General features: G+C 37.3%; 1 protein-coding gene across 1 annotated transcript; it reads left to right on the top strand.

Annotated features, from left to right (window-relative positions):
- Positions 1-29,479: 29,479 nt before the first annotated feature.
- On the top strand, positions 29,480-114,701 carry SESN3 (sestrin 3). Its single transcript, XM_021000605.2, has 10 exons — positions 29,480-29,682; positions 73,373-73,438; positions 82,102-82,299; positions 83,994-84,176; positions 90,369-90,602; positions 91,347-91,494; positions 102,328-102,446; positions 103,173-103,363; positions 104,207-104,351; positions 106,771-114,701. Exons 1-10 carry the CDS (start codon positions 29,599-29,601, stop codon positions 106,855-106,857), a joined length of 1,455 nt encoding a protein of 484 aa, XP_020856264.1. The 5' UTR covers positions 29,480-29,598; the 3' UTR covers positions 106,858-114,701.
- Positions 114,702-144,179: the final 29,478 nt, after the last annotated feature.

The raw sequence follows: 144,179 nt of genomic DNA, 5'->3' as shown, positions 1-144,179 counted from the left end.
ATCCTCAGTACCTCTATATTACCTCCTGAATCAAATTCAGACACCTTTATCTGTCATTGAAGGCCTTCCATCACCTGGCCTTATCTCTAGCCTTATCTCCTAACATTGTTTTCCATGCATTCAGTGCTCCAGCCAAACTTGATGACTCTCTGCTCTTTGAATTTATCATATACTTTAAAATCCCTGTATCTCAACTGTGCATGGAAAGCCCTTCTTCTCTATCCTTAAATTTTGAAATCTAAAATCCTTTAAAACCTAACTCAAATAACATTTAGTCCAAGAAGCCTTCTTTGCTTCCCCTCTTTTACAATGGCCTTCCTACTCAGGCTTTATAGAAGACTTTGTTTTCTAACTCTCTGATGTACTCATTATGTGATCTCATATATTATGGCTCTTTAGAGGCAGGTAGGTTGCATAGTGGGTCAATTTAGGAATACCTGAGTTCAAATATGGTCTCAGACACTTACTAGCTGTGTGACCCTGGGCAAGTCACTTAACATCTTTTTGACTCAGTTTCCCCAACCATAAAATAGGGATAATAATAGCACCTACCTCCCAGGAACGTTGTAAGGATCAAACAAAATAATATTTATAAAGTATTTAACTTAGTGCCTGCCACATAGTAAGCCCTTAATAAATTTTTTTTCTTTACTTCTTTCTATTTTGGGTTTTATTTCTCTACTCGATTTCTTAAGTCTAATAAACTACTATTTCTTGAGGGCAGATACTATGTCTTATTTGAACTCTGTATTTCATCCAGGGCCTAATATAGTACTTTGCCCTAATATAGAACAGTAGGCCCTTAATAAATAAACAGTTGTTGTTGAACCTGATGGAAGAGGCACATAGCATCAGAGGCCATAGTCAGCAGAAGTTGTTTTCACAGTGAACGGGGAAGGAAAACTAGACTTAAATGAGGTGACTTATCAGCTCAAAACAACAATATCTTCAAGTCCTGAAATGGTCTTTTTTTTTGCATGTGCTGACGATACTCAATATTTTTGGCAGATGAATTGCTTGCCTCATCTCTCAGGGAGGGCTTCGCCTGTAGAAAATATAAATATCCTGCAGTAGGGCAACCTGGTTTTCATAAACCCACTGGGAAATAAACATGCAGTTGTAGGCTGATGACCAACGTGGACACAAATAAGCTTCTATAAACAGAAAAGGGAGGAAGGAAGGCACCAGACTTAAAAGTTCACTTTAGACTTTCTCCTCCTGGAATTTAGAATCTGTGTACACAAAAAGCATTAATCAATTATAGGCAAGATTAATCTTAACAGAGGAAGAAAAGGGCAAGGGCTTTCTTCCCTATGCTCCAACAAAATTTGAGAAGCATTTCTTCAATATCTACCGTAAATGCTTGTAACCAGACACTGAGCTAGGTATGGAGGACTCATAAAACAAAAGCCAGTGCAGCCCTTCAAGGAGCTTACATCCTTTTAGAAGAATATGACATGTAAATAGATAAGGACAGACATGGTTGTGGAAGGAGGGAGAGAACATTAACAGCTTAGGGAAGAGGAGGAATATCAAGAAAGGCTGCATGTTGGAGGGATGATGTATGAGGTGATACTTGAAGGAAACTATGGATTTCAGGAAGTGGAGGGGAGGAGTTGTACATTTCAGGCACAAGGGAATATCCCCATCCAAAGGTATGCAAGTGGGAGACAGAATGTGCAGCTCAGGAAACTGCAAATAAGCCATTTTGGCTGGAACTTAGAACCTGTAAAATTGGGTAATGTGAAATAATCCTGAAGACAGGTAAACTAGAGTCAAATTGTCAAGGTCCTTCCTGCTTAACAGAGGAATTTCTATTTTATGCTGAAGGCAACAGGAAGCCACTGAAGAACCTTGCCGAGGAGAGGAAAAATGGTCTCTGTATTTTAAGATTATTTTGGCTACTGTGTGAAGGATGTATTAAAGAACAGAGACTGGAAGCCTCGAATCCAATTAGAAGATCTTTGCCATGGTCTAGGTCAAAGATGGTAAGAGACTGAACAAGGTTGATGGCCATGAGAATACAAAGAAAGGGGATGGATGTAAAATATCTTGTGCAGCTAGACTTGGCAGCTGAGAGTATATGGGGGATGAGAGAGAAGAAATTAAGGATGCTTCTGAGGTTTTAAACCTGTGTAACTGAAAGGATGATGTTTCACTCAACAAAGATTGTAAAGTTTGATTGTGGGATGGCTGGGGGTGGTGGTGAAGATAATGAAATGTTTTGGAAACGTTGGGTTTCAGTGTCTATGAGATACTCAGTTGGAAAAAAACTAATAGGTAGATGATGATGTGAGACACAGAACTCAGAGAAAGATTGATACAGGAGTTATAGATTTGGGAATCATTTTATAGAGGTAATCATTTAACTCATGGACATTGATAAGTTTCAACGTTCATTCATTAAACAAGCTTTTGTTAAGCACTTACCACATGCTATGAACTGAGAATAGAAAGGGAGAAGAGATTAGGAGAGGAGAGGAGAGAAAGAATAAAGAGGAAAGGAAAGGCAGAGGGAAAGGTGGTGAGAGGAGGAACAAGGATAGAGAATTAGGGAGCATTCATCATCAGGAGTCAGGACGTGGATGATGATTCAGTAAATGATACTGAGAAGTGGTACCTATAACAATATAGAGCAATAAGGTTCACTGAGCTGCCATTTATAAAGCCATATTTATCTCCTTTTCATAGTTGAGCAACCCCACTATGAGGAGGGATTGGAGGAACAAAGGGTGAACACCCCAAACCATATATCCATATTCAACAGAGCTGTGCCAAGGTTGTAGCCACATTGGGCACAGTCACCAAGGACCACATAAAAGGTAGACATCTGGGAAGAAGAGAAATTTACAACAATGTTTCTGAACCCTTATCCTTAAACTAAAGGAATTTTTAATGTCTCTAGCTCCTCAGGTGAGAATTGCACAGAATCTCAGAGTTGGAAAGGGCTTCTCAGGGGTCATCTAGTCCAGCCTGTACTTGAACAATTGTCTCCTCTATAACAAACCTCCCTCTGTAATCAAGCCAAGCAAACACAACATAGAAACGATGGAGGCAGGACAGGATAAAAAGATTGCTAGAGAATGGGGAGCAGGGAAGAGAGGGGACAAGTTCAGGAAAAGCCCTTCTGTGTTCTCAGGAACAACTAAGCATGATTCTATTTGTCAAATAGTTCACATCCTTGTTAGGTAGAAATCTGGGCCTAATGGAAGGGTTATGCCTGGGAATGCCTAGACTGGCAGGTAGAATCATTGTGTTCCTTCATTCTACCACTCTTATTCTCAGCCTACAATACCACAGTGAATAATACTTAGTCTACTGGGGGAGCGGGTTATAAGACTCATCTACTTAACTTATAATTTGGCAGCATAATTCATAGAAGACAATAAATATGGCATTAGGAGTGGCAGCTAAGTAGCACAATGGATGGAGCACCAGTGCTAGAGTCAGGAGGACCTGAGTTCAAATCCAGCTTCAGACACATAACACTCACTAGCTGTGTGACTCTGGGCAAGTCACTTAATCCCAATAGCCTCACAAAAAAAAAAAAAGATGGCATTAGGAATTTTCATACCAGGTACAAATTTGAGCAATGGGGGCAAAGAGAGACTCATAGTCTTGGGAGACCCCTTCCCTTCTCTTGAGGCTGCTTAGTTGTTGCCCACTATTTCCCATAGACTGAGGAGGCAGACATCTACATTGTAGGTGCTTGGTACTGGAAGGGCTTCTTCTCCATATTTGTGAGACCACTTCTCAACCCATCACTTATCTTCAACCTTTCCTGAAACTTCTGGAAGACCCTTGAAGTACCCTTTCTTGGAATAGAGTGGATTGAGATCCAGAGAATTATACCTCCTTCCGGAAGAAGTGAGGTCCATGAAAGGCCCTTTCTTCTTACGTGGAAAGGTGTCCAAGAAACTGCACCTCCGCACATTCTTTACTCCTGGGCTTCTTAGGAGTTTCACTGTCCCTCTGATTCTAGCTGTATCTAGTCTAAAAGAACAGCAGTTTCCCAGCAAACACTCTTCCTCCCTTCTCCGTATCCTGGGACTGACCTACCAGGAAACTGGAGTCTCCCTCCCTTCCTTTTCCTAAGGCAGAGGATCACTGCAGAAAGGAAGTACAACCATAACCCCATCATCTGCCTCCTCCCTACCCCCCCCATCACCACCACCACTATGTTGTCACCCTGGGACAAAGTCCTGGGGGCCCTGCTCTGAAAAGCCACCTTCTTTCAGTGCTTTACAAAATAAATGTGAAAATGATGCATAATAAGAAACATTAAAGCTAACAGGTTTTGGGACCCTTTTAAAAGCAAGGAATAGCATCTTTGTAAATGATTCCATGGAGACAAATAGCATTAAAATGCAGATGAATCTTTATCTTCACTTGAAAAGTTATCATTTTTAGTGGTTTGTTTGTACCTTATCTAAAAGAAAGCCGTGTCAAGAGTTACTGACCTCTAGCCAGAATGGAGCCACAATGTGATTTATCGAATTATCGAGCCTCGCCAGGGTAGAAAATAAACAGCAAAATTCTTCAGATGTGAACTGACTCTTGGAATACCACGGTATTATATAATACATTTTGGGTCACAGATATCATTACACTAGAATGATATAAGAGCATCTCCATTCACTTCTTCCCCCATATATTCTGTGTCCCCAAAGTCGCATGAATCTTCAGGCTTTCAAACTTTAGCTGAGTGATAAGAAATGCAAAATGACAGCCAGGTCATCTATGGGCAGAAATAGCAGCAGCTTCACCTCCTCTAGAACTAGTCTGGTATAGTCACAACCTATCTGTTATCTCTGTTCAGGGAGATGAACTATAGTCTTTTCCAAGGCAGAATTTCTCCCCTTTTCTAGCAAATAAGGTTTCTAAAGGTGAGCCAAGTCAAACCTGACAGCCCCATTTGGCAAGGTCATTTTGTTCTTCAAGGAGTTAGATAATCCTGAAGGAGAACTCCAATGGGTGAACTGAAAGCAGCCCTACTAGAAGGTCTTATGATTAAAAACTTAATGTTGAGCCATATGTTTAAGTGACCACATATCCACACACAGAGGAGGAGCTGGCTGTTGTGGGTCCTTGGAAGGAAGAGGAAGGAGCTAAAGAAGCAGCAGCTTTTTTTCTTCTATTAAAGTACCAGATGGAGTCTCCTCCACCCTCTTTTCTTTATTTTGTATACTAGGGTAGGCAGTGCCTGACTCCACAAAAGAGGCACAGGGAGGGGATGGAAACATGAGTGTAATACAGGCTCTGGGGAAGATAGGGCAACTGTTTATACAGTGTCCGTTTCTGGCTAGATTAGCCAATTTGAAATACATATAAATATACATATATACATGAGTGTGAGGCATAGTGGATAGAGAGCTGGCTTTGGAATCACGATCTGATTTCGAGTCTCTGAAACAAACTGACTATGTGATCAGAGGCAAGCCACAATCTCATGAGTAACTGACTAAAACTCTGAATTACAAATGAATTACTACTGATCTGCAATGATGGAGGGAATTTCCTCAAAAAGAGTTTTCTCTACACTGATCAAGTCATAGGTCCAGACCATATACAAGAACACACAAAATATCTGCATGCATGTATATATATATATATATATATATAATATATATACACACATATATATACACACATATATATATACACACATGTTTGTGTACATGTATAGCTGTGTAGATATGCATATCCATACCTATATATGTATATGCCTATTTTGTGGTCCAGACATATAAACATGTATGTACACATACATAAATAATAAACACATATATACAAAGAGACATATTGTGAACTATATAGAATTTTAAAATATTACTCTAAGAGTCTTACTAGCCTCCTAATATAAACATAATAAAGATAGCCAAGACTGATCTTTAACCTGTATCCTGACATGATGGTACCCTTAGGTTATTTGCTCTCTTAGTTCTTGAGACTTTGGGGGAAATTTAACCCTAGTCTTTGGATGGCTTTTGTTTTTATCCTCCTGGTCTACAAACTTTAGAAAATCATTAAGCTGTTCCAATAACTATTGGGTACAAATAGAAGACAAAAGAGATATTGGGGAAAAAACCTTTCTAGTCTGGAGTTGTCACCTCACAAAGATTAAGGATCTATGCATGCTATAGTAATTTTGTAATCCAATCTGATGGGGAGAAGCAACTCAGGTGATATTTTTGAGGGAAAACTTCAATAAAGTTTGATCCTGTGAAGGACCCACAGGTGGGGGATTTAACAAAGGAGGACCTTACTCATTGAAGTAGCCTGGTGTGGTAAAACAACCCCTGGGCCACAAATCAAGAAACCTGGCTTCCAGCTGCAGCTCTCCTATGACCTAACTATGAGTCACTGGGTATATATCTTCTCACCCCACTGGGCCTCAGTTTCTTCATCTATGAAATGGATGTATTAAAACATATGGTTTCTTTGATTCTAGTTCCAAAATGCATAACTCTACAAATAAAAACAACTAAATGGGACTTTTTATTCCAGTTATGATCTCCATGTAGGAGATATTTTTTTCCCTAAAAGGAAATAGAATTTTCCCCTCCCTGTCCTTGAGATTTAATTGGTTCAGGGGATTTGAGCTCTAAGCATTGGTGTACTTTCTGGTTCCCTAAGCATGAAAGTCCCTCAGGCTGGACAAATCTTGCTAACTGGGTGCACCACTGAGGTAAATATGGAGGCAGAGGTACTGCACCCAAAAAAATCAGTGCTGTTCCCTGCTGAATATCCTTTTCAGGCTGTGGTCAAGTAACCCTTCTTTTGTTAAATGTTAGCTGGTCTACAAGTGTCTCATTTCATTACAATTTTGAACCCAAACGCTAGACCAGCCTAAGTCAAGCTTGGTCTGTATCATCAGAGAATTCGGTTTCCTAGGACGTAAAAATTGGAAGGGGCTATAGAAATAATCTGTTTCTGCCAGCTCTAATATTTTGCAGATGAAGAAACTGAGGCTTAGAGGTTCTCTGCAAGACTCACTTTTCAAACTTGTTCACTAATAATAACCGAGAATCTTGTTTCCTGATTCTAGCTAGATTTTTAGGAGGCGCTTTATTCTCCAAGAGGAAAAGAATTCATATAGAGAGAGTTTAGTTTACCGGTTATGTGGAAATCCTGCTGTTCCCTTTCCTCTCAGCAGCTGCATTTAGTCACAGCAAGTACTTCCCTTTGTGGTACATCCTGGGGGAGTAGTAAGAGCACTTTCTCTTACAAGCAGTTCTTAGACTTATCCTGCAAAATTTCTTAAAATTTAACTTATCCAAAAAAGTCTGCCTGGATGAATCCTGATTAGTTAACATTCAGATGGAAAACAACATTGAAAGATTGTTTTATTCTCCAAAAACAGACAGTTGTTTTCTTTCAATTTTTTTTTCAGAATAGCATAACTATTAGTAAACACTAAAACACTGCAGCTTCCAGCTAGGATGTAATGATTATCATAGTTAGAAGACCAAGGTGGCATAGAGGAATGGGCCTAGACCAGAAATCAAACCATTTTCACAATAATACTAGTACATTATTTTCCTATTAAAATACTCTTCCCATTTCCCACTACATATTTGTATAGGACTAGATTTCTTCATATATTTCAATCAAAATAACATATTGCAATAGATTGAATGCAGAAAAAGAAGAATTCTACTATCTTCTATTAAGCTAGGCATAAAAGAGATTTGCAAAAAATATGTAAAACAATATCACTCTTCTCAATAAAGGTTTTTGTCTGGGAAAATATAATAATTTTTTCATAAAATATATCATTTATGTTAATATGTAATAGTTTTGTTATTTCTATTTAAAATGAATTAATAAACATTTTAAAATTTTATCAGTTTTAATTTCTAATATAACTATTGATAGGTATAATCCAGATAAACAAAAGTTCTTTGGGGCCCTCAACAATTTTTCAGAGTATAAAGGGGTAAAACTTGAGAACCCCTGGACTAGATCACTTTGAGGTTAAGTTCCTTGCTAGGTTTATACAGCCAATATATACAAAGGAAGGATTTGAGCTCAGGTCTTCCTGGTTTCAAGACCAGCTTGCTATCCACACATTATCCAATACTGCTTCTGTATTATAAGCATAATAAGCTTACAACTGTATAAAAGTTTGGAGTTTTCATTCCAATTATTTCATTTGGTTCTCACAATAGCCCTGTGAAATTGGTAGGCTATTTATTATTATTCCCATTTACAGATGATGAAACTGAGTCTCAGAAAGGTTAAGTAGCATGGTTAAGATTATATGAAAAAGTGATTGAGCAGAGAGTAGAACCTAAATCTTCTGACTCCTTCAGGATTCTATCCACTATCTCGTGGATATGAAACACAGAATTTTTCTTTCATATTTCCTATAGCACCCCATTTGATTTAGCATATTCTCAATAAATGCTTGTTGAATTAATCTGGTATCTAAGCCAGACAGCTGTACTTTGCAATGAACCACATGGTTTTGTAACCTAATACAAAGAGTTAATTTTATGACTATTATAATAGTTGACAGTTAGAGAGTATGTTGTGCCATGTAACTGGTGCTATGGAGAATATGGAGTACCTTGAAGAATCTTATAGTCAAGCAGAAAAGACATACATAGCAGTTGAAAGGAATTATGTACATTAAACACAGCACATGATGTCTGTTCCTTCCAAAACTCTACAATGGTTATTAAACAGGTGATATGTAAGCACTTAGAAAAGAAACATGTGACCACTAGAAACCAGTCTGAGTTCACTAAGGATAAACTGTCAGACTACAGTTATCCCTTCCACATGGGGAGAGGGTGTTAGGGACATGGGGCCCCCTTTAATCTGGAAAACCCACATAAAAATTTTTGACCCTCCCTTTGTACCAGAGAAGAAGTCTGAATTATTATGGTATTAGAAGATAAAATATGTTGATATTATACAATATTATTAATATTGTATATTATAGGTAATATATTGATACTAATAATATTAATATTTATATATTAATAAGTTCATAAACTTTTTCTGTGTCATCTGCTGGCCTTCACATGTCGTCTGCAGCTTCCACAAAACTCCCCCAAAATTCCCATTTAGTTTCTTATGCTGACCTGAGATATATCAAAAACCTGATGGGGAAAGTTGCAATGTGGAAGGAATACCTGTAGTTTCATTTCCTTTATCCATGGGGCTACTGTAGGTACACCATATATGTCTTTCAGCATTGTCTTCTGTTCTCTCCTGATATCCTCTGGACAAGATGGAGAAATGTTTACTGGGTAATCGTACAGTTCAGAAACCTTCTAGTTTATTTAACAACTATACCCAAAGGATGTTGATTAATGAATCAATGTCAACTTGAAGGGAGGCCTCTAATGGTGTGTAAGGACCTGAACAAAAGTTCAGGTGAATCCTGATTCATTTGGCCACTTAAGTCCTTGACCTTGTCCTGTTCAACATTTTTATCAACAAGATGAATGAGGATAGGGAAAGCACACATATCAGATCTGGGTATAACACAGAGTTGTGATGGATAGCTAATTTGTTGCAAAAGAGCATTAGTATCCCAAATGATGAGCCAAATAAAATAAGATAAAATTTAATGGGAATAAATAAAGTCCTGCACTCAGATTTTTAAAAAAATCAATACATGCCTGCATATTTATTTTTATATTTTGTTGTAAAGTTTATTAAACCCTATTAAAAAAAAATCAACACAGGTATAGGATTGGAGAAATGTGGCTTGACAGCAATTCACAGTGAAAAAACCTTAGAGTTTTAGTTGACTACAAACTTGGTATGAGTCAGCATTGTATGATGTGGCTGCCACAAAAGCTTATTTAGAGCTTAGGTTGCATTGAAGAGTGTACTGTCCAGAAAAAGGAAGGGGTCCCTATACTCACTATGGTTCAGACCACATGTGGGATGTTGCATTCATTTCTAGGTCACAATTTTTTTCTTTATTTTTTCATTCTGCCTTTTGTTTTTATATCACACTCATTTCTGAATATACTCCCCTTCTCTACTCACTGAGCCTTCCCATGACATTAAGGGGAAAAAAAACAATTCAGCAAAACCAGTCAAAACTTCAATGATGTTTAAGCATTTACTTTCCCTCCCAGTCCTCCATAGCATTGAATAACTAAAGAAAAAATAAAATAAAAATAAAAACCAACTAAAATCCTCAAAACAGATATATAGAGTAAAGCAAAACAAATTTCCACATTAGCTCTGTCCAAAAATGAATGTCTCATTTTACATTTTAAGTCCATCATCTCTCTCTGGTGTGCTTCATCTTTGGCTCTTTGAATTCATGGTTTGTCACTGCATTAATCAGAAATCTAAAGTCTTTCAAAAGAAACTGCATTGATCAGAGATCTAAAGTCTTTCAAAAATTAATAATATTTTGATTGCAAAAAATTGTCCTCTTGCTTCTCAGTTTGCTCTGCTTCACTTCTGCTTCCCAATTTCCTCTGAAATTGTACATTTCATCATTTCTTATGGTGCAATGATATTCCATTACATTAATACGCCATCGATTTTAGCTCTTCCCTAACAGGTAGGCACTCCTATAGTTTCTAGGGTTTTGTTCTGTTTCGTTTTTCTTGCTACTACAAAAATATTTTTTATCATGTGATACCTTTTATCTTTCTCACATCTCTGTAGGGTACATCCTGAGGAATGATATTGATAGGTCAAAGTGTATGCACTAGTGAGATTCGGGGTATAATTCCAAGTGACTTTGTAGAATGGCTGTACTAATTCACAGCTTCATCAACAGAGCATTAATTGTGTCTATTTTCCTCTCTTGTTATCTTTGCCAATCCAAAGGGTATAAGGTAGAACTTTGGAATTGTTTTAATTTGGATTATTCTAGTTATTAGTTGTTTGAAACTTTTTTTGCATAACTGTTGATAACTTGGATTTCTTCTTTTATAAGCTGCCTGTTAATAAACTTTAACTTATTATTCTATTGGGGAATGGCTCTTATTTTATAAATGAGTCAGTTCTGTATATATCTTGGATATGAGACTTTAATCAGAGAAGCTTGCTACAAAGATTTTTCCCTGATTCCTTAATTTTAAGTGTTATTTGTTCAAAAAGTTAAAAAAATTTTCATATAATCAAAATTCCCCACTTGAATTTCTATGATCTTCTTTATCCCTTGTTTGAACATGAACTCTTCCTCTATCCATAGATCAGAAAGATAATTCCTTCTCCTGTAATTTGCTTAGGCACTTCAATTACTTTTGATGGTGTATGTAATTAATATTACACATCCACAGTCTTCACCTCTATAGTGGAGGGTGGGAGCTACATTTGCTCAGCTCTTTTCCAGAGTCAAGTTTAGTTATTATAATTTACACAGTGTTCATTTTACCTTTATTATTCTTTCCATTTATATCATTGTAGTCATTATGTATATACACACATATATATTTTTTTCCTTTCACTAATTACTTTGTTTTGCATCATAGAGTGCACTCCACTTACAGAATATCACTTACTATAGTCACCATATAGGTCTTCCCATGTTTCTTCATATTTCTCATTTCTTACATCACAGTAATATCCCTTTATATTTGTGTACCACAATTTGTTTAGCTATTCCCCAATGCACAGGCAGCTTAGATGACAAATTTTGAGAGGAATGTAGAGAAAGTATTCTGCATACAGGGGAGGGAGTCCAGGATGATGAAAGATTTGGAGACCATGACAATGAGGTATAGTTGAAGGATCTGCAGAGGAGATGACTTAGGCCAAATGTGATAGTTGTCTTCAAATATGTGAATCCCTATCTACTCTCTGTACCTCTAGAAAGCAGAACTACTGCAAGAACTTCCTAATATTTATTGGGTGAAGAGTAAATTCTGTCAGACTTGTATCAGAAATTTTAGAGTTAGATCATTTAGTCATATCTATTCATTTTATGGGGGGAAGGGGGGAGAGGAATACAATGCAGAAAAGTTAGGTAATTTGTCCAAAGTCGCATAGGTAGTTACTGGCAAAGCCAGGACTAGAATCCAGATTCTTCTGTTCTTACTGAGGTTTTCATCCCACCACCCAAAGGCTATCTCTGAGACTCTCTGTCATTAAAGTAGGCAGAGACTGGATGACAATGTGAGGGTCATTGTGAAAGGGATTCCAGCACCTTGAAGGGGCTTGGGCTAGATGTTCTCTAAGCTATCTTCTAAAGCTAAGATTTGATGATTCTATATAACCTGAATGTAATAACCTTTGAAGTGAAAAAGAGATATGGGTTTGAATCTAGGGTCACTAACTCTCTGTGGGGCCATGGGCAAGCTACGTTTCTATAATTCATTTTTCTAACCTATGACATGAAAGGTTTGGACTGCATAATCTCTGACCTCTTTCCCACTCTAAGGAGGAAGTGTGGTAGAATGGGGAAAAAAAATAGATTTGGGTCAGAGGATCCAGACTCAAAACTGGTTCCGACTCTTGCTCCCTGTGTGACCTTTGGCAAATCTCTTAACTTCTCTGGGTTTAAGTCTCCTTATCTGTAAAATGAGAGGATTACACTTGATGGTCTCTCAGGTTCCTTCCAGATTTAAACACATGGTCCTATGATTTTTCGATGCTATGATTCTAAGATTCCACACTTAGAACACTCATCATTGTAAGTATAGTATTATCAGTCAAGTGAAGAAGAGAATGATACTAGGGGATTTTTGTTTGGAAATGGAGGTAAGGCTTTGATATAATAGACTGAATCAGGAGGAAAAAAAAACTGTACCAGGCACTCATCTGACTCCACTAACAGAGTTCACTATATGGCTGGAATAGAACAACCAAATAGGAACAACTGGGGAATTAAAGCAGTAAGGTAAGTGCTCAGAATGGAAAATGCCAGAGAACTGAAGACATAGAAATTACCAGAAGCCATGGCCAGTCTATAGCTTTCATACTGTACCAGACTTCCTTAAGAGGGAATGCTTATGTAGCACAGGATTAGGGGCCAACATGCCAACTCTTACTTTTGATGGGAAGGCAAATCCTCAGAGGGCAGATACAATTTCTCCCGTCTGTGTTCTGGGGATCCCTGAGGGGCTGGGAACATTGTAATTTTCTAATCCTATAGATCACATGAGTCTGCCAATATGCTTCCTCCTCACGATTATCAATTGATATCAATTATCCAGACTTAAGAATCTTTTAGAAAATGATATTTACTTAGGTATATAATATATTATAACATATATAATATATTATAAGATATAATAAGAATGATAGGTACAAAACATCTTCCCTCCCAGTGACATGATCTCCAATCAGTACATACAGAGTCTGAGGCAAAGTGGATTCAAGCTGAGAGAGCATTTGTGGCAAAGGGGCAACTTTAGCTCTTAGAGTTGGAAGTACCCTCTTTGTGGGTACTCATGGAGTTCCCCATAGGTGTGGTACAGTTTTATGGTGGGATCCTTGTAGAGTCCTGAAGCTGTCTTTCCTCATTGCATCTAGCTTGGCATTGGTTCTTAATGTGGTTACTGATGCCACTCGCTGCTATCTTGAGGAAATTGCTAAGATAAGAAGCCTAAATCTTCTGTTCTTTCAATATTCATAAGTTCTAGAAAGACTCTTCTTCTCCCCCCTCTCCCCACTGCCTTTCAGTGGTTACCTCTCAGGGCTGAATTGGAACTATTGGCCTACTGATCCTGGCTCATCAATGGAAAACAATTTTGGGTTCCAAAAGGGCTTTCTATTTAACAGAAAAGCCACAGGACATGGCAAGAATGCATTGGTTTAATGCCTTCAATTGACTAATAGAGTGATTAAAAAATTGAGGCTTTGTTTATACCTAATTCATACCTCTGATTAACTCTATCATGAATTCTGGGTGATCGCAAACCCATACACTTAGAACTCTATAGCACATACCAAAATTTTAATTCTTAATTATAGATTATTTTTTAATGTTTCATGTCCAGGTTTTGTCTTCCCATTGTAAGCCTCAAAAGTGGGTAAAGACCATGTCATTGCTTATTTGATATTCTCTGAAAATGTGAAATCACAAAGCAAAACTGGGTACTTGATAGGAACTCCCCCAAACATGCTTCTTTGGATTTTGACCTTATTCTTTATTCTTCTAAAGACATAGAGGTTGTCCTTATCCAATTTTCAGATGACACAAAGGTAATAGTGATAGGCAACACACTGGATGACATTTCAGGATCCAAAAACAAGATCTTGACAAGCTAGAATGTCGAATCTATTAGAAATGAAATTCAAAGGGTATAAAGATAAAGCCTTATGCTTAGATTTAAAAAAATCATCTTTACAAGTACATGATAGAAGAGATATGGCTAAACAGCAGTTTGTCTGAAAAAGATCAGAGGGTTTCAGAGGACTGTAAGCTCAATGAGTCAAATGTCATATGGCAACCAGAAACACTAACGTCATCTCGGACTACATTAAGGAAGCATAATTTCCAGGAACAAATTGGAGATAGTCCTGCTGTACTCTGGGACCCAGAGCACATATGGATTATTATGTTTAGTTCTGGACACCAGATTTAAAAAATAGCAAAAATCCAGAGAAGAGCAATTAGATTGGTGAAGGGCCTAGAATTCATTTCACATACGGACCAGTTGAAGGAAGTGGAGATGTTTAGTCAGAGGAAGAGAAACCTTAGGGCAGCATGACAGCTATGTCCAAGTATTTGAAGAGCTTTCATATGAAAGCAGGATTAGGCTTCTATTTGGTCTCAGAGAACAGAACCAGGAACAATGAGAAGTTTCAATTTCCCAGTAATTAAAGTCTTCAGTAATAGAATGAGGTTCCTTCAGAAATGGGAGTTTCCTCTCATTGAATGCCTTCCAGCAAAAACTAGTTGACCCCTTGGTGGGCATAAAGTAGTAAAGATTCTTCAGTTCAGTCATGGTGTTGAACGAGATGACTGCTGAAATCTGAAGTACAGCGATTTTACACTGATGTCTTATCTTAGAAAAAAGTGACCCTGGATTCACAAAGGTTATACCAGTGGACTGAAAGCTTTGGCAGGTTCTACCAAGCCAGAAAGTCTTCAATTATGGGTCTAGAAGTAGACTATATGTCTTTCCCTTGAGAGCCTGCCTAGGTAAATTCTGAGGGCTGCAGTTAGGATAGCTAGGCTGAAGTCCTTCTTTCAACACTTGTTAGCGGTGGGAAAGTCACTCAAAAATCTCAGATCCTCAGTTTCATTATCTATAAAATGGTAATAATAATAATAATAATAATAATAAATAACAATAATAATAATAATAATATCCCACCTAACTCCTGAAATGAACTTTTCTAAAATGTGGGAGAGAGATTATATAGATTTGTTCTATTTGGCCCCAAAGGGCAGTTAGGAGCAGTGGGTAGAAGTTTCAAAGAGTCATATTTAAATTTGATGTTAGGAGAAACTGCCTGACAATCAGAGCTACCCAAAAGTAGAATGGGCTTCCTTAAAAGGTTGTGGAGATTTGTTAAATATTTTATAGCAGAGATTTCTTTTGGGGTATTGGTTGGATGAGATGGTTTCTGAAGTCTCTTCTAACTCAGAAATTCTATGATTCTAAGATATAGCTATCACAAAGATGGAGGGTATGATTTTATTTTCTGAAGTGGGAGGAGGCAGCAGAGAATCACCCAATTATAACATTGCTCTCAGACCTAGCTTCTATTCCCTTAGACAGGAAGAACTCCTAGCTGTAAGAAGCAACACAATCGCTTTCATAATTAGATGCTATTTTGGTTATAATTTCCTTGGATGTTCTTTTTAAATTCATGGGTCTGTCAGTGTCTCATCTAGCTGATATTTAAATTCAAATCAAAGTCCAAAACAAGTCACAGGATACTAAACTAAGACTGAGAAGAAAACAGAATAAAAAGCTACATTATCAATGGAGTTAAACAATTTCATTTTAAACCAACTTACAATGACGGCTTTATTTTTGGATACTTTTTTCCTCCACATCACTAGAATAAAACATCACCCCTTTCCTCCAAAGATAGTGGGAAAATATTTGAAAAATACTGTATTGCATAGGTTTTTATGCATAGGTTGAAGGCTGTCCCAAAATTAGACTGGGAGCACTCCTCAACATATGTTTGAGTCTTGGACAGTTTGACAGTTTATCATCATATCTCACTTTTCATTCTAAAATAGCTACCTGAAGATTCCATAACCTTCAGACCAACAGTCTTAGAAAACAGAAACAAAATCTGGCCTTGGCAATTTTAAATATTAAAGAGAAGTATCCTGGAATTGAACCCTGATTTTTCTGACTCCCAGGCACAAGTCCTTCCTCGGACATAAACTGGCTGTCATTTCACCTGGGCAAGTTATTTAATCTCTGAGTGTCCCAGGCAACTCTCTAGTGCAGAAAAGCTGCAGATATGTACTGGTATGAATGAATGAATGAGGATTTATTAATCACTTACTATGTTCTACTGAGCTCTAGGGATACAAGTAGATACCTAAGCCAGTTCCTGCTCTCTAGTTCACATTCTACCATGGGAAGTAACACATATGGAAGTTTCAGCTACATGTCAGATGGAAGAATCCCACAGTCCTTAGGGTGCAGCAGTAAAGGAAATGGTAACACTTCTTCCTTAAAATTGTCTCCATTCACAGAATTATATCCATTGCTAATATTGAACTAACTGATAGTGCCTACCTAGGACTTTTGTGGTGAGAACTTTCTTCTCCCTGTCTTCCATAGCTATGGCAATACCACCACCTTTCCCCAGAGATTACTTCTCCAGATGATGCTTGGAGGTGGAGGTGAGTGAGGAAGGGCTGGGCAGGGCAGGAAGCAAACACTGCTATTCCAAATGCTCTTGGGTTCAGAATCCTGGGCTCTCTTTTCTCACTTATAGCAATGATATCACAGGTCTGGACAAACAAAAACAGGATGGTTATACATGATTATAAGCTTGGGGGAAAATGCCTGTTCAACTACATGTCCCTCTCCTTAAATATAATTGCATATAATTTGGGGAAATGGGCCTTGGAAGCAAGTAATTTTGAACCCAAAGGAGATGAGGTGTGAAAATCATCAATTCTCAGATGTTCAAGATTCCTCAGAAAAGGGAAAATCCCCAAACAAAAGTACCACTGACTTTTGTAGAATTGGAATATTTTGAAATAAAATTATAGAATTTGGAACATTGGAAGGTGAGGGGAAGCTAGGTGGCCCAGTGGATAAAGCACCAGCCCTGGGGTCAAGAGGACCTGATTTCAAATCTGGCCTCAGACACTTACTAGCTGTGTGACCCTAGGCAAGTCACTTAACCCTGATTGCCTCAGGGGGGGAAAAAAAGATCCACAGGTGGCTTTCCTTCTATGTACCCAGAATGTTAGCATGAAAGGGAAAGAGAGAATGAAATCTAATGTTTACCTCTGAAAAATCTGGGGGAAATCACTATAAAATACATGCTCTTTAGAAATGGAAGTTAGGGAGAGTAAATGCTTTCCTATAATTTTCTACCCATAATAACCCAATGAATGTGGGAAATAATCCATTATTTTGAGGAAATTAAGGCAGATCAAATTTCTTTTTTTGAGCAAATAACATCTTTCAGGGAGTAACGGTCTTATGTACAGACATTTATGAAAATTTCCACTAGGGGAGTTTTAGCTTAAATGTGTTTTTTTTGCATCAGTAAGATAAAATTGGAGCTCGTGGGGTCTGCAGCAGCAATGGCAGGCATCATTTTTTAAAACAGATATTACTTTTAAGTCAGAAAAGTAAGTGCACTACCCTGAGAATAAAATAACATTAAAATAAAACAAATTAAAACTCAACATGAATGTTTTAAGCTATCCATCCTAAATGGGGTTATAAGATTTAAAAAGCAAGGTTCCAGAGAGGATCTTTGTTGTTTAAAAGGCCTGGAAAATTCATATACTGTTATCAAGTCAGCATTTTCTACATTGGACAAATTATTTTGTTATCATACATAGCCAGTGCTTGAAGTGTTAGGTAGATGAAGGATTTGGAGTTTGGGGAGTGGGATAAAAAAAACCACAACCCAACTTCCTCAATGTATCCATTCCTCTTTTCTTTCAATCCCAGTGTCTCCTTTGTCCCATCACTCCTAGATTTGTTTTTTTGTTTTGTTTTTGTTTTTTACCTTCCTCTCCTCTTTAGTGCTTTCTCTACTCCTCCCTCAACCTAAAGTAGCAGATGGTCTGGTAACTAATAGAAAAATAAGGCATTCCTAAAATGATAGCAATTTGGAGTTACAGGTAGAGAGGCCTAGACCCTCTTTTTCTGTACCTCAGGCTTTGTTAACACGGACAGGGGAAGATGATTTCCCCCACTCCCCCCATGCTATACAGAGCATTTGTATTTGTCCAAGCTTTAATAATAAGGCCTACCTGCTAGTAGATTCTTATTTTTGGCTTCCCTTCCCAGCAGATAAAAAGCTGTTTTCTAAATCATTCTGCTATGCCCAAAATGAGCTCACTGTCAGCCAATGAATGAATCAGTAGCTTCAATGTTGGAGTAAGCTTTACAAGGACGGGGATGGAAAGGCATTGCAGAAGTCTGCAGCTCTAAGTAAGCGTCTTCCTCCTGGAAGAGTACAATAACCTTAAGGTGTTACTGTAGCACACATTTAAGCACTGGCCAACATGAATTTATTTCTTTTGTGGAGAAGGAAATATGTTATTCTATACTTGGAAGGGGGAAAAATGTCTCTGGCATTGTAGATAGAACTTAGAGGGTTGCAGGGGAAGTAGAGATGAGTAGTTGATGAGAATGGTGTCAAAATGAATAATATTAGTGGCTCTCATTTCTATAGCTTTTTTATTAACTTTATATTTATGCTCTATATATTTATATTTGTTAACTGCTCCATTGAAGTGTAAACCCCTCACAAATAGGTATCCTTTCATTTTTTTTTGTATTGGCACATAACAGGAGTTTAATAAATACTTTACTGATTGCTTTTACAGATGAAGAAATTAGAACTCTAGAAGTTAAGTGGGTTATCCACACTCAACATGGGTCATAAGTCTTGGAGACTGGACTGGAATCCAGGGCCTTCTCATTTGAATTCCAGTGCTCTTAGACCTTAATAACATGCTGCCTCCTCAGTGAATTCACTTTTCTTCAGCCTTCAGCCATCAACAGATCATGTGGGTATCCTCTTCATGGGGCCAATCACAACTTCACAACTCACTCATGCCTTCTCTCCCTATGGGACTGTCATCTGTGTTTTCCCCAGATCCTTCATTGTGCATATTGGAGGTTTTCTTCTATATCAGGGGTTCTTAACATTTTTTTATAATGGACCCCTTTGGCAGTCTGGTGAAACCTATAGACTCTTCAGAATAATATTTTTAAATGCATAAAATAAAATACATAAGATTATAAAGGAAACCAATTATACCAAAATGAAGATGTAATTTGTTTCTCATTCAAGGTCACAGATCTCCTGATTTGTGTCCAACTGTAATCCCTCATTCTCACTTTCACTGCCATGAATTTGTCGTGATATTTTTTGGAGGGGAAAGATTCAACTAATAACAATGATTAGAATGTATAGTCTTTTCACAGCATTTAAAAACATACTACTAGAATATTGGTCCTTTCCTGATTATATGCTCTCTCTCTCTCAGTGAGATATGTATAAGGAAGGAGAAAGCAGTGGCTACAGAAAAAATACCAAGAACCCAATTAGCAGCTCAAAGGGAGTAATCAATTTGCAACTGTGGGAAGTGGAAATTCCTTTGTGTAAGAGACAAATTACTGCATTTGCAAACTGGTAAATAATACAACATTTTCTTTAGGATCCAAGGGGAGGCGGGAGAGGTGAAGCTCTGCTAAAGTAAGAGACTGAAAAATGATGTATTCTCCCGGGAAAAAAGGGAATTTTTTTTTAAAAAAAGTCTATATTGTTTAATGGAATGCACATTTAGAAACCCACAAGATGACCTAGGTTCTTAGATAAGTATCCAGAGCACCAAGCATGAGGCCTTTCAGAGAGTAGGAAGATCCTGAATAATGTTTGCTGAATTATCCTTGACAAGAATGAAGGTGTTCTAGTTAGAGAAAATAAGAATCACCAATCTCAAAGTTAAAATATGCCTTACTTATGCAGCTCTATCTTTCAAAAGTGTTATGAGTAACTTTATCCCTATTAATTCCCTCCACATCCTTGCTTTGTGGCAAGTATGAACAAAAGCAGTCAATAAACCACTAGAGAGACAAACTACTTTATTGAAGGAGAGGAGGGAGGAAAGAGAGACGGAGACAGAGATAGAGACAGAGAAAGACAGGAAGAGACAACAGACTCAGAGCTTGCTCAGAGAGGGAGAGAGAGAGAGACAGATAACACACAGAGATAGAGACACATAGAGATAGACATAAAGGCACAGAGAGGGATACACAGAAAGAGGGAGAGGAAGAAGAAGAAAGGAGAGAGAGACAGAGACAGAGAGATAGAGACTCAGTGGTAGACAAGAATGAAACCTAAGTCTTCTGACTCCCAGCTAACTGATTGTTTAATAAATCAATTTTCAATCAACAAACATTATCTTTATTACAGACAAAGAGCTTTTCTACATTCTATATTCATGGGACTGCAAGGACATATCACACAGGAGATATATATATATATATAGATAGATAGATAGATAGATAGATAGATAGATAGATAGATATAGATATATAGATATATATATATATAGATATATATAGATATATATATATAAAGATCTTTAAGATAAGTAATTTATCTATCTGTATCTGTGCAGATGTTGTATCTCCCTACCACCATGCAAGCATCTTACAGTAGTGAGTATTCTTTCGCTCTGATCCTCGAAGGAAAGTCAAAATACTTCTTGTGTCCCACTGTCACTTACAGACATACCCTTTCCTAAATCACTCAACAAACTTTTGTCCTATGTAATCAAAAATCAAAAGTCTACTCAATCCAACTTTTCTACACCAACCAAATTAGGGTTGGCTATGCCATAGTGACCTCTCCAAGTCATTCTCCCTTCTTAAGGACTGATTCACCATTTTTCTTGCCTTCCCAACTTCTTACCCATCTCCACTTAGACTCTCCCTTGAGCTCCCTAACCTTCCAATTCTTTGGCCTCCTTAGATAAAGTAACCTTCACTCTTTCACTCCACCTCAGGGGGGAATAAGGATGATGTCATGCACCAAATCTCACAATTACTCACAAGTATTCAACCTTCTAAATTAGAAACTCTGACATCCTGTCTTATTACAACCTTTCCCTATGTCTCACTTCTCCTAAACCTAGTCTTCACTCTCATTCAGAACTCCATTCCCTTTACCCCTGGTATTTTTTTTTAATACTAATCCCCACTCTGACTTCAATTTAATCTCCAATCTCAACCCAATAATTAGCCACATCAACTCTGCATTGTCCTTTGCTTGCTCCTGAATCCTTTGCCCCTTGGTCCCATGCTTGCCTTTCTCTTGCTAACCCTAACCCTGGATGACTCCTACCAATTCTGCTCCTACTCTTGCACTGTTAAACAAAGCTAGAGGAAGGCTCATAACTATGCTGACTGGGTTCATTACACATTTGTGTCATCTGATCTGAACTGGGTCCACTGCAACACTAAATGATTCCCTATCTTGCTTCCCACAGAAGTTATTCCAGACCTGAAGCTTCTCACACACTTTTCCCCCTCTCTTAGCAGTCCCTTACTTAACAGAGAAAATTGAGATCATTTATGAGAGTTCTCTCTTCTCCCATCTGGTGACTCTTTTCTCTATCAAGGCCAACCTCTCTACATTTGTACTTTATCCCATCCCTTCTTGTCTTCTACAAGAGGTTGAGACTTTAACCATTCCCCCTCTCTCAAATCTTCAATTTCTCCCTATCTACTGGTTTCTTCCTGTTGCCTTCAAACATGCACAAGTGTCCCACATCTTTAAAAAACCTTCACTAGACCCAACCATTCCCTTAAATTACCATCATATATCTCTCCTCCTTGATAAAGTTCCATTTCCTCTTCTCTCACTCACTCCTCAACCCTTTTATAATCTAGCTTCCATTCTTAACTTTGAACTGAAGCTTTTCTCTCCAGTGATCTCTTAATCACCAAATCTAATATTTTCTTCTTAGTTCTAATCCTTCTTGACTTATCTGCTTTATTTGACACTGTTGACCACTCTGTCATTCTGGATACTCTCTCCCCTCTGAGTTTTCATGACACTACTCTCTCCTGGTTTTCCTCCAGCCTATCTGACCATCCCTCTCATTATCATCCATATCACGCCACCCTAATTATGGATGTTCTCCAAGGTTCTGTTCTAGGCCCTTCATTCTTTGAAACTGAATCTCCAGTACCTAGCACAGTGCCACAAACAACATAGTTGCTTAATAAATGCCTGTTGTTCAATTCACTTTTTACTAACAGGCTACTGACTTAGTGTAGGCCCTTATCAACACCCACCTGGATTACGGCAATAGTCTCAAAATCGGTCTCTCTTCCTCAAGTCACTCACCTCTCTTCTTCACCCTACATGTGGATGCCAAAGTACTTTTACTGGTGCTCAGATATGATCATGTGACTCCCCACTCAATTATCTCCAGTAGTTTTCTATTGCCTGTAGAAAAAAATATAAACTCCTTTCTTTAGCTTTTAAAATTATTTAAAACCTGGCCCCAACCTATCTTTCCAGCCTCATTGTATATAATTTCCCTTCTAGGACTTTGGGACCCTGCCAAACTGGACTTCTCTTTCATACAACATTCCATCTCTCATCCCTGTGCCTGATACCCTATAGATGTTTAATTAAATGAATGTTGATTGACTATCTTTGTGCCCTCATTACCTAATGCGTAGTGCCTTGCAATCAATCAGTCAAGATATCAATCAACAAGAATTTATTAAGCATTAACATGCATAAGGCACTGTGCCAGGCAGTGGAATATAAAGGTCCCTCAAGAAGCTTATACTCTATCGGTGAGACAACATGTATGGATAGAAGTATTTATTAAATAGATACAGGGAGACAAGGGGAGAGGGCACCAACAGTTGGGAGGAGGATTGGGAAAAGTGGAAGCTGGCAATTGAACCATCTTGAAGGAAACAAAAGATTCCTGGTGCTTTAAAATGTTTATTAAAATGAAATGGCTAAATCTTAGGGATTGTTTAATACAATCCCCCTAGGTAACAGGTGAGGAAACTGAGGCCCACAGAGTTCAAAAAGGGTCTGAGATCTCACCAATAGTAAGGCTCAGGGCTGGGACTACACTACTAGTATGTTGCTGTAGCCACTATACCCAGTATCCTTGCCTTCAAAGAGCTTATAATCTAGTTAAGGAGATAAAACATAAATAATGTGAAAAGTAAAATAGTAGAATATGAGTTCAATATGATATAAGAAATGTCACAAAGGAATCTATTGTTAGGTCCCATATGACTCATATTTTAGTTCAGAGAAAGAAGGGATCACTATAGGTGTGTGTAGTTTGGGAAGTCTTTGTGAGGAGGTTAGCTGGGTAAGGATGAAGGATGGGTAGGATTTTGATAGGCAGAGAAGAGAAGGTGGGGCATTCCAGATGGGGGGAAATGCATGATTTTTCTTTTAAATGGCCTGTTCTGTTCAATGATGCTTCTAAGACAGAACTATATTCACCTTCAGCTGACTCCTATTTTTAAAAAATGACCTACAGTCCATGCTAGTAAAGGTAAAAGACTAGTCTATTTTCTGTGTGGTACTATTTCTAAGCACTATATGCCTTTTACTTTGCATTTGCCAAGATAAGTAAACATAATTTCAGAAGCATTTCTTAGTTACTGTGTAAGACTGACAGATATTTAGACTCAATTCAATGCTTACTATATGCCAGGCACTATGCTGAGGCCAGCAAAATGAAAATAAAAACAGACCATCCCTCAAGGGCCCAGATTCTACTGAACAAATTCATGAACTCATAGCCACATGAGTTCAGGTCACAAGCTTTTTAATCATTTGCCATTGTTGGCCATGCCTTTCTATAATTCCCACAAGGAAGATTCATCTACGTACCAGGGACTCTCTCTGCTTCTTTTAATATTGTTTGGATATAACAATACATAGTCAAGTCAATTGATTATTCCTAGCCCTAAATATAAGACAGCTCCCTTTTTCTATTATACATAGGGTCACAGCTGGGAATCAGATCCAAATCCTTTAGATTCAAACCCATTTTGCTTACCACTGTACAATGGCCGTGTCTCATGTTCTTTATGATGTTTTTGAAACCATTTCTCCACTGCAAGTCATTCTTTGACATATGCTGCAACCCTCTACACATCTCCCATTGGCCTTGGGCTTACACACATTTATGATTTTTCTCCGATCTTAGTGTTCCATGATGTTTAGTCATGTAGCATCAGCAGATAGAATATCAGTTTTAAAGTGATAGGCTTTTGCAACAGTAAGCAAGTTAAGGCCACTGAGAAAGCACTGCATGATCTCCCCAAATACATTCAACCCAAGATCTCCCTGCTCAATTCTGAGCCCGTCTCAGTATCTAGCTAAAGCAGTTATCACATGCACAAACATATAAGTATGGATTAAAGTATATTTACAGGTGGTCTAACTCAATGTGCTGCCTATCCATTTTCATCCTATCATATGCATACACTTTGGTTTTGCAGCCTGACTGGCTAGCTATGTCTTGGATTTAACTAAGGAGGTTTTTGTAGGGCTTAACAAATTGAATAGAACGTTAACTATCAGTTGAAACTATGAGAACTTTTTCTGTTATATGTCATGGATAACTGCAATCTACAAATAATATGAAACCTCATTTTAGCCAAGAAATTCAACTTTATTTTTCCACCAAAGTCTTTTATCAGAATGGCTACTGGGATCCAAGGCCCTCAGTCAGAATTCCAGGTCTGGTACATACTACTTTTGTTATCTTGGACAAGTCACATAACTTCTCCAGACTTTAGTTTCCTCTTCTATAAAATAAAGAGACTGGATGAAATAACCTCTAAGGCTCCATCTATCTCTAAATTCCTTCTTCTCCCCTTCTAAATCTATGATCCTAAATATTAAAATTGATTGTTTAGAGTTTCAATGCTTTCAATTTCCTTAGGAAGGAGTAACAAAGATCTTGAATTCATTCAACAGACACTTGTGCAATGCCTTCTGTATATACAGCTTTTGAATTATTTCTATATAACCTGGACAAAAGCAGGCAGAAAGTTGTCTATATTTCACCCTGAGATCTAAAAGCAGGTGTGGTGGGAAGGTGAAAGGGAAAGAATAGCATTTGGAATGATTTGCACAGCCAATAGCTAAAACCTTGAATTAAAGTCACACACCAGGAGACTGCAGATGAAGTGGAGTTTGGCTTCTCCCTGAAATTAGACACTTTTGTTCATCAGCAGCATGATGAGGAACCGTTGGGACCTTCCAACCTTGACACTGGATTTTGAAACTAGCACATTAAAAAAAAATACAAATAGCTCTATATATTTCAAACTTTACTAATATTGACAATCAGCATCATTAATGAAAATTCCTTTGTTTTTACCAATCCCACCAGGTGTCCAAGAATGTGTCTGCTTTGTACATCCTCATAAATATTCTTGCATGAATGTTCATATTGCCTTAAGGGAAGAAATTTCGTACAATGCTAAGGACATTGGACTAGGAAGTCCGGAGACCTGAGTTCTAGTACTCTGCCACTAACTAGCTATTGGGCAAATCACTTAATTCTTTTGGGTCTCTTTTTCATTTGTAAAATGTTGCCATTAGACTAGGGCTAGATTATCTCCAAAGACATCTAAACTCAAGAATTCCATGATTTTGAATATGGGCACATTACTGTGCTTCAATAAATAGTACCAAGGCCCTAGCAGTGAAAGACACAACTGATTCCTGAGGTTGGAACTCTTTTTATTAGCATATGTTAGCTTGGCAGACATGGAGCATGCCTTAGTCTAAGGAAGCCATGAGTTTGGTGACCATATGTCCCAGAGCTGGGGTTGGGTAGGGGAGGGAAGGACAGTTTCAATTTCAAGAAAATAAAGTTTACTATTAACTAGGATCTGCAATAGGAATATCCTTTGCCAGATCAAGTTGCCTCATTTGGAGTCTGGAAAAAATGGGCATATAAACTATCAGTGAACTATGGGATACAGTTAATGTGATGTACTGGAGGATTTTGGATGGGAAGTCATGAGACCTGGGTTTTAGTCCAGGCTCTGCCACTAGTTGTATAACTCTGTCCAAGCCATTTTACTTTTCTGAACCTTCACTTGTAAAAAAAAAAAGGAGACTGGACTATGGTCACAGATTTAGAGATACAAAGGACCTTAGAAGTCACACAGTCCATCCAACCTCTTCATCTTACAGATGAGGAAAATAAATCCTAGAGAGGTCAAGTGTCTTGAACAATGTTACACACCAAGATAGTAAGTGATACGATTGGGATTCAAACCCAGGTCTCTGGCTCCATACTCAGTACTCTTTCCACAAAACCACACTAATAGCCTCTAAAATTCTTTCCAGCTCCACATTCCATAATTCTAAATTAAAGGCTAAGACTGTACTTTGCATCTTTTCCCCTCTCCCAAGCAGAGGCTACAGGGGCAGTCTGAATTTGTCCTAGCTTTACACAAGAATGATTCTATGGGCTCTTGAGTCTAATATCTTTTTAAATTTTTTTTAATGGGGATAGAACTTCTGAATCTCAGTCCTATGCTTAGCCCACTGTGTGTGTACAGTGGGAGAAGACTGGGGCAAGGCTGGATTTCTCGCTAAAATACTACACAGTACTGCTACAACACTATTTGCTATAGAGAAATTCAGTGTAAGGCTGATAATCTTGGACTTAATCCAGGGGGATTTAGTTACTGAACTACCTGAAGGACCTCATTAAGAAAACTGTTTCACCTATAAAGCCAAAAACAATGACATAAGGAGACTCCTGTGTAATAGTAAACACCACTGAAAAATTAAAATACCATTTGAGGGTATTCAATCCTATGTACCAAATTTATTTAATATCTTCAGAGCTCCTCTCCTTTAAAAAACTAATTCACACAAAAACTGAATTAGAAGAATTAGAAGAAGGAGCCAGCCAGGATACAGCCCAAGAAATTTAGAACTAAAGGAGGAAACATATGTGTTTCAGTTCCTAGGGAAACTGCCCTGCTGACTTTCTTACTGTGTCCCTTGTTTCGCTGCACCGAAGGACATATGTTATATTTCTTCCTTTATGGAATTTCCTTGCTTTTACACTTTAATCTAGTTGAATATATACTTTCTCTTTTCCAAATCCCGTTACAGGTTATGTCTACACAGTACCAAGTGAGTTGGCATTTAGTAATTGTTTAGTTAATCTCATTAAGCCAGTCAGCCAAACCAAATAAAATAAACCTTTGGGTTTGCTTTATCCATTTGAGGAAATTAATTTTTTAAAAAATTGCCAGGTTTCCATTCCCTTTGTCCAGTGTGCAGAGCTGCCTATGTATGTAAAGCTTTCATAAAGCAATACAGTGGAGGCAGCTGCTAGGAAGAGGAGAGAGACGGTTATATCCACATATTTTCGTATAATAGCTTTGATATGCAAACTTGCTAGCTCCTCCAAGTGTACCTTTCTGATTTTGCATCACAACAAAACACTACACTGGGGAAACCAACCGGTGCATCTCCATTAAAAATGCAGGCAAACTGAAACAGATTTAAATCACCCCTACGGATTCTGTCAGCTGCAGTATCTCACCAGTTCTGGATATGCTAGAGACCTTTAAAGCGGAAGAAGCTGAGAGTACTGTTCCTGTCCTAGAGGCAGAAAACAGGTGATGTCATTCATAAGGTACTGCCATATGTGCTCACAGCCCAGAAAGGCAGGTAGCTATGATTCAAATAAAGGCAGACCTCTCCAGAACCCCCCAAGCCATAGGTTTCGAAGTCATCATCTGCAGATCTCCTCATACTCGTGTGGAGGAATTCATTCGCGTTAGTTCATAACAACTGTCTTTGTTCTCACTGGATTTCAAATTTCTCAGGTCACGGATTGTAGGAGTATTATACCCACCCAGTGGAACCGGGGCGTGGGGGTTTGCTGGCAACACTAGAGAGACCCGGTTCCACCCATCCTGAGCTTAGAACACTTTCCACTGGACTCCTCGTCCTAATTATATATTGTCTCTTTTTTGCATTAGCATGGACGCGAAAAACCCTGACTCACCATTTGTTAAAAGCCCTGGGGAAGAGGGCATTAACAGCTCAACTACTCTAAAAGGCTCTACAGACAATTTAGAAAGCGCCTTCCTATGCTGCTCTGGTCTCTGCATGCTTGCGATCAACTTGTCTCATCGAAGAGTTCTGGTAAGATGGCAGATGTGGCCCCTTTCAGTCCCCCAAATAAATGCACTCTCCTCTTCTTTCTCATTGATGAGAATGGAAGAATGAATGCTCTAAGAACGAGGAGGAAACTGCTAAACTAAGTGTTGGCTTTTGCTTTGACTGGTTACCGTTCACTGAAAATGTTCCCCCCTTTACCCCATGCCTCATTTGGTCCTTCATAAAATAAGGTTAATGATAAATGATGCATAAAGTTCTTTGGGATCCTCAGATGCAAGGTGTGACGGGGCTGCAAGGTCTTCTGTATAAGGTTTTGCTTTCCCTTGCCTCAGCTAAGATAAACCCTAACCACTGAACCGTTGGCAGCAGAGGCTTAACCCCGCCTCCCCCCAAGAGCACAGAAAACATTTAGCTCAATCTCAGACCCGCTCTAGTTCTCTCGCCTCCAGCTATTTATCTCACTCTCTTCTCCTTGTCTGCAGGGGAAGAGAAAAAGGGGCGGGCCCGGCCTCGAAGAAGGGGGCAGGGCTACCTGGAAGCTAATTTGCATACACGACACTCTTCCTCTCTATTGGCTAAGAAGTTCATGCTGCGCTCATTCCCTTCCACTAACCCGCCATCTCCCTACAGCTCGGGCCTCAGAGATAAACTCAACTTGCCCGGAGATTCAAGGCGACTTCGGCCCCGGCGATTGGTCCGCGCTTCCCCCAGCCTCGGGCGGCGGTCATTGGTTGAGGGCGAGAGCCTAGTGGGCGTGGCCGGGGCCCTCGGATTGGCCGGAGGGGGCGGTTCCAGGAGAGAGTGGAGGTGGCGAAGGTGGTGGGGAGAAGGGGGGCGGGGCCGTTCGGAGTTGCTGCTGCGGCGGCGGCGGCAGCAGCAGCAGCGGCGGTGGCGGCGGCGGTTCGTCTTTAGCCTGGTAGGGGGGAGGGGGCGGGGGGCTGGAGGAGGATGGGGGCGGGTGGAACCTCGGGCCGGTGAGGAGCAGCAGCCGCCGCCGCCGTAGTTGTCCGTCGTTGCTGCCGCTGCTGCTGCCGCTGCCGCTGTCGTCTCCTTCTCCTCCTCGATCACCGGCTGCAGCCGCTGCCTCCTCTCCCTGCTCCGGGTCCTCCGTCGTCCAGTCCCGGTACCGTCCAGAGCCCGACGATCCCGCCCCTTCCCCCCCCCTGCAGGAGTAGGAGTCGGAGGCCGGGGGTGGGCAGTGTGCGGCGGCGGGTCCTGCGGTGGTGGTGACCGAGCGCTTCACGGGGGCTCTACCCCTCCGCGGTCCCCCCCATATTCCGGTCCCGGCCCCCGCCCTCTCCCTCCCGGTGCCCTTCGGTCAGGATGAACCGGAGCAGCAGCAGCACGCCTGCCACCTCCGCCGCCGACTACCTGCTCTGCACCAACTGCCGGAAAGTGCTGCGGAAGGTACGGGAACCCCGTACCCCGGACATCGTCCCTCTCCCTTCCCCGGGGAAAGGCCACCTTGTAACGAGGTTGGAGAGACCGGAGCTTGTAGCGTCCCTAGGCTCCAGGGGCGCCCGTCTGCTCCAGGGACGTCGGGGCGGGGGGGGGGGTGGTGGTGGCGCTTTTTCTATCTGCACACTGTGTGTGTGTGTGTGTGTGTGTGTGTGTGTGTGTGTTTTGGCTGATTTTGCTTTCTTTTCTACTGTCCTCATTACCATTCTTTTTTGTGTGTGTGGCGCTGGGAGAATGAAGGAGGGACCTGTTTCTGTTAGCCCTTGCAACTTAATCCACCTCCCTCTGCAATTTTTTATTAATATGCATATTGGTCTGTATAAAATCTTTAAAAGACCGGCCGTTTTACCTAAAGAACCTGGTAAGCTTCCTATGTGGGTTGGTTCCATCTTTTGCACACTGCCACCATCCATGTCTTCTCCCCCCCCAACCCCTTTTTCCAGTCCTGTCGTTTTTATTCTTCTGTGCCGGCTGTGCCTGAAATAACTGAAAAAAGCAACTCGAACTTTATGCCTATGGGAAAATGCTAATCAATATTTCCCTCGGGGAGACTGAGGAAGAGATGCCTACCCTCCCCCATTTTATCGAACCCCACTTCTTTCAAAAGTATTTTCCTGGTGTTCCTGGATTAATCAGCCTGTACCCACCCTCCTTGAGTGATTGATAGAAAGTTCGCTCCAGTATTGTTTAGTATATCTGGCTTAATCTATTTTCTACTTGAAAGGAAAGAAAAAAACAAACCCTTGGTGGGGAGGGGGGAAGTGCTCCTTTGGAATGAAAGGGCTTTTAATCAGACTTCAGCTTTGAAAAACCCCACTGGGTAATATTATAATCAGTTTATACTTCTTCCTCCCAACCAATTTCTACATTTGATTAAGTAGAAACATTAGTTGAGCTGCTTCTGTTTGTCCAGTGTAAATGAATTAAAATTGCTGAGCTGTGCAAATGCATCAGGACCGAAAGACCAAGTAGGAGGAATGCAGGACCGTTTTTAGTCAATTTCTCTAAATGCATTTTGCGCTGGGATTGTTCTTGTAAATATTAAAAAACCATGTAAGTAAGCAAGCTCAAATATTTGCGCTCTTTGTCCAAAAACTGTTTTTCTTCCTCTGTGGGTCAGGCCAAGTGCCAATCAAAGTTGTTTTTCAAGCCTCTTTTCCCTGCAGTAGGGCTGCTGGCTTTTTTTTTTTTTTGGTCTTGTTTTATTTGAAAGGGTGAGGGAAAGCAAAGGCATTGCAGATTTAAAGTTAAACCAAAAGTAAAATATGCCTTAAATTGTGTTTATCGGTTATGTTTCTATTTAAAAAAAAAGATTTTATTAAATGTGCATGCTTGGTATGTGCAGTTATTTTTTCCGTAAACTGTGGGATCATATTACAGTTGATACTTGCTCAGCTCATTGTAGCGCAGCTTGTGAGAAATGTAATGGATCAGAAGTGCAGATCAGCGCAGTTGAATGTTAACTGTTTCACTGCAGGGCCAGATGTCATCCCACTGTTAGCTGTAGCTTATTTTTATTTTATTTCCTATCAAAGTAAATCGAGTTATTAAAAATTAAAGTTTATTCGAGCCGATTGCTTAAACTCAAGATGTGCATTATGAAAGTATCGATAATGAGTGCTGTATTGAATTAAGGAAAGAATTAAAATTTGTCTTAATGGCTTTTCTATAGATAAATTATATCATTCACTTGATTTTTCTTTTGAAGCAACTATGTTTGGGAAGAATCTGGCATTACTAAGCTTTTAAAGTAGTCCTCATATTTTTAACATAATCTCTTTCCTAGATGTTGATTAAGGCATTTTTAAAGCAAAAGTGAATGTTATGCATTTTCAAATAATTATATTAGCTCCTTACAGATCTGTGCCATTGTTACTATTTTTAGTAACTTCAGGCATAGTTGGTATATGAAGTAGCTTAAACTAACTTTAGGTGGAAATGGGATTGTTTGAGCCAGTTGTGGCGTGACGTTGCAGCATCTGTAGCTTTGGGGGAGTTACCATTCTTGATTGCTCTGAAAGTAAGATTGCCAGCTTTGTCTAAATATTGACTTTTGCAGATTGATGTTTTCTAACAGTTAAGATTATTTTTGCTAGTGAGAATAAACTTAAGTAAAATTCAGTTTCTCAGTGTTTTCTTGAAAAATACTTTTTCCCTTTTTATCAATAATTTGTGATTATGTTTTTCTTCCTTCATTTCAGTGATACTCAAGTGGCTCCCTAAATATTTTTAATTTAATGTGGTCAGTTAAGAACTGTGAAAATAATGTCAATCATGCCTTCTGATTTTTTTTTTCAAATTATCACTACAGGTGGGAGAACGGATCAACCTTTCACTCTAGATGTTGCCTTTGTGGGTGTGGTGGTTGCATAGTTTATATTTAGTAACTTCAAAGAATTCAGAATTCACCTTTGACTAAATAATTTGCTTTAACCCCAGGGACATACGGATAAAACCAGAATTTTGTATTTAATCTGAATTTGTTTCTCAGAAATGTGGAATAAATTTAGATTGCTTCTGTTTTTTTGATATGAACAATTCTTTAGTCAGTGGGTCAACAAAAATAGCGGTATATAATAAGACTTGAGTAAAAAACAACAAAACATATCACCAAACCAAAATTACTAATCTTTAAAGCTATAATCCTATCTCTTGTTCTTCACATGTAATTGCATTGGTTCTAAACATTGTTGTAGTAAAGGTGGGAATTTTGATACTAGTTTATGGAAGTTTGAAATACCCTTTTGGAGTAGAATCTAGCCTGGCCAAAGCCAGATGGATTTGACCATTCTAATTCCAAAGTGGTGGGCCAAACAATTAAAGAAGGGTAACCAAAGATCAATCCATAAAGCATCTCTTCCTACCAGCAAGCAGTGATAGCTAGGTGGCACTGTGGATAGAGCCTGAGCCTGGAATCAGGAAGACCTGAGTTCAAAGCCAGCCAAGCCTCTATCTACACTTACAAGCTGTGTGACCCTGGGCAAGTCACCTAACCCTGTTTTCCTCAGTTTCCTCTTTTGTAATGTGAGCTGGAGAAGGAAGTGGCAAACCTCTCCAGCATTTTTTGCTTTAAAAAAAAAAAGACAAGTGGGGTTATGAAGAGTTGGATACAACAACAACAAATAGCATAGCACAGTCACCTTTAGGGATTCGTAGTCAGTGCCCCTGATGAAATGAATGAGACCACTTACTGACCCATGAAAATTGAACATTAATAATTTTTCATATGCCTCTCTGTACCTTTAGCAGTACTCACAGCCTTGAAGTAACTACTGCACTTTGCCACAAAAATCAGATGTTTTTACAACTTTGTCATGAAAGATGATTTAAAAATTAATGTGGTGACCACCTTAAATCTCCAAATACAATTATTTTGGATTGTGCCCTCATTTGAGAGTATGAGTTAACAGTTGTAGTTTACTTTGTTTAGTCAAACTTCTTGTTAACTTATTTAATTTTGCCAAAGCAGTTTTTTATGCTCAGTGCACTTTTCCTTTGGAGAAATGTTCAAACTTGGTGAAATACAGTATTTTCTCTTAATAATGGTACAGTCAAGAGTAACACCTTTTTTTGGCAAAAAAGTTCTTTGTAGTGTGACTATGGCTTTTTAGACTTCGATCTTTTGGTAATTGTAGCTTTTCTAATGTGTGTAATTATGCTGTTCAGTAGAGACAAAGCTATAATGGTCTCAGCAAGAACTATTTATACATTGATTTTGAATTTGCATTTCTGTATTGGTCTTCTGCCTACTTTAAAAAAAAAAGCCCAGCCTTTGTTTAGATGCTTTAATTATTTTAACTTTAAATGTATTGAAACAAGATTTTAAAACTTTAACAGAAGGGGGGAAAATCTACTAGCTAGAAATAAAGAATGAAACTGGGGTTGATGGGAGATTATTTAGTTTTGAAACAGATAAATCAGAGGATAGAAGGTAATTCCCAAGAATCTCCTTAAGTTTTAAGGGGAGGATAGGGAACTTCCCTACATCTCTTTAGATATGTGTTATTTCATTTGCTCTTTTTCTAAAAACAAGCAATCAAGCATTTTAAAAGCACTTATGTGCCAGGTTTAAGAGTAAAATAACAAACATTATACTAATGTTCACTAGGACACTAAGGCCACAAGTGACTATTAGGTCTTTTTAAGTTGACTGAAACAGGGTCAGCCAGGTGGCTCTCCTTAGACTTTGTGATATTTTATTCAGTTAAAATTTATAGATATGTAGAAAGAGGCAATGGTCTAGTGGATAGCATGCTGAACTTGGGTTGAAGAAGACCTTGGGCCACAGGCAGGTAAGTCACTTAGCTTCTTTTTATCCTAAATAACTATTATAGGCCAGTTGCCCCTGCTACACTTAGGAAACATTGCTATATTGGTGTGCTATCTATAGAATATTCATAGGTTCCTGATTCTTGAATAGGTACTATGGAATAGGAAGGTATAACTAAGGAGATTATGTAATTTAAAAGACTTGGTCAAGGATTGACCTCTGACACTTAAGTATTCCTCCGAATTTACACCTTCTCCTTGTATATCAAGCATCTTCACCCTGTAGTCTAAACCAGTTGTGTCAAACTCAAATAGAAACTGATCTCTGTGGCCTGCCTGTGGACTTAGAAAACCACGTTATCTATGTTGTATTTTATCTTTATTTTGTTAAACATTTGGAAGCTGCACGAGTTTGAAACCTTTGGTCTAATCCAACCTTATGTAGTCTCTGAGCCACCTGCTGAGTGTATCCCCAGGATACCTTGTCTTGAACAGAATCCCATACTTTGCCAGCTTTTCATGCCACTGAAATTTACCTGTCCTATGTCACAGAATCACTTGTGTGGAGAGGGACCTCAGAGATCACATAGGAGTCTCCCTCTGTGCCACCCTGACAAGTGGCATCCAGCCTCTGCTTAAAGATGTCCGTTGATAAAGATCCCATGATCTGCTGAGGACACCTTCTTCATCTACCTCATGCCTTCTGTGCCTCAAGCCAGGCTTTCTACACATTCCAAAGTAATAATGGATTAATTTGATAAGCTAATCATAAGCTCATAAATGGAAGGGACTGTAGTCTTAAGAGTCTTTCACCTCTCTCATGGGTCATATATTTTCATCGCAGATAGAAGAGAAGACAATAACAGAGCATCTACCTAATTTAAATGCTTTTTGGTCTATTTAGTCCCTATTAAGTCATGCTATAGGTAAAGGGCTGGAAGCAGACAGATGTGACCTTAGTTTTATAAAACCAGAAAAGGGGAATTATGGAAACTATGATTTCTTTGCCTGGTGTTAATCCCAGTGAATTTCCAGAATGGATTATTAGATGGCTATATCTTGGAAAAGGAAGATCATAGAATTATAGTTGGAAGGGACCTTGGAGGTCATTGATTTCAGCCACCTTATATTACAGATGAGAAAAGCGAGGCTTAAAGAGTTTAAGTAACTTGCCCAGGGTCACACATATAGTAAGTGGCAAATCCAGAATTCAAACCTGGATCCTTTGGCTAAATCCAGCACTCTTTCCATTGTACCATGTGTCAGTGCTAACTTCCTAAAACCGTGTCAAACCATGCTAATATTATTTTGTCCAGGGGGTTGGGCATGAGACAGGGAAAAAGGGGAGTGGCTTTACTAGCATCATAGATCAAGGGAATGCTGTAGACATAGCTTATATTTCAAAAAAGTGCAGACCCTTTTACAATTATAGACTGAATGGTTTGGCAGATCCATATAGCTTGTTGAACAAGATGTTGATTTTCAGCCTGAGGGAGGTGTATAACCAAAGACCATAGGCCTCAGACCTCAGCAATGTACTGTTCGATAACATTTTTAATCAGCAATTTCTAGATATATGTTACATAAATGCTGTATTAATATTTCTGAATGACTTAAAGCTTAGAGTGATAGCTAATTTGTTGAGTAACAACAGCATCAGGATTTAAATATCTTGATAGGTAAACTGAAGCAATCAAGATGAAATTTGATGGTGCTAAATGTGAAACCTTGGGGGCAGCTAGGTGGCGCAGTGGAGAGAGCACCGGCCCTGAGTCAGGAGGACCTGAGTTCAAATCCAGCCTCAGACCAAACACTTGACACTAGCTGTGTGACCCTGGGCAAGTCACTTAACCCCAATTGCCTAAAAATTAAAAAAACAAAATAAAATAAATGTAAAACCTTGCTCTTTCATGAAACAGTTTCATCGGTTATAGCATGGAAGTGACCTAACTTAATGGAAATTTATGTGGAAAAGACTTAAGGATTTTAATTAATTATAAGTTGAATATGAATTTCAATTATGGTATGACTGCTCAAGAAAGTAATACAATCTTAGTATGCTTCAATATAAATATATTATCCAGAAAAAGAAGGTTATGGTCTTATTGGATGCTATGCTAGTCAAACCCTCCCTAGAGTTTGTGTTAAGCTCCAGGTGCCACATTATTAAGAGAGAATTTGATAACAACTGCCATTTATATAATGGGTTTAAAATTTGCAAAGACTTTTTTATACCTTATTTCATTTGAGCATCACAACAACCCTTTACAGTAGGTATCATTAAGTGGAGCATCAAGTCCATTACCGAGAGTAACCTACATAGACCTTTTGATTTAAACTAGAGAAGGGTACTTAGAAGGAGATTACAGAGGTGAAGATTTTACTTTGTTTTTCCCACATTTTGATATTTAGTAGGGAGTCATAATTTCATCTCTGGCTTCATGAACCAGTGATGCTTTAAGTTATTGTTTGAAGGTAGAAATAGAGATTTTTAATTTATTGATAGTCATATTTTTATGTTTCTAGTGCTATAATTACATTGAATAGTCAGAAGGCATGGGGGTCTTTGTTAGAAATCATGAGATCAGTTATAGAATCATTACTTCTTAATCATGATTCTAACAGGTTATCCAGATGTCTTCCAAGGCAATGGAGACTTCATTGGATTTGGAATCAGGAGAGACCTGGGTTATAAAATCTTCCCATAACACTTATTAGCTGTGTTATAGAAAAGTCATTTAACCTTTCTGAGCCTCACTTTGCTTGACTAAAAAATGGATTAACAATCCACACAGAATTAATTTAATTTTCCTTCTATGTGATAGCCCTTCAGGTAACTAAAGACTACTCTTCTGGACGTAAGCCTTCTCTTTTCTTGGCTAAACAACCTTAATTCTGCAACCTTTCCTTTGTCCCATGATTTTAAATCCTGATACCATCCTGGTTGAACTGCTCTGAATGCATTCCATTTTGGAGAAGCAACATAGTAAACTGTAATGGTTGGTGCAGGTAAGATTATATGTTTACATATATACACATACATATGTAACTCAATAATATATGTATATGTGTATGTATGTATATTGTCCTTTCTAAGCTTTTAATAGTAGTTCATGTTTATTTAGCACTTTATCCAGTCTAACTAGAGGTGTATCTACTATGGGATATGGTGTTCCTGAAAAACAGCCATCCAGTCTTTGCACAGTTCCAGAAGGAGGTAACTCATTCCATTTTTGAATGGCTTTTGTTGTTGGGGCATCATTATTTATTCATTGAACTGAAAAATGCTTCTGTCGAGCTTTGAACCATTGGTCTAGTTCTACCCTCTTTTGCCACATTGGACAAGTAAAATCTATCTTCAAAATGCCTTCAGATATTTGAAGGCAATTATGATGTCCATCTCATGTATTATCTTCTCTGGTTCCTTCAATCAGTCTTTATACAATACTATTTTAGAGGGTAGAAGGGAATAAGAGAAGGAGGAAGAAAAGAAGGAACGAAACATGTATTTGTTAAATGTTTACTGTGTGCCAGGTGTTGTGCTAGACACAGTAGATACAAAGAAAAAGAAAGACAGTCCCTCCCCTCAAGGAGCTTACATTCTAGTGGAGGAAGGTAGCACACAAAAAGAACCTGAAAAGGAGGTAGAGGGTGAAGAGTCTTGGGGTGGGCAAGGTTTCGAAGTCTGGAAGTCAGGAAAGGGGGCTAAGAGGGGAATGAAAGTTGACCTGGGTCTCTCCACAAAATGGAGGCTTCAGGAGAAACTTAACAATGGGTCCGGGGGCAAGCTTCACAGAGGGATATTCAGGTTGAAAAGGCCCCAGAGAAAATTGAATGTTTCAGGGTGAGAAGGCCCCAGGGGCTGAGCAGTGTTAGAGTATGAGACAGCAGCTGAGACATGGGCTTGAAGTTTGGAAGCCAGCAATAAGACCAGCAGTGGAATGAATTCCCCTTATCATTTCAGCTTGTCATTTATATTAATTTTTTGGATATTGTCGATCTGTTAAGTTAAGATAGTTGGAGAGTGCTCTCTCCATTGGTTCCAACCTTCACTTTATCTCCTCTGTATGATGTTTGTCAATGCCCATCCATGGATCCTCCACAGAGTTTCATACAGAATGCTCGTGGCTTCCTGTAGAACTTTGACATTGCAGAGGTATCACTGGAACACACAAGCTTTCTGCTGCTGGATATGCTCCAACTTAACATTTACATTTAAATGCATTTAGTAGTGCTTAATAAATCCACAGAAGCAAATGGTGTTGAGCTTTTCACGAAACATGATAGGGTTACCACATTATATAATGTGTTCAAAACTGTTCCACAATTCAGTTCAACTTTTGACCCAGAAGAGCACTGGCTGTCCAGAGCCCAGTCCTGTAGAACAACTTTGGATCTTAGAAGTAATTGGAGGAAGAAAACTTCTTGGGGCAGGGAAGAAGTAATTCCTGAATACATAGCAACAAATGGACACAGCCAAAAAGAATTGAAGAGAAGACTGAAAGATTATACCTTTAGTATTCTGGTTGAATTATGGTGCAGAATTGAGATTGGTAGACTATAAACAAGCCAGCCTTTTCATTGGAGAGCAAAAAGAAACACAAGAACAAAGAAAGTGGCAAGATGAAGAGAGGTAGTGTTAGTAATTAAAGTTGTAGTAGGGGCAGCAAATCCTAGGGTACTCTAGCTGGGAAGAGAATTATCAACAAGTGACAGATTATTATCCGTTATTTGTTCTGTTGGACAGTTATGTGGTCTGGAGGAGCAAACATTTGTCAGTACTGCTATATATAAAACCCAGAGTACATTAACTTGTTTAAAACTATTTGGATGCTTATTTCAATATAATTGGTTTCCTTTGTAATCCAGTATATTTTGTACGTTTAAAAACATTCCAAGAAAAGCCCATAGGTTTAACCAGACTGCCAAAGGGCTCCTTGACACAAAAAGGTTAAGAATCTTTGTTATACCTTTTAAAGAGATAAGATGGATATGCTCTGGAATTTGGGGATAGTTTTCTGTGCATAGTATTTGTATCTCAGCCCCTGTGACCAGTAGGGAGTATTGAAAAGCCAGTACAGTTTAGCAATCTGGGGAATAGAGTGTTTGAATAGAAGAAAAAGGACATTTGCCATGTGCGGTATTAGAAAAGCAAGGTAAGACTTAATGTCTCATGCATCCATTTGCATTATCACTATAGCACAGTATAATAAATAATGATGGCCTGTGTTATAGTAAGCAAAGTTTAAATTATGTTTAGCATATTTTGTTTAAAAAGGTAGAGAAGTAGTTAGAAATTTTATAAAGCTTCTTATAAAAGAATTAAAATTTAAAAGGTTAACCCTAGCCATTTAGAAAACTACTTTTGGTGTTGATTTTAGCTGAATCATTCCCTGAGGATGCTGGATTATCTGGGATTTTACTGTAAAAATGATGTTTCCTAGTAAAACTTCACCAAGAGGCAGAGAATATATATTTTGGTTAACTGAAGATTAAACAGAAATCTCTTTTGTTGCAACCCTTTTGTGATTTAAAAAAATGTATTGGTCTTTCCATCAATCATAGATTCGAAGCTAGAAAGGATCTTAGATACTGTCCACTCCCTTATTTTATCCATGAGGGAACAGTTCTACAGAGGTAAAATGACTTGTCACACAAGAGTAGTAAGTGGCGCAGTTGGGATTTGAACTCAGGTCATCTGATTCCAAATCTAGCAGTCTTTCTATTCCACCTCATCTACCCATAAATAATGCAGTTTTATGTTGTTCAGTGGGTCAGACTCTTTGTGACCCCATGGACCATATTGTCCATGGGATTTTCTTGGCAAAGGTACTTGAGTGGTTTGCCATCTCCTCCTCTAGTGCATTTAGGCAAATGGAGGTTAAGTGACTTGCTCAGGGTCACATAGCTACTAAGTGTCTGAGGCTGATTTTGAACTCAGGTCTTCCTGACTCAAAGTAATAGTTATAATTTAGTAGAATGGAGGGGTTGGTTTGGGATCTTCTTTATAGAAAGTATGCTTATTTAGATTGAATACTTATTGACTCCAACACATAACTTTGCACAATTTTATTAGTTTAAAATTCCTAGCATGAGATGAGCTTTAAAACAATTTTTTTCTTTTAAAAGTGGAATTAGGAGCTGGTAAAACACTAATTTGACCATTTCTGTATTCCTGTTACTTGGGTTCTGGTAAATAGATGTTTTACTGTAGAAAAGAATGGCTTCACTTCAGATTTGAAATTTTTTAAAGGACTACTTGAGGCAAAGTACTATATTTTGTTAGTGTGGTGCTCTCTTGACAATAGATGTGTACCACAGATTATATGCCTGATAAAGTTACAATGTTCAGTCTTTTCAGTTGTGTTTGACTCTTTGTGACCCTACGTAGGGTTTTCTTGGCAAAAAATATTGCAGTGGTTTGTCATTTCATTCTCCAGTTCATTTTACAGATGAGGAAACTAAGGCAAACAGGGATAAGTGACTTTCCCAGGGTCACACAGGTGTCTGAGGCCATATTTGAACTAAGGAAGATCAGTCTTCTTGATTCCAGGCCCAGAACTTTATCCACTGTGCCACCTCGCTGCCCCGAGTTAAAATAATAGCTTGTTCTGAAGTCATATTTAAAACTAACAAAAAAAAAAAGAGAGAGAGAAAATTGGTAAGTGTTAATAAAAGTGAGAGTTGTTAACTTTGTGTCTTCGTTACATCCTACTTATTCATATCCAATAAAAGATCAAATCAGCTATCTGGTAAGGCTTCAATTTAGAGATATGTGGACATAGATCATATAAGGAAAGACTTCAGTGGGTTCCCTTTGTGATCTATTTTATGGCTTTTTTGGGTGGTCATCAGGGTATTTCAAATGATTTATCATATCACCTTATTCAGAATCCCCTCAAAATTAGGTTGTAACAGGAAATATTCCTCTTGGGATTCCCAGATGGAGAGCATCTGAGCCATTGCATTGGCTGATAGATCATTTCTATTTGCAGTTTGGACCGCTACATTCCAGCCTGCCTCAGGGTTTGTCCTCCCTGCCCTTCCTAAGTAGTAATCTGGTTCAGGGTATTGTTGGGGCTGTACGGCATTTAAGAACATAACTAAACCAATCTAATTAGCATTTATTAAGCAGCCTCTGTGTGGCACTATATAAATGCTGGGCATACGAAGACAAAAAGTAATTCCTGGGTTTTAGAGCTTATATTCTATTGGGAGATAACAGCATGTAAAATGTGTGAGAGAGAGATTAATTGAGGAGGGAGAGAGTGAATGAGAAAGCTTAGGAAAGGCTTGCTGTCATAGGAGACATTTGAGCTGAGCCTTCAAGACAGCCAGAGATTCTTGAGGCAAAAATGAGGAGGCAACTCCCGAGTCCCATAGTAAGCTTTCCAAAATTTCAGTGAGGAACTATGGAGATAGGTCCTCTCCTTGTTTGGGAGGCTCCCAGACCAAACCTCTCTTTATTATGTCTGTAGTCAGCCCAAGTGACAAGTAAGCTTCTCTTAGCTATTGGCCATAGGAGATTTCTGACCTGGCAATATTGAAATGTTTGTGGTTCCTTGAACACAGAACTCCCATCTTCCTTTCCCATGCCTTTTCATGGCTGTCCCTCATGCTTAGCGTGTTCTTCTTCACCTTCACCTCTTAGAACCCTTTGCTTCCTTTAAGATTTTGCTCAAAGGTCACCTTCCGAGGGAGCTTTCCCCATTCCCTTTAGGAGCTAGCAGTTTCCCCTCTAAGGTTACCTTTCATTTAATCTCTATGTGTCTTGTATGTACCTATTTAGACACATTCTGCCTTCTCTGTTAGCATGTAAACCCTTTGAAGGAAGTGGTTGTTTTTGTCTCTATATTCATATGCTTAAAACAGTGTGAGTTCTTAATAAAACTCGATTTACTGACTGACCTTAGGTGTTTTGATTGCAGGAACCATTTTTATTTTCAAGTTTTGTTATTTTTTATTCTGAATTTAACAAACATCAACTAAAACGAGTATGTTCATAGACAGTATAAAATAGGAGAGGACTGGACACAAAACTGCCAATTTCATTATACAGAGCTTTTGTAATTCAAACTTTCAAAATTGTCCTGCTTATTTCTGATTCCTTCTGGTCTGCAAAGAATCCCATCTTCCAGCATACACCAAACATTACTGTGTTAGGAGATTAGGTGCTTACCTGGGTAATGTGTAACATGTTATATACTCATTTGCTGCTTAGTCTTGGGGTTCTGACATCTTGCAGTTTATGGCTCTTAATGTTCTAGTAGGGTATGATGGGCATTTGAGCCTATACATGATTAAAACTTTTATGATACTATTGTATACAAACAATTATGACTAAGTACAGAGATTCTTACTTTTTGGTCATCTTACACTACACTACAGTTTCCTTAAATTACTCAGGTAAAACAAAAAAAGATTTTTTTGAGACCTTTTTGGCCACATATAATTTATTGGGTAATAAGGTCTTCTTTACAAACAGGATTTGTTTTTTCTCTCTGTATGGTTAAAAAAGAGAGAGAGAGGCTAAGGAAAGTAAAATTATAATTGCATGTTATTAAAAATACAGTCAACAAAAATTTAGGTCAAATTTATCACACATACGTGATTAAAGTTTCATTTATTTGTTGAAGACTTCTGTGCTAAGTTTCAATTATACATGCATATATAGTTCACCTCCAGCTTCATGGTAGACATTTCTGTATTGAGAAGTCTTTTAAAATGTTGGGTTGATAAAAGTGAATATAACCTAACTGCACAGGAAATTAATAATATCTAAATTTCCATGATCAAATGTTTTCCATTGTTAGTTTTCTTTGTATCTCATTCAGTGCAGAGTAATACTGCTGGGCATATTAGCAAATAGTCAGTAAACATTCTTTAAAAATTTTGACTTTGAAAATTCCCAGTAATTGATTAAAAAATAGAAAAGGAGCAGTTACATGGAAGCTGTCCTGTTCAGGTTGTGTGTACCAGCACTCTTAATAAAACCTGGTTTCCCAGTTTTTCAAATATATTTTCCATTTTGTAATTTCTCCCTATATAAAATATTTTTGAGATGCAATCTAAAATTTTATTGAGCACATTTATTATATGGTCCCCTGTCTGTGAATTATCTGTTTGTAGATTCTGTGGTCAGTTTTTAATACCATGTAGTATCCCTCCAGTGGGCGCAGGATGGTCTTGGGCCATCTTCCCTTACTGTCTGGTCAGCACGTTTTCAGGAAATACAAGGTAATTTTAATCTTAGCTGAACCAAAATATTAATATACAAATAATAAGCTGCCGGGAAATAATATGCTGTACTCCACAGCAAAGTACAACTTATTTTTGGATTATTTTGTTTTAAATAATCTACTGTGACACTGCCATCATGAATAAAAAAAAACCCCATTCATATTTATATAGCACATGAAAATCTGGGAAAAGCTTTATGTATATTTACACTTGACCCTTAGCCCTCTGAGGTAGGTAGTACAAGTGTTTTTATGCCCATTTTCCTAATTTAGATGAAAAAAGCAAGATAACATGATGTATAAGACCACAGAAATAATAAGGATCATAATTTGGATTTAGATTCCAGATTTCTCCTGACTCCAAGTCCAGAGTTCTTTCCACTGTATCATTGTGCTGAACAGAGACTTGACTGCACTTATAGTTAATTTTTCTTTGACTAAACTTTTGTTCTATTGCCTTTCTTTGTAACAAGCTCCAGTTTCTCTATTGGCTGAGGACCCTATGAAGCTATTTATTTTTATTCGTTCTAAACAAACCTGACATGAAATAGACTTTTCCTTGTATATTTCTAACCCAAAATGATGATAATATACTGACACAAAAAAGAACCTAAAAGTATATTTGTTGGGAAGATTCCTTATACCAAGTGGCTTCTTTTTTTTTTTTAATGAGAGGCTTGAACTTATAAAATATTTTTGTTGCTAGTCCAAGTGTGGAAATTTGAACCTTAGAATTGTATTCCATTGTTGACTGGGTCTCTTGATCAAAAGCAACTAAGTGATTCTTTCCAAAAAGTAGAGGGATTTGAGATTGTTGGGGACCTGAAGAGGCAACTTGATTTTTTTGGAGGAGTAAAAACAAAGTTATAGATGAAAATAAGAAAAAAACCCCCAAATTTTCTATTCTAATGTTTAATGTTTGACAGATTTACTCGTAAGTTGTTTTTTGAGAGCTAAGAAGTTAACTAAGAGTTGTGGTTTGGGATTATCTTTTTCCTTCTATTGCCTGCTTGTGTGGACATTACTAAAAAACGATGGGCAGCCACCCCTTACATACAGATAGTCGTCCCAGCTGGGTGGCCTATTAGCAAGAACCCTGAAAAAAAAAAAGAATCCTCACCCGCCTCCTTTCCTTCTAGCCTCCATTGCTTAGTTTTTCCTTCCTTTCCTATTATGCCTTTCTTTCTTCACACTGTAGACCCTGCTTTTGTCTTCTACCTGACTTAGCTTGAGGTATAAAATCTTCAGTTGTTTCTCTTCCTTCCTACTCCTGCTTTATAACTTTGAAGATCTCTTGTAGCCCCATCTTGCTTTTTATCTCAACTATCTCACAATATTTTCAACCGGATGCCCAGGTTAATCTGTTTGACTTCTTCCTTTTGCACTCCATACCCAGAAGCCACCATTATTCACTCCTAGGCCTTTATCTTTCTCTACAAGGTCTAAGGGAAAAAAAGAACGTAGAAGGAAGGAAATTTTATACCTTCGGTCATTACTATTTCTTTGTCTTTTCTAGCAGTAAAATCCCCTAAAATATCTGTGAAGGGCTTTTAATCTCTTTCTTGCTTTAGACTGAGGATAAGAATAAAGTTGTTTGATTGTTCTGTCTATAGTGGCCTGCTCAGGGGAAAGGAACCCCAGTGGAAATTGCCAGGTGGTACTGGGCCAATCTAAGATCCTCAGTAGAAAGGAAAGATAAATCTTGGGAAGGAAGAAGACTCACATTTCAATCTATACGTCTAGCCATTTTGCCTCCTCTATTATCCTTATTCTGATAGACCATCACCCATGTACCTGTATAGCCCCTAGCCCTGGGCTCCCTTGTTGTAGGGTGTTGGATGGGGTGAGGTAGGAAATATGCGGAGGAAGTAATAATCCCAAATCCCAGAGCCAGGCTTTTGCAGTAGGAGAAATCTTCCTGGCCTACTAAATGGGATATTTTAATACATTTTCTCATTGAAACATTGTTATAAGTGCTTATCTACATTAATTATGTTACATGTAAAATAGACTTTGTGGCCTGAACTGAAAAACCATGTATAACATTGTTTCTGTGAAAAATAAGGTCTGGGTTCCAAACAACTGATCTTTTTGTCAATTGAGGGCTATGTGTACTCAGGGCCTAAAGACCAGTTTTCTTCTTTAGCACTAAAGTTTCTTCTGATACTATCTATTTTGTGTGTTTACTCTGAATATGTATTTGGCCTTTACTATTGGTTGTTTCATTTTCTTGGGAAAGTGGAAAAATTACTAGACTAGGGTCCTAGGGAACCTGAGTTTGACTCCTAATAGTAAGTAATATGACTACAGGTTAGTCACTTAACCTCTCTCATACTCAGGAGTTTCCTCTTCTGTAACATGGTTGCGTTACTCTAGAGGGTTTTGAAGAAGATGCTTTATAAATTAACCACTACAAAAAATGTCTGCTGTTATCGGAAATTGCTCTGATATGATTCTTTCCTATATTTAGATAGGGGCTGAGATTAAAACTGAGAAGTTGTTGAGGGAAAGAAAAGGTGTTAGGTGCCAAACTGGCCTGGTTTATCTAGTCTTATAACAAGAGGTTTACATTAGTTCATCTTGTAAGAGACCCTTCCTGTCTAATATTCTGTGGTCCTACTATACTAGATGAGAACCATTACATTAGAAATAAATTAATAACTTGATCACCTTTGGCTTCTGTCAGGGTAAAAATTGTAGAATTTTATAAATGGAAAGAATATTAATGATAATTTGGTACAACACCTTTACTTTTATAGTTGGAGGAAATAAGACTTAGGAGTATTGTAATTTGTCAAGGAAGTGGCTGATGTGAGACTAGAACCCAGCTCTCAGGACTTCATTTCACCATTCTTTTTAATTCACTGGTTAATGACATTGTGTCAGTAAAGTTCCACTTTAGTTATATATTGAAAGTTTCTACTTCATATTTCATTTAGAATTATATATGGACATGTATTGTTTTAGCTTAAGTTGCTTGAAAAGGGTTCGTTTTAGTTAACTCTGCTAGTTAGATTAAAATGGGGATTGAAGATGGGCACTGGAGGAGGAAAGTAGGAATTCACTAACAACAAAGAGGTGAACTCTGTTTTAGTGAACTAGGGAGTATCAAATTCTTCTGATATAGACATTATTTAGGATCACATGAAATAAGTGGATTGTCAGCTGGTGCTTGAGAGTTTTATTTTTGATATCCTGTGATTTGCAGAGTTGGTATGTTTTCTTACCCCCACAGTAAGTCTATAAATATTTATTGAGTACTTTCTATGTGTGACATTGTGCTAATGCTATTTATTAGGCACTGTACCAAGTGCTAGGATACAAAGAGGCAAAACACAATCTCTGACCTCAAGTTGCTCACAACCTAATGAGGGAAATGACAATAATAACAAAAAATATGCAAAAATGCAATGTACAAAACAAGTAGGAAATAGTTAACAGAGGAAGGCACAAGGATTAAGTGTGATTGGGAAAGTCGCTTCTCTAGAAGATGGGATTTTAGTTGGGAATTAAAGGAATCCAGAGAAGGCAATAGGGCCGAGATGATGAGGAAGAGCATTCCAAGCATGGAGGACATCCAGAGAAAATGCCGAGAGCCAAGAGTTGGCGAGTCATGTTTGTACAACAGCAAGGAGGCAAGTATAGGTGGATCAAAGAATATGTGGGGGGGTCGTAAGGTATTATGCTAGAAAGGTAGGAGTGGGCTAGGTAATTAAGGGATTTGAATGCCAAAAGAAGTTTTTGTATTTGATTCTGGAGCTAATAGAGAGCTACTAGTGTTTTTTGAGTTTGGAAGGGGGGTGACATGTTTGGACCTGTACTTTAGGAAAATCATATTAGTAGCTAAAAGGAAGATGGATTGGATTAGGGAGAGACTTGAGGCAAGCTGATTGACCATCAAGCAATTTCAATATTGTTAACTTAGTAAGGGAGAAAAGATGTATGCATCCATAATGCAAGGCAGTTAAGCAAGAAACAGTTTAGCAAAACCATACTGAAAGAAGTGGATTTTGTTATGAAGGAAGCCCTATATATCCTGGATAATAAACTTATGGAATCTGATCATTTCCATCTGTATAACTTCCTAAGGGAACAAGTTCAAGAAGAGTTTAGATAAATTACTATGGAAAACTAATGAAGTATATCTTGAAACCCACTGGAGTTGATGATGTAGAGGAGAATTCCATCCTTAGGAACAGGGGTTCTTAATCTGTGTTCCATGGATCACCTCTCTCTCAAGGACTTGGTTTTATTTGTAGGTTTCAGGAGGGCTGTGAACTTGGATGGGGAAAAAATTACATATTTATTTTTACTGACCTCAAACTGAAATTTAGCATTTTCTCCATTTTTAAATGTAGGTATAAACTATGAGTATTAGACTTCACCAGAATGACAAAGGATTCTGTGACACAAAAAAAGGCTAGGAACCCTGCCTTAGAGTAATTTTCCATTAGTTCTGAGAGAGAACACCTGGGTCCACAAGTCTGACCCTATATAAAAATTCTGTTCCTCAATGTCCTTTGGGGGAAAAAAATAGCTGTAAATATAGTGCAAATAGCTCTACCTTTGTAGATCCTTTTTACTTTGCAGCTAATGAAGGGTAAAGAGACAGTTTCTGAAATTTGGGCTTGGGGGTCAAAGTAGACATTTAGACCAACATTTGGAAGTATAGACTTAATATAATTCTGTTGTCTGGGTTTGTTTTGTGATGCCATATTAAAGGTAAGACTGCCTTTTGAATAACTAATCATTTTTAGAGGCAGTCTTCTTAAGTGTTCATTGTTCAGAGCATCTTGAGCTCATTCTCAAGCTAACATGGATAAAGAACCTATAATAATATTTTTAGAGAGAGTGTGTGCTTTATTTATAGTTTAATCTAGGAAAAACCATAATCACTTTATTCAAAGCTTACAGAATGCTTTATACCCTAATTAATTAGCTAATTTCCTTCTAATTATACTTTTCCACTATTTGCAATGCTTTGTTCTCAGAGAAGTACAAAAACTGTTTTTGGTTTTTTGTGTTTTTTTTCTTCTAGAGTATGCATGATTTCAGTGAAATGATTAAGGTGAGAAGGTAGAAGTTTTACTCATTAAAGACAATCTAAAAAAGTGCTTATAGGTTCTTTGGGACATATGATGGTATAATCATTTAATTTTTTTCAGCTATTCTTTGAGTCAAGAAAGCAAAAAGCCTTCTAAGCTGTTGTGCTAAAATTTAAATTTGTGGTGAGTGGAGAAGGGATTTCATCTGGAAATAGTTTATGTAAGCCTGGGTACCAGTGTTTTGGCTGCCGTGATGAAGGCTATCTTTGAAATGAGAAAGACTTGGGTCTACAAAAGACAAAAAATTCCTAAAACCACAAACCCTACAACTTTCTCGAGTCCATAATTTTCCATTGCTTCAGCACGTAATGTGCACAATAACCTGCCTAAACTACTTTTGGGACCTCTTGCAGCAATTGTTTTTATGGGGTTTTTAGCCACATACTCTTGTAATTAATTGTATTAAAATAGTACTTAAAACTTGTTGGGAATATTGGCAGGTAGAAGACATACTGAGGTAGGTACCAGAAAATAAAAGTCCTTTATATCAGTCTTGGAAGTTTGATAGCCCAAAATACAATTGTACAGTCTGCTCTTTATCCAGGAAATATATTAACTGTTTTATAGTCTCTTTTCCATGATACCTAGACTCCACAGAATCTCTGAGTTGAAAGGGATCTCAGAAACCACCTAGCCCAACTCCTACTTCAACAGTAATTCCATCTCCAATATACCTGAAAAAGTATCTTTAAGATATATTATCTTTTAAACAAAAAAAGATATATTATCTTTAAGACCTCTAGTGAGAAGGAAGCCCAAACTCTCTTGAGGCAATTGATTTGACTATTGGATAGCTCCAATTTTTTGAAGTTTAACCCTGAGTTAGTTTTTCTTATTTGTATTGATGTCATATTTTTACATCACATTATTTCTGAATACTTCCCTCCCCCTTCATCCAGTAAGCCATCCCTTATAACAAAGACTGAAGGGCAGAGCCAAGATGGCGCCAAGCAAACAGTGACTTGCTTGAGCTCTCCCCCCAAACCCCTCCAAATACCTATAAAAAAAAAAGGCTCTAAACAAATTCTAAAGTAGCAGAACCCACAAAAAGACAGAGTAAAGCAAGTGTCCAGCCTGACAGCCTTATAACAATGACCTTTTAAAAAGAGAAGAACTTGGCTGACATTATATGTAATATTCTAAACCCATAATCCTCCACATCTATGAAGAAGGAGGCAGGATACATTTTCTCAGCTCTTTTTTGAGGCCAAATTGCATGACATTAGTTTCTATTTTGTTTTTTTTTAAATCTTTTTACATATATAGTGTAGTCAGTGTAAATGTTTTCCTTATTGTGTTTATTATGTGTCTTCATAAAGTCTTCCCATGCTTCTCTGAATTCTTCATACTTGTTTCTTATGGCAAAATAATATCCCATTAAATTCATATACCACAATTTGCTTTTCTGTTTCCAAGTTGATGGGCATCTACTTTATTCCCAGTTCTTTGCTACCATGGTAGGTGCTGCTCCAAATATTTTTAGTGTTTTTGACTTTAATTTCCTTGGGTTATTTGACTGACAGTGTTCTCTTGAGTGAAAAAGTATGGATGTTATATTCATTTACTTAGCATAATTCCAAATTGCTTTCCAAAAAGGTGGACTAATTCATAGCTCTAGTCTTTCCATAGCTTCTTTATTTTTAATTATTCTGATCTTTTATCATTTCTCTTAATTTAATGGGTATGAGGTAAAATCTAAGAACTGTTTTGATTTTAGTTTCTCTTATTATTAGTAATTTGGAGTAGTTGTTCATATGGTTACTAATAATTTGCAGTTCTTTTGAGAGCTATTTATTTATATCCTTTAAGTACTTATCCATTGGAGAATGGCTTTCAATTTTATATATTTATGTTCATTACCTATGTATCTTCGATATCAGACATATTTGATGCAATGATTTTCCCCCCAATGGATGCTTTCTCTTTTTATCCTAATTGCATTGATTTTGTTACTGCAGAAGTTTTTCAGTTTTATGTAATCAATATTGTCTTTTCTATTATGATATTCTCTGTTGTTTAAGAATTTTTTTTCCTTGTCTTAACTGTGAATATTAATTTTGTTGTCTTTTACTTTTTTAAAGTTGTAAGACTTTTTATATTTAGGTCATGCATGAATTTTTGGTATGGTTTATGATGTTGGTCTAAACCTAATTCCTACTAAACTGCTTTTCAGTTTCCCTAGAAGTTTTTGTCAAATAGTGAGTTCTTCCTAAAGTAATTCATGTTAGGTTTAGCAAACCCTGGGTCCTTGAATTGGGTTGTATTTAATTTCTACATTATCTAGTCTCTTCTAGTGACACTTTTTTCCTATTTTTAAACAAGTTTCAAATAGCTAATTACTGCTCTGTAATCTATAATTTAATTACTGCTTTATAATAATTATAATAATTTCAGGTCTGGAAGTTGGATTGCTGTAATCATTAGGAGGTTTTTCCTTACATCAAGTCTAAATTTGTCTCTTCATAACTTCCCTGGATTGGGTCAAGATCTTTCACATAGAAGGAGCTAGAAGTGGGTAAGCTGGGAAAGCCACCTATAGAAGTTGAGATTTTAGCTGAGTCTTGAAGGAAGTCAGAGAAGCTAAGAAACAGAGATGAAGAGGGAGAGCCTTCCAGGCATAGGGAACAGACAATTCAGAGGCACAGAGTGGGGAGATGGAGTGGCCCTTGAGGAACAGCAAGCAGGCCAGTAGCTCTTGATTGTGTATGGTGGAGAGTAAGATGTAAGGAGGGGGCAGGCTGTGAAGGGAGTAAGATAGATAGATAGATAGATAGATAGATAGATAGATAGATAGATAGGTATATAGATGGATAGATAGATAGACAAAGATAGATAAATGGGTGGATAGATGGGTAGGTAGATAGATAAATGGGTAGGTAGGTAGATAGGTGGTAGACAGAGAGATAGAAAGACAGATAGATACATGATAGAGCATTTGTTAAGTACTTACAAGATGCCAGGCATCGTGCTAAGAACTTAGGATACAAACACAAGCAAGACATTAGAATGTAAGCTCCTTTCCCTTATGGGGAATAGAGAGAAAGGGACATATACAAGAGATATACAAGACATATACAAGGTAGAAACAAGGTTTGACAATATTTTGGCTGTGTTGGGGGTGCATGAGAGTGAGGAGTCTGGGATGACAGTGAAGTTGTGACCCTAGGTGACTGGGAGGGATAGTGGTGCCCTCAACAGTCATCAGAAAATTGATTAGAGGAGAGGGCTTGGTGGATAAGATAACAAGTTCTGTTTTGACAATGTTGCACTTGAGATGCTTATGGTATATGGACATCCAGTTTGAAATGTCTAAAAGGCAGTTTAGTGATGGGGAATCATAGGTCAGGAGAGAGACCAGGGTTGGATATATAGATCTGAGAATCATATAACATAGAGAAGATAATTAAACTTATTAGGGCTGATGAGGTCCCCAAGCAAGATAGCATAAACAGAGAAAAGGTTCTACGACAAGGGCTTTGGGAAAATTTGCAGTTGTACACATGACATGGAAAAAAGGTATCCAGCAAAGGAACCTGAAGAGTAGACGAACACGAGGAAAACAAATAGAGAATAGTTATGAGAACCCAAAATAGAGATAGTGATTGACAGTGTCAAAGACTGCATAAAAGTCAAGAAGGATGAAGACGGAGAAAATGCCATTCATTAGATCTAACAATTAAGAAGTCATTGATGTTTGCAGAGGGTGCTTTTTAATGAGGAAGTCCAAAGTCAGATTGCAGAGAGTCTGTAAGAGAGTGAGAAGAGAGGGGTCAGCTAGGTAGCACAGTGAATAGAGCACCAGCCCTGGATTCAAGAGGACCTAAATCTGGCCTCAGACACATAACAGTTACTAGCTGTGTGACCCTGGGCAAGTCACTTAACCCCGTTGCCTGGTCAAAAAAGAAAAAGAAAAAAAAAGAGAGTGAGAAGAGAGGAAGTAAAGGCCACCTAAAGTTGGCTGAGGATGCCAGACGTCTAATGGGATTGGTTGATCTAAGAGATTTCTTAAGTACTTAGGGAGAGATTGAAGAGTACATAGAATGGGAAGATAGCAGGATAGATTGTAACTTGCCCAGGCCCGCACAGATAGTAAGCATCAGAGGCAGGACTTGAACTCATAATGCCTTATGCTAAAGTTCCTCTATACAGTAAGCTTTGCTGTCTTTATTCTTTTGTCTTATTTTATCTTGTGAGATAAATCACTAGTTCTTTACCTTTTGTTTTGGTAAATCATGTAGTGTTTCAGCAGCCACTGAAAGATAATGCTGCACTTCTAACCACTGGTAAACTTTAAAAATGTTAGTTATATGATACCTGTGTGTTTGCTGTTTCTTGTTCTGGTGATCTTTATATGAGCTGTCATGGAGAACTTGTCATAAAGAATTTATCTACTCTCATAGTAAATAAACTTATTTTGAATTTTGGCAAAGTAGTTAAGAAACCAATTCACATTTAATGCCCCCCCCCATGTTGTTTACATGTTTTAATTCAGTATTAGTTATGCTTGAGAGATGGTGTGGTGAAAAGAGCACTGTATTTGGAGTCAAAAGATCTTGGTTTAAGTACTGATTCGGAGCTTACTTTATTAGCTGTGTGACTGTAGTAACTAAATCATTTAACCTCTCTCTGAGGCCCAGTTTCCTTATCTATAAAAAGGTGAATGGTGAGATAATTGTATTTTCTCCTTCTCAAGGTTATTATGTGGAAAATGCTATGTAAACTATAAAATGCTATATAATCGAGTTGCTTTTATTCTGCCATTTGGGCCTTTAATGAATTTAGAACTTAATCAATTATGTAGACTCTGAAATTCAAAAAATCACTTTGCTCTCCAAAGTGCCTAACTTATCTATAATTTTGACTAACAAGCATGACTTTTTAAGGTGATAGATGAGGAGGTGATTATTTTTATTACATGAAGACATTTCCTGTATACTTCTTTTAAAAGTGAGATTTCTGACCTTTTTTGTGTCATGGATCCCTTTGGCAGCCTAATGCTTTCTCAGAATAATGTTTTTAAATGTACAAAATAAGAGCCATAAGATTACAATGGGAACTCATTATATAGTAATAGTTGTCAAATTTAAAACAAAAAACAAGTTTATGGACCCCACAGTAAGAATCCTGCATTCGAACAGTTATATATATCATGTTAAGTATTTTTGGATCATAAACTCTTTGACAAGATATTTTTAAGTTTAAAATTAAAATGTTAAGAAAATACAGGCTGAAAATAAGCCATAAATAAAGTTAAAGGATTTCTGAAATTATCATATAAATCAGTGGGAAAACAATTTAAAATATTGAAATTTCATTTACATACATTTGGTGCAACACATCTAATACAGAACTGGTTTATAGTTATTTTAAAATAGTATTTGAATTCAATGAATGGGCTAGGTTATGCTTAGTTCCTTTATGGTTGATGTTTGCTGTTCTCTGGTAGAGGTGATTTCTAGTGATTGGTAATGGAATATAGAGCTATTTACGCCAGGTCAGCATTTTATTTCCCTGAAAGCTGGTATGACCACAGATAGTTGATATAGCTGCTTAATAGAAGCAGTCTTCTGAATTAAGGTGGTCTTGATTGAATTCATTTTCCTTTTTTTAAATTGACATAACTGAGAGTCTCCATTTTTTAGGAACTAATAGAGCCTAGAGACTGAACTACTACTTACTGTATCATGTGAAAGGAGCACATTTTGGAAAGATTGAGATATATTAGTAAAAGAGATATTTTGAGTGACAGCTGGTTATATCAGAGTTGTTTAGAGCCTAGAGAGTAATCAAATTGACATTTTTGTAAGAACTAATTTATTTTTCAATTCCATTTTTATCATATCCTATATAACATGATTTATTTATTTGGATAAAAGATGATGAAAAAAGGTAATTGGGTTTTACAAACCGCTGGTAGAAAATCTCTAAAGATAAAATATTGATTGTACCAGTCACAGATTTAGGTGGTCTCTTTTGCATGTATTAAAACATACTGAATCCTAGATTTCCGTTACTTCTTTTTAAAGCATTTCTAAATTAAGAAAAATTAACATAGATCTTATGATTTATTGTTAATCAGGCTAATTGAGAAGATACATCTGAACTTTAGCATGCTGCCTATAATGAAAATACTTAAATAGAGCTATGATCTCATCAATTTAGATTTTCTCTCTAGTGATACAGATTTCAACCCATCTTGTGTGACTTGTCTGTGACCCATCTATAAGTTCATCATGGAATCCACCCACAATGCTGGAGGCCTTTCTTGATTTCTGCTAACATCTTCAGAGTAACAATGGAGCACTCAGGCTGTCCACCTGTTATTCCTTGTCTGTGTCTGGGACCAGCCCATCTTCTCTTCTAATTATATGTTTTCTCAATGACATCCTTTGCTCCTGGTCTTCAGAATCCCTTATTTAATATGTGTGTGTATGTGTATGTATGTATACACACATATGGTATATAAGAATGTTATTTCATACACACATAATGTATCTTGCTTATACCTACTGTTAGCCTCCCAGTTGCCCTCTTTTGTAATACTCATTTTAAGTTCATTAGAGACTATTATGAAGTTCTTGTATCTGAAATCAGGTAAAAAAAAAAGCTTACAGAATTACAAATTTAGGGTGAAGAATAGTATATCAGCATTAACATTTGGTTAATTATGACACATCCTATCTTCTTAAAGTATTTTGCCCTTAAGCAAATGCTATGTTATTTATATGGTAGCAGCTCAGAGTTGCTGTTTTCTTATTTCTGAAGTGAAAGCATATTATCAACTTCACAGCCAGGATTAGTATTGACAAATTTTTTCAAACTCTTTTGGGGGAGATTCAGTTTATTCAGGTTGTTAGAAATGCTTTTAACTTGCTGCTTCTTCAGTTACAGTTACAGTTGCTTCTTCAGTTACAGATAGTGAACTTTATGTCAGATATTCTATACAAGAGACCTATAGTATCTTTTTAAAGGTTAGATTAGGGTGAACTAACGTAAGCTCTGAAAGACTGCTTTTCTGCAAGACAAAGACATTCTGTTTTCTTCAAGTTTGATCTAGGACATTGATTGTCCTTAAACTTATTCTCATTATACAATTGGAAGATGAGTTGAGTTTGGCCCTTATTCACTTCTAACTAAATATTCTACTTTTATTGATCTAGTTTAAATACAGTTAGGAGAAGTTCATCATTACTCTTTTGCTTTCACTGTCTTGAGTGTGTTAGCTTAACCAGAAACGCCCATGATTACTTAATATAAAAGTATGGCGATTAAGAACTTAAGTACGGAGATCAAAAGCTTTTCTGTTGGCCAGTTTCTTTCAAGGCAGTTACCTTGCCCAGTAGACAGGGCTTGGAACTTGAAGTCAGGAAGATCAGAGTTCAAATCCTACTTCAGACAACTAACTGTGTCTGAGTCACTGTTTTCTTCACTTTCCTCAGCTGTAAAATGAGGATGGTAATAATAGCACCTACTTCACAGGATTGTTGTAAAAATCAAATGAAGTAATATAATGTGAAGCACTTGGCAAACCTTAAAGTGCTATGTGGATGCTAGCTAATATCTTTATCAGGGCAACTAGGTGATACAGTGGATAGAGGGCTGGGCATGGAGTCAGGAAGATCTGAGTTCACAACCAGCCTCAGACACTTATAAGCTGTGTGACCATGGACAAGTCACAAGTCAATTTTCTCATCTGTAAAATGAGCTGGAGAAAGAAAGGAGAAACCACCCCAGTGTCTTTACCAAGAAAATCCCGAATAGGGGTCATGAGAGTCAGACACAACTGAAACGATTGAACAACAAAATGTTATTTGTCCTTTGCTATGAGAAGACTATAACTTGAAGTAGAATTGTCTCCATAGCAATGGGCAGTTCAACTTTTGACTTTGAGATATATAAATAAATTTTTTTTTAAAAAGAGCATTTTAATACTTTAAAGTATCAGCTTCAAATTTAGAGCATATTTCCTGTCATTTGTTGACTGATGAGATTAATGATTTTACATAAAATGCTTTTTCTAAGACTTTCAAATTGCTATGTCACACTACTCTTTGCCTTTAACAAATTTGGTGCAAATATTGTCTACCATTTTAGAGAAAAACTGAGAAACGTGAGCGTGAAGCCTAAGAATGGAGGCTGAGGTAAAGAAAGAGGGATTACACCTTCTGGCCTTTGAAGACATAAGTCATTGGGCTCATGTTGCATCTCTTTCCTATGAAGTAAAAATAACTAAGGCAAAATTGAATGTTATGCTTATGAGGATATTTATGGAAAGTTACAGAAATTTATGCTGCAGAAATATAATTCCTGTGATCCCATGTTTCTCTTCTTTCCTCTCCCAACACAGTGGTTCTCAGACTTTTTTTTCATTTGTTGAATAATTTAGTTGAGAAAAAAGATACTGTGTACTACTAATTTTACCTTATTTCTGTTGCAGCTACTACCACCATCTCCCCACCAAAACACTCTAAGTAGTTCTTTAACAAACATATCTCTGGGTCGATAGTTCTTCCCTTGGTATGAGGTCTTTCAGGAGGTAGCAAATAAGGAGGATGGAAACCAAAATGTCAGACTTGTTCTTCTTAATGCTTCTTCTCTTCTTTACTTCCTTTCTCTGTGCCTGTAGGTGGTCTTCTCATCAGTGATCAGAGGTAGAATCTAGCCCTGTCATCTGTTAAATTAAGATTGCCTCAGCAACTCAGCTTAATACTTTCAAGCTGTATGTAGTTGGTGAACTTCCCACAGTAAAGTCACTTAGAGTAAACATCCCTTTCATTCTTTGTAAGCTAACTGGGAACCTCTCACTTCCTGTTCTTTGAGGCCAAGCCTTGTGATATTTGAGTGTGTACTCTCTGAGAACACTGCTAGGCACAGGGCCTAATAAAAAATGTTTTTAAGACATGGTTATTCGTGTCCAAGAGGTATTTACATTGACATGTCTCTCTAGGACAAGAGAGAATATTTTCTGGATTTTGGATCATAAATCTAGAGTTGGAAAGGAACTTGGAAGCCACTTAATCCAGCCCCTTCCTTTTAAGGATAAGGAAACTGAGACCTAGGGAAAAGGGAAATAAGGGGAAGGGCATTAAGCATTTATGTTGTTCCTACTGTATTTCGGACACTGTGCTAAGCATTTTTTAAAATAAATATTATCTCATTTGATAATTCACCTGGGGAGATTTAATGACTTCAGTTACAGAAGTGGTAAGCATCAAAGGCAGGATTTGAACCCAGGTCTACTGACTGCAGAGCCAGGACTTCTTCCATTGTGACATCTTGCTGCCTCACCATCTTCGCTTTTAATTATATGTTTTTTCAATGATATCGTTTGTTCCTGGTCTTCAGAATCCCATATTTCATGTATGTGTGCATATTTATATGTACATATATACACACACATACACACACACACACACACACACACACACATACACATATGAAACAGCATTGGTTCAGGAGTCACAGGACCTGGAGGAAGATCCCAGCTTTGAGCAAATCACTTAACTTTCCTGGGCTTTAGTTTCCTTACCTTCCGAATGAAGGGTTTATACCAGATGGCCTTTGATGTCATTTTTAGCCCTGGATGTGAGAACCTGTGAGTACTGTGTCTGTAGTTAATTCCCTAAACCATAGTTTAAAAAAAAAAGTTTGAAAACCAAAGTTATCAAAAGTTTTCTTGATGAACTACCTATCCACTACTGAATATTTTTTTTCAGATTCATTTTGTTTTTCAGTTATGTTTTTGAGAGTAAAGTAAAACATCGTGGTTTACCTCATTAGTAAAATTATTTTAACTCTTTGTGTGACAGAAGCCGTATAAATTAAGAGTTATCCTTACTTGGGTATTGTCATGGTACCTTGTTCCACATCTTGTTTACAGTACAGAAGAGTAATTTTTGGAAGTTTTAGTCTAAACTATTTCTTGTTATTTTCCTTTTCTATTCCTCTAATCCTAGTCTAGTCCCACCCAACCAGCACCATATACCTCAATTACTGGAACAAAAAAACCAAGAACAAAAAAAGCTTTTGCCAACCTTTCCAATCTTTTCTACAATCCAGAACTTTCTGTTCACTGCAAAATAACATTCTTCAGGTGTTATTTTGATCTTTTCATGCCATTTCCCTTTTTAGAGGCCTACAGTGATTCTTTTTGTTGCTTTGTATATCAAATTAAAATTTCTAAGCAATAAACTTAAAGGACCCACCACAGTTGGCACACCATTAACTAAAAGTTTTTATCTTCAGCTTAGCCCTTATTGATTTCCATTCTAAAATGTTTCCTGCCTATTCTATAACTTGCCTATTTTTGCTTCTAAACCACTTTAAATACCATTCTCAAGTACAGCTCCCCACTGAATTGCCCTTTCCTTCCTTGCAATCAAACAAGGTCCCTTACCAAAAAATTCTGTGCGAAATCCATCTTTACTATGAGGCCTTTTCAGACTAACTGCTCTAGCTCCTGTAACTCTTAAAGGTAGATTCACTAACTATCATGACACTTAGTCTGATTTGTAGACGGGCAGATTCCTAAGTGATGGTAGGATGACACCTTTCAAAATGCAGGGAAAAGTCTGACTGTTGTCTTAAGAATCATTATTGAGTTCAGAGGTTTGATACTAGAGACGTTTTTAATATTTTTTTCTTTTCTATACAGAATAGGTAATTCTCGGCGTTGAAATCTTCTGACCTTGAAATCTTGCCTCCCTCGTTTCCTCATTTTGCTTCTTGATTTGCCAATGAGGCTGTATCATTTCAGAGCAACCTTTCACCAATTCTTCTCCCTCATAATTATTACATGATCGTTGTCCTCCATATGTTGAGGATTTTTTTGTGTGTAATGATAACCATCCATTTTAGTAGATAAAGATGGACTTTTGTTTTCTCTGTGCCTATTCTGGCTGAGAGGAAGCCCTGCTTCAGACACATACTAGCTCTGTAGCAATCCTTTTATCTTTTAGTACTCTCTGCAACTCTTTAAGACTGTAACTTGCCAACAAGTGTCTGATATACATTGAGTAGGAGTTTTCTCAGTGAGGATTCCTGACACCAGTGAAGTCACCAGTGTAGTAAAGATAAAATTCTTGTCTTTGGTTCCTCTGGATAATTCTGGTTTGACTACATTCTGATGAATGTGTAGCCACAACTAAAACTCAGAAGGGGTATTACCTTTCCTTTAGAGGTGTGACTGGAGAGCCAAACCCATTCTTATGCTGTAAGTTTCTTGAAGAAGGGATTTGGTCTTTTAAAATGTGTATAATTTTTAGTACACATGAGATTTTAAAGTGCTTAATGAATATACTGTACTAATGAAGCAGGATGGATTTTTTAAAACATAGCCAAATTTCTATTAAAAAAAATAAAATTTTACTTGTATCTTTTGTTTTTTTATAGTACTCATTTTCCAGTATAGCTTTACTTTCTCCCTATGCCAGTGAGCCCTCTATTATAATAAAGAATAAAAAAGAGAGAGAAAAGTTCAGCAAAACTAACCAGTATATTGGTAAAGGCTGACATTATATGCATTGTTCTGTACCTATAATACCTGAGAGAAGGTATACCATATTCCATCTTTGAGGCCAAACACCACAATTTTGCAGAATTCTGTTTGATTACTTTGTTCTTATTGTTCTTTCCATTTACATTGTGGTCATTGTGTATATTATTTTTCTGGTTCTGCTTACTTTGCTTCATATAAATCTTCCTAAGGTTCTCCCATTCATTATTTCTCCAGCATACTAAAATTACATTAATTTACCACAATTTAAATTGCTTTCCTCAGTTGATGATCATCAAATTTGTTTCCAGGTTTTTGGTACCATAAAAATATGGTATGATAATTAGTTTGGTATATATGACACCATTAATTTTTCATTGACCTTCTAGGCGTGTATTCCTAGCAGTGGGATCTCTAGGTCAAAAGGTACAGGTGTTTTAAGTTACATTTTTAAAAGCACAGTTATAAATTGCTTTCCAGAAGGGTTGGACTCTCTAACTTGTAGGTGCCCCTCAGGGTTCTCTTCCAGTCTTCTCTTCTCCCTTTACAGTACTTCACTTGGCAGACTCCTCAGTTCTCATGGACTTAATTACCATCTCTATCCTGATGATTCTCAAATCTACTTATCCTGCCCCAAACTCTCTGCTGACTCCAGTCTCGCCATCTCCTACTGCCTTTCAGACCTTTCAAATTCGATATGCCCCAAATAGAATTCATTATCTTTCCTTCTAAATCCTCTCCCCTTCCTGCCTTCCCTATTACTTACTATAGAGGGCAGTACTTTCCTTTCAGTCTCTCAGGTTCACACCCTAGGAGTCATCCTGGATTCCTCACTGTCTCTCACCCTCCATATCCAGTCTGTTACCAAGGCCTGTCGATTTCACTTTTGCAGCATTTCTTATATGCCTCCTTCTCTCTTCTGACACTGCCACTGTTCTGGTGCAGATATTCATCACCTCATGCTTGGATCATTGCTGTAGCCAGCTGGTGGGTCTGCCTGCCTCAAGTCTCTCCCCACTCCAGTCCCTCTTCCATTCAGCCACTAAAGTGATTTTCTAAAAATGCAGATTAAATCAAATCACCCCCTGCTCAGTAAACTTCAGTGGTCCTCTATTGCCTCCAGCAATGTTTGCCATTCAAAACCCTTCATAACCTAGCCTCTTCCTACCTTCCTATACTGTTCGATCCAGTGACACTGATCTCCAGGTTGTTCCATGAACAAAAGACTTGCTGTCTCAGCTCTGGGCATTTTTCTGACTGTACCCCATGCCTGGAATGCTCTTCTTCTTTCACTCCAATTACTGACCTCCTAGACTTCCTTTAAGTTCAACTAAAATCCCACCTTCTACAACAGGAAGCCGTTTCCAACCCTCTTAATTCTAGTGCCCTCCCTCTGTTTATTATTTGCTATTTATCCTATATATAGCTTGCTTTGTATATATTTGTTTGCATATTGTCTCCCCATTAGATTGTAAACTCCTTAAAGGCAGGGGTTGACCTTTGCCTCTTTTTATATCCCCATTGCTTAGCATAGTGTCTGGCACATGTTTATTGATTGATTCTTCAGAGACATTCGTGTTCCACATCTCACTGGCATATGGCAAAATTGGTAAAATGTTAATATTGAAAAAAATAGATCTTTTTTTTTAATGGGAAGTTGGGCAGCTCAGTGGTGATGGATACAGCACCAGATGTGGAGTGAAGAAAGACTTGGGTTCAAGTCCAACTTCAAATACTTGCTAGTTGTATGACTCCAGGTAAGACACTGAATCTCCATTTGCCTCAGTTTCCTTATCTGTACAATGGGGATCATAGTAGCACCTACCTTCCAGGATTGTTGTAAGGATCAAAAGAGAAAAGCACAGTGCTGACATATAAGCAAGAGCTATGTTAGCTATTATTGTTATTGTTGTTATTTTAAAATTTTACAATTTTCTGAAGGCTATCCAGCCCATTCTCTTCTTTTTCAAACTCTGGGCGCAGCTCATTGGCCAACTATATTTGCTGTTCCAGGTAGATTTACTTTTGGACAAGCTTTATAATGTACATAGAAATGCATGTTGGAATCTGGGCAATAGTTATTATCAGCTTTGTCTGTCCTGTGTTGATGAACAGACCAAAATCCTTTGAATGATTACAAATCCCTTTCAGTAGGCTCTTCAGTTCCTTGGAGCTTAATGCTAACAAGAGCATCTTGTAGGGTAATCTAGGGAAAATCCTTCCTCAATATGAATACAGTACTGGATGCTCAACCTTCACCATAGTGACTGATCCTTGCATATGTATTAGTTTTGTGCCTTGACTTATTTATTATCAGAGAGTCATGGAACAGAGTTATTCGGTTGTTACATCTTCCAAGGAATACTGAACCATCTTAATATTTGAATGGGAGATAACTTGCTAGGAAAGAGCCTATAAGATGACATTTTGTTCTACTATTAAGTGCTTTTTTGTCATCAACAAACAATAAACACAATGGGATTTTACATTCTCCATATATTTCAATTAATTGTAACATAATAATGATGTGGTCCATTATTGAATATGGGGGCAGCTAGGTAACACAGTGGATAGAATTCCGGCCCTGGAGTCAAGAGGACCTGAGTTCAGATCCTCAGACACTTGACACTTACTAGCTGTGTGACCCTGGACAAATCACTTAACTCCATTGCCTAGCCAAAAAAAAAAAAAAGAATATCACTTGTGAAAGCCTGCTTGTTTCCTACTAGTGCCTGCATTGAGGATGACCTCGATCTCTATAGTCTAGGGGCATAAAGGCATAAAACTAGTAGGTTGTATAGAGGTCAGTAATTATTGATTTTTTTCTCAGTAACCTTTTAAAAAATATTCATAAGATCTGAGATTTTTTTTCCATACCTTTAATATCTTCATCTCCTTCAGATATCTGGCATATCAGTCCCTCAATAACCTCACAATTATATTAGCTCAGGCAAGAAGCTCCTTACCTTACCGGAAATCCATAATTAAAGAGGTAAGGGAAAGGACCACTCATACTTGGTTCAATCTAGCTGTTTTTCCCATCTTTTTAGTGCCATTTCTGCCTCTTATGAGAACCTCAAGGACTGTAGTGGACGTAAGTGCTTAAAAATGTTCTGTTTCCTTGATGGAGAAAACAGGTTGGTGAAATAGTTTTTGCAAGTCTTTTTATTTTCCTTTTGTTTATATTCCTCCATGCATTTTCATCCTTGAATGTCCTTGAGATGACTTTGAATAAAGCTTGGCAAGATATCCAACTAAGCAAACTGATTTTATCTTCCACTTCTCTCTACTTTATGGGACAAAAATGCTTGTAATTGTTTATCTCTTTTTTTAGTAAGTTTTTTTTTGTTGTTTAGTCCTGTATCAGTTGTGTCTGACTCTTCATAACCTTATTTGGAGTTTTCTTGGGAAAGTTACTAGAATGGTTTGCCGTTCCCTTCTCCAGCTTATTTTACAGATGAGGAAACTGAGGCAAACAGGGTTAAGTGATTTGCCCAAGGTCGTACAGCTAGTAAGTGTCTTGAGACCAGATTAGAACTCAGGAAAATGAGACTTCCTGACTCCAGACCTGGCACTCTATCCACTGCGCCACCTAGCTGCCCAAGATTTTAATTTAATTAATTAAATTAATTTTAATTAAATTTTAAGATTTTATAGATAAGTTTATATTCTATCCGATCTGGGAGTTGGCTTTGTTAACTATCTCTCTGCATTTCACAAGTAAGTTATTGATGACTAAGGTCCTTTCTAGACTGTTGATTTTCTTATTGTGATAATTTCACGATTTCTGGATTTTAAGGTATTATAGTTGTCAGTGTCCTTTTTGTTGTCCATTTCCCATTCTCATCCATCTTTTCTAATCAAATTTTGTTGAGCTGTTGGTTAGGCTGTACATGCACACAGATGACTAAGAGATATCAATAACAATTATTTTCCTATCTGCATCATATTTTCTTAATATTAAGGTAAAATAATGTTGCAGTCTATAAAATTCTGGAGACATTACGGCAAAGTTTCAGACTGTATACATTTAATTTTACCTTTCACGTGTCACAGTCGTTTTATACTTTCAAAATTGTATCATTATTGCATATCACAGTCTTTCCATATCCTCTGATGCTATGTAATTCTTGACTGTGTTTTCCTATATCTTCCATAGATAAGAACTACTTGGTGTTTTTGGAAGTCTTTGTGGTTCTTAGGAGACTGTTTATCCTCTTTTTTCACCATCACACAACTTCTTTTCTGTTCATGTTTGATATTTTATGTCTCTGGAATATTTCTTCTTGTTTAATCTAGTCTTAAGTTTCTTTGTGTGACAGATCATTGAGTTCATGTTTTATGCTTCCCACCATTATTTGACTTCTGTTATGAGATATCCTCCAGCTTTCTCATAGTTCCCATTGATCTTTTGGTTACCTGTGATTCTTCTAAGATCACAGTTCAGTGATTTACAGCAATAATGCATATCCAGGAGAATATTGGTGTCAAAAGAAATGGACTTTCATGTATAGAAATATATAGTTAAATTCTTATCCACTTAGGCTGATTTTTTTAAATGAACTTTTAAAAACATGAGATCTGGCTTTCATATTTCTTTAGGTCCTCAAGGACATTTTTCTAATCATTAATAGAAGATCCCTAATTGTATTTCATGCTTAAATCATTTATACAAGATGTTATAGGTACTTTGAGTGCCATTCTGTCATTTTTCCAATGGCTTTTTGTTGGTTTCTGTCAGTCTTTAAATGTTAACCTTTAAAATTCTTATGGTTCCAGCTTTATCTAAGATATTGTCTACAATTTTTCCAAAGTATGATTGATGCTATAAATATCTCTTTGCTTGTTTACATTCAGGTTAAATCATTTTCCTAGCTGACCTTTTATTTGTTGTCCACTCTGCACACTTTATTCTTTAAAATTTATTTTTAACTTTCTTTTTAACTTTTGAATTCCAGATTATCTCCCTTCTTCCTTTCCCTCCCACTCTATTCCCACCTCCCCCCCTTCTTCCACTGAGAAGGCAAACAAAATGATACCAATTATACATGTGAAATCATGCAAAACATTTCCATATTAGCCATATTGCAAAAAGAAAAGCAGGGAAGATAATTATACTTCAGTTTGCACTCAGAGTTTATCAGTTCTACCTCTGGAGGTGGGTAGCATTTTTTCATCGTGAATACTTTGTAATTGTCTGGGATCATTGTATTGATAAGAGTAGCTAAGTCTTTCACAAGTGATCATCATTACAACATTACTGTTACTGTGCACAGTGACCTCCCGGTTCTTCTCACTTCCTTGTGCATCAGTTTACATAGGTCTTGTCATGTTTTTTCTACCCCCCCTTTTCATTTCTTATAGCATAATAGTATTCTATTAGAGTCATATGCTCCAACTTGTTCAGCCATTCCCCAGTTGATGAGTATCTTCAATTTCCAATTGTTTGCCACCACAAAAAGAGCTGCTATATTTTTGTACACATAGGTCTTTTTCCTTTTCCTTTGATGTCTTTGGGTACAGACCTAGTAGTGGTATTGCTGGATCTTATATTGCACAGTTTTATAGCCCTCTGGACATAGTTCTAGATTATTCTCCAGAATGGTTGGACCAGTTCACTACTCCACCAACAATTCATTAATATACCTGTTTTTCTTCATCCTCTCTAGCATTTGTCATTTCTGATAGGTGTGAGATGGTACCTTAGAGTTTTTTAAATTTTCCTTTCTCTAATCAATAGTGATTTAGAGCATTTTTTCATATGACAATAGTTTTGATTTCTTCTGAAAACTCAGTACTCTTTTAATTATTAAGGCACATTTCTTTCTTCTCTCCCATTGTAATGTTATTACAACATCATACAGCTCCTTCTAAACTGCGCAGATAAAACTACCTTTCTGGTTTCTCTAGACTTTTGTGTTGGTGTTTCAAAGTTTCTACTGAACTATGGGCTTTTCATTAGAAAGTCCTGTATTCCATTAAAGGTCCATTTCTTTTCCTCCCTGTGGCATTATATCCAACTGTGACTCTTGGTTATACTATACCATTGCATATCTGCCAGTGCCAGAGAGTTGCCCAAGATACAAAGAAGTTATACAGCTAGTATGTCTTGTCAATGAGCATCAAATATCTTTTAGCTTTTAGAATATCGTATTCCAAGATCTTCTTTCATTCACAGAAAAAGCTGCCAGGCCATGTAATATCTTGACTGTAGTTCCTTGGTACATGAACTACCTTTTTTAAGGGTGCTTACAGTTTTTTTTTCTTTGATATGAGAGCTGTCAATTTTGGCTAACAGTCCTTAGATTTTCCTTTTGAGGTTCTGTTCAGGAAGTGATCAGTAGATTCCAGGATTTTGTGTGGTTTTTATTATCATTATTATTATTATAGTTTTCAGAGAGTCTAATGATTCTTAAATTAGCTCTCCTTGATCTTTTTTTTTGGTCTGTTTTTTAAAATATTAAATGTTTTCTTCTATTTATTGTCTTTTGATTTCATTCTAATATTTTTTGCTCTCTCACAAAGTCATTGACTAGTACTTGATCTATCTAGTTTTCAGGGAATTCATTTTCTTACAGAAGGTGTTCCACCCTCTCTTCTAAACTACTTAATTCTCTTTCCAATTCTTTCCTCAAAGAGCTTTGAATTTCATTTGCTGTCTCCTAATTTCTTCCAGGAATTTATATGATACTTGTGGAAAATGCATGTTTATATTCTCTGCTTACTATTGTCATGGAGTTAGATTTGTAAAAACTTTTGGTACTAACTGGTACTTTAACTCAGTCCTTCTTTCTTTTGTGCCAGGGATAGGTTTTTCCTCCTCTTGTACTCTTGTATGCACCTCTACCTCCTAGAATTAGGTCGTCTTGGATCTTTGAGGTTCAGGATACTGGATGTGCACCTAAGGACCCTTTCTGATTTCTCAGGACAGAGTGTTAGAAACCTCTGAACCCTTGGGTCTGGGCTATCCAATTCTAAGCTGTGCTACACTGTTGGTCTGGCCAGTACATGTTAGTACCTTTTCCTATCACTCCCTAGGGTTTCCAAGGTCCCTGTCCTACAGCTTTCTAACTACCTGTTCTTACTGTTTCCATACTCAGAGGTAGAACTGATAGAACTTGACAACAAATTGAATAAAAGAGAAGAAAGAAGAGAAGGAGGTGACTCCCAGTGTTACAAGTATAGTTGGGAAGATTGTGGTACCTTCCATAGAAATAAGGACATTTGCATGAGGGATGGTTTTAGGGGAAAGATAATGAATTCTGGCTTGTACATGTTGACATTGAGAAGCTAGAATGTCCAGGTGGATGTATCCAGTAGGGAAATGACAGTGGAGGGCAATGTGGTATAATGGAAAGATTGTGCTGGATTTGAAGTCAAAAGACTTGGGCTCACATCCTAGCTATACCACTCACTAACTTTATGACTATGCTTAACCTCAGTTTTCTTTTAAGTAAGAGTACTGGCAGAGGTCGTTTCTAAGGTCCCTTGCCGCTCTAAATCTATGATCCTAAGAAGTTCAGGATATTAGGGATTCATACAGAGATTTGGGTGTTACCTGTATAGAAATGACTAAACTTGTGCAGGCTAGGGATTACCTCAAGAGTATATTGAAAGAAGAGAACCCAGGACTGAGCCAGAGCGTTATAACGGTTCCTACAAAACATTAAAAGAATCACAGTAAGGAGTCACCCTGTGTAGGACAGGTTCTCCTTGGGAAGATTTATGAAGACACAGATAAGAAACTCAGAGGAGAAGGCACAGAGATATATGAGCTTCCTCAGCTGAGGAAGTACCAATACCAATGAGATCATCATGTTCATTATCTCAGGAGGTCAGTGGAATGGATAATCCAAAATAGTTTTAAAAATCATGTGTATTAAAAAAAAACATATGTATTGGCCTGGTTATGATGTATATTTATCTTCCTGATTTGTTTTATTTACATAGATTAAAATTTTTTCCCAACCATATATTTACTATAATGCTGGGAAGCAGTTGAAAGTATGTTAGGGAGAAAGGGAGGACTAAAATTATATTAAATTCACTTTGGATTATCTCCATGTAGGTAAATGAGTATATTTTATAAATGTAGAGGTGACTACTGTGCTGTAGGGGGATTGTGGCTTTTTAGTTATAGAGAAAAACAAAAATCCTATTACTAAGCAATTTATTTTGATATGATATACTAATTTCTTTACAAGTAATTAAAACAGTGTATAAAACTACATAACTAAAGGAATAGAAAAGAGGGTATATGGGGAACATTTCTTTAAAACACAATAAAAAAGTCATGTTTTTAATAATAACTTTATTATTGTATAACTTTAAAGATAATGGAACTTTGTGGATATTGAAAGGTTTTGCTTTAGTATAAACTAACATCAGTCAGTAAACTAGTGTTTATTAGGTGCTTGTTAGGTGCTAAGCACTGTACTAAGTGGTAGGAATACAAAGAAGGGCAGAAGACAGTCCCTGTTCTCAAGGAGTTCACATCCTGATGGCAGAGATTTGCAAATATTTATGTACAAACAAGATATACAAGATAAACTGAAGATAATCCACAGAGGGAAGGCACTAGCATTTAGAGATATTGGGAACGGCTTCTTGAGGAAGGTAGGGCTTTAGCTGAGACTTGAAGGAAGCCAAAGAAGCCAGGAGGCAGGGAGGAGGGAAAGAATTCTAGGAACAGGAGATAGGCAGTAAAAATACCCAGAGTAGAGAGATGGAGTGTCTTCTTAAGGAACAGCACTGGATCAGAAAGTACATGGGGAGGGGAATGTGAGGGTATAAGGAGGACCTCAAAGGTAGAGAGGAGCCAGGTTATAAAGTATGTTCTAGACTGAGGTTTGGACTTGAGCCCAATTCGTCCTGGGTTTGACCACACTAACCTGCCTTTTGTTAAATGGATAAACTCCCTAATCATAAACATCATGGAGTAAAAACCATAGGGGAGAGAAAAATGAAGCACCATTCTTTGTTGAATCAATTCTAATGAAAGTGAGATTCAAGCATTGCCCACTCCCCCATCTCATTTTCCCCTCCAGTGTAAAAGTTCTTAGTTGTGAGTTCTTTTATGTGAGAAAATTTTCCCTATTCCCCCTATTTTCCCCATTCTACCTCTCCCTTCCCCCTTCTCCCAGCACATCTGTCTTTCTCATCGTTCATTTTTTTGGAAATCATTCCAGCATAATCAACTCATGCCCATGCCCCCTGTGTTAACTGCCCTAATAATGATAAAATCCTTAAAAGTTATATCTTTCCATATAGGAATGTAAGCAGTTTAACTTTATTGAGTCCCTTATGATTACTCTTTCGTGTTTACCTTTTTATGCTTCTCTTGAGTCTTGTGTTTAAATGTCGAATTTTCTAGATTCAGTTCTGGTCTTTTCATTAGGAATGCTTCAAAGTCCTCTATTTCATTAAATGTCTATTTTTTGCTCTGAAGGATTATGCTCAGTTTTCCTGGGTAGGTGATTTTTGGTTGTAATCTTAGCTCCTTTACTCTCTGAAATATCATATTCCAAGCCCTCTGCTTCTTTAACATGAAAACTGCTAAGTCTTGTGTGAACCTTACTGTGGCTCCACAATATTTGAATTTTCTTTTTGGCTGCTTGAAATATTTTCTGTGAGTTTTGGAAATTGGCTATAAAATTTCTGAGAGTTTACGTTTGGGATCTCTTCCAGGAGGTGATCAGTGGATTCTTTCCATTTCTGTTTTCCCGTCTCGATCTAAGATCCTGGGTCACTTTTCCTTGATTGTTGAAATATGATGTCTAAGCTTTTTTTTTAAATCATGGCTTTCATTTAGTCTAATAATTCTTAAATTCTCCCTCCTTGGTCCATTTTCCAGATCAGTTGTTTTTCTGATGACATATTTCACATTTTCTTCCATTTTTCATTCTTTTGACTCTGCCCTGGAACTGTGACCCAGAAAGTCTCTGGGCTGAGAGCTCCTAAAGCTGCTGCAGCAGGAGCCGTTACTGCCCCCATGTGCACTCTGGACAGGCCTCCCACCCTCATGTCAAAGATGTCTTCTGTTGACCTCCTAAGTTTTCTTAGGCCAGAAAAATGTCTCCCCCTGACCTTTTGTTGGCTCTGCCACAACAAAATTTTAATTGGAGTGTTATTTTAAAATCGTTTGTAGGGGAATGCTGACAGTTCTGCTGAACTTTCTGCTGCCTCTAATCTGCCATCTTCATTACTAATATATGCTATTAAGAGCCATTACAATAATTCCACTGCAGTAAGAAGAAATGTAAGTTATTAGCAAGTGAAATAAATTCTAAATCACTTATAAAGGGAAATGCACGTTAAAACAAAAGATTTTACTTCACACCCGTCAAATTGGCAAAGATAATAAAAAAGAATGCTAAAATACATCAAAATCCAGATTATATAAAATGTGCAATGTCTGTTCCAGAGAGAACTGTTGAAGAAATGTAACTAACCCCTTTCCTTTTGGTGGTGAATTATAAATGAAGATTATTGCATATGTTGTCAGAGGCTGTGTGGAATTTTTTTTTCTGTACTGTGTATCTTTATTAACCAATCAAAAAACATTCCTTCAGTAATTACTACATGCCAAGTACTGTGAGGATACAAAAAAAGGTTTTTTAAAAAAGTAGGCTCTACTCTCAAAGAGCTCACGTTCTAGTGAGATAGTCTGTAAATGTGGGCAAGTCAGTAGCAGCTTGGGGGACCAGAAAGGGTCTGCTGCCTAAGGTGAGATTTAAGCTGAGATTTCAAGGAAAGCTGGGAAACTAAGAGGCAGAGGTGAGGATGGAGAACATTCCAGGCAGGTGGGATAGCCAGTACAATGGTACAGAGGTGGAAGATAGAATTGTATTTGAGACAGAGCAAATAGGTCAGTGTAACTGGACTCTAGAGTGTGTGGAAGAGGATAAAATGTAAGAAGATTGAAAAGGTAGGAAGGGCCAGGTTATGAAGAGTGTGAATGCTAAAAATAGGCTATAGATCAGTGCTATGGTCAGGAAGTGGACAGTACAGTGCTGCTTTACTTACTGTTCCTATTAAGTCAGATTGTTAACTGAGAATTCTTTTTGATCATCTGTATTTTCTGTATGGCATAATTTATGAGCTTGTGGTTCAAAGAGTGTTAATATCTTGAAGACTGTAAGCAAATCTTCATAATGGAGGCATTAATTATGAATTGTGTCATAAAATGTGCTGTAAAATATTTCTATTTAGGCAGAGCTCTTTACATATAAAACAGATTGTTTAAGAAAAAAACTCTTTAAAAGTGTCCTTTGTATAAAATTATAAATAAAAGTGAAATTCCACTTTTATATTTTCATTTGCTAATTAGAGAGCTATGTATGAGGAAACTGTTAACTCTTAGAGAACAGCATTTTGCATATTTTTGGTTTTTCTTTTTAGCTGAAAATAAACCAAAGAAAGAACAAGTGAAAATCGAATTTAAGAACTTCATAATCAAGTACTTAATAGCCTACAAAACAGCAGGACGTTTTCATTGGCACTGCCTTTTGAGAGACTAATGACTTTATTCTCATTTTTATTTAAAGCTTATAATTTGAAGAATTGCTAGCCTTAATCCTCTGATGGGGCTGACTAGTAAACTGATTAACCTTAACAATTTTCCAAATGTAGTTCATTGTGATATTTTTACAGTTTGGTTTCTATTTAGTTTAACAAGCATTTATTAAGTTTTTATTATGTTTTAGGCACTGTGATATAGATGCCTTTGATAATAAGCCAAAAGATAAAACCTAAACATTTCTCACTCTTAGAGAGATTACATTCTATTGGGGGAAATAATATATACAAAGAAAATTAAATTTAAAATGAAGGCATTGAGGGGTGGGCACAGATCTAATAGGGGCAGTTTTAAAACCAATAGAATGGAGTTCCAGAATGCAAAATGCAAAGTTATGGTAAACTGGCATAAGGGCATAATAGGGAACCTGCTGTGAACAGGTGTGAGTGTAGGGAGTGATGGCCAGGAAAAGGATCTCTGGTTTGGGCAGGCTACTCAGCAAAACCGCAGGGATTCTTGAATGGAGCTATAGTCAGTCAACATGCATATATTAATCGCTTAAGTGTCAGACCTTTTGCCAGGTGCTGGGGATACAAATAAAGGCCAAAATATTGTTCCTGCCCTCAAACAGTTTACATTTATTGAGGGAGACAACATGGAAATGACTAAGCATAAACAATCTATATTCAGAGGCTGTAGCAGTTGAAGGGGCTCGGGAAAGCCTGCCTGAAATAGAATGATTTGAGTTGAGTCTTGAAAGAAGCAGGGAAGCTCAGATGGAGGGGAGAGAGTAGAGTATTCCAGTCCTGGGGGATAGCCAGAACAAATGCAGAGAGTCTGGAAATTCTGTGCACAGAACTGTGCAGTGTAGAGTGTGTAGAAGGGAGTAAAAATGTAAGACTAGAAAGGTAGGAAGGGACCAGGTTGTAATGGACTTCATGTTGTCAAACAGAAAACTTCATATTTTAACCTGGGTGTAATAGGGGAGCCACTCAAGTGGGTTGAGTAGGGTAATGCGGGAAAGGAGGTGTTGTGTAATACGAGCAGGCATACACTTAAGGAAAATCACCTGGACAGCTGAAGGAAGGATGATTTGCAGTGGACATCAATTAGAAAAGGCTACTGCAGTGGTCCAGGCAAGGAATGGGTAGAACGTGTACTAGGTCATGTGAGTAGAGAGGAGATATAGGAGATGTGAAGGTAAAAAACACAACAATGAGATCTAGATCTGGAGGGGTAGAGGATGTCATTTAGATTTCAAGAGACACAGAAATCATAGCTGGGGATGCATCTTTCTCATTGTCCTTTCTGTAACTCGGAATTTAGCTTTTCTGTGATTGTAATGATCTATAAATTGTAGTAGTATAACATCACTGGGAGAACATTTGTATTCATAAGATGGACCTTTGTGGGAGGAAAACAGCTTCAGATCATCCAAAAGTACAACATCGTTTCCCATGGATCACATAGCTTGCTCTTGTCCTGTTTGATTGTGAACTTCACTCACTGTCTATCTGTGGTACTTACAGGAATATGTACTGGTAGACTTGACCATCTCTTTGTATGTGACAATCTGAGTAATCTTCATTCCTCATACATTATATTTTTTTCCTACTAGGCTCTATGTCTCATTGAAGAGACCCAGTAGGTTTCAGGGCTGGATGCAATCAGCATAATATCATCTATAAACAGTAGTACCTGGAGACCATCACCATTAATTAGGGGAGATCTCCTTTCTATTTGAATTTTTTGCCAGAATATACACTGGCAGACACCTTTGACAAACACATTGTGTGCTATTGGTAGTCAGAGGATGAGTGAATAAACTTATCTTTCTGATTTCATTTGTCAAGGAATTTATATTATCTTAGTATATACATAGGAGATACCTTGTTAGAGTATTGCAGGCTGCACTTGTATAAATGCACATGTTAAAACTTTCTGCCATGACTGTATAAGACAACACTTTTTCTAAGGAGGCATCATTAATGGTGTGTAACTTTTTTTTAAACAGGAAAAAAGAATCAGAGTATCTCAGCCTTCGACAAGAGGACCAAGTGCCTTTATACCAGAGAAGGAGGTAAGTTAAAACTGTCTTGAGAAATTACAGTGAGAAGTTATGAGAAATCAAGAACATTATTGCCTGGACCAAAGGCCAAATTCTCTCTTTGAAATGTTGAATTACAAATGTTTTGCTGTTTGAGATATATTTGTAGGTAGGAAGCCTGACTTAAAGCGTATAGTCCCTAATAGTCTGACTCTTGAGATTGTAAACTTTAATCTTAGTTATTAGGATATGGTACGATTAGTTTGAAAATATGAAAATGTACTATATCACTTGAACAAGCTAGAGGGCACAGTTACTAGAGCACAGTAATGAAGATCTGAGTTCAAAATGCAGCCTCAGACACTTACTATCTGTGTGACCATGGCCTTTGTGTGACTTAGGCTTTTTCTGCTTCTATTTCCTCATCTGTAAAATGAGGACAATAATAGCAACTACTTCCCAAGGTTGTTGTGAGGATAAAAAAATAACATTTGTAAGGTGCTTTGTGTCCCTTTATGCACTTTAAAATTGCTATTACTGGAATTATTATTGTTATTATTATATCAGCAATTTAATAGGTAATTTTTCTGAAAAGGACACCTCTAAAGTATTAAAATGCATTGGTAGTTTGATAACTTTGATTTCTTTTTAAATGGTAAGTTTCCTAGTATTTCTAAGATCATCTGAATTTGAAGAAGAAAAATTTTTGAAATGGAACAATCAGTTATTCACTTCCTTATCAGGCTTTTTAAAGAGCATGAAATAGGGAATGTTACCTCACCAATTGTTATGTCTCATCAACTGATTGGTTCTTAGCCTTCACTTGGATGGTATATCACAGAATCCTTTATTTGCTGTCTTTCTGGATCTAGGAAGAGTGCACTGAGTAATAGTATGAAATGTTTACTCTTTGCAGTTACCTTTTCCCTTTTGAATCTATTTAAATCCTGCTTATCCCTAAGTTTAAGATGTCAGATAAATAAACTGAGTTCTTTCATCTGAAAATGTGGATAATAATAATACCTGTAATATCTACCTCACTGAGTTGTTGAGAGACTCAAATAAGATAATATATGTAAAGTATTTTGGAAGCTTTAAAGTACTATATTAAAATTCACTAGTTATTACTATGACTGATTGTGAAGACTCAACTAATTAATTTCAGGAGACAGTTGTGTCACTTATTTCTCCCCATGTTACATTGAGAGATTTCACAAACACACCTGTACTCTCTTTTAAAAAGTTATATATGTTTACATATGTTTGTGAATGTAAATTAAAAGTAGCTATCACACATACACACACACACACACACACACACATACACACACACACACATACACACACAAGGTTGAGAACTCTCGATCTGAAGGCTATGGCTATATGTATCCTTCTTTTCAGTAACAAAAATGTTACTGTAAGATAAGGCTACCTTAGAAAAACATGGAAAGACTTGCACAAAATAACAAAGAGTAAAATGAGCAGAACAAAGAGAACATTGTGTACAGTAACAGCAATATTGTTTTAAGAAAAATTTTAAGTGATTAAGTTATTTTGACCATTATAAATACCCAAATTAACTATTAAAGGATACATTAAGAAAGATGCTGTCTGCATCTAGAGAAAGAACTGATGAATAGAAGTATGTCTAGAATAATTTTACATATATATATGTATATGTGTGTGTGTGTGTGTGTGTGTATACGTATACACACACACACACACACAATCCTATTTGTGTCTAGTAGTAACCGTCTTTAGGGTGGAAGGGAGGGAAGAAAAAAATTTTACGTGATAATTTTGTTGTATATTTGAAAGGAAAATTGCGTGTAGTAGATTTGCAGTTTCACGTGCAATAATCTTTTTTTGTGTTATGGAAATGCTTGTTTTATTCTGTAAATTAAAAATAAAATTAATAATGGAAAAAAGAATTCAAGATTTAGTTGGTTTGAAAATTAATATTAAAATTATTTTTACATGTAATTGGGAAAAAATAAAATATTATTCAAATGTTATTCAAATAATAAAATAAATAAAATATTATTCAAAAAAAGAGGGTGATCTCAAGAAGAGGAGGATCAAATCACTATAGGAAGGAAGCGCATACAAGATGGGGTGCTAGATTTAAAGAAGAGAACCATGGAAGTCAACTTTTATTAATCCTGTGCCCTGAAGTCTGATGCCAATTTAGGGCATTGACTAGAAGAGCCAATGAGGGCAGAACTAAGTATAAAAATCCAGTTGACAGTATTTCTTTCAAACAGGAATAGAGAATTTGATACCAAAGAAAGACTTCCAATGGGTCATTAATTTTAAGGTTTCTGATAGGCAACTACATTTCTCATCTGTGGGTCATAGAGTGTCTGTAGCTCCATAACTAGGAGTCTAGGATGATGTATTCTGTGGCAAGGCAGGACTGAGCATTCCTAGGTTCCAGTTTCCTTTGCTGAATATTAGGGAGACAGATTCTGGAAGTCCAAGAGACCCCATAAACTTTTCAAGTCAAAATCTAATGGGAAAAGTAAGTGAATGTCAGGAGTCAAACCTAATCAATCAGTTTTTAGAAAGAGGAGAAAAGGGAGGTAAGAAGATAGGCCTAATAATAGCTAGTCGTTGTTGAAATCTGTACCTTGAAAGCATAAATCCTGGTAGGTTCTGCAGTGTTGGAAGGGCTTCCAGTGTGGGCTAGCAGCCGAGTGTCTGCTTACCAAGGAGCAGACTCACTAAGTACCGAGAGGTACATCACCAATTAGCTGATGATGATATGGTGATAAATTTATTGGCAATAGTAACCCATGAAACAAAGAAAAGTACTGAACTTCCAGCCTTGGTCTTGTGAAACTCTTATGCTTCTGCAGTGACAGTGGAAGAAAGAAAAGGGGGAAAATAAAGAAGGCCTGTCAGATCACAGTTTAATCACCGAAATGGAAGATTCCATAGGGAATCTTCTAAGGCATGCATTTTATTCTGCCAAATTGAACAGCTTTTTAGGGAGAATAGGATCTATTCCTTGGACCTTGTAGTAAACTGTGTCACAGTAATGATGTGATCTGATGTAGAATATTTATATGAAACATCAGGGAGGTGATACCATGACATACAGGTGAATTGGATTTAAGTGAGGGAGGGCTGTGCAAAGTCAGCAGTCTCACCATTTTTCTCTGGTGCCATCAGGGTCCAGTGGCCAGATATGGATCAGGACAACTGGAGGTGGCCTGGGATATAGTGGGAGACCTTGGCCTTTTCAAGCTAAGATTTTAATAGGTGTCGGTTTGACTGAGGCAGTACTCATTCAGTGTAAATTTTAATCTCTGAAACTTTTTTTTCTCTGAAAGACCAGCCTTAACCCCAAATCACTCTGATCCCAGATCAAGCCCTGTTTGGTCACTGTTTGGGAACTGATTGGCTCAGAATTAACGTAAATAACAATTGCTTTTCTATTCTGGCCAGAAACCCTGAGGTTCTTCCATTCCCAGATTTTTTTTTTAAGAGGCCATTCTTTGCCTCATTTTTTAAAGCCTTAATTACTGAATGGGTGCTGCCTTAGAGAAGCTAAACCATGAAGGGCCTCAATGGGCTTCACATGTCATGTGAGCATCGTTTGTAGGAACTGGGAATAGCCTAGAGAAGATAAGATTAAAGGGATAATATGATAGCTATGTTCAAATATTTGAAGGGCTGTCAAATGGAAGGAGAGATTAGTCTTGTTCTGTTTGTCCTCAGAGAACCAGGATCATTCAGTGGAAGATGAAAAGAGGCTAATTTGACTTGAATTTACTAAAAAACAAACAAAAAAACCCACTTCCTAACAAATAAAGCTATGCAGAAGTGGACTGGGTTGCCTTGGGAGGTGATAGGTTTCTTCCATCCAAGCAGAAGCTGGATGTAACCACTTGTCAAAAATGTTAGAGTAAAAATTCCATGCTAGTATGGATTGGAGTATCCTTCCAACTCTTAAATTTTGTGATTTGAGTATTTTTTAATAAAATTGTATTTGATCTCCTCTCTAGTTATGTTACTGAGACCAGAGGTAAATGTGTCCAAACCACATGGAAAATTGCTATTTTAAATTTTGTCATTTTTTTCAGTATCTCACAAATAAGGTTTCTTACAGTTTAAATGGTTATTTAACATTTGAGTTTCCATTGTATATGCAGCAAAATTTTAAGTATTCAAATACTTAGGTCTTTTGTTGCCAAACCAAAGATTTTTAATTTAGATTTTTGTGGCATATAAGCAAGATTCTCCTAGTGTCTATTTTTCCCTCATCCTAATGTACTTTTTGGGAGATTAACTCTTTGCTGTCTCATTATAATAAATCCCTTTATATACTTATTTATCTGGCACTATTAGAGAATAGTCTTCTCCTAAAGCTGATTTTCCTGATTTATTGGTTCTTCTTTAGGCAACAAAAACCTAAATTTTCAGTAATTTTTATGGGAAATAGGTTACTCAATTTCTTGATATTTTAAATAGAACACACTAAAATGAATACAAATTTTTATTAAGATTCATTTTACTTTGCTGTAAGTGTTGCGATTGGATGATGTTAATGACATGTGAATTTTTCAACTTCTCTGCTAAATCATTCCTGTTTACCACTTTTTAGAAAATTCTTATGGCTGCTTGGTTTTTATGATCCTTTCTTCCCCCTCCAATTTTGAGTAATCATTTCTTATATCTTATATCCGTGGGTCTACTTCCACAATCTACACATCTCTTCTCTCCCGGCCCTCAGCTTTTTAAATAGATAGTCATACTTTATATTTTGTTACTTCTTATCTTTTATCTTCTGGGAAACAAAATAAACTTATTTAAACTTAATTAGGCAAATAAGGCTGGAAGGACTCAGTATCTGGGTTGGAAAGATCAGAGGTAATCTGTTTCAATCATTGACTGAATAAAATTCTCTCCAACAGCATCCCTGGCCTATATTCATCAATTTTCTTCTGAAACCCCCTAATGAGGGAAAATCCACTACTCTCAAGTTGGCCCACTCCACTTTTGCATAACTCTAATTGTTAGGAAATTTTCCCTGAATTCCTAACTAACTGGCCTCTCCATAGCTTGTTCCTCTTCCCCCTAGTTCTGTCCTCTGGGGTGGAGAATAAATGTAATGGCTCTAATATGTGATAATGTAATATTTGAAACTGGCCACCCCAAATCTTTTCTTATTTAGACTAAAAATCCCCAATGGGGAGCAGCTAGGTGGTGCAGTGGCTAGAGCTCCAGCCATGGAGTCAGGAGGACCTGAGTTCAAATCCGACCTCAGACACTTGACTCTTACTAGCAATTTGACCCTGTGCAAGTCACTTAACCCCACTGCCTAGCAAAAAGAAAAGAAAACAAAACAATGCTTTTAACTTATCCTTATATGATATAACCCAAAGGCAGAAGTTCTAGTCTCCTTCCTCTCAAAACTTAGCTTATTGATGTCCTTTCTAAACTGTAGCATCTAGAACTGAATGCAATTCTCCATAGTCTTGGACACAGTATTTCTCTTAATACAGTCTAATAATACATTAGCTTTTTTGGTAGTCATATCATTTATTCACTGAGCTTTTCAAAGGAATTTATCTAAACATATATCCCTCCCCCTCATTCCCCATATTCCTGAAGTTGATTTTTTAAAATTTTAAACCAAGTATAAGATTTTACATTTGAATCTGTTAAATTTATCTGATTAGTTTCTGCCAACATTCTAATTTTTCAGTATTTCTTTGAATTCTGACTTTGTCATCCAGTTCTTTAGCTATTCCTCTCAGATTTGTCAAATGGCATCATTTGCACATTTGATAAACATACCATCCATACGTTTGTCAAAGTCATCCATAAAAGTATTAAATGGCACAGGGCCATGCACAGATTCTGGGAGTACTCCATTGGAGAGCTCCTCCTACGGTGACATCAGACCAATATTGATGACTCTGGGTCTGGCTAACCAATTCTGGATTCACCAGTGATATCACCAGTCTATTAAGAGGAAATGAAGTTATTCTGTCATTTGGAGGGGGGTGGTAGTAACGAAACCATGTTGGCTATTGGTGACCACTACTTCATTTTTCTAGACGCTCACAAAATATCCTTTTTATAATGTGCTCTGGAATTTCCCAGGAATCTAAGATAAGCTCATTGGCCTATAAATTGGTGTACACACACACACACACCCCCCTCTATGATTGCAGATATAATGTGTGTGTGTATTTAAATCCAATTTAATGTTCACCTAATTTAATCCTCACAGTAATTTTATGAGTTGAGGATACTTATAATTGAACTATACTGTTTTTAATTTTTTTAAATATTAGAAGAAACTGAGACTCAGAGATTTTAAGTGACTTGTACAAGTAAATATAGTTAGTTAAGACTTACGCACTGTTCTTTTGATTCACAGTTTAGTGCTTTCTACTATATTATGTTGTCATCCCCAAGAGAGCCTTACCAATCACTGTGACTTGAGGTTGTCTGCCAATGCTATATTCATAATGCCCCCTTTTGGAATATATTTTATACTGAATGCTAACTATACATGGGAAGGTATGTGTTTAGGGAGAGGTGAAGCACGAAGTAGTTCAATATCTTTTTGTTCAAAAAGAGCCCCCTGGTTGTTGGCATAATTTGTTTATATTCTATCATTGATCTCTTATGGTCTTTTTATTGAACTAGGAAGAAATGGCCAAATTGACCAATGCTTGTTAATTTTTAAAATTGAAGATTCTTGTTTACATTTTTGCAATGTACATTTCCTCACATTCTGTACCTTTTTTGTATAATTTCCCCAATTTATCACTTCTCTAAATTTGCATTATAGTCCCTATAATTTGTGTTCATTGATCAAAATCAGCTCAAGTGCTACCTTAGATGAAATCTTTCCTGACCCCCTACCCTCCCTTTAATTTGCATTTAGGAATGTATTTTGTGTATGGTTTGCATATTTATATATGTACATGTTTTCTTTGGTAGAATGCAAGCATCTTGAGGATAAGAACTATTTCACTGTTGTCTCTTTGTCATTAGCGGAGTGCCTGGCACACATTAGGTACTTAATAAAATTTTGTTAGGACAGCTAGGTGGCGCCATATACTGCATAGAGTGCCAGGCCTGGAGTCAGGAAGACTCATCTTCCTGAGTTCAAATCTCACCTCAGACACTAGCTGTATGACCCTGGGCAAATCACTTTACCCTGTATGCCTCAGTTCCTCTTCTGTAAAATGAGATGCAGAAGGAAATGGCAAACCTCTCCAGTATCTTTGCCAAGAAGATTCCAAATGAGTTCACAGAGAGTCAGACACGACTGAAAAGACTGAACAACCACAAATGCCTGTTGTTTGGTGAAATCCCCAGTGTTTACTGTGTGTGACTGGAAAGTAGGAATTGTTTTATAAGCCACTTATCAAAGGTGCTTAAAATAATAACTCGTTTCATATAGATTTCTTTGATTAAAATCTGAATCTGATGCTGTATCATGATGTGAAACCTGGAGTTTTGAAGGTCTGTGTCAGTAGCATACAAACTCTGACAGGTTTTAGCCAGGTTAGAAAGGCTTCATGTGTGAACCCAGTGACAGTCTGTGTGCTAGTCATCTGAGAACAACCTAGCTAGCTTTGGAGAGTTTCAATCCAAGATTGCCTGAAGAGGGAGGTAGTTTTTAACTTCAGCATTTTTCAAAGGCTGTCTATTAAATTTTAGAATGATCATACCCATTTTGAATCAGATTCTTTAGGTGTGGAAGTATTGTACAACTATACATCAGGAGAGAATGGTTCATAAAGTACTTTCCTCATGACAGCTTTGAGGAAGACAGTATAAATATTTGATACCTATTTTATTGATGAGGAAGCAGGTGTAGCTAGAGTTGTGACATGCCAGGGGATACATGGCTAATAAGAGGCAGAGCTGGATTTTAAAGTGAATATTCTGAATTTAAGCACAACTGCTTGATCTAGTGTTCCTCATTGGTTTTCAGAGCCTTCCTCTGTAGTAATCCTATAGCCAGGAGTCCCTCAAAGCCCTGTGAAATTATCTATTCCTTGGAAAGGTTTTTTTGATCACCAGGTCTGAAAGAAGTCCATAATGACTGCTAGACTCAGTGGTTACAATCATTATTATTACCCTTAAAATATGTGTCATTTTCCCCTCAGTAAACACCCTCTTACTCTTTGCAACATTTCTCTTGGTAGCTAAAAATAGAAGAATTTTTATGTTTACTCATTAATGCATTAAATAAAGCAAGGGTCAGACTGAAGATGCAGTGACATAAGACATTGTGACTATTTGACTTCATAAGTTGCTGAGATGAACTTGTAAATTCATATGAGCAGGTGCTGTGTTTAAGCACAAGTTCCATCAGCTAGGCAAGTAAGCTCTTGAAATCTTTTACTGGGCCTGACCAAGCAGATGGAATTGTTGTTTTCTCCAATTCTACAGTTAAACAGCAAATGTCAATTATCAAACAAACACTGTCTTTGTAGTACATTGTAGTGTAACATCCAAAAAATGAGAACAGTTTTTCCTTTTTTATTTTTGTGTTCCAAGAATAAACAACTTCCAGAGTTTTCAGGGTTTATTAATGGATAACTCATTTGCTTTAATGTTTCCATAATTTATCAATTAGTACCCTGCTTGGCCTAACAAAGGTCATATTGATTTCTTAATAACTGCCCTTTTTTTCCCTTTGTTGCTTTTTGGGCTCTTAGGTTGTCCAAGCAAATACAGTAGATGAGCGTACTAACCTCCTCGTGGAAGAATACTCTACATCCGGGCGCCTGGACAACATTACTCAGGTCATGAGTTTGCATGCTCAGTACCTAGAGTCTTTTTTGCGCAGCCAGTTTTATATGCTGAGGATGGATGGTCCCCTTCCTTTACCATACCGACACTACATTGCTATAATGGTATGTTTTCATGACCTGTACTTGAAGCTTGTTTTTATAAAGCTGTGATTAACGTATTTCCCCCTTACTCTCCTTTCTCCTTCCTCTCTTAAAAAAATCCTGTTATATGGAACAAATTAGTGTTCCATAGTTATTTTTAGTATGACCAATTAAACATTTGTGGAAATGTTATGAATTGATGTATCAGAATCATGTAATCCATGCTTAAAACAATATGAACATTTTTTCAGTTAACTTACAAAAATATTTAATCTCCTGTGCTTAATGAGAAATTTTTTTCTAATGTCTTATTCCATTTTGAAAAAGTTATCTGTTTTAGGTATCTGTAAAGAATCTTCTTATGTACATGAAAAAAGTCAGTAATTTGTAGTTATTTAGGGAAATCTGTATCTGAAATAGTGAACAATCTGAATAATAGTAGTTTTAAAGAAATTAACTTTTATCATCCAGTTATTGCACAGATTTATAAACTAAGCTTATATAAATTGGGAAATTGTAAGATGGGCAAGAATGAAGAGTATCCAGAATTTTGCAATCTGACTGGTGCTAAAGAAGTCATTAAGAGAATCCTCTATGTGAGTGCAAGAGTAATTGTCCTGGGAGTCAATGCCAGGAGGTCGGGTTTATGTTTGCCACAAATTTAAGCTGATGTCTTTCCAGTCCTCTAGCAGTGGGTGAAACTGTTTTCAATCGTAGCCAGTGTCTTGGTGCAACATAAAATTCAGTAGGGATCCAGTTCTAGCTCAGGGTTTTTTTGAGAACAACAAAAATTAAAACATAGTCATAATGATTAGGAGATAAAGAAGAAAATCAATAGAAGGAATAAAATCAGATACATTAAGTTATTTAAGAAGTAGCCATGTAGAAACAAGTGGTCTCAGTTCTACTTTGCAAGGAGCTGGCAAGCTATCAATAGCAAATCTGCTTCAAGGAGAGAAAGGTATCTAGTAGGAGATAATTGGTGAACGGACTACTCTTGTGGCTGTTGTAATCGGGGTTCTAAGCTGAGTCCCAAACCTGGAAGCACCCAAGAAATGATTATAAAATAAAAATGAAAGGTGTCCTGTCTTATAATTTCTAAATTAGTAGAATATAAATTAATGAGGCTTTTATGATATGTTGATATTTTTAAATGAGTACTTATAAGGAAAATGGATATGTATTTTTTCTTGGATATATGGAAGCAGGGGTTTAAATTGATTGATGTCAATTTTGAATGTGGTAATCAATGATTTTATGCTGCAGCCTTCTTCTTGTGCCTACCAGCTTTGTGTTTCTACCTACCTATTAACTGGGAGTAGATCATTATAGGGTGAAGATTTTAGGAAAACAGGGACCTTGTAGGAAAAAAAAAAGGGTAATGGCCTTTAAAAAGTATTTGCCCTACTCTACGCTGCTTGATTCAATGAAAAATTATTGAACTAATCTTATAGTGTAAGGCATTGAGGTGAATTGCATGGTCCCTGCCTTCTAGGAATTTGTAGTCTAGTAAGGGAGATAAAATATGTATAGAAATATCTGTAGTTTGAAATAGAAGATCAGCATGTGGGAGAATACCAAATTATTGAGATTTTGGGGATTTTAGAGGAGAGATTACATATGGCTATAAGGTGTTTAACTTCATAAAGACAGTAAAAATGAGAATATGCATTCTTTTTTCTGAGCTGTTTTTCCTCTCTTTTTTCTCATTTAAGGCTGCAGCTAGACACCAGTGTTCTTACCTAATAAACATGCATGTGGATGAGTTTCTGAAGACTGGTGGTATTGCAGAGTGGTTGAATGGTTTGGAATATGTCCCGCAAAGACTGAAAAATCTCAATGAAATAAATAAGCTGCTAGCACACCGACCCTGGCTGATCACAAAAGACCACATTCAGGTACCACTCTTCTCTGACTGCATTTCCTGTTAAGAAGCATTCTTCTTGACCAATATCTAATTTTTCAGTTTAGTATTTTGCTTAAGTTTTTCCATTTAAATATTTGTGTAACTGTTTAGAATCTGGAACTATCAACAGTATTGAACATTTATGTATTGAGAGGATATATTTGAGGAAAGTATCTTTATTGGAAACTATTCTTTTTACCTGAAATATAAATAAGTAATTGTCTTATACTAATATTTAGGTGATTTATTTTGAGGAATTTTGGTTGTTTGAGGCAATGTATATAGTAGTAGAAGCAATGAACCAGGATCCAGGAATTCTGAGTTCTAGTCCCGTCTTTATCACTGTGGTCCCTGAGTCTCCATTACCTCATCTACAGAGTAAATAAGGAAGTTGGCAAAATGGTTTCTAAGAATTCTGCCAGCTCTCTAAAATTCTATAATTCTATTCTGTTTCTTTGAATTGGCAAAAATGTCTCACAAGTATGAGATGATTTACCAACTGTTGTGTGAATGCTTAATGATAAATAAAAATTCCTCTAGGAAGATTAGCTGGAGCATTCAAATAAAAGTGTACAATTTTACTGTTTCCATTGAAGGCCTTAATCCAAGAAAGCCCTTTTTACAGACCAGAAAAATCTTTTTTTTTCAGTCAGTCTTCAAGACAAATATTTCTTTTTGTGAGAATGATTGCTATTCTGAAAATCTACTTATATGAGTTTTTACTTTTTATTAACATTTTTATGGTGAGCCGCCTATTTGTCAGCCTTGCAGACTAGCCATACTGTGCTGTGGGCATGGGGCTCTATAGCATGGAGTTAAGACTAAGCTGCAAAGAAGGTGACAACCTGCCTTGGTAATGAGTTTCCTCACCAGAGAGATCTCTATTCCAGTGAAATCACAGGTCCAGTTCCTACCCCACGATCTGAGAAATTCTCAATATATGTGGCACTTGGAGAAATACAGTACTCATCTCGGCTTAAGGTTTTCTTTTACCTGAAATAAGTATTTATTCCTCCTTTGAGGTGGTAATCAAAAATGGATCTTCAATCTCATTATATTTATTGGTTCCTTCCCTGCTGACTATTAACACACCTAAGGCTTTTCCATCTTTAAAAAATCATCGCTAGGTTCTGCCATTTCCACTTTCTTTTGTCATATGTCTCCTTCTCTTCTGAGCTCGACTCCTTGATAAAGTCCTCTGCACTCAGGGCTTCCACTTCTGTCCTCTCACTTTCTTTGGTTGCCAACCTCAAAACTCATTTGGAAATGCTGTGCCCAAAGTTGCCAGGGATCCCTTTGTCATTTCATTTTTAAAATTTTTTTTAAATTTGGGTTTTATTACCTTAAAACCAAATAAAATGAGCATTTCCGCATACATAGTCTAAAAATGAGGATTATACATTAAACCATGAATCTCCATTACGTATGGCTTGCTTTTCTTTTCAAGCATGTAACAAATATACCATGTAACCTTCACAGCTGTTCTCCTTGTTTTTGATTCCTTCTGGCCTTCCCTCTATTCTCCTCTGTATGTATTTTTTAAAAAGAAGTTTTTATTGATGTCTTTTTAAAATTACCATAATTTCCCTCAATATTTTTCTCTCCTGCCTCCCCAAAGACCCATCCCAAATAAGAAAGAGCAATTTTAAAGAAAAGAAAAAGGAAAAAAATCGGCGTAACTGGCTAATATATCGAAAAAGTCTAAAAATATGGTCAGTGTTCAATACTTATGTACCTCCTGCCTCTGCAGAGGGGTGGGGATGTAGATTAACAGGGATGTAAGGGTGGTTCAACATTATTAACACAATCAACATAATTATATGAAAAAACAAAGGCATCCCAGATCACATGATTATTTTAATAGATGCAGAAAAAGTCTTTGACAAAGTATAACACACACACATACAGACACACACAGACATACCCCCTTTTCTAGTAAATATAGGAGTCACACGAGGATGTCTCTTTTTTCAAGCCATGCTTGTTCTTTATAATTTTCAACCCTCGCTTTTTTTTTTGGTTTTTTCCATTTCTGTTGTTGTAGTCATGGTGTGTATTGTTTTCTTGCCTTTGCTTACTTTACTCAGTTCATGTAGGTCTTTCCATGCTCCTCTATGTTCACTAGATTCATCATTTTTTACATTATAATAATACTCTTTTACATTCACATAGCACAGTTTGCTTTTTTTGTTGTGTTTCAGTCATGTGCATTTGGTTTGGTTTGGTTTGGTTTTTTTGGCAAAGATATTGGAGTGGTTTACTATTTCCTTCTCCAGATTATATTACACATCAAGAAACTGAGGCCAGCAGGGTTAAGTGACTTGCCCAGGGTCACACAGCGAGGCTAAATTTGAACGCAGGTCTTTCTAACTCCAGGCCCAGTACTGTATCCACTATGCCATTCTATAATCAGTGAGCGTATGCTTTTTTTTCCCCAGTTCTTTGTTACTACAAAAAGTTTTGCTATAAATATTTTTGTGTAGATAAGGACATTTGTTTTTGGTCAGAGAGGTAGGTAGGTAGATAGATGGATGGAATGTATTTGTGTATAACGTAAATAACATATGTTCATAGTTTACATATACATATGTTGGCTACCAAACTTTTTGTTTATTTGTTTTGGTGAGGCAGTTGGGGTTAAGTGACTTGCCCAGGGTCACACAGCTAGTAATGTCAGGTGTCTGGTCTGAGACTGGATTTGAACTCAGGTCCTCCTGACTCCAGGTCTGGTGCTCTATCCACTGCACCACCTAGCTGCCCCTACTACCAAACTTTTAACAGAGACATTTGATACAAAAATTTTTTCTTCCATTTAATCCAATTCCCTTCTTATCCTAGATGCATTATTTTGTCTGTGTAGAAGCTTTTCAGTTTCCTATAATCAAAGTTGTCTCTCTTATCTTTTGTAATTGCCCTTATCCTTTATTTGGTTAAAAATATATTTCTTACCCATAGCTATGATAGGTATATAATCTATTTTTCTTCCAACTTTTTCACAGTATGAGCTTTAATATTAAGGTTATATATTCATTTATTATAGATTATGATATAAAATATTGATCAAAGCTTAATTTCTGCCACACTAGCTTTCCCAGAAGTCTTTTTTAATCAAATAGACAGTTCTTTCCCAAGTAACTTATAGTTTGTACTTTATCATACATTGGGTTATTGAGTTCTGTTGTTTCTGATTTTCCCTTGTCCTGGTTGTTCTATTGATTTGCCTCTATTTTAAAACTAATGCCAGATAGTTTTGATGATTTCTGCTTTATAATAATTTAGTTCGAGGTCTGGATATGCTATTCTCTTTTTATCCCTACCTTTTTTCATTATTTCTGTTGGTATATTTTTTTCCAAGTGAATTATTATTGAGTTCTTTCAAATTTGATCATTCAGTTGGTATAGCATTAAAGCTGTAGGATAACTTTGGTAGTATTGTCACTTTTAATTATGCTGCCATGGCCCATCCATAGAGCCTGAATATTCTGCCAGTTATTTAAGCTCTTTATTTCTTTAGAAAGAGCTTTGTAGTTGAATCCTTACAGGTATTTTGTGTGCTTTGGTAAATTGATCCCCAGATGATATTTTGTGCATTTTGTAGCTATTTGGAAGAAGATTTCCTTTTCTGTTATTGTCTCTTGGATTTTGTTGTTATTATATAGAAATGCTGTTGATTTTTGAGCATTTATTTTGTAGCTTCTGACTTTGCTGAAGCTGTTAATATCTCAATTAGTGTCTTGGCTCCTCTTTGCCTATCATGAAACCTTTAATTTCTTCCTCATCTTATTGCTGTTGCTAGTATTTCCAGAAGTATACCAAATATTACTAGAGAGAGTGGACATCCGGCCAGCCTTGCTTTATTCTCTTATTTATTGAGAAAGATTCTAGTATATCTCTATTGCATGTGATACTTGCTTATGATATTAAAGGTCCCTCTTTGCCTAGACTTTATAGGTTTTTGTTTTGCTTTTTTAGCTTAAATGAATGTTATACTTCATCAAAGGCTCTTTCTGCATCTATTGAGATAATCATGTGGTTTTGGATGCTTTTGTTTTTCACATGATGGATTATGTTGATTGTTTTACTAATATTGAATCATCCATACTTCCTTGATTTAAATTCAACTTGGTCATAATGACTGATTTCTTACATGACTTGCTGTAGTCTGATAAAAATTTTATTTAAAACTTTTAAGTCAGTATTCAATAATGATATTTGTCTGTAGTTTTCATTCTGTACTTTATCTTCCCCTGGTTTAGGTATTAGGACCAAAAGGATGCTTTCTCATTTTTTGAAACATTCCCCTGTGAATCCATCAAGACCTGTGCATTTTTAAAAATGCCTCGATTACTTTACTCTCTCTTTTTCCTTTTTTTTTTTAAACCAATAGTCTGTTGTTGTTCAGTTGTTATTCATTTGTGTCCACCTCTATGTGACCCCATTTGGGGTTTTCTTGGCAAAGATACTGGAGAGGTTTACCATTTTCTTCTCCAGCTCATTTTACAGATGAGAAACTGAGACAAACAGGGTCAAGTGACTTGCCCAGGGTCACACAACTGGTCTCTTGATTGCAAAATCTAATGGACTTTTCTCAGTCCTTACCCTTTTTGACCCCTCTGTAACATTTGACAATGTTGACTAGTCTCTCCATTCTGGGCTTTCTCTGAACTTATTCTCTCCTGGTTTTCCTCCTACCTGGCTAATCACTTCTCATTCTTCTTCACTGGATCCAATAAGGAAAGTCAAAAGCTACAAATTAAGCTAAATGTGGATGCATTTCAAGGTTTTGTCCTGGACTCTAGTGTCTTTTTTTCCTCTGTACACTCTCACTTGGTGATCTCACCCAATCCCACAGGTTCAATGATTATTTCTATGTCGTTGATCTGTATTCAGCCCTACTTTGCAGATCCATTCCAGTAACATCAGTTGCTTATTGGGCATTTCAAACTAGATGCCTTTAGGCATGTCAAACTCAACATGTCCAGAACAGAACTCATCGTCATTTTCTGTCAGGCTCACCCATCTTTTTCAGACTTGCCCATTTCTGTACTCACCCAGGATCATACAGTGTTATACTAAACTCTTCATTCTCCCTCACCCCACATGTTCCAGTCAGTTTACACATCCTATCATTTCTATCTCCATAGTGTCATTCATATATCTCCTTCTTTCTATGGCCACATAACCGTAAACCTAGTTCAGGACCTCATTGCCTCTCACCTGTGCTGTTTCAATACTCTCTTCTTTGGCTTCCCTGCCTCAGGTTTCTCCCCACTCTAATTAATGTGCCACACAGCTACCCAAGTGATTTTCCTAAAGTACAGGTCTTACCATATTACTTCCCTACTCAATAAACTGTAGTGGTCCCAGTTACCTCTAGGATCAAATGGAAATTCTTCTGTTTGGCATTTAAAGCTCTGTTTTTCCTGTCTCTTCCTACCTTAAAAATCTTCTCAGTCCTTACTCTCCTACATGTGATCTGTGATCCAGTCATACTGGCTTACTTCATCTCCCCTCTCCATGCCTTTCGACTGGCATTCCTCACAGATCTTTAATGTTCTCCCCTTTGCCCTCTACTTTTTATAATTTCTAGTTTCCTTTTAAGACTAGCTCAAGTGAATCTTCTACAGAAGGCCTCTGCTGATTATTCAACCTCAAAGGCTAACTTGCATTTTTTTGTATGTTTTACACACACACACACACACACACACACAACACATTCTCTTTCTCTCTCTCTCTCCCTCTGCTTCTCCCTCCCTCCCTCTCTCCCTTTCTTCTTCTGGATGTCAGGGATTTTCATTTTTTACTTTGAATCCTTTAGCGAAGTGCCTGGAACACATTAGGTGCTTAATAATGCTTGTTGATGTATTGCTTTCCATTCAATTGTATAACTTTTTACCTGTTTTTAATAACTACAAAATACTTAAAAATGAGATTATATGAGACTTCAAAGGTAAAAGTTCCATCTAGGGCTCATTAACAAAAAGAAGCTCTAAAGTTAAGGTGTTTCTTTTTGGGAAAAAAAAATTAGTATCTTTAATGTACGGATGAACACACTTTTTTTTTGTTTTAAGGTTTTCAGAATAAAAGAGAGTAAATGGGATTGAAGAATTTTTGTTTTGATTTGTAAAATGGCCTTGTAAAACTTAAGATGTTTGTTTGCTTTCTCCTCTCATATTAATTTCAGAAACTCGTCAAAACTGGAGAGAATAATTGGTCTCTGCCTGAACTAGTACATGCTGTGGTCCTGTTGGCACATTATCATGCCTTGGCTAGCTTTGTTTTTGGTAGTGGCATTAATCCGGAGAGAGATCCAGATACTTCCAATGGATTCAGACTAATATCGGTCAACAACTTCTGTGTCTGTGATCTCGCCAATGACAACAATATAGAAAATGCATCCCTTAGCAGCAACTTTGGGGTCAGTGTTGTAAAAACCATTTCTAGTTTCTTTGTTGTTTTTGCTTTAGAAATTGTATACTATTTTGCATGCATTTTCTGTGACTATTAATGTGAAAGGATTTTCTTACATATAATTTCTTCTACAAATAGGCTTTTACATATGAAACATTTTCAACTCAATTTTTATGACTATATATAAATTGTTAATACTGAGTACCACTTTGTCTAAATTATACCTTTTCAAGTCTTGATAGCAGATACAGATGGATCTTTTTGCTAATCATAAAAAAATTTTAAATGCTGGTACATTTCAGCTGTTTCATGAATCATTAGAGACTTCTAGCCAGAGCCTGGGAGAGTATTCCTATCCATATGACACCAATATAATCAAATGGAGAGTTTAAAATACTTTTTGAATGGTGTTTATCTTTGTACCATCAAATATTGGTCTTGTAACTGTTATTTGAAATGGCAAATTTGTGGCATCCATATATTTGCATAAAATGTAACGTAGTCTACATTCATTTTGGAATAATGCTTTTATGTTTGTTAGTTATTTCTTGTTTTTGAACTCATTAGTCAAACAAGAATAATATATTCTTAATATTTGAATCAGCCACATAATTTTCATAGGTGATAACAATAAATTAATCAAATGGGTATCACTGTTACTATAATAAAGTGCTATGGGAGCATAATGAGACATGCTAGATTGGTTTTCTTTAACAGTACTAATTCTCAAAATTATCTTGTCTGAATATAGATTGTGGATTCTCTGAGTGAGCTAGAGGCCCTAATGGAAAGAATGAAGAGGCTTCAAGAAGAGAGGGAAGATGAGGAAGCCTCCCAAGAAGAAATGACTACTCGTTTTGAGAAAGAGAAGAAAGAAAGTCTTTTTGTTGTTTCTAGAGGTACTTTCCCTTCATTTTGTCACATAGGTGCTTTTTTTAAAAAAACTTTCTTTAAAATATATTTTTTTAGAACATAGATTTTCTTGAGAATTCAATTTGCCTTTATATTTATATTCTCTGCACCCAGAACTCCTAAAAGTATTATCCATATGTATTTCCATAAATATCTTAAATATTTTACTTATGGACATTTTAGTACTTTGAATCCATGATTTCTTCAGTATGGAGATACCTTTAACTGATATTGATCACATCCTATAGCACAATTTTTACCTATGTCTTTGAATAAATCTTTCTTAGAGGTTTTATTAAATATGCTTGCAACATTTGCATGATCCTTTTAATATGTCCAAGCAACAAATATAGTATTAGCCTACTCACATGTTATCTCTTTCTTGCTAGAAAACTGGTGTAGCCTCTTTTCTGGTCTTAACAATGACTTTCGTGTTACTTTTTCCACAAAAATCTTCATTGATAACAACTTGCAGCCTACTTATACCTACCATACAGCTTTCCATTGACCTTTTCAAATATTTATAGTGCAGATTCCTCTGATCTGATTCTTATAGGCCTAGCAACGTATTGGCTAAGGACCAGTTTAGTTAAGTAGACTAATCCATAATCATAAAGGTGGATGTGAGGTAAAAGAATTTTAGCCATGTTGACCCATTAAACAGTTATTTTGATGCTCTCCAAATATTGTACCTCTCATTTTCCCATATGATTCTTTATTGCATGCAGCAAAATTATAATAAACCAAATGGATTTAGGAAATCTTAACGGAGTTGTATGAGTCATATTGCATAAGTACATGTGTACATATAGATCTTTACATGTGTGATGTAAATTTTAAGTAGCAATTCATTCACACTGCTGGGTTTTATTTGTTTGTTTGTTCTTAACAATAATTTCTAAAGTTACATAACTGTCCATCAAAAAGTATTGGGGTTTTGTCAAACTTTTCATCTTGGGATATCAACTTCTCACACTAAAAGGGCAGTCTTTCCTTATATAAAATACCTATTGGAGATTATTTTTTTAATGCTATAAAGGATTTTGAAATATAAAGGAAACATTTCAGTACTGATTTGTCTTTTTTTTTTTAAACAAAAAACTTTTGTTTCAATCAAGACACACATTTCCATGATATTAAAGGGAAAGCCAAAGATACTAGTTTCTTTCCTTATGCCTTTGCCATTATAATTGGAGTAACAATTATTCAGAATTAACTATTTCGCTACATCTTGTTAGTAAGCTTCTGCAACCTTTTTTTCTTAGTACAAATTTTAGTTTTTCTGTGTTCTCTTTCTGTCATTCTTCAAGTCCTTCATTTTGCATTCTTCACAAAAAAAACCTGGGATTTTATAGTAGGAAGTTGGGAAATCATTTAATGTTGAATTTTCTTTATGACATTTAGCCATTATAAGAAAGCCAGATGGCCTGCAGCATTTGGTATGATGTTATTCTTTATCAGAACACTTCTCCCTGGCCATTGGCATAATCTTGAGAATTAAAACATCTTTTTCTTTATGTCTGAGATGAAGTTCTTTTTGTTTGGTATAGCTCCATCCCCTTATGCTTCAGCAGCTGCAACTCCACAGTGTGGAGAAGGAATATCGACTCCTTCCTACTACTCTGACAAGGATATTGAACCATATAAATTGACTTTGTGATGAAGTCAGTCAGTCAATAAGTATTTATCACCTGCTTACTATGTGTCAGACACTGGGGAAACCAAGGCAAAAACAGAGTCTCTGGCTTCAAAGAGCTCATATTCTAATGGGGAGACAACATGCAAATAACCATGAACAAATAAAATCTATGTACAGTGTAAATGGAAGGAACAAGGAAGAAGGAGATGTCTTTCAGAAGGTAGCATCTGAGTTGAGACTTTAAGGAAGCCAGGGAAGAAGCTAGGAGGCAGAGGTGACAAGGGAAATGTAGAAACAGGGCAGAGCCAGTGCGAACGCATGGAATTGAGAGGTGGAGTGTCATGTGTAAGAACCACTCAACAGGCCAATTCATCTGGATTGTTCAGTGTGTGGAGGGGAGAGTAAAATATGAGAAGGTTGGAAAGGTAGAAAGGACTTTAAATGCCAAAAAGAGGACTTGATATTTGATCCTGGAGCTAATATGGAACCGCTGGAGTTTATTGGATGGAAGTAGGAGCAAAGTGGTTGGGGGATCTAGTATTTGATCCTGGAGGTAAAAGGGAGCCAATAGCTTTAGTGAATAGAAGAGTGATAGGATTTCACTTATAACCGGTCTGTTTGTTCTTTTTTTAAATTCTGGAATAATAGATTGATCCATTGAGGATTTGTTTAGTTTGAGAATGATGCCTGAAATAATCTTGATAAATAATTCCTGGGACCCAGCCAAAAATCTTTTTGAGTTCTAGTAGAAGATGGTATATTTTTTAGGAAAATATCTTGTGTAAAAATTCCAGAAAAAAAATTGTTTTTTGTTTGTCTTATACTTTTTTTAAACTCTCTCATCCTCCAGTAATTTAATGGCTAAATTTATAGATACGAAAAAGTAACATAAAAACTAACTCAGTGCATCAATGAAATTGGTCATTTAACTAAATTTCCTATCTTTTTAAGTGGAAATTCAATATGATAGATCTCTGGAGATACTTGCATCAAAATAGAAAGAAGTATACTTTATTTCTCAGCTACACATTGCACCTGTACAAAAACCATTCATTCCTTAAGACATAAAAACCTCACAAACAAATGCAGAAAAGTAAAAATATATATATTTTACTGACTGCAATGCATTAAAAATTGTATTAAGTAAAGAGTCACTGCAAAAAGTATTAAAAATAGTATTTTTTACTACTAAACACTGGATATATGAAAAGAGACAAAAGACAATGCCTGCTCCCAAGGAGCTCACAGTCTGTTGGAGAAAAAATGAGCAAGCAAATGTATACAAACAAGAGATAGACGGGATAAATAAGAAATAATTAAAAGAGGGAAGTGACTAGTATTAAAAAAGGTTACAAAAGGTTTCCCTTCCCATATGTTTAAGATATAAGATGAGATTTTTGTAGGGATTTAAAGGAAGTCAGGGAAGGCAGTAGGCAGAGACGAAAATGGGGAGCATTCTAGGCGTGAGAGACAGCCAGAGAAAAGGGGTATGTGACCTTGATAGAAAAGGAGGTATGGAAAAAATCACTTATCAGATCTATGGACAAAAGAAAAGTTCATGACCAAACAAACAGAAGATAACATAGATAATTTTATTTACGTTATAAAAAGCTTTTGCATAAAAACCTAATAAAGCTAAGATTAAAAGGGAAACAGTTGGGAAAAGTCTTTGTAACAAGTTTCTCTGATAAAGATCTCATTTCCAAGATACATAAGGAACTGATTAAAATTTATAAGAATAAGAATCATTCCCCAGGTGATAAATGATGAAGACATGAATAGGTATTTTTCAATGATAGAAATAACTGGAGGCTTAAATAATTTAATCCTAAAGAACTGGAAGGTCAAAGAACAAATAGAAATAACTAATTGTTCCATTAAAGATAATGACAGCAATTGAGACAACATAGAGAAATTTTGAGGGTGCAACCAAAATACTTCTTAAGGGGAAAATGTTTATCTTTAAAGACTTGTATTAACAAAAAAAAAATTAAACACCAAAACAGAAATCTTGATAATCAAAGGAGAGATTAACAACGCAGAAACAAAAATTGAATTTATAGAAAATTAGGAGTTAGTTTTTTGAAAAAAGTAATAAAATAAATCATTAGCTAATTTGATTAAAAAGAAGGAAGACAGAAAACCAAATCAAACATCACTAATGAAGAAAAATAAAACTGACAATTTAAATCAGTATTCTAAAAAAATCTAGAAAAAAAACAAAGAAGATATTGGAGTGGTTTGCCATTTTCTTCTCCAGCTCATTTTGCAGATAAGAAACTGAGGCAAGCAGTGTTAAGTGACTTGCCCAGAGTCACACAGCTGGTAAGTGTCTGAGGCCAGATTTGAACTTAGGAGGATGAGTCTTCCTTACTCCAGCTCCAGCACTCTATCCCCTGGGCCACCCAGCTGACCATCTAATACCCTAGTATTTGGTAAACATAGACCACTGTTACTGGGATATAAACTCACTTTTTGACAAAAAAACTTGTGAAAGTTTGGCAGCAGTATGGAAGAAATTAGATTTAGACCAGTTCCTCACACTTTATACTAAGATAAACTCTAAATGAATACATGACATTGATACAAAAGGTCATATTATAAACAAATTAAGCAAACGTGGAAAACTTTACCTATCAGATCTATGAATAGAAGAAAAATTCATGAACAAACAAGTACTAGTGATGATCTCAGAAATAACACAGATAACAGTCTTTATATTTCAGAAGGTTTTTGCACAAACACCTAATAAATCTAAGATTAAAATGGAAACAATTGGGAAAAATCTTTGTAATAAGTTTTTCTGATAAAGAACTCATTTCCATGATATATAAGGAACTGATTAAAATTTATAAGAATAAGAGCTGTTCCCCAGTTGATAAATGGCCTAGGCTACAGTCATATGAAAAAAATGTTCCTATATTACTGTGTTACTACTAAGTAGAAAATGCAAATTACACCAATTCTTAGGTTATACCTTATACCCATGAGGTTAGCAAAGATGATTAAAAAAAGGAAAATTCTCTATTTTGGAGGGTGTATGGGAAAACAGGCACATTGGTGTACTCTTGGTAGACCTGTGAATGAGTACAACCATTCTGGAAAGCAATTGGAATTATACATAACAAGTTCCTAAACAATGCATATTAAAGGTAGCTAGAAACTAATATCAAGGTCAAAGGCAGTCAGCTATAGAGTAATCTCCCCTGTATAGGTAATTGAATAATGTAAAAGATGGCAATTAAACTAAAAACATACTTTGAGTACATTCTGAAGTTCTTAGCTCTTTTTGTCCTTGGCGTGATTTCAACTCATGGCTTTCAAGAACTTCTAGTTGTTATAGTAGCCTTAGTATTGCTATTTATAAACTATAATTAATATTTTTTAAAAATTATAAACTGTTTTCTTTTTTAAATTAATTTATTTATTTTTAGTTTTCAACATTCACTTCCACAAGATTTTGAGTTCCCAATTTTTTCTCTATCTTGTCCCTCACCCCACCCCAAGATGACATGCATTCTGAATACCTGTTCCCCTAATCTGCCCTCCCTTCTATCTCTGTCTCCCCTTCTCTTATCCCCTTCCTCTTCAATTTTCCTATAGGGCAGGATAGATTTCTATACCTTATTTCCTGTGTATCTTATTTCCCAGTTGTATATGAAAACAGTTTTTTTAACATTTATTTTTAAAACTTTGGGTTCCAAATTTTCTCCCTTCCTGCCTCCCCACACCCACCTTCATTGAGAAGGCAAGTAACTGATGCAGGTTATACATATGTAGTCATGCAAAACACTTCCATAGTAGTCATGTTGTGGAAAACGAAATATGTTTCTCTTAATCCTTTCCCGCCCCCCATTTATTCTATTCTCTCTTGACCCTATCCTTCCTTAGAAGTGTTTGCTTCTGATTACCCCCTCCCCCAATTGGCCTTCCCTTCTATCATCACCCTGCTCTTTTATCGCCTTTCCCCCCCTACTTTCCTGTAGGGTAAGACATATTTCCATACCCAATTGAGTGTGTTGTTATTCTCTCCTTAAGGCAAATCCGATGAAATTAAGATTCACTCATTCCCTCTCACCTTCCCCCATTTCCCCTCCACGGTAGAAGCCTTTGCTTGTCTGTTTTATGTGAGATAATTTACCCCATTCTACCTCTCACTTTCTCCTTCTCCCAGTATAATCCTCTCTCACTCCTTAATTTTATTTTCCAGATATCACCCATTCATCTTCAACTCACGCTGTGCCCTCTATTTATCTGTCTATTTATATAAATACATACATATAATTTTTCCCTCCAACTACCCTAATACTAAGGTCTCATGAGTTACAAATATTATCTTTTCATGCAGAAATGTAAACAGTTCAACCTTAATAAGTCCCTTATGATTTCTCTTTCCTGTTTACCTCTTCTTGTTCCACTTGAGTCTTGTATTTGAAAGTCAAATTTTCTATTCAGCTCTGGTCTTTTCATCAGGAATGCTTGAAAGTCCTCTATTTCACTGAATATCCTTTTATTTTCCCTAAAGGATTATACTCAGTTTTGCTGATTCTTGGTTGTAATGCTATCTCCTTTGACCTCCAGAATATTATATTCCAAGCCCTCCAGTCCCTTAATGTAGAAGCTGCTAAATCTTGTGTTATCCTGATTGTGTTTCCACAGTACTTGAATTGTTTCTTTCTGGCTGCTTGTAATATTTTCTCCTTGACCTGGGAACTCTGGAATTTGGCTACAATATTCCTAGGAGTTTTCCTTTGGGGATCTCTTTCAGGAGGTGATCTGTGGATTCTTTCAATTTCTATTTTGCCCTCTGGTTCTAAAATATCAGGGCAGTTTTCCTTGATAATTTCTTGAAAGATGATGTCTAGGCTCTTTTTTTTATCATGGCTTTCAGATAGTCCAATAATTTTTAAATTCTCTCTCCTGGATCTATTTTCCAGGTCAGTTGTTTTTCCAATGAGATATTTCACATTGTTTTCTAATTTTTCATTCTTTTGGATTTGTTTTACAGTGTCTTGATTTCTCATAAAGTCACTAGCTTCCAATTGCTCTATTCTAATTTTTAAGGAAGTATTTTCTTCAGTAATCTTTTGGACTTCCTTTTCCATTTGGCCAATTTTGCTTTTTAGGGCATTCTTCTCCTCATTGGCTTTTTGGACCTCTTTTGCCATTTGGGTTAGGCTATTTTTTAAGGTGTTATTTTCTTCAGTATTTTTTTGGGTCTCCTTTAGCAAGCTGTTGACTTGTTTTTCATGATTTTCTTGCATCACTCTCATTTCTCTTCCCAGTTTTTCCTCTACTTTTCTTACTTGCTTCTCAAAATCCTTTTTGAGCTCTTCCAAGTCCTGGGACTGATTCATATTTTTCTTGGAGGCTTTGGATGTAGGATCTTTGACTTTGTTGTCTTCTTCTGGTTGTATTTCAATTTTCTTTGTCACCAAAGTAAGATAATATAGTCTGACTCTTTTTGCGCTGCTTGCTCATGATCCCAGCCAGTTACTTGAGTTATAAACTCTTTGTTAACGTAGGGGTCTGCTTCCGGTGTGGAGAATGTACTGTCCCAAATTTTGAGGGTTTTGTGCAGCTGTTTTCAGAGGTACTTCTAGGGACCTGTAAATTTTCAGTTCTTCCATAAATAAAACATAATTGAATGAACACAAAAGAGATAAAATCTTATACAAACCCTTATTTAACAGGATAGGACAGAATAACAAATAAAATGCTTTTGTTCTATGTCCCATTCTAGATCTGCCTAGAATTCTTTGTAAGCTACTTTTTGTCTTTTGGTTTAGTTTCTATTATTATATAATCAAATAGGTCAAGAAAAGAATAGTAACAGCTTTTGAGAGAGAGTGCATTGGATTGTTATTCCTATAATCCTAATAGAACAAGTGTTATTAAAGTTGTCATGTTCTCTATCATCCTCCTCATTATGTCATCCTTCTTTGAAAGTTGTAACAATCAGAGATCATGGCATTAGTGACTTGTGATATTTTTTGATCGTGAAAGCATGGCCTGATTTAAAATTATGCATAAGAATTTAGAATTCCACAAAAACTGTCAAAATGTCAGAATATTTTCCCATTTTGAAGAAGGCAGAGTTCATCACCCTGAAGAATAACATTTGATCAGTCAAAGAATGATTATCTTTCTATACTTTATTGGAGGAGGGGAGTGATTGGGAAACAAAATTAGTAAGAGATGTTTATGAAAATACCTAAGCAACACACAGTGAAATCTAATATAGACCAAAGTTCATAATTTTGATAGTATGCAATTGATGAAGAATCTGAGACTTTTAGGAAACTAAAATCATCTTAAAGTGATTTAGCTTTTAGAAACAAATCACTTCAGTTTCTTTGCCAAGAAAACCCCAAATGGTGTCACAAAGAGTTGGAAGTGACTGAACAACAACTTATTAAATGATAACTTTTGTCTTTTGGGTACCTAAGTAGTGCAGCTAATTCCGCTTTTAGTATTTAGACACTAGACTACAGAAGGCACAAAATCCAGGTTCTAGGAAGTTGCATTGGTATAGTGGGGAACAAGTAATGGCTTTAGAGTCAGAGGTCCTGGACTTCGATTCTAGCTCCATTACGTGTGGATGATCTGAGGCAAAGCATTCGACCTCTGTGGGCCTTAGTTTCCCTATGTGTACAATGCAGAGGGCCTTAGTCCATTTCTCAAGTTCCCTCCAGCTCTAGCTTCGATGGTGCCTTTCCGTCTCTGCTACTTGCTGTCTGTATGACCTTGGACAAATTACTTTTACCTTCTTGGCCTCAATTTTCTCATCTATGAGTAGAATGTGATTTTTGAGGTCCCTTCTAGGTAAAAGGTTCTGTAGTTCTTTATATTTATAGCAAAGAACTTTTATTGAGTGCTTTAGTTTCCAGTACATGTGCCTAAAAGAACCTTTCTACTAAGGCAGGCTTGGGCCTACAAAGTCAAACATTCCCTCTTAACCTGATAAAAGCAATGGAAAGCAAAGCAAAAACATGATGCAGAAAGGAGCTACATTTAATAGGACTTCTCTGAAACCTCACAATCAAAGTAATGATGCAATGTTAAGACACAATATAGAAATAATAGGATTGCAGAATTTTAGAGGTAGCAGGGACCTCTGTGGCCATGCTATACAAACCGTACCCAAAAGTAAACTCCACTATAATCTACCTAAAAAGCTATGTTAAATAAATAGTGTTCAAAATATATGTCATTAACTTACTATCATGATTTCACTTTTCTCATTTCTGAAGAATTAAGTGCTTCACTTTTAAAGCTTCTTTATCCTTTTCTAGTTAAGAATAGTATTTTTTTCTTTTTTCTTTTTTTAACTTTCTTTTCATTTGTTTATTTTTAGTTTTCAGACTTCACTTTTATAAAATTTTGAGTTCTAAATTTTTCCCCTTCCCTCTTCTCCCCAAGACAGCATGCAATCTGATATAGGCTATATATGTATAGTCATACTAAATATATTTCCACATTAGTCATGTTGTGAAAGAAAAATCAGAACAAAATGCAAAAATCATGAGAAAGAAACTGAGAGAGAGAGAGAGAGAGAGAGAGAGAGAGAGAGAGAATAGTATGCTTCGATCTGCATTCAGACTCCATAATTCTTTCTCTGGATGTGGATAACATTTTCCATCATGAGTCTTTTGGAACTGTCTTAGCTCACTATATTGCTGAGAAGAGCTAAGTCTATCCAAATTGGTCATTGCACCATGTTGCTGTTACTATGTATAATGTTTTCCTGGTTCTGCTCACTTCACTCAACATCAGTTCATGGAAGTTTTTTCAGGAAAGATAGTATTTGCACTAGGCCCTTTTGATCCAGACTTAATGAAGTAAGCATTAGATTAAAGAGCCATCCTTGGATTCAGGAAGCTCTCAGGTTCAAGTCCCGAATTTGACACATACTGATTGTGTCACTCTGGGCAAATCTCTTAATCTGTCTGTCCAACTGTAAATTGCAGAGCAGACAATCTGCAAGAAAAATATTACTTGTGCCCAAAGGGATTCTCCTCTTCCCCCACCCCAAGTGTTCTTTTGGATAGAGCAATCTACTTTCATTTCCTAGGATATTCAGAAGTGAGGAAAAAAACCCTAAAAACCTTTCCTTTTAATAGTTATGGTCAGGAACTAATTGATTACAATGATTTGGAGGACTAAATAAATGTGATACTAGATTAAAAACTATGGTGGCTTAAAATTACTGTATGTAAGGCATTTAAAAAATACTCAATTTAGGTGCAGCTAGGTGGCACATTAAATAGAGAACCAGCCCTGAAGTCAGGAGAACCTGAGTTCAAATGTGGCCTCACACCAAACAATTGACACTTACTAGCTGTGTGACCCCGGGCAAGTCACTTAACCCCAACTGCCCCCCAAAAAATTTTTTTTGAAGACTCAATTTATAAAAATCATCATGTCCACTGGTATTTAAATAGCTTGATGTATTAAAATCATGTGTTAAATTTTTATTATATCTCCATAACTGTCACTTTAAGGATTTTTGGAGAGTATGGGGGTTCCACATCTCATAAACATCTATGTTATATGGTTTTTTTAATTGGAAAAAAAGTTATTAAAAGTTACTGTACATGAACACTTCTGGATCATATGCAGAATACTTTCAGTGAAGCTTTGCTTTCACTGCTCTAAAGATGGTCTTTCATTACCTAAACTAGAACAAAGAATATAAAAGTTAGAAGGTCCTCAGAGGTCATCTAATCCAAGCTCTGCCTGAAGAATAAGACCTCTCTTAAATGCCCTGACAAGGAGCTATCCAGCTTCTTTATAGAGACTTTACTCAGTGTAACTTGGACTGTTCTGTGGCCATGCAGAATAAGTATAAATGAGACACGTGTGCCTTATAAATGAATGTATTTTCCCTTAAGATGATTCTCTTCTTTTCTCCATCAGTAAAACCAGCAGGTTTGCCTGTAACCTTTCTTATTTCAGTTTTTCAATTGAGTTAAAATCTTTGGCCTACATACGTGGTTACTAAATATTGTTGGTATTTATTAGGGAAATTGAACCCAGAAACTATAACAGTAGATGTTTAAATACTGAAGTCAGGAGCTCAATTTCAAAAATGACATTGAAGGGTTGAAGTGTGGAAAATGGAGTTCAGGTCTTGGCTACTTACAGTTTTTTTAATGCCCTATGTTATTATTATCTTCAGCTTTTGATGACGATATAGTTTCAACATCTGATGTCTCCAGATATATTGAAGATCCTGGTTTTGGGTACAAAGACTTTGCTAGACGAGGAGAAGAGCATTTGCCAACATTCCGAGCTCAGGTATATGATTTCTTTAGAGCAAATCAGAATGCTGTGGTTTAACTATTTTAATTAATGTTGAAAAATAAATTTAAATAATTTAAATATAAAGGAATTAAGTAAATTCAACAAGCATTCCTACTCCGCAATCATTTATTAAGTACTAACTATGTAAGAGGCACAATTGGGCATTTAGTATAAGGCCCTTCCCTTATTGGCTTTAGTATAGTCTTGGGCATTAGACTGGTTGCAGGTTAACAAAGGATAGTGTTTGACTCATTATTTCCTTTGCCAGGAACCTAATGGAAAGTCAACCTTTCTGACCTCTTGTTTACTTAACACCTTCATAGATAAAGCATAAATGAGATAGCACCAATAAGAAAATGCAAATTCTTTAAGGTATTTCTGATCATCAAAAACAAATGATGTTGCTCATATGTACAATGGAAAAGTACTTTAAATAACTGAATTCCCTTTCCTAGGGTAGTGGGAGGGAAAGAAAGAAAAAATTTATAACATTGGTACTAGTCTGGCTAAGGAAGTCCTGGAGAATACAAGTTGGGCCTGGGGCTAATCCAGGAAACTTACTAGATGGTCCTGATAAATCAGAAAATATGCTAATTATGAAAGTCAATTCTTAGAGAGTAAAATTTCAAATTATCTCTGAGCAAATTATTGCTATTTGTGGGGAAACAGAAAAAATTGAGACAACACAAATTTTTTAATCTGAACTTTTAATTCTTTTAGGACTATACCTGGGAAAATCATGGGTTCTCCCTGGTTAACAGGCTTTACTCTGATATCGGTCATCTTCTTGATGAAAAGTTCAGGATGGTCTACAATCTCACTTACAACACTATGGCCACTCATGAGGATGTGGATACAACCATGCTGCGAAGAGCTTTATTTAACTATGTTCATTGTATGTTTGGAATCAGGTAGGTGAATTATGGTAAATGCATTTGAAGTTAGCTTTGCAATTGTGTGACTTAATATTCAGATATAAAGAGTAAATTTCTGTCAAAAGATACTGTTTGTGGGTTCCTGACAAAAGCAACTTAATGCTGAAAATGTGGAGTGTATTTTCTATTTCAAATAAATGTTTGTATTTTAATGTGAATGTATGTGTAAAAGATGTATATAAGTATGCTGTGGGGAGAAGGTGGATCAGCAATTTTTGTTTGGTTGGAAGGGAATGGATGAAATTTGGAAAAATGTCCTGGAAGAATGACTGTATTAGTGACACGCAGTGCATATTGGATTTTGTCAACTACATCTTATTTGGAAGGCCATGGAAGAGGCACAAGGAATATTCTCTACCCTCAGAGCTCATAGGTTACAGACTCTATGCATAGGGACAAATTAATTTAGTACCAAACGCCACAGGGATTTTAGAGCAATGAACCGATGAGTGTTGGATGCTACTGATCAGGAAAGCTCCTGGACAATATGATTTCTAAGCTGGGCTTTGAAGCAGCGTATGGAGAGGTGTAGTTCGTTCCAGTCAGGAACAGGTATAACATGTTGACACTCCATAAATCATGCTGTTGCTTTCCTTAACTTTTCCAAAAATTTTTTAGAGTGGAATTAGAATTCAAATGGTTGGATTCTACTTTCTATAATAATCCTAGATTTCTAAATTAAAGTGTAAATTCTAGATTTCTAACCAAAAAATCAGATTAAAATGTAGAAATCAGAAAAAGTAGAATTGTAATCATGTTATCTCTGGAAAGAATCTTGGAGATGAACTAATCCAACCCTTTCATTTTACAAATGCTTAGGTATGATGATTATGATTATGGAGAAGTTAATCAGTTACTTGAACGAAGCCTGAAGGTTTACATTAAGACAGTGACCTGCTATCCCGAGAGGACTACCAAGCGCATGTATGATAGTTATTGGCGTCAGTTCAAACACTCAGAAAAGGTAAGCCTTTTGTAAGAAAATCTGCTGTGCTGGATCCTAAGATTCCAAGTCTAGAGTGAGAAGCAACCTCAAAGGCCAACTAGTTCAACCTGTTTTATAGATGAGAAAACTGAGGCTCAGGAAAATTAAGTGACTGATATATCTGGGTACCATGCAAAATTTGAAAAAAATCAAAAGATGGCATGTGAAGATGGTAAGAGGAGGTAGTTATTTCAGTAAAGGAAGCGGATTTAATTATCTTAAAAAAAAAAGACAGATAAAACTCTACACACTTTGAGAGCAAAGTTTTGTAAGCTTATTTATTGACTGCTAAATTCCAGTTGCATCTGATTCACTATTTAGCTTCTTGGTCATATTTTCTGCCAGATGTGGATGCACAAAAGGTAGGATAACAATTGCTTTTGCAAGTTTTCCTGAAGTGCCATCTTCAAAATACACACTTAAAGAAACCAACATTTCTAACTAAAAATTAAAACCAGTGAGATATTTTGTTCAGTGAGTGGTCAATAACCTTCCACCCTAGCATCTCACACTTAAGGTGTTCCATTAACTCTTTAGCCATTAGACAAAATTCAGTGGATCTGAGGTAAACCAGTTTTGATTATACAGTTACTTTTGGCTAAGTTATGCATTAGTGAGAGAGATCATTTAGTTATAAATAGAACAATTTAATTAATACCAAAATATCAATAGTGTTATTCAAGCACAGTTAATAAGTCACTAAACATTTATATTAAGCGTTTATTATGCACCAAGTTCTGTTTTTTAAGTCCTTGGGCTTGGGGCAGATAGGTGGTGCAGTTGATAGAGCATCAGCCTTGGAGTCAAGAGGACCTGAGTTCAAATCCAGCCTCAGACACTTGATACTTAATAGCTGTGTGACCCTGGGCAAGTCACTTAGCCTAGCAAAAAACAAAAACAAAGTCCTTGGGCTGCAAAGACAGGGAAAAACAGTTCCTGCCCTCAGAAAGCTTACATTCTAATGGAGAGAAACATGTAAGTTAACTAGATACATACAAGAAAAATACAGAATAATTGGAAGGCAATCTGTAGGGGGAAAGCTAGGGAGAGCAGAAAAGGTCTTCTCAAGAAAGTGAGATTTGAGCTGAGGCTTGAAGGAAGCCAGAAAAATTAAGAAGCAGCATCATATATGAGCATTTCTTTATGATGGTGCTTGGTACTGTTAGCTGATCTAGCATTTCCTAGTTTATCCCTCTGTGTAGTAGACCTTTCTCTGTGTTTTTAAATAAGAGCATCCATCACCTCTTAATTAGAGAAACATCTTGTAAGCTAAGAAAGAGAAATGATTTGAATACAGTTACAACTCATTGATTTTAGTGATTAAGAAGACCAGTCAGAATAAATAAGAAGTATAATATAGAGATATTTTAAAAGAAATATATTAATTTATTTTAGTTACTTGAAACCTTGTGTTTGCTTAGCACTTTAAGATAGATTTCAGTATAACATTCATATTAATATATGACAGCATCTATAAAAGGCTTAAGCACTTAACTAAAACACCCTATAAGAATTCTTGCATGTATTGTGACTGGAGGGAACTGTGTATCTCTAAAGAAAGTCCTAGATGCTCTTTAGCAGCTTAGATAAATACCTGTCTTGGCTTTTTAGAGAAAGGAGAGATGTGTAGCAAGAAATCTAGCATTTCTAAAAACAAACAGAAGTACACAGTCTGAAAGAAAAGGCATGTTCCAACAACTCAGAACAATAACAAAATAGGAAATTATATGGGTTAGTGTGAAAGCAAATTGTGGGAAAATGTACCTTATATAAATTAATTATGTAAAATTAGAAGTATCACTTTGTGTATGTAAGTATTATGGCCCATTTGCTGGTAGACAAAGCTATCTGTAAGCAACAGGTCTTACTTAAATTGGCCCCACCCAAATTCTGAACTGTTTAGGGGCTGATAAAATCTTTAAGAGTATAGCCTAATAATTGAGAAAAGTAACATAAAGAAAGCTCTACTCAAGTGAAAATGAATCTGCTCTTTCTCTGACTAATCAGAACCAAGTAATTAAAGCCTTAGTAACTCAGAGATACCTTTAATTGAGTTTTATTGTTTAGCTTGTTGTTCTTAACTGAAGTTGGTTGTAGGTTCATGTTACTATGAGTAATAACCTCTTTTGGAATCCAGCAATCATTCATTTGAAATTTTTGAATGAACCTTTTATGTTTCACTATATTTAGGCAAAGCTAATGTGACTCTTCTGAGAGAGGTATGTCTTTCTACAAATGTCCTGGTTTCACTGAAGAATGGAAAATATACAGATACTTGTGTTTACATGTTTAGGAAACCTCTTTCTATTAATAATCAAAAATCAGATTTATGGAAAATGAATGCAGATTGCTTGCCATACTACTAACAGAAAAACTGTGCTTTTCCTTTTCCCTTCAGGTTCATGTAAATCTGCTCTTAATGGAAGCCCGCATGCAAGCTGAACTTCTGTACGCTCTTCGCGCTATAACTCGTCACTTGACCTGAAGCATCACTGCAGAGAAAGCGCCACGTCACAGATGTGTGGAAGACCTTTTCACAGAAGATACGCACCAGAAGCTGCTTGTGATGTAGCATCAAAAAATGATTCAATTCTCTAGTGTCCAAGTTTAGCCGTGTGTTTTGTTTTGCGGCTGTCATGTGCAATGATGTGTTTTATTTTTCTTGATGCTTAACATTACTAATGATAGCAAACATAACACTGAGGAGCACTACTTTACATCGTTTCTAGTTGAATTTTTTTTTATAATGGTTACAAATTATGAACCTGCTTTGTTAAAGCTTAACTTTAGTGCTTTGAGGTGTGTGTGTGTGTTGTGTTTTTGTTTGTTTTCTTCAAGTATAGGAGAAGCGCTTATGTTCTGTTGAAGCCATCATTGTTCAGGTTATTGGAATGAATCCAGCTAGGAATGTCCCCATCTGGCCATTCTCAGATCCTAATGCTGTGTCCTAAGGCTGGCAGAGGAAAAGCATGTGCTGGGGAGCCGAGCTGCTGCTCGCTGGGTGCTTCTTTGTCTCCAGGAGATTATTTGTCAGGCACTGGTTTTTCTACAGCTATTGGTGATGTCGTGAAATGTGATGCAACCATTGTCCACAGTTTAATGTGAAATTAATCATGATGAATTCTCTAGCATGCTACTGAAATGCCAAATTCAGCCATTTTCCTTTCTTTTGTGCAACAGAAGCTTTAGTTCTCCATTTCAGATGTACATATTAAAGTGGAATTATGCACAATCCTTTCTATCACTGACAGTGACCCTCAGTCTTCTGAAGGCATGAGTGCTTGCTAAGAGTGCTGCTTACCGTGCACTTAGTGGGCACCTGGACACTTTCATACACACAAGACTGACCAAAAAGTTTTTCTTTGCACATTTTTCCTTTCTCATACTGCTTTTCTCTGTTGTGAAAAGCAAAGGAAGGCTAATATGTTTTTCCTGTTAGGTCTTTAGGAATTATTTCCCATAATTTTCATTCATTTAATAAGTTGAACAGTTTATTCAAAGGTAAAAATTGTGTTTCTATGCATTAATGTGAGTGAACAAAAAAAAGTGCAATATGTTTTTTTTATTAAAACCACCAACTTTCCCCCTATTATGTCACTGCAAAAGTGTCCTTCTAAGTATAGCCATAAAGAAATTCTGAGTCAAATTTCTTTATTGCACAAGGCTTAACTTTTCTGTTTTACCTTACTGGAGTTGAACAATCTGCTCTTTAAATGCCAAAGCATCCCCTTCCCCAGAAAAAGCTCTTTAGACAACGGAGAATATCCAAGTGGGGGGAAGTTAGCTGCCAAAAAAGTCATCTTTTAGCATTTGGGGTTTTTTTTTTTTTGCTTGACTAGACTATCTTCAGAGAGCACAAAATTTCTGTGTTTATAGCTTTACTTTGTGTTGTGTTGATGAACCAGTGAAGTGCCTAAAGAGATGCTCACACCTATCCAGTAGGACACAACCGCACTGCTTAAGTGTTTTTCGGTTAAAGGTGACTTGATTTTTTTTTTTACGTATACAAACTTTCTAAAAGAATTTTCAGTTTTTCATGAAAAATGTATGAAAACCCAGATTATCCATGGAGATTTCATTTCAGGCTTTCATTTTGTTCATTTTTAAGTAGGACTAATTTTTTTTCCCATGCAGTAATCATGGATCCCTAAGTTACTAAAATCAGTTCTCCACTTTCCATTTCATCATCCCTTTGCTGTGACAAGACATTAGACTGGTGTTTTTTTTGTTTGTTTTTTAGTTCCAGATAAGAAAATGAAAAAATGATTGTAAATGTAATGTAAGATCTGCATTTGGGGATTGCAGACTTTTGCTTGAAATCCTCCTTGTGAGGAAAAATCATAAATTTTTATGAGGACAGGGTGGTTTATTTAAAGAGATTATTCAAAGAACTGCATACCAGAATCTCTTCTGTGTTTTTTTTAATTACATAGGCTATATTTTGACATTATTCATTATCACATATATAAATATATACACACATATACACAATTAACTAAGTTATTCAGGAGAATGGCAAGAGGCAGATGACCACATAAATGTCAGTTTGACTTAGCGATGTAGATGCTTCAAGTCGAGGATACCTAGTACTCTTGATATTTTTTTAACTGAAGTTCCTTCAGTTGGTGGCCCCACTTTTGTTGCAGATAAACTGTACTGTAGTATAAAAAATTTTACTTCAAAGATGTGAAGGGAGGAGTTCTCACAGATCATCAGAGGAGCTTTTAGAAAACAAGGTGTGAAACAAGGTAACTAATATAACCACCAGTTTTCTTTCCTGAAGCTGAAGTATCCAGAGTTTGGATTATGGAAATATTAGTGCCTTTACTCGATCTCTTGTCTGGCAGAGTTTCCTTTGAGCTCAGCATTCGTCTTGTCAGTGATGGGGAAAGCAGATGTGGAATTATTAATAGAAAATAAAATTATTTCATTGTGAACCTCAAAGTGAATCAGCCTAGAGAAATTGATTTCTGAAGGTGCCAAAGCACCTTCTATAATGCAACATGCACAGCATTCCAAGTGGTGAATGCCATATTACCTACTACAAGTTTGCTGTTACCTTTCTGCATATATTGTAAACTCGAAATTCTGATGCGGTTTTCCAGGGTGGTATTTTTTCAGAGTATTGAATTTACTATGTAATGATTTATAGTATAGCTTTTATACTCAAATGGGATATTTTTAAAATGGACATTTGTTCAGAATAGGTGTAAAGCTATGATTATACCATATGCTTACCTACACCTTGGGCTCACATTGTGCCAAACTTAAATGTGCAAATGTAAGTTTAAAAAAAAATAACTCGTGTGAATGTGAATCCTTGAATTTTGTTGTTTATGTTCTGAAAATTCATTTTAACAGTCCCTTGATGCATATGCTCAGCTATCCCAGTTTGCCCCAGTAAAATCTTAAGTCAAGACCCTCAGCTGATAAGCAGACAGAGTGCTTAGATGAAGGAACTAGGCAGATAGAAGAGAATCTTCCGATCAGATAAACCTTGAATTAACTCATAAAATAATTAGGAGGGAGGGATGATGCCTTTGAGAGAGAGCTACTTGTTAACTGCACCTCTTTGATTAAGTTCTTAGCCAACACCCCCAGAAGGATCACAGCTATATCTTGTAATGCTTTATGAGGCTCAAAGACAATTAAGGTGGAATCTTGGGGGGAAACCATTTGCCTTTCATTGTATCTTTAGAATGCCAAAGCATACAACCTAAGGTTGTAGCTTAGGCTTAGTTATATCCCCTTGTTTAATTTTTTTAAATTGTTTCCTGGGAGGGTTAACATTTGAAATGTATTAAAAAGCCAATTAGCATTGTCCCACAGCCACCTTTTTTTTTCACCCCATAGGCGATTTTTCTCTGACAAAATCTTCTCTTTATCTGCCTCAGTAAATAAAACAATTAATGAGCATAATTGAAAACAATATAGTCAGTCACCATTTTGAGGCAGTCTGCATGCATATAAAATAGCAACTTTTTGTTAAAGCTTTAAGGACACATCAGTAGGAAAAAAAGATTCAATTTCAGTGCATATTATAGAAGTGATTTTGCACTCTGGTGGTAAAATGAGCTTATTTTGTTTAAAAGAAAAATTGTAAATCGTTATTTCTCTGGAAAAGCAAGACCTTAAACTCCTCTCTATCAAATAGGACTTTTTAAATTTCTTATGCAAATGATACGGTCTTGCAAGAGTAAAAAGTATGCAACAGGAAAATAATGTAAATGATATAAATAGAGTACTTTTATAGATATAGCTTAAGCCACAAAAACTACTCAAAAAAAGAGACATATGGTTCCTCTATTCAGATTAAGTTTTAAATTGTGTAATTTTTATGGTCAGAATCTTCTCTATTCTCTTTCCCCTGTGGAATCTGGGATTCAAATTTAGCAGTCTCTCCCCCAGACAGTACTGTAATGTGAATGTATTCATCTCAGTCAACAGAATGTGAGTGACTGTTAAATGTGGAGCTCATTTTGGTATTCATTTGGCTTACGTAGCAGAGTGTGCGCAGTTGAAATAATACAGAGAATGAAGCAGGTTATGGACATGGAAGTACTGTAGTAGAACCATGTGAGAAAAGAATTCTATCCAGAATTGCCTGGACTTGGAAATGTTTCAGGGAGCATTTGGAATATAATTCTTAGTCTATGTCTGTTCTCAATAGAGTGCATGCAAGACAAAAATAAAATTTTCAGTGTGGGAACTCCTACATGCATATATAATCTTAAACTTTCCTGCCTGCTTTATCTTCTTCCAAGTGCCTCAGCCTTTCACCTGCTTCGCCCAGCCTATCCAGTCCCCACACCATCACCAGCCATCTGCTTAGAGCCATCAGTTCCTACTTGTCTTCATCCTTCCAGAAAATGACTTTGTTCCATTAAACTTAAATCCCTTCACCACCCGGATATCTTCTGTCTTCAGATTTGTCCCACCACCCAGACTTTGTCCCAGACACCATACCTTGTCTTAGGAAGCACCAGATTAAAGTTTCTGGACACTTCAGTAATGTATCCTGACCCTACAGATCCCAACCTGCCAATATTTCTCTTCTCCTCTACCTCATCTCTGAAGAGAGTATTAACCATGAGTGTCCAGAATTTTTGTGGATTTACTTTTTAAAGAGGTAACCAGTTATTCAGGAGTACAAAATTTCAGGTTGTATATTTTTTAAAAAGATTTTTATCTTCTACTGAAGTAGGAATCTTACTCATATATAACACAGAACTTGAAATACTTCAACAGTGCAGAATTTTGAAGGGATTTGAAGTCACCATCCTTCCAGGGGTCAACAGTAGGGCAAAAACACTGACACTTATATGTCATTAGAATAGGAACTTAAATTTTCCCCCCATTCACCCAGTTTATTATGTTATCTTTTGGAGATTTGAGAAATCCCCATCTTAAAAAGTATATTGTTCCAAAATTCATTTATTAACTTGGTTGTGTGGAATGGAAAACACTTCTTCTCATAGAATTATGGTGCTTAAGATCTCAGGCTATTTCACAAAAGACTGCTTAACTCATAATGTAACATATACACGTGAAATCAGCTACATGTTGTGTTAAATGGACTTCTTTGAGCTATCCTGGGAATTCATATTCTCTCTCTCTCTCTGTCTCTGTCTCTCTTTCTCCCTCTCACTTCCTGTCTCTCTTACAAAAAAAAAGTTATACCATTTTTCTATGTGAAAACGTGTTGTATAGCAAGAATGCAGTGCTCTGTGAAATGTTTCTTCTCCAGCTAGGGCTTCAGGCAGTGTCATCAACAAGGATTCTTGCACTTAGGGCTTCTGAAGAGAGTCCTGCTGCAGTGTAGACTAGCTATTTGTGTGTAAAATTCCTAAATGAAGTAGTCTGGGGAGTGCATGGACATTCACTAAGCAAGCATTTATTACATGCCAGACATTATGCTGGGTACTAGGGGATACAGAGAGAAACAAAACAGTCCCTGCCCTCAAGGAACTTACAGTTTATCTTAATGTGACTATGTCTCACTTGCAGAAGAACAACCACCATGTTTTTATAGTATAGATAAAACATGATCCTGTGGTAATCTGTGGATGTTATTCATTCTCAATAAGGAAGAACTCACTCTGACAAAAGTCAAGTAAGTCAGTCAGCAAACATTTATTAAGTGCCTACTATGGGCCCAGCACTGCACTAAGCACAGACTTCAAGAGGCCAGGAACAAATTGCTGGCCTATTTAGGGAGAAAGATTTAACAGTGACTAAGGAGCTTATTTTTATTAAAGCAGGTCATAAGATATTTTAAGCCTATTATGGATGTCCCACCATGAAGTACAGACTGAAGAAAACAAACAAAAAAGCCCACATTGTTGGGATGTGGATTCCTTTTCAGTGCCTGTAGAAATCCTGGAAATAGGACAGACGATAAAATGGCCTTTAGAACAAATTAACTATTTTGCAGCTCATAGGACACTTTGAGCATTTGAAAAATCTGATGATGATGGTTTTAGTATTGAAATTTTACTCAAACGTTGGAGTTTCTTGTACTTGTCAACTTAATTTCTTGAAGGTGAATGCACAGCAGAGCATATGCAAGCACTACTTTTAAGGAGAAAGATCTATTTTTTCTGTTCCTAACAGGAAGTATTACTTGTGAAGCCTGACTGGCTTTGCTGCGCATGTTAGGAAGCTTGCTTTTGATGTTGGCTAGAGATCTTTTCCTGAATAAGGCTTCTTCATAAACATATAATTGCATGTCAGATTAATTAGGCTATTTCCTCCCTTTGGTTAAGATGCCGCAGTCAGGGAGAAGTAGGAGGTAGGGTGGAGAAGGAATGACAGTTGGACAGCTAAGTGAACAATTTTCTTTTGTAATGTTGAGAAACAACTTCTTTGCTGAATTTCACTGGTTCTGTCAATTGTGTGAGTTAAATGTTTAGAGATGTTCTCAAATGAAAATAGGCTGGACTTTTGTTCAGTACAAAATCGTTTTGTTTTGTGGTCACAAGAGAAAAATGTGATTTTTTCCCCCCTCCTATACCCCCCTTGGCTTTCTGTTGTTTCACATTTCCTTATTGCCTATGCTATCCAAAATAGGACAGTCACAGAAAGCAAACTGTATGGTGGTTAGGAATTTTCCTTATGCTGATAGGACAGGCAATCCACACGCAGTCCAGACAAGGCAAAGAAATAGGTCTTGTAAGTCTGGACTGCTGCCTCAATACTTGGGTTAACCTCTTAAAACCTGATAATACTTTTCCTGATCATGGTAGAACTGGATGTATCCTGTAGCTTATGATAGGATTTGAACTTGAAATTCTTCTTGTTGCTGATTTTGCTGGACCAGCTACAACAATGAATGTATATATTAAGACTTTGTAGCTGATATGCAAATCAAAATCAGATTGCCAACTTCTTGACTTTTGGTTTTAGACATGGTTTTATCCAGAAGTTGTGAGCAATAGATGTAGCATGCTGTGAACGTCTATTATCCTATATTCTTTAATTCATCAGTATTAATACAAATTATCTTTTGTGTTCCTTGGTACTTTTTATCCAATGTAATCAGAAGCTGTGATGTTTTGCCTTTGTAGTCCTGTGCTTTGTTACTGTAATGTTTAAATTTGTTTTTATGAAGCACGTGACTTTGGGCTAATGTGAGGCAGATGGTGTGATCTGTAAGATTGCCATATTGTACTACATAAGGTTTCAAATTAGAATAAGCTTTTAACAAATAGACCATTGATACAATTTAGGATTCACACATACAATGTCAAACATCAGTCTTATATTTATAGTTTTAATTCCAAAAGTAGCAAACTTGATAAACGGCCACTTTCAAGTTGCCCTTGCTAAAAACAAGCCCTGCTATACTTTCACGTAGTAGTTAATGATATGCCTTTACAAAACCTGTGCCCACTACATGAGTCAGCAGTTAAGATATTTTCTTAGGGGAACATTCAAGCTTTTTGCATTACTAGTTGTTGTTGTTGTTGTTTTTTTCTTATGTTTCTGTTTTTGTAACTGACTATGAACTGACATGAACAGATCAGTTGGAGTATAATATTCTAGTACTTTTAGTCTGAATTTCTTTGGGGGAGAATGGTAATATTATTTGACCAGATGCAGAAGGAACTGTTAGTGAGAGTCGAGACAAACAACATTTTAAATAAAGGAATTGTGTATTAACATGTTAACAACAATTCATAAATCTGCACTTTTTATGACATTTTGAAATTCTATTTATAGGTACGGAACAATGGGGTTTGTTAAACTGTATCACATTTATACTTGCTGAAATTTCTTTCATTGTTATTAGTAGGAATTTTATTGGTTCAATAAAATTGGCAAAACCAACCCTTGACATTTGCCTTTCATTTGCTTAATGAACATTTGTAGGTGAGTAAGACTGGTTGCCATGGTTCCATCTTTCATGATTACTTGTGCTCTAAAAGATGTCATCAAATGTCCTGGAAGTATTTTCTTCCTCTCTTCTTCCTGGCCCATCAATATAATGGAGACTTTTAAAATACTTTGTGATATTTGCATTAATTCTTTATGGACAAAATACATAAAATTTATTGTATAAATTTAAATGTATAGTCATTATTCCCTTTTAGTGTGCCAGTGAGTCCTTTGATGGTCCAGGTGGTACTTGGACCAGCACTGTAATTTCATTGATATGGTGGACTCCAGGTGGGAAAACTCCCTCTACCAAAGCAAGTCAGTACCTGCTCTGCAATTTGCAGGCTTAGAGACATGTCTGGGGCACAGAAAGGTTAGATGATTTACCCACGGTCACTCATCCAGAATGTGTCTGTGAAAAGGCAGGACCCAAACTAGGTGACTTGAGGCTTACCTTTCCATGAACTGGAAGCAGGCTGAATAAAACCACAGTCAGCACCACACAAAACCTGGTCATTTCTACTATAAACAAAATATTTTAGAACAATATTCCAAAAGGCAAAAGATATGGGCTTACAACTGAGAATAACCTGCCTTGCGAGGTTGAGTATAATCCTACAGGTGAAAAAATAGATATAGAACAGAGAATTGTCAAGCATTCCTAATGAAAAGACTGGAGTGGAATAGGGACTTCAAAATATAAACACGAGTTGAGAGAAATTTAGGTAAATTTGAGCAATTGGAAGGAGCTATATGATGATGTGGTGCTACTATTCTAATAGAGGAAGAAGAAACAAGCACTCCTCCCCCAGTCTTAATGTCTTCATAAGGTGTTGAGGAAGTTAAGAAAAATAAGAGTACTTATGGGTGGATAGGTTCTATTCTTGTGGTTTAAAGAGGACAGAGAAGGGAAGGAAAAAGGAATGTGCTAGAGTAGAAAGAAGGAAGAAAGGGGTGAAACCTGCTATTTCTCATAACTGGGACACATGAGAAGAAGAATACACAAATATAAAGGAAGGGATGGAGTAGTTATCCAATGAATCTCTTGTTGGGAACAAAGGAAGGCTAGACAATTTGGCACAGAAATACATCAAATTCAACAGGTAAATTAACATGTTTAGCAATAATGATGCAAAAAAAAAATCCACTGAAACATTTTAAAATTACAAAAGGGTTCAAAAGGAAGTAAAAACTTTTTAAAAAAATATATAAAATGGAGATTCATATGCAATCCTCTTTTGTGTTCTGAATCTATGGAAATGCTCCCTTTGGGGGGGTTTTAAGTTCAGGGGAAAAAAATGTTTCATGTTGAAATGAAGAGAAGACACAATGCTCAAGCTGTTCATAGGCCCACCGTTCTGAAAATTGAAGGAGATGTGTGAGGTCAGTCGTGCATGTTTCCTAAAGGAAGTCTTTTGCTTTAACTTCTAATTAAAATAATATTATCTCTATGTGTGACCCCTCTGTGGAGGTCTTCTATGGAACGTGCATGACTGTTTCCCTGACCTCTACTGTGGGTTGTGTTCTTTAGCGAGGGCCCGCAGCATTCATGGCCCACAGAAAAGGGATAGAGCACAGGCACACACCCTTCCCCATCAGTGTTCCACAGGATGGCCTTTACTACAGGTTAAAGACAAAATTTCCCACAGTGCACTTTAATTTCCTGGTCAATGTACCACTAACATTTTCTGAAACTAGTATTCAATAAATATTTAATGTCCTACAGTGTGCAAAGCATTGTACTAAGAGCTGTGATTGATACAAAGATCTTAAGATCCTTTCAGTCTAGTAGGCAAGAAAGTATAGACAAACAACTATAGTTAAAATTAAGAAAACTGGACCCCACAGAGGTTAACAAAATGCTGTCAGACAGCTAAAGGAGAGACCTCTTCATTTCTGTCTTTGTATCCTTTAATGTCTAATATAATGCTTGGCTTATCATTTTCATTAATACTTATTAATTTGGACCTAGGGGAGATTCATGAAGGGACAGCATTTAGATTTTGAAGAATGAGTAGCATTTGAGAAGACTAACATTGGGGGTAGGTAATAGGGGACATTTTATATGGGACAAATGTCCCTTCAGGATGATTTCCCTTTTCAGTGGGCTGGAGATGTCACCAGCAGTGGGGCATTTAGATCTGTTTTAGCTTCCTCTTTTTTTTTTTGGTTTTTTTTTTTGTTTTGGCACCATCACACAAAGTAGTTCACGGTGAAATCTCTTCCAGTGTATATTCCCCCACCAAACAGTCAAGCAGAAAAGCAGAAAAGTGATGGTAACCAATGGTACTTGCAACCCTCACTTAGGTTAGCCTTTGTGAAAAGAAAGGAAGGGCATAAGCTTTTCCAGAACCAACATTATCCATTTTTGAAATTTGAATTTTTTTCCCTTGCTTATTCACTTCTATAGTCATTGGGTCCATTTTTCTTTTTCATTTTGTTTGCTTTACTCTGCATTGTGTTATGTGAATTTTCCCACATTTCTTTTAATTCTCCGTATTCATCATTCCTTAGGATACAAAAATTTTTTTTCCATGAACATGCTGTTATTTGTTCGAGACCCCTCAATCAGGAGGCAGTTTATTTTAAACTTTTAAACCTTATTCTACAAACTATTTCTTCCCCAGCTAAATAAAAAGCATACTGCGCTAAAAACCAAGCTCTTATTGGGATTTCCTAACTTAGAGTGGAACTTCTGACTACAGCACCTCCTGAAAGGCTTGTGTTAACCACACTCATTCACTGTGCTCATCATTACCTCCAAGGCTTTGGCTAATTTCTGCCCCATCCAAATAAATCTGCTTTTTATAGTTCATAATTGTCAGTGCCTTTGTGGAAAGCACCAATCCAATCCAGAAGGCCTTAACCAAGTCCCCACTATGTGTAAAGAACATCCTCAGCACCAGGGATACAATGAAAATTGGGGCCTGCCCTCAAGGGGGTTATTCTTTATTGGCAGGTTATAACGTTAAAAACCTGTTTAAGAGTGGGTGACAGACCATGAGCGTTTTGTTTTGTTTTGTTTTAAATACCATGGGCAAAGCTTAAACAAGCATTTCACTCCTTTTGCTTGAGTTACTTTTTTCTGCATAGCTGTTTAGGGGGTGGAGGGTGGGGATCGCAACCTGGAAATCATTGAGCTCTGCCAATGTGAACTGGGGACAAGAAATCTGAGTCTGTTCTTCGTCTCAGGGGCTCCCCCTTAAAATGCCATACATCTGTCTTTGGGTCAGTTTACTTGCAACCCACAAAGTAGATGATGAAGGCAATATTTGCAAAAGCTGGGGAGAGCCAGCCTTAGCCAGAGACCACATAAAGCTCTAAAAAGCACCAAATTCCTCTTCCCTCAGAGAGTTTGGAACTGCTGTAAACAAGCAAAGCAGACCCCAGGAGGGGAATGCGTCATTCTAGAGGGCATCCTCTGACAGCCTACCATTTTGACTTATCTCTGTTTTATTTTCCTTTCTTTTCGGGGGGGCTTTAAGTAACTTTAGATTTTTCTCTTGGTCAGAGTTAAATGCCTACAAAGCCTTCTGTGACTCTGCAGAGGATCCAATGTGGTCATTTCACACCACCACAAGAAGTCAATAGGGCCCTTTACTTCCTCTCCTACTCCTCTTCTGGAGCTTATTTCTAAGGTTTTATTGATGCTTTTTTGTTCTTATCTTACTGTGACTTCTCAATACCCATTCTACACCCCTCTCACCCCCACCTGCCTTGGAACAACAACAACAAAAAATAGTTAAGGAAAACAAACCATCACTGCAACTGAATGTGACTATCTATGCAACACTGAATCTCTAACCGCCACCTCCCTTCTGAAAGGAGTGAAGACCTGTTTTATTGTTGGTCCTCTCTCTGAAGGAGCCCGGATTGGCCTTCATATTTAATCTGAACTAAGCTTTTTAGTTGTTTTCATTTACGTGACTAAGGTCACCCGTGTAGCTTGTTATCTTTGTTCTAGTTTCTTGGTTCTGCATCTGTTTATACAAGTCTTCCCTTGTTTCTTCGAATTCCTTATGGTCTGTGAGAACATTCTCTCCACTGGTCTGTAGTGTCTACACTCACCAGTCCTCATCCTCCTCTATTGCAGGCCGCCCTTTGAATCCAAACTTCACAGAACAAATCCCCTTAATAACATGATTTGTTCTGTAAAACTTAGATTCAGTCAAAAGGCTGCACCCAAGGACCTAGAAGGCCACATGTGGCCTCCAGACCCCTGGTTCCTCACCCTTGCTGTAGGGCATGAATGCATTTTGGTAACTCCGTTGAAGAGGACCTATCAAAACACTTGTGCTGAATACTCTGGTTCTTTCTGTATCCTATGCTAACCATCTACTGGCCCGTTTATTCACAAAAAGAAGATAAGTGCTTAATTGTTTCGTTCATCACTTTTCTCAACATTTATTTATTGTTCTTTTTAAAAATTCAATTTTATTTTACTTTCAGTTCCAAATTCTCTACCTTCCCCCTCCTTTTCCCACACCCACTGAGAAAGCAAGAGCAACAAGCCCCCAAATTTCTGTTTTACTCACATTCCCTCCCTCTCTCAAGAAAAAGAAGAAAGGAAAGGAGGAAGGGAAGAAGGGACAGAAGAAGGAAGGGAGAAAGGCTGGAGGGAGGAGGAAAGAAAGAAAAAGAAAGAGAAGGAAATATGCTCCAATCTGCCCTTTGAAGCTATCAGTTCTCTATCTCAAGGTGAGCAATAGTTATGAACATCTATTGACCACTTTACTAAGTACCCGACACTATGCTAAGTAAGCACTGGGGATACAAATACAAGCAAAAAAGAAAGACAATCCCTGCCTTCTAGGAGCTTGCATTCTAATGGGAAAAATAGATGGGGCAGAGATTAAGGTACACAAGTCGGGGTGGGGTGGGTTTAATAGGGCATGATTTTGAATTTCACTAATCAAGAATAGAGCTGGGAGTAATGCAGGCACTCAGGGAAATTCCATGACAGAACAGCAGAAGCGTGGGTTTGAAAGTCTGGAAGCCAGAACAGGGCCAACAAGGAGAAGAAGGCTGCCTTGAACCCCTCCACAAAATGAAAAAGAATGGTGGAAAGTTATTGAAAAATCCTATGAAATTTGGACAGAAGCAGCACTGGGAAGGTGGGAAATTTGGTATTGGGACCTAAACGAGCACAGTCATTTATTGTATCATTGATTTAGAGATGAAAGGGATCTTCAAAGTCCTCCCCTTCATTTCCTTAACTCTCCTGCCTCCATTCACATTTTGTCCCCCATGCCTGGAGTACACTTCCACCTTATCATAGCCTATTAAAAGTGTTATCTTCCCTCAAGATCTGTCTCAGGTGCCTCTTTTTCCATTAAGTTTTCCCCGTTCCTCCCAGCTAAAAGTGATTTCTCCCCCAAATATTCTGGGAGCCCTTTGTCTGGACCCAGAGCTTTTTGAGAACAGAGGTGGTTTGTTGTGTTTTGCTTTTCTCATTTTGTCTTTGTATTCCCAGGACTTCGTTCAGTGCCTTCCTTGATCATAGTAAGTGCTTCTGGGATTAGAATGTTGGACCTTTCCTTCGCTTCTATCAAATTCTCTGTGTTATGCTCAATTGTCTACATAACACATTCTCCCCAACTGACAATAAGCACCTTGAAGGGCAGGGAGTGTATTTATTTTTAGTATCTAGTTCCTTACTCATAGTAAGTAATTCATAATTGAATATGTATAAAAGCTATTTATATCTAAAGACAATAATTGCAAGAAGGTAGTATGTACTGTCTCTGAGCCCATGGGGGTTACACGTTTCATGTGGGTCTGTCTAGATGTAGTTCCAAGGAAAACACAAATAGGTCTAGAATCTACTATCCTCTATCATCCTTCAAGGGACATACCTGCAAGGAGGAGAAACAGTAGGTTGGGGCCAGAGGATAGATACTCTACTCTCTTCAAAGAGAGGGGTGTTGGACTAGAATGATACCTATCTACTCCCTCTCTCCCACATATTGTTAGCCTAGATGACATAGTTTTTAGGTTCAAACTGAGCTCTCAATTGCTATCATTTAAAGGGGAAGGGGTGGTCCAAGTTACATGTCCAAGGCTTGACTCTTTTCCCACCAAATGCCAGTTCCATAATGAACACATGGAGCAAACAGCAAATAAGCCCATTTAGCCAAGTTGACAGCAAAACAGAAATCTGGAAAGGTATACAGATAAGGATGCCTGCCAGAGTATACACAAAGTGAATGTGCTCTCCTACTAGAAGTGGGAGAACTATCAGAGACAGAGACAGAGACAGAGAGAGGGAGAAAGAGAGAGAGAGAGAGAGAGAGAGAGAGAGAGAGAGAGACAGACAGACAGACAGACAGACAGACAGAGACAGACAGACAGACAGAGACAGAGAGAGAGAACTAGTCAGGGGAAATTCCCTGAAGGAGGGACATGGGCAAGGTGCCAGCCTCTTTATATGTTGACTTCTTCCCAGAGTCTTTTTCTTCTTTCAGGCACTGAAAGAGAATTTGGATAGTAAGAAGCAGAACTGAAATGCTTTTAAAAAATATTTAGCATTCACTTTTTAAAATTTTGAATTCCAGATTCTCTCCATCTCCTCAGTCCCTCCTCCACCCATTGAAAAAGCAATATTATACCCATTATGCACATGAAGTCATGCAAAACATTTCAATATTAACCATGTTGCAAAAAAAAATAAGCAAGAAAAAGAAAATGGACAAAATATGCTTCAATCTACACTGAGTCCATCAATGCATATATATTTTTTTTTCCTAGAAGCTGGAAGCAATAAGACCAGGATCTCTCCTCTTCCTCAAGCTCTCAGCTCTGCCCAGCCTTTTATACAGCCATGAAACATCAAGGAAGAGTCCATTTGTGCAAATGGATTTTGAGCCCAGGATTAGAGCTCACCCTGTTAAGACCTTCAATTTAGATGTAGTTGTCTTTCCATTGATTGGGGATAAGAATTATCTATTCAATTAAAAACATATTTGGGGCAGCTAGGTTACACAGTAGATACAGCACTGGGCCTGGAGACAGGAGGACCTGAGTTCAAATCAGGCCTCAGATGAGCACTTGACACTTACTAGCTATGTGACCCTGGGCAAGTCACTTAACCCCAATTGCCTTGCAAAAAATCAATCAATCAATCAATAAATAAATATATTTCCTAAGTATCTGCTTTAAGACACTGGGATTGTAGCAATGAAAAATGACAATCCTTGCCCTCATAGAGTTTATAGTTTAGTAGTTACTAAGTTTATTCTGGTTTCATTTGTATTTTTTAAATGTCTGTATTACTGACACAAAGACAGCTTGGCACTAGCTGTATATTTTTGATGCTGAAAATATTATGAAATGCTTGGAAATATGTTTGCCAGAAATTGTCCACACTAGTTTAGTAGTGGTGAATTGAAGAAAAAAATTCAAGTGGGGACAGTGAATAATGGATGGTCCTTCTGGCTTACAGACTAAATCCCAAAAAACTATTGACTTCCATTGGGAAGAAGCTATCCCAAAGAAGCCTCGTATAATAGAAAGTATATTGACCTTGGTCATCTTAGCTCTGTCACATCCTAGCCGTATGATCTTGGAGAAGACACTACATTTTTCTAACTAACAAACAAATGTAGTTGGATGAGATGATCCTTAAAGTTTCATCTAGCTCTTAACATTCCTATTATCCTGGGATGCTAAATACTTGGAGGCCTGAGTGAATGGTCCAGTTGTTTGAACAAAGATGGTAACAGCAAGCAGAGGCCTGGTGGGTGTGCATGGTTATCATTTAGAGTAAAAATGAGATTGAATGCATGGATCCCTTTTTAGAGATGGGAAAGTAGATGTAGACAGTAGGAAGAAGACCTTAAATCCTGCCCATCCTTGTAAGACCCATTTTAACATAACCTAAGGGGAAAAAGTCAGGGCTGAGTTACTGAGACTTGAAACAGTCTAAAAACCTGTTTTTCTTCCTTGAAACAAGGATGTGGCTTTCTCCCAGAAAGGCAAAAAACCCAAGCCATTGCTCGCCAGACTGATTTCTTAAATAAAACTACAGAATGCTATCCCCTTGTACCTTCAAATGGGGAAAAGTGCCTGTGAATTTACACCCCAAGCCACTAAGACTTGAAATGCTAGGCCATAATCACAGGCTTCCTTTGAATAACTACTGGGTTCCTAGAGCCACAAGGCAACTGGGTTCCGTGGGATACCAGAACAACAAAGTTCTTCCTTGTTTGGTTAGGAACAGGGCCTGACTCCCTAGCACCAACTTAAAAAACACTTTTGGGAAACTCATCGGCTCTTAATGATGTGGGCTCTTCTGCTACAGTCTCAGGTGTGTGTGCTTGAAAATATCACGGTTTAGGTTAGGGGATGTCCCAGGCCCTCCTTTACGATGAAGAATCCCCTTTCCTTGTTCAGCAGGCCAGGCATATAACACAATGGAAAGACTTAAGGGGACAAATAGCAGGAAAAGACTTTAAAAGATTCTGTTCTTTTTTTCCCCAATATATAACATTTTATTTTTTCTCCAATTACATGTTAAAACATTTTTTAACATTTGTTTTTTGTAAAGTTTTGAGTTCCAAATTCTTTCCATTTCTTCCCCTGTAAGATGGTAAGTAATCAGTTTTAAGTTATACATATGCAATCTTGTAAAACAGGAGTGGGGAACCTGCAGCCTCAAAGCCACATGTGGCCCTCTAGGTCCTCAAGTGTGGCCTTTTAACTGAATCCAAACTTTACAGAACAAATCCTTTTATTAAGGGTGGAGGGGGGAGTGGTTCTGGTTTGCGCCAGATAACTGCTTGTATCCTTTCTCAGTTTGAAAGTTGGTGATTCTGCGAAGTGTGAAACCCAGGTCTTTCCTGATGCCATGTCCAGCACTCTTTAACACACACACACACACACACACACACACACACACACACACACAGCCTTTCCTTTCCCTCTTCCCCCCCCCTTTTTTTTTTTGAGAGGCATCATAGTATAGCAAATAGAGAGCTGGCCTCAGAATCAAGAAAACCTGGGTTCAGGTCCTATGTTTGATAAATATTGGTTGTGCCCCATATGCTCTCTTCTATGATTTTTTGAAATAACAGCCCTGGAAAACCAGGTTTTGATAAAGCCCATTGAGATTCAAATGGAGCTGCTTGATCATGTCTAAACCCCAAAACACTCTGGCTCTCACTGATTGGCCAGCAATAGGTCCCAGCTCAAGCTTCACCTAGTCATTATTTGGGTTTTGATGGCTCAGAGTGAGTATAAATAATAATTGTTTCTGTTCTGGCCAGAAACCCTAAGAGTCTTCTCCTCCCAGATGGATTTTTTTTTGAGTATGTAAAAGAGGCCAGTTTGGCTTATTTCTTACCTAGCCTTAGTCATTGAATGGGTGTTGCCTCAAACAAAGATCTGTGAAAGACCTTAGCTTAAAAAGGCCAAGATCCCCACTGCATCTGGGGCCATCTCCAGTCATCCTGATCTATATCTTGCCACTGGACCCAGATGGCTCTGGAGGAGAGAGTGAGGCTGGTGACTTTGCACAACTCTCCCTTACTCAAATCCAATTCACCTGCAAGTCAAGACATGACCTTCCACATGTCATTGGTCCTCTTCTAGAATGAAAGACAAACAACAATCTCTCTAAAATTAAAAGTAGTAGAGAAGTGGCCTATCTACATGGGTAGAAAGTTTTCTCATCGGAAAGTTCTCTCTCCACCCCTAGCTTGACTGATTCCTTTTAGTTCCATATTAGTCATTTCTATGTATATATGTAAATATATACACACACACATATATATGTTTATATATATATGTGTGTGTGTGTGTGTGTATATACATATTTATATTCATATTCTTCTCTCTTCCTGCCTACCCCAACTCAGGTGTTTTTTGAGACAAAGAAAAAAGATTAAGCAAAATCTGTCGGCAGTGACTACATCTGTGAGCACACACAACGTTTCATGACTATTCCCCAACTCTAAGGAAGGAGGTGGTGGCTCCTTTTTAAACTAAACAGTGCTGTCTCTCAGGTGTAGCCAAACAGGGAAGTGGCCCAGTTTATAATATAAGCACAATTTAGCTAAAAGCTATTTAGCTTGCAGGGATAATCAAGTATATTGTGGATGGTTTCAAACAAGGAGATTAGTTTAGATTAGATCATTAGATAAAGCATGGATTAATTAACACTTACTATGTTGCCAAGCACTGTGCTAAACTCTGGAAATACAAATGCAAGCAAAAAGACATTCCTTACTCTCAAGGAGCTTACAGTCTAATGGGGGTGGGGGAAGACAATACAATTATCCCTTCCACATGGTGACTTTCCCCATCAAGGTTTGTATATATCTCAGGTCGACATAAGAAATTAAATGGGAATTTGGGGGGAGTATCATGGAAGCCTTGGATGACACAGAAAAAGTTTAGAAACTCAGAAATGCATAAAATATATGTATAGTATTGCACAATATCAACACAAATTTTATGATAAGGTACTGTAAACACCTCATAAAAGAAAAAGAAAAAATTCAGACTTCTTCTCTGCTATGAAGGGAGGCCAAAAAATTTTAGGCAGATTTTTCCAGGTGGCAGGGAGTCCCTAACCACCATGATGTAAAAGGGATAACTGCATATAAAAGGGAGGTATAAAGTTGAGGAGAAGGTAGAAAAGTAGTCTGGAGAGTAGGGAGCTGATCTGGGTTAAAAATTATCAAAGTGAATATATCTAATGCAGTTACTTTCTCAAATTTGGGCTCTGGGGTGAGAAGAAAGCCGAAAGCCATAGGTATTGTTAACATAAGAAGGGCACGGTGGCAGAGGTGGAAAAGTTCACAAGGAAGTGTAGGTACCCCCTCATCTTTTCTCCTTTCCCATTTTCTTTGTCCTGGTTGATCTTGGGCTAGCTTAGTTGTTTTTTAAGGTCTTTAGGATCAAATTTCTTTATAAAAAAGAAGCCAGTCTGTACAAACTTCAAGTTCTTCCAAGGGGGCCAATGGCTCATTTCCCTACCTCCATCCTGCACAAATAGTAAAAAAGATCCATATCCCATGAAGGATCGGGTGATTTGAGGGGGGGAGGGAGTTAGCCATGCTTTGTTATTTTTAGGGGAAAAAAAAGCTGGAAGGGGATGAGGGGTAATAGATTAGCTTGTTTCAGAAGAAAATGGTCACAATGTAATGAGGTAAATAAAAAGGTCTTATGTGCCTGGAACATAATAGGTGCTTATTAAATGTTTTTCGACTGACTGATATAACAGTGTACTCAGAGAAAAGCAACTACAAAATTAATTGAAACAATAACTTCAGCAAAGTTACAAGACATAAAATGAGTCCTCTCAAGTCATCAATATTTTTATATAATATCAATAAAAATCCATCCAGAAGAGGAATAAAGAGAAATGCATCAAAAATAACCCCAGAATGCATAAAATATTTGGGAGTCTACCTACCAAGATACAAACAAGAACTATATGAATACAAATACAAATTACTGTTTACAGAAATAAAAACAGACCTAAATAATTGGAGAAATATTAATAGGTCAAGGGTAGGACAAGTTAATACAATACAAATGACAATACTACCTAAATTAATTTCCCCATTCAGTGTCATTCCAATTAAACACGAAAGGATTATTTTATAGAACTAGAAAGAATAGCAAAATTCATATGTGTAAGAGGTCTTTGAAGTGTACCCAGTTCATCTAACATGGAGGCACTCTGCCTCCCCTACCACATGGGTGTGTGTGTAGCCTCTTTGATTGGCTAGGCTGAGATGATTAGTCTCTTTCTGGTTCCTGTGCTTTCTTGGGCTCTCTTTTTGGTTCATAATCTTTCCCAAAGTGTCCAGAGGGTGTAGATCTCAGTTCAACCACAGTGCGGGTAGATACCATGAACTGAAAGGGGAAGGATTTCCTTCCCCTACTCCCTCTTTAACTATACCTCAGAGAAATGAGCTGGAGGAGATTTATTTCTATTCTGTTTCATTTGTCTTTCTCTGTTTCACATGCCAGAAGTGGTCCCTAATTGAACTCAGAAATTCAAGTCATGATGGTTTTGGTGATATAGCCAGCCAGCTCAGCAGGAAAGCCTAGAGAAGACAGGGCTTCTGGGACTTGAGCCCAAGGCGGGTTTTAGGGCTTTGAACAGGGACTGGGTGCCCTACAGAAACTGATCAATGCTATGAACCTAATCCCCTTCCCCTCCCAAGGGTAAAGAAGGTGGGTGCAAGGGGAGAGAAAGATGAAGCTCCAAATGTTGTAGATTAAGTTTGTATATTTGTGCTTATAGCTTTCGAAGCAAGCATTCCTTTATAAAAGCTTATTTGACTGTTAGTGGTTAAGTAGAATTAGGGAGCAGGGGATCACCCTTTAAAATTGGGGGAACACTAATGGTGCAGGCTACAAGCCAATGGCAGAGAAACTAAACCCTCCTAATTCCCCTGAAGGATCCCAGAGAACCCTGGGGACGGGGTCAAATGTAATGTACCTGGTCTTCAGGCAGCAGGAGACCAGGTAGCAGTGTTACATATAGAGACAAAAAGAGTAAAAAATCTCTAGGGAAATAATGAAAAAAAGTAGGAAGGGGGCACTACCAGATTGTCAAGTATACTACAAAGCAGTAATTCTTAAAACAATTTGGAACTGGTTAAAATTTGAAGAGTTCTATCAGTGCAATAGATTAGATGCACCTCATCCAGAAGTAAACAAACCTAGTAGTTTAGCATTCAATAAACACAAAAACTCCAGCTACCAAGATAAGAATTCACTATTTGATTAAAAAAAACTGCTGGGAAAATTGGACAGCAGGATAGGAGAATTAGATTTAGACCAACAACTCACATCTTAGACCAAGATAACCTCCAAATGGATATGTGACCTAAATTTAAAAGGTGCTTTAATTTTTAAAAATAGAGAAACGTGGAACAAAAATACCTATCAGATCTATGGATAGAAGAAAAGTTCATGACCTAACAAGAAGTAGAGAGTAACAGAAGATAACAGGGATAATTTTGATTACATAAAATTTAAAAGTTTTTGCACAAATTCATAAAATTAAGATTAAAAGAGAAATAAACTGGGGGAAAAATCCTTGTAACAAATTTCTCTGATAAAGGATTCCTTCCCAAGATATAGAAGGAAATGATCAAAATTTATAAGAAGAGGCATTCTCCAATTGATAAATGGTGTAAGGATATGAACAAGCAGTTAAAAGTTTTGTTCTGTTTTATTTTTTAACTAAGTTTTCCTTGGGTGTACCTGTGATTCAGCTTCCTTAAAAAATGGAGTTCTCAGCCGATTAGCATCCTGTTATGCTATTTATCTCATATTATTATCGAGGTTGTTCATCATTTGTTCTGGAAGAGGAATGATAACATCATAAGGGTGATGTCTTAACTTGTGCATGAACATATTTTTGATTCAGCACCTGACGAAAATCTCCTGTGTGTCCACTGGGCTCTAGCCAAGCCAGGGTTGTCTCCACTTGTAATGATGTGTCAGGAGAGGATGGTAAAGAATATATCTAGGTTTTCATTAATGTCAATAATGAGTCACTTAAAGTGACCATATGCATTTGAATTCACACCATTCGAAGTTATAATTATGTAAAATCTGGTGATTGGTTCCAGCCCAATGAAAATATGTAATGTGAATTTGAATAATGTGACCACTTCAAGAGATTATTTGAAAGAATCAGACCTCTCCATATCTCTTCAAAACACAAAAAATATCCTTTCCCTTAGCAAATCAACTTGTGGTGATGAATAGCATTCAAGACCACACATTAGACTTTTGGTTTCTGGATGTGGTACTCTTAGGAGCTAGGCCGTGGTTATGTAGCCAAGTTAAATGGTTAAAATTGCTGCCCCCTTGGTCCAGGGCTGCCAACCTGATACATAATTAGCAGAGCTTAGGGATACACAAGGTAAGGAAATATAGTTTCTTGTTCAGAGTGATTAGACTAGAAACGGCAAGATTACCATTTAATGATGTTACTTCCTAGACAGACATGAGAGTGGCTGAGGTTTAAAATGTTTCCTTTAAACAGTATACAAGTATTGGACTGATGTCTGGGAACCTGAAGTTCTAGCCTTTCTGGCTGTGTGACCTTGGGTAAGTCATTTTATTCTTCAAAGTCCTCCTCTTTTCTGAGAAATGTAAGGGTTGTACTACATGATTTTGAATTTTTTTCGGCTTGTCATTCTTTGGCACAAGATGGTGCTTTAGATGGGAAATTGTACTCTGATTCCAAAGTCTCTTGTAACTCTGAGGTTTGATGATCCCATGTAGTTTTATCCCATGGACCAATGTGACATTCTGTTTAGCATCTGGCCCATTTCTTACAAAATGCTCTATTTACCCACTCTATTTCCTCGCTTTTTTCTTCTGTGGATATTTAACCAACGAAATAAGAGAATGATGCTGCAATACTATTCCATCTGGGGCTGGGACTAATTATGGTGATAATTCCCCCCACGGCAGAGGTAATGATCACTTGGCAAGTGAAGTTGGAAATATGAACAGCACTTTCTACTCATACTACCTTGAGCTTAATTGAGGTCTGTGTTACCATTCATCTGGACTGGAGGGGTCAAACACATGGTCTGGGGGCCTCGTGTAGCCCACAATACTCCTGAGTCTGGCCCAAACCAGATTAAAATATAAACTGGGAAATATTTAATAAAATAAATAAAAATGAAATGCAATATAGATAATGTTAATATGAGGTGTTCTAAATCAATATCCATAAGGATCCATTTGTATGTTTTAGTGGAGTGGTCCCCATTTCTTTTCTAGCCAGACACCATAGATCTGGACTACCATAGTTAATTAACCTCCTTTGTTCTCTCTGGCTTTATTCCTCCCTCCCTTCACACAATTACACAAAGATGTCTGCCCCTTGTGCAAAGGGCTAATCATGTCATTCCCTTCCTCATACATCTTCAGTGACTCTCTGTTGCTTATAGGATGAAATACAAATTCCTAAACCTAGCATTCAAGGCTTTCCATATTTTGGTTCCAACCTACCTATCCAAAATTATTTTATCCAATTTACTTTTTAACTCATTCTGTGTTTTTGCCAAATAGAACTACTCATTGTTCACTATTCTCATCCTGCACTTTCCTGCATCTGTGCCTTCATGTACACTGGCCCATATTTCTAAAGCCAAATCTATCTAACTTTCTAATTTTGTCCATTGATATCCTTTCCTCCTTAAAGGCTTGAGTACAGCCCCCCCTACATGAAGCTTTCACTGATTCCTCCAGAACTTATTATTAAAGAATTGTTTTGGGATAAGCTACTCTAGATAAATCTTCTGTTCACTACAGTGATCACAGCTTTTCCTTCTAAATGTTCACAAACTTCTTTAATAACAAGTTCTATAATTTTTCTAGGGATTTAAGTAAAGCTTATCAGCCTAGTTGGAAGAATTCATTTTTTCTTTATGGAAATTAATCTACAGTAATTTATTTCCTTGGTTAAGTTATCTACTTTACTTAATTTCCCATACTTTGTATATTTATACATGCAAAAATAAATATAAAGTGTATTTTTTCATTTAATTTAATTTTTTCTCAATTACATGTAAACAATTTTTAACATTCATATTTTAGAAATTTTGAGTTTCATATTCTCTCCCTCCTTCCCTTCACACCCCCTCTTCCTGAAAAGGCAAGCAATTTGATATAGATTATACATGTGTAGTTATCTAAAATATATTTCCATATTAGCCATGTTACAAAAGAAAACACAGACAACCCCCCCCAAGAATAATAAAGGAAATTAAGATAGTAAACTTCAATCTGCATTCAGATTCCATTAGTCCTTTCTCTGGAGGTAGATAGCATTTTTCATCTTAAGTCCTTTGGAATTGTCTTGGATCATTGTATTGCTGAGAATAGCTAAGTCATTCACAGTTGATCATCATACAATATTCCTGTTACTGTGTACAATGTTCTCCTGGTTCTGCTCATTTCATTTTGCATCCGTTCATGTAAGTCTTTCCAGGTTTTTCTGAAATCATCTTGCTGTGCTTCATATAGCACAATAGTATTTTATCACAATTATACACCACAACTTGTCTAACCACTCCCCATGGTGGACATCCCCTCAAATTTCAATTCTGCCATCACAAAAAGAACTGCTATAAATGTTTTTGTACATATAGATCCTTTTTCTTTTTCTTTGATCTCTTTGGGGTATAGACCAAGTACTGCTGGATCAAAGGGTATGCATAGTTTTATAGCCCAAATTGCTCTCCAAAATGGTTGGATCTAAACTGTATTAATTATGAAGAAGAGATCAAAGAGGGCTTAGAGATTAAAAAAATCAGGTGATATTTCTGTCTGGAAGGATTAAGGGAGGCTTCATGTAGGAAGTTACAACTGAGCCCTTAAGGAAAAAAGAATGACAAACCCCCATGATTATATTCCTCCAATTTTAGGGATCCCCTGTACCCTAGTTCCATTTAAGCCCTTAACATTAATAAAGATTAACTTTTGCAAAGAAATGTTTTTTCAAAGGTATTGCAAGAACAAACATATAAATATTCCTCCCATCAATTCCCACAGGGCATAAGCCCCACCACCTCTGTCTCTGGGTAGGGAGGGGGATTAGGTTTTAGAGCTTAACTCAGTTCCTATATAGCATAGTTCCATCAAGTGCCAAGTTAAAACTTCCCCCCTAGGCTTGCAGCCCAGCACACTGCCTTCTCAGTGTTTTTCTTCTGAGCTAGCAGCAATATCCATTCTGAAAGCCTGGCTCAAGGTCACCATAGCTCAAGCTTTGGGTCTGGGGACTCCACTGCCTAAAAGGACAAATGAAACAGATCAAAACTCCAGGTTTAATTCTCAGGGCCACAGGGTCAAAAGCAGGGGGAAGTGGACCTTCACCCCACACCTAATTTAGTTCATGGTGCCTATGTTTTGAGTAAACAGATTTTCACACCCTGGAAGTAGCTTTAAAAAAAAGGGCAAGGCGGTCCAGTCTTGCAGTTTAAAAAATTCTGCTTGTTCCAGCTGCATAGTGAATGGAAAGTAGCTGTTCTCACTTCATGTAGTATGGGAATGCAGAATGCCTTCTTCCAGAATCAGGTTCTGGCTGTCTCTCACATGTGTGTCTCCACCTTGGATAATATGGGCATGCACAAATCCCAGTTACATAGCTATAATCAGAAGGGATAAAGGGTATTTGGGGGCAAGAGAAGAACTGGTAACCATGGAGTTCAGAAAGTTGCTCTGAGATGAGCTTTGAAGGAAATGAGGAATTCTGAGAGTCAGAAATAAGAAGATAGTGATTTCCAGACATGGGGAAAACCATGCAAAGGCTTGGAGACAGGATGGAGAGAACTGTGTGTAGGGCACAACGAGTAAAACAGTTTGGCTGAACTATAGAATGAATGAAGGTGAGTAATTTACAGTTAGGCTGGAAAGGTAGGGTGGAACTCAGTTGTAAAGGATTCTAAATGCTAAGCCTCAAGTAAGGTCAAAAAGCATTTATTAAACACCTACTGAACACCAGGTACTAAACTAAGGGCTGAGGAGACAATGAATGACAAAATAAACCAACAACAACAACATTACAAAACAAACAAAAACCAAACCTAATCTTAAATGAGCCCACAGTCTAACAGAGGAGACAACATGCAAAAAACTATGTACACACAAGATATATCCAGGACAAATTGTAGGTAATCACAGAGGAAAGGCACTAGCATTTAGGGGGATCAGAAAAGATTTTTCTTGGAAGTGAGATTTTAGCTGGGAGCTGAAGGAAGCCAGGGGGCCAGGATGTGGAAATGAGAAGGGGAGAATTCTAGACATAAGGGACAACCAGTGAAAATGCACGGAGTTGTATGAGATCTAGTGTCTTGTGTAAGGACCAGCAAGGAGGTCAATGTCCCTGGATCAGAGTACCTATTAGAGGTGGGGGGTGGGGAGTAAGGTATAAGAAGACTGCAAATGGGCCATGTTATAAGAGATTTTAAGAACCAAACAATTTAATATTTAATCCTGGAGGTAATAAGGAGCCACTGGAATTTATTGAATGGGGGAGGGGGTGCACGGAGAGGAAAGGGGAAGAGGCCAGACTTGTTTTAGGAAGATCACTTTAATTACTGGGTGGGGATAGATTGGAATGGAGAAAGACTTGAGGCAGGGAGACCAACAAGCAGGCCATTACAATAGGCCAAGTGTGAAGTGATGAGGGCTTGTCCCAGGGTGATAGCAGTGTCAGCAGAGAGAAGGGGAGAATATAAGAGAGGTGTTGAGAAGGTAGAATTGACTGTAGTTGGCACCAGACTGGATATGAGGGGTGAGGGGTGAGAGAGAGTGAGGAGTCAAGGATGACTCCTAGATTGTAAGCCTAGGAATGTCATTGATCCTAGAAGCAACAAGGAGACATCTGAGTTTAATAAATAGGGGAATGATATGGAAAATCATTTTTTGGCAGCTAAGTGGAAAGTGATGTGGAGCCCAAGAGACTGAGAGAAGGAGGAAACTTAAACAGTTATTGCATTAGTCATGGGGAGTTCAGCTAGGTGGTGCAGTGGATGGAGTGTCAGGCCTGGAGATAGGAAGACCTGAGTTCAAATCTGGCCTCAGACAGTATGACCTTGGGCATGTCACTTAACCCTATTTGCCTCAATTTCCTCATGAGTAAAATGAGCTGGAGAAGGAAATGGCAAACCACTCCAGTACCTTTGCTAAGAAAATCTTAGATGGGGTCACAAAGAATCTGACATGAAGCAAAAACAATTTTTAAAATAGCAACAATAGAGCTAGCATATTTAGGAGATGTCTTACTTATGGTCTTTAAGACGGTAGACTTCGGCTGATACTATAAGCAAATTGGGAGAGCAAGGAATAGTTCATCTGTCAGATTTATAGAGAACAGAAGAATTTACGACCAAACAGGAGATACACAACATTATGAAATGCAAAATGGATAATTTTGATTATATTAAATTGAAAAGTTTTTGCACAAACAAAGCCAATGCAACTAAGATTAGAAGGAAGGTAGAAAATTGGGAAAGAATTTTTACAACCAGTCTCTCTGATAAGAGCCTCATTTCTAAAATATATAGAGAACTAAGTCAAATGAATAAGAATACAAATCATTCCCCAATTGATAAATGGTCAAAGGATATGAACAGGCAGTTCTCAGATGAAGAAATTAAAGCCATCTATAGGTCTATGAAAAAAATGCTTTAAATCACTATTGATTAGAGAAATGCAAATCAAAACAACTCTGAGGTACCACATCACATCTATCAGATTGGCCAACATGACAAAACAGGTAAATGATAAATGTTGAAGAAGATATGGGAAAATTGGAACACTAATGCATTGTTGGTAGAGTTGTGAGCTGATCCTACCATTCCGAAGAGCAATTTGGAACTATGCCCGAAGGGCTATAAAACTGTGCATACCCTTTGACCCAGCAATACTACTTTTAGGTCTTTATCCCAAAGAGATCATAAAAATGGGCAAAAGACCCACAGTACAAAAGTATTTATAGCAGCTCTTTTCGTAGTGGCAAAGAATTGGAAATTGAGGGGATGCCTATCAATTGGGGAATGGCTGAACAAGCTGTGGTATATGAATGTAATGGAATACTATTATTCCACAAGAAATGATGAGCAGGCGGACTTCAGAAAAACCTGGAAAGACTCGTATGGACTGATGCTGAAGTGAGAACATTGTACCCAGTAATAGCAACATTGTGCAAAGACTAATTTTGATAGACTTACATCTCCTTAGCAAGGCAAGGATCTAAGACAACCTCAAAAGACTCATGATGGAAAATGCTGTCCATACCCAGAAAAAGAACTATGGAGTCTGAATGCAGATGGAAGCAGACTATTTGCTGTCTCTCTCTTTTTTTTTTTAGTTTCTTCTTTTTTGTGGTTTCTCCCATTGATTCTAATTCTTCTTTACAACACTACTAATATGAAAATATGTTAAATATGAATGTATATGTAGAGCCTATATCAGATTGCACACCATCTTGGGGAGGGAGGGGGAGAGAAAAGGGGAGAAAAATTTAAAACTCAAAAGCTTATGGAAGTGATTGTTGATAAATCAAAATAAGTTCATTAAAAATTAAAAAAAAAAGGTAGACTCTGATCCTGTCCATGATGGTCACTTGATTTGGAGCTGTCAAATTATAGTTTGGCACAAGTTATTAAGAAAAACCTTCCTGAAGCAGAAACACTGTAGTTTGTCACTATCATGACCTGATGACAAATGAGAAGTCAGAATGCATGTGCAATAAGGAAAGGGTACAATTGAACGTTTGCCTGGGCACCCTCTCTGGTCACCTCCTCTGGCAATAGAATGTCTCTGATGCCTTTTACCACCCTATCTTGGTCCTTTTAAATACATGCAGTACTCTTTTTCTGCCTTCACTCTGATGACGAGCCATGGCATTCATAGGAAAGGCAAACTATTACTAGAGCAATGAAGATGTGGTTTGCAGGAAGTACATGCTGAAATCCCTTCAAGTGCCCAGTGAGTGCTGGGGACAGCATGGAGCACTGGGAGAAACATTGACTTTAATGGTAGGGCACCTAAGTTTAAATCTGAGCTCACCTGTGTGTCCTTGGGCAAGTTTCTTCCCCTTTCTGTGCCTCAGTTTCCTCATCTGAAAAAAACTTTTTTTTCTTTTAAAGAGAACAAACATGCTGTTGCAAAACCTCCCATGACAACAGAGCATACTTGAGCTGTTCTCTCTTAATGCGCATTGATTGATATTGACCCCAGGGTTTAGTCCAGGCTGTGCCAGGCCGAGTAAATGATGCAGCTATATTATAAAGGCTTATATCTCTAGTAAGTGTTTCTAAGTAGGTTTCTAATGGAAATGCTTGTCTTTCTAACATGATTTTAATTAAACTCATTTTCCCCTTTTTAATTAGTTACCATGAACTTTGATATCAACATAAGTGGGAATTAGCAGGGCACTGGATAATCCAAAGTAACAAATAATTGATTATCCTCTTTATTTGGAGAGCATTTCATTGCTCCCCACTCTCTCCACCCCTCCACTCCCAGCAGATTTGTTTTCCTGATTGTATTTTGCTTATATCAACGTTAAAAGATTTTTATCCTCTGAATTGTTGGTAGAGATGTTAAGGGGAAAATACATTTAGAATTACAATTCACTTGGAATGATTAAAAGTTGACTATATGATATAATCAGGTCCCAGGTTCGAATCTTGTTCTATTTGTGACCATAGGCAAATCCCTCCCCTGCTCAGGGACTTGGTCTTCTCATTTGTAAAATAAAGTGGTTGGACTAGATGGTAACTATTCCAACTCTGACCCTACTACGTATGACCATCCTAAGGGAGCCTGAGAAGATCAGTTAAGTAGGAGGAGAACCAAGAGGGAGCAGTGAGAGTGAGGGCATCAGGAAAAGAGAAAGGTCAACAAGTGTCAAGACTTAAGGAAGGTCAAGAAGGACGAAGACTTATAACCAATTTTGGCTATAAAATGAATTAAAAATCTGAGAGATAGAGTTTCCAGGTAATTAATAATAAATTTATTAATTAGGCTAGCCAGCAATCAATAAATTGATGGTCAATGGTTTCTCTTGGTAACCAAAGAGAAGAGTCTGAAAGCTTTCACTAAATCTTGAAAGGAAATTCCTTTGACAACTGAAAATCAACCCTGATTGGTGGACATTTAATGAGGAGGCAGGCTAAAAGTCTTCAGCTCCTCCTGCTGAGAACTTGGCTTGATCATGAGACTCAGCCACTTTGATCCATCTCCATCCAGATCACTTCATGAGAGGGGTACAAGGATAGGGGCTCCTTTCCCCAGGGTAAGAACTTGCCCAGATTGGATTCTGTTTATACTCTAAACAGAAGTTAGGTCTCCTAGTCGGGTGGGGTCTCACCCAAGACTGAAGAGCACCTATCATCAATCAGTCTTGTCCTTCAGAAACTGACTTTAACAAGAGCTGGGCCTTAATAAGGAAATTGAGGAGAAAAGCCTGAATCCCAATTTAATAATTGGTTATTAATATAATAGTAAAATAATAATTTCTCTCAGCTATTAATTTTGTTTGGTAACTTTGGAGAGTACAATTTCAGCTGAATGATGAAGGAGGAAGCCTGATTAGAAGAAGGTTGAGAAGTGAGATGAGAAGTGAAAGGCAATTATTATAGACAGTTTGTTATTTTTTTTCTAGGAGTTGGGCTGTGAAAAGAAGGAAGGCTATAGGATGATTGTTCAAGGGATGGGAGGGGCAAGTGAGGTATTGTTTTTAAAGAGTAGGTGACCTGAGTCTGCTTCAAAGCAGTAGGGAATAAGCAAGTAGATAGAAAAAGAGAGATTAAAGATGGGGATAAGGGAGAGTTGGAGAAAATTTGGAGATTATTAAAATGGCTTCCTGATAAGGGTTTTTTCCATTCCTGAGAAATACAGAGAGATACTAGACAATTAATGACAAGAACAATCAAATTCATAAATATTTATTCATGCTTCTGTCCAAGAATTTTCTCTCTTACTTGGCTCTCTTAGAGACAGCTAGGTGGCACAGCAAATAAAGTACTGGGCCTTAGTTCAAATCTGGCCTCAGACTCTTACTAGCTGTGTGAGCTTGGGCAAATCCCTTAACCTCTCCCTGCCTCAATTTCCTTAAATGTAAAATGGGGATAATAACAGCACCTATATCCCAGGGATGTTGTTGAGAAGATCAAAATGAGATAATATTTGTAAAGCTCTTAGCATATAATAGGTGCTATATAAATATATAAATGCTTATTCCCCTCCCCTTACTCATCATTTTTTTAAAAACTCATCCATTAAATACTGTCCCCCGAAGTTTAATATTTTCACCTCTTTTCTTTCTATACTCACTTCTCAGGGGAATTCATTCACTCACCTTATTTGATCTATCACTTCTCTTCACTAACACAGTGCCCACCCTAGGGCAATCACTTATCACTTCTCTTATCAGGATCTTCTTTGGGGTTTTCTTGGCAAAAAATCCTGGAGTGGTTTGCCATATCCTTCTCCATATCATTTTACAGATAAGGAAACTGAGGCAAACAGACTTAAGTGACTTGCCCAGGGTCACATAGCTAGTGAGTGCCTGAAGCCAGATCTGAACTCAGGAAGATGAGTCTTCTTGTTTCCAAGCCCAGTGCTCTATATGCTGCATACCTAGCTGCCCCCTAAAATATAATACAATAGAGATGAAGTTAATTTGTGATTTTCTAAGTCAATACTCTGGCAGGAATCAGTTTCTATTTGAGTCTGACATCATTGTGGTAGAATGTCCAGAGGAGGGTGATCTGGGTGGTAAAAGGCTTTGAAATTGTGTTCTATTAGGATTGGTTGAGGCATTTAAGGATGTATCTACTAGAAAAGAAAAGCTTCATTGAAGAGGGAAATGATGTAGAATCATAGATGTAGAACAGAAATGGCCTTTGATATCCTAGTTCAACCTTCTCATTTTATATTTGAGGAAATTGAGCCCCAGAAAGGTTATGACTTGCCCAGAGTCACACAGCTAATAAGCCATAGAATCAGGATTCAAACACAGATCTCTGCCTTAAATCCAGGGCTTTTTCCACTATCTCATAGCTGTCTTCAAGTATTTGAAGTGCTTATCACATGAATGAGGGATTAGACTTGTTCTGGTTGGCTCCTGAGATCTCAGCTACTACCAAAAAGAGGGTGGGGTGGGGTCAGGGAGGAGCAAGAAGGCAGACTTCACTTGAAGTTTAGGAAACTAACAATAATAGCTATCTCAGATTGGAATGGGCAGTCTTGGGAAGCTGTTGGCTCCCATTGTGGTAGTGCTTCAAACAAAAGCTGGATGAACCCTTGTCAGGGACATTGTAGAGGGGACACCTGTATAGGTACAAATGGTATATGACGTCCTTTTCAACTCTGAGATACTGTATATATTTATCTTTATATCACCAGCACCTTATACTGATCACTATATATGGTGTGCACTTAATAAGTGCTTATTTACTTGAATTGACTTTTTGTAAACAGGATTTAGTGAAACCACCAGGTTATTCCCTTTCAACTGGTCTCACCAAGCCCAGTTGTTCTGGAGCTGTTGCTACTGACAAATGTAGCACGTCTTTTAGGTAGAGCTGGAACTAGCATGAGGAGTCCAAAGCTTTGATCCAGGTGCCAATAATGAGCCAGGGAAAACTTCTCTCCCCCTTCCATGCATTATTGAATATTAGCCTGCCCTATGTACTCTCCTGACCCCAGGGCTGCAACTCCCAAGGGTTCCATGTCCATTAGACCTCTTTCCCCGAATGTTTTCAGCTGAAGCATGATAGATTTTTATCCAGATCCTTACTTAACTGTGTAAATCTATGTTTCAAAGTGTTTCTTGTAAACAACATACTGGCAAATTTTGATTTCTAATCCATTCTGCTATCCTCTTTGATTTTATGGGTGAGTTCATTCCATTTACACTCACAGTATTAATATTAATGATGTATTTCTTTTCAGACTTATCTTTTATAATTTTTCTTTTCTTTGTTTCCTGACCCCTCTTTATAAAGAAGAGGGTAGTAAGAAAGGGATATACTCAGCACCAGTGCCCTAGGTTTTATGTAATCTGCTTCTGGTCTCCTGCCCCTCTTCTCTTTTCCTCACTCAGAACCCAATCACAGGTTCTTATACTTTCTTCCTTTTCTTTTAAACCTTTCTTTGTGATCCACCCTTCACAGTCAGAACTTGTTTTATTTAAGACTAGTTCCTTCTTTAATCTAAGCTCCTTCTTATTCCTCCTCTGCTCCCCTTTATCTTCTGTTTCCCTCCTAAGTGAAAGGTATTTCTATGACCATATGCGTGTTGTTCTATCTTTTGACCAGTTCAGGAATGAGATTCAAGTGATATTCATTCCTCCCACCTTTCTCTCATAGTCTTCTATTTGTCCACCCTGACTATGTAAGATTTAAAAAATCCTTTTTAACTCATTAAAAAAATTCTTGCTTTATCTCTTCCAGAAATTCTAGTTGAACTTGTGCCCAATTGCTTTTCTTTGAGTTTTTGCTTGTAAATATTTTGGAGCCATTTTCTTCTTCTAGGTTTATGACTTGAAGGTCCCTGCCACATAGTAGTTCTTCATGGTGGGATTCTTTATTTTTTCTTGCTCATTCTTCCAACCTACTTTTTGACTTCAGACTTAATATTAGGGATGAGCTCTGTATATTTCTGGTCAGAAGATATGCACTGTCCCTGTGGCTGCTTTCTTGGGGTATTGAGTTTTGTTTTAATCTATGATCTCAGGGCCAGTTCAGGCCAGGGACCTGAAAGCTTTCAATGTTTGGTCTGATTGAGAGTGAAATCTTATAGGTACTCTGATAACCTAAGCCTTGTGTTTTGAGTCTGTGCAACACAATCCGTCAGCTTGCCCCTGATTGGAGTTTCAGTAGACTACTGGACTTGGCTACTCTCAGCTAACTAGAAACACCAGTAGGTTTAGAGTAATATAATTGCAGGTTCCGTTTTGGCCTGGGTTTCTGGATATGGTTATTCCCTTGTAGGCTTCAAACTGGATTGAAGGCTGTAACTGAAGACTCTCTCCCTTTGTACCTCACCCTGGCTCTTCTCCTGGGGTTACAGCCATATAGCTACTGCTTGTTTCTGAACTTATTCCTTGCTCAGTACACAGCCTAGGACCCACAAACAATTCTCATCCTGGACCATTACACCTATGCAGGTTTCTTCTTTAGTATGACCTGGACCTGTGAACCAGAACTGGGTAGTGAGTGACAGAGCTGTTAGTTGATACCTTTTGGGGCTATCTTTTAATACCTACACTGGAATGCTTCACATACTTACACCCCCCAGTGTCTACAGAGACTTCTTTCTGTCTCTTTATGCCATCCTGGAAAAGTGACTGGAAAAGTAGATTCACTGCAATTTTTTTTCCCTTTACTTTCTCAATTAGGACTCAGTTTGGTACTTTTTCTAGATCTTCATGGAAAAGTTGGAGGGGAGAATACCACCTTGGCTCTGCCCTGCAACATCACCTTCTGCATGTACCTTTTCCTAATGCCCTCAGATGCTTAGCAACCTCCCCAGCTAGATCACCTATTTTGTGTATATAATTATGTATATATCTCTTCCGGTAGAATGTACCCTACCCTAGAGGGTAGGAGTCTTTCACTTTCTTCTTTGTGTCCCCAGCATCTCAGACAATATTGGGCCCATAGAAGCCAATTGAGAAATGCTTACTGATTGACTGATTGAGATAAACCTCTGAGGTTTCTCTCCCCTCCAAAACACAACCTGGGTTGCCAAGTAGTTTATACACATTATTTCACTTGATCCCTACTGCAACCCTACTTGTGGATATCCCCATTTTATAGATAGGAAACTGACGTCAGAGAAGCACAGTGGATTTGTTTAAGGTCAAACACCAAATGAGTAAGGTACTAGAACCACAGGCCTTTTGATTCTATGCTGCCCCTAAAAGTGTTTGTCATCTGTGGCCTTCAGAGCTGCCTCACTCTGTTCCTTAGGACTGACTCTAAACGTAGCTTCTGAATAGTGTCCTCACAAGCAGCCATAAACCGTATCCCTAAGAGATGAACTGAGCTATAGTAGGGAGCACTGGAACCAGCAGCCCAAGTTTGCCAAGTCAGATTTTTTTGAAGCCACAGTTACTGAAAACATGATCTCTTGCCAACATAGCTTTGGTGGGATACAGGTCTAACAATAGCTGCAGGGCTGAGATGGCAATCCCTCACTGGTGGTTTGCCACAGGCCAGGGTGGGAATCTCTGCCCGATGTTTGCTGTCTGCTATTTACTATTGCTGTTTTTGATTTTCCAGGAGTGTGCTGGCATGGCGAGATAACTCTTTGGAAAAACACACACACAAGCATACACACACACACACACACACACACACACACACACACACATACAAGCACACACACACAAGCACACATATACATGCACACATGTGCACACACTAGTCTGAATTCCCCTGTCTTATTTACCTGATTTACTCCATGAGGACAGAGAGATGGAAGAGATCGAACGCAGTGCTGGTTAAGCTTTCGTTGTTCCTCAGAATGTGGATTGACCTAATACATGGGTTTCTGTGGGGAGTGGAACTTGCTTTCAAACAGGATGGATAGCTCTACTTCCTAGCTCATCACTTCCTTTCATGACCAAGTCTCTGTGAATACCAAGGCTTACAAAAATGTCATTGTCCCCCTGATGAAATAAAACTACTAGCTGCATCTGCCATAACCTTCTGGTAACTCTTTGGTGCCAGGTTCTTAAAACCCAGCCTAACTCAACCCCTCAAAAGCAGTGACCCTCCCTAGGTTATTCTGGATCAGTTATCCAGGTCCTCTGATCTCTGGTATTACCTCCTTCTGTTTGCTACTTGCCTTGTGCCCTTCCTGTTTCACATGAAAGGTTGGCCTTGACTCTTGGGAAGTACAGCCTTCCAGCCATTGGTTTATTTTCTTTGTAAGCAGGTGTGTTTTCTTGGAAGCATTTCCTGAGCACCTTTCATACACAGAGGCTGTTGTTATTCCCAAAGCTCTGTGATTTCATGGGACAGGTACTTCCTTCATCCACACTGACACCGCCCCTCCCTCCCCCCCAGGCCCCAACATCCCTTGGTATTCATAGATCTTAGGAACATGGACTTCAAGCTAGGAGACATCTTAAAGGCAACATGGTATAGTAGAAAGAATACTCAATTTGAAATCAGAAGACCTGGCTTTGATTTCTGGCTCTGTCATTTATATTACCTGGGCGAGTCACTTAATCTTTATAGACCTCAGTTTATTCATTTGCAAAATGAGTGGGTTGGAGATGAGCTCTAAGGTTCCTTCCAAATCTATCAATGGTTCTGTGATCCAGTCCAGTGGCTAGACTGTAACCAACAATAATAAAAACAAAATGTTTTTTGTTCTGTGAATACCTTTCAACAATAACAACAACTCAGGTAATATATTACTCATAACTTTTTGTAATTACTTACTGCTTAAGGTGCCTTTAAAGAATTTTTTTAGCATCAACTTTCTAGACCATTGTCATGGACCCCTGAAAGGTTTGTGAGCCACCAAGTGGGAACCACTGACTCCATTCCAACCTCCTCTTACCCCATTTTATAGATGAGGAAACTAAGGCAGAGAAAAGTTAAGTGCCTTGTCCAAGGCAGAAAAGCCAGAATATGACCCTAGGACTGGTTATATGCCAAAATAGTCATTACCTGATGGCCAGCCTTCTAGTGAAAAGGGTCTCTGCACTGAGCTAAGCTGGCCCTAAGGTAATGGACTCATATAGGCTAACGCTGGAGGTCCTTTCAGTTTAGCAGAATGTGTCAGAGCTTCTGCAGTTCTGAACAGTGCAGCCACCTCCACACCATGACGGGGTGTTCATTCCTGCTTTGGGAAGGGATTTGGGGACTCAGCCAAATACTTCCCTCTCTTCTAGCCAACACCTCTCAGTAGCTCAAAGGAGTGAATCATGTCCTATGAGATCGGTTTCTCCCCCATCAGCCTAAACAGAGACAATTCTGCTGGAGAGGAGAGACATGTTTGAAGAGGATATGCTGGGGAATGTCCTTTCAGAGGTATTTTTGGCTCAGGATGAATGTGCAAATCCATCTGAACCAACTTCCATAAACTGAGGGCATCATTCTTCACAGTAACTCTCAAGAACCAGACACAAACCATTGTTGCAGATGATGTTGAACTAAATGGCCTCCTCCAGGCTCAGCTAGGCCGAAGCTACACAGTCCTCCCAGCTTCAAATCGAGCACATATAAGAGAGCTACCACGTGCTCCTCTCTAGCCAGAGATGAAGAGGGGGAAAAGAACAAAGAAAGAGAAGAGACGACAGGACGTTCCTCTCAACCACAGAGGGGTCACAAAAGCAGAAGGGAGACTCTTGCCACTCTAGTGTCCACTGGATGGCCTGTGTGTCCTTCCCTTGGAGGACCAGGCCTCGTCTGATCACATGTCATTGCCATCCTGACTAGTCTCCATACTCTCTTCCCTCTCACTCCCATAAAAGGTTGGAGGCAAACACGTATCTTATGTATTCTGAGCAACTAAGCCAGATCTGAGGGTCACAGACCAGTGCTGAATTAAGATGGTCTAATCCTGTTAGAAACAGAAAGCTGCCACCTCAATCCATTCTTATAACCCATGCTTGTCCCTTCACTTGAGATTTATTGTTGTGGCTAGCACTGAACCAGGATAAAGTGACATGATATCATTAAATGTCTCTCCTTCTCCACTATTACAAAAAGCTAGAAGTTATCCTAGGTCTATAGATTTAAAGCTGGAAGGGACCTTAGATAATTTATCAGAGAAAAGACTAAACTTCAGGAAAATGTCACAGATTTAGAGCTAGAAAAGCTTTGTGACCAAGCCCACAATCCTTTTCCTACAGTTCAGGAAACCAGGATTGAGAGCTTAAGGGACTTACCCAAAGTCACACAGGACAAA

The sequence above is a fragment of the Phascolarctos cinereus genome, unplaced genomic scaffold (assembly GCF_003287225.1).
Source record: "Phascolarctos cinereus isolate Bilbo 61053 unplaced genomic scaffold, phaCin_HiC Scaffold_726;HRSCAF=1367, whole genome shotgun sequence".
NCBI classification, from domain to species: domain Eukaryota; kingdom Metazoa; phylum Chordata; class Mammalia; order Diprotodontia; family Phascolarctidae; genus Phascolarctos; species Phascolarctos cinereus.
Note: the sequence above shows the minus strand (reverse complement) of the source record. Positions and strands in the feature narration are given on the sequence as shown.

Excerpts from the sequence above, each read along its gene's own strand:
- SESN3 (XM_021000605.2), top strand. The coding sequence starts at position 29,599 with ATGAACCGGAGCAGCAGCAGCACGCCTGCCACCTCCGCCGCCGACTAC. Across the intron at positions 73,439-82,101 it reads CCTTTATACCAGAGAAGGAG|GTTGTCCAAGCAAATACAGT; the intron begins GTAAGTTAAAAC and ends TTGGGCTCTTAG. Across the intron at positions 91,495-102,327 it reads TCTTTTTGTTGTTTCTAGAG|CTTTTGATGACGATATAGTT; the intron begins GTACTTTCCCTT and ends TATTATCTTCAG.